The sequence below is a fragment of the Mustela lutreola genome, chromosome 4, assembly GCF_030435805.1.
Source record: "Mustela lutreola isolate mMusLut2 chromosome 4, mMusLut2.pri, whole genome shotgun sequence".
Lineage (NCBI taxonomy): Eukaryota > Metazoa > Chordata > Mammalia > Carnivora > Mustelidae > Mustela > Mustela lutreola.
In genome coordinates this window covers 1153515-1268830 of record NC_081293.1, presented here as the reverse complement: position 1 = coordinate 1268830, position 115316 = coordinate 1153515, and the positions used below count along the sequence as shown (strand labels likewise).

At 60.3% G+C, this 115316-nt stretch overlaps 2 protein-coding genes and 1 long non-coding RNA gene across 17 annotated transcripts; all 3 read left to right on the top strand.

Moving 5' to 3' along the window:
* The first annotated feature begins 981 nt into the window (after positions 1 to 981).
* Positions 982 to 9191, top strand: LOC131830531 (uncharacterized). Its single transcript, XR_009353198.1, has 3 exons — positions 982 to 2568; positions 5698 to 9022; positions 9105 to 9191. It is a non-coding gene; the product is annotated as an uncharacterized LOC131830531 (long non-coding RNA).
* A 913-nt stretch (positions 9192 to 10104) lies between these two features.
* Positions 10105 to 19549, top strand: LOC131830042 (uncharacterized). The gene is made up of 6 exons (XM_059172437.1): positions 10105 to 10307; positions 10481 to 10496; positions 11121 to 11433; positions 14143 to 15293; positions 15497 to 16269; positions 19320 to 19549. The coding sequence occupies exons 1-4, from the start codon at positions 10105 to 10107 to the stop codon at positions 14766 to 14768; spliced, it is 1158 nt and encodes a 385-aa protein (XP_059028420.1). The 3' UTR covers positions 14769 to 15293; positions 15497 to 16269; positions 19320 to 19549.
* Positions 19550 to 26022: 6473 nt separating this feature from the next.
* JAKMIP3 (Janus kinase and microtubule interacting protein 3) lies at positions 26023 to 113609 on the top strand. 15 transcript variants are annotated; one of them, XM_059172793.1, is made up of 23 exons: positions 26023 to 26222; positions 71208 to 71453; positions 80470 to 80967; positions 86445 to 86660; positions 88090 to 88209; positions 88732 to 88878; positions 89590 to 89721; positions 91447 to 91482; positions 92200 to 92259; positions 93358 to 93486; positions 94592 to 94720; positions 96414 to 96497; positions 97875 to 97937; positions 99616 to 99714; positions 100683 to 100781; positions 100907 to 100966; positions 104361 to 104426; positions 105151 to 105219; positions 105306 to 105383; positions 109070 to 109273; positions 110367 to 110432; positions 112088 to 112126; positions 112815 to 113609. In XM_059172793.1, exons 2-23 carry the CDS (start codon positions 71319 to 71321, stop codon positions 112971 to 112973), a joined length of 2688 nt encoding a protein of 895 aa, XP_059028776.1. In that variant the 5' UTR covers positions 26023 to 26222; positions 71208 to 71318; the 3' UTR covers positions 112974 to 113609. The 15 variants fall into 15 exon arrangements, with proteins under 15 accessions (XP_059028776.1, XP_059028775.1, XP_059028774.1 ...); XM_059172792.1 differs by lacking the exon at positions 26023 to 26222 and adding an exon at positions 26264 to 26455; XM_059172791.1 differs by lacking the exon at positions 26023 to 26222 and adding an exon at positions 26569 to 26639.
* The last annotated feature ends 1707 nt before the right edge of the window (positions 113610 to 115316 follow it).

Genomic DNA, 115316 nt, shown 5'->3' with positions numbered 1-115316 from the left:
CCGCTCCGCCGGCTCTGGAGAGACGCGCGCTCCCCGGCTCTCCTTCCGGACGCGGAGCTGCTGGCCTCGCCTGCTCTTTATTCAGCGAGTGCTGACCTCGCCGGCCCCGTGGGGAGCAAGGGAACAAGCAGCGCTGCTTCCCCGGAGACCGCGATTGCAAAGCCCCGGGCCAGGTTCCCAGGCCACACCTGTCCTCCCCGAGCGCCCCACAGCTCCTTAGGCCCCCTTCCTGGGAACCCCCAGAACGAGCTGCCCATCCGGGCTTGGACCCACAAAGGCAGCCCGTGCACCTTTACTTAGATGTTCTTTCTCTTGGAAGAGTTCCGTAGTTTTCAGCAAGCAAGGCTTGCCCTTCTTTGGGCAGAACTATCCCGGAATGGTCCTGTGCCATGTGACCGCACGTGCTAGGAAATTTCACTTGTTACTGCTAGGATGGAAATAGGACAATTTTTGTGTCTTGGCACATCCTGCAATCTCGCCAAAACTTACACTTTTTTTTAATAAGCTTCTGAACTCTGTACATACAATTACTGGGAAATGTTTTTTTTTTTTTTTAAATATTTTATCTATTTATTTGACAGAGAAATCACAAGTAGGCAGAGAGGCAGGCAGAGAGAGAGAGAGAGAGGAAAGCAGGCTCTCCGCTGAGCAGAGAGCCCCATGCAGGACTCGATCCCAGGACCCTGGGACCACGACCTGAACTGAAGGCAGCGGCCCAACCCACCGAGCCACCCAGGCGCCCCAATTACTGGGAAATGTTTAAGGAAATATGTTTCTCCCCGCAACCTGGTTGTCCCTGTCCACAAGGGACCTTGTAGCAGGAGCCATCACTCGGAGGACCCCCACGTGAAAGCGGCCAGAGGCCTATCCGTAAAGCAGCCCGTGATGGTCACAGCTGAGGTGGGGTTGGCTACTCCTGGAAGCCCCTCGGTGGAGTCAAGGGTCCGAGGAAAGTGCAGTGGGAAGCGGAAGGGGCCCCTGCTTTCACCTTCCCTCTCCAGAAACAGGGCCACTTCTAAAGCCATGGTCATCAAACTTCTCTGCTCCCACATCCCCCGAAAAAATTGTGAAAAAGTCACCTTCCACGCTTAACACAGACGTCTACCTTCTGCAACACAATGCGAGCGGTTGCAGGGGTCTGAGTTCCCGTGCACCATCATCATTACCGTGTTAACTGTGGTGGCCTGTGTTCCGCTGGCCAGGGTTCCGGGAAGAGGGCAGCTTTTATTCCGAAATGACTCTAAGTCCTTACGGTGAGAAATGATGACAGCCGCGGACCCATAGCCGGGCGGCAGCACACGCCGGAGGGGGCCGGTCCGCCCAGCTCACGACCAACAGTGGCAGAAGCAGATTCCTACTGTCTACAATAACCCTCGCCGGCACCAGCGATATTCCAGTTAACATCAGTTTGTGGACAAAACAAGCCTTGTTTGAGGACACCTGGCCTGATCACTGACGGAGGCGCAGCACCGGGAGTGACCCGTCACCAGTTTTCCAGCCGTGTCCTGTTGCCAAGGGACAGGTTCTTGGTGACCTCAGGCTCCCAGGGAAGCTGAACTGGAGGGAGCAGGTGCGGCGCAGAGGCAAGTGTTTCATGTGCTCACAAAGGAAAAGTTATCAACTTGCTGTCAGTCGGCTGAAGATAAAAAGTCATCTTAAATCTGGAAAAACAAAACACTTATTAAAAGTCAGCAGAAAGTCATAAAAATTAGAGCAGTCCTGCTCGGTTCAGTCAGCCCCGGGTCACTGGTTCTCGTTCTGCTTGGATACAGTGTTTCCGCCACTTCTGGAAATTTTTACCCAGCTCAGCTTTATGATCCCCGTGATTAGCAACCTGCGCCGGGAAGGCGGCTGCCTCGAGGCGTCTGAGTGGAAGTAGGACAGTCTGTGAATGACAGAAGGGCCTACATGTGCCCTCGGTCGCAGATCTGGTGAGAGCTCAGGACAGCGCAACAGAGGAATTCGGTGACTTCATGACGCGGAGGACTCCAAGTGGAAGTGGGCTGTGGAAGTGGGCTGGGCAGGTACCGGTTTTAATCATCCGTCTGTCCATGCGTCCAGGCGAACCACAGGCAACAGGGGCCTGCCGGCCTGGGAGACGCCAGGGCCACAGGTTAGAGTCGCAGAGCCGTGGGGTCCCAGCCAGGAGACAGTCATCTACTCCTGGGTCTCCTCGAAGTGCAGGCAGGATTTCACGGGCTACTCAGTCTGGGAGGACCATCCTTTGAGTTTGTGTAATAATTCCAGGACCACATTTGATGGGGGAGTCCTGGCTTGATAATAATCCACCTTTCTTCGAATGGCTACGGGTCTATGGGATGAGGAAGGCGTATCTGGAGTCAGTACAGATGCTGACTGTTAAGACTTGGCAGATGGCAAAGACAGGTGGGCGCTATTGACTCTGCTCTGGGGACAGACGTGTTTGTGACAGAGCGGGGGCCTCAGCAGGCACACCCAGCTTTCCTCACTCCCTTCTCCATGAAACCACCGCCGCGGGTAGGACGGCTGTCACCTGCGGCTTTGACAGCGGGTCCGTGAGGATAAGCAAGACTAATGATGTCCGAACAGGTACGCTCTGCAGAAGTGCCATGGTCAGGTCCCGGAACAGGGTCGCTGGGTTCAGAGTTCGACAGGTTTTAAGTATTATTTCAGGCATGTCTGTGAGCATGGCCCGGTGTTTCATAAGTCAGCCTCTCGGCATGCATTGGTGGCCTTTCGTGTCTAAGACACTCAGGACCCGATGTGAAGTCACGACGGTCAGGGACTGTCCCACAGTGAGCTTTACCAGGAGGGCTACTGTACGCTTGGCTAAAACCTTTCTGCGGCTATCCGTCTACAGGGGTGGCTTCTAGGATAAACACGACCAGGAGGGATGCACCCGTCACGAGCCCTTTCTGGTTGAGGTCAGCCTCAACAATGTCCTAAGCACGAGGAGTCACCGGCGAGTGGGAGAGGACTTGTCTCAAGAGACAGACGCATCCCCGAGTGCCTCATCTGATCCAGTCACGAAGCAAGTGGGGTCACCCATGGTCTCCACAAGCCCATAGTTGACCCCATGGAGTGGGGCACACTCTGGCTTTTAAGGAAGTTTTAACCATTCCAGCCGCACAGAACTGATGAGGGTGCCAGCTGTTATATGATCACGGGGGACTTCATTCTAAATAATCATACGCCCCAGGGCCCTGTTGTTATCCCGACAGAACAAAAAGGGTGAAGATTATCTATGCCTGAGCTACTGTGTAGAAATAGAAAACTTCTCGGAAGTTTACTTCAAGTTGTCCAGGGTCAGTTTTTAGGGCTTTAGAAAAAAGGCCAGTTTTAGTTTTTTAATGACTTTAAGTCAAGAGAATGGAAAAAGATTGGAAACCTTATTGGAGAGTCATAGCCAGATATTTGAGGAAACAGAAGAATTCAGGATCTAGCCTAGTTTATAACAGTATTGAAATTTAATATTTACAAAGACGTGTTATTGAAATATCCTCTCTCTATAAAAACCCTAATTTTTAATCCGGAATAGCCAAGATAGGACTACTTGGTTTATAAAACAAGTCCAGTCTTAACAATCATGGCCTAATCATTTTCGTAAGCTCAGCGGAACAGTGAGTGAACCTATAAATCTTTTAGAATCTGCTGTGCTGGAACTTTATAAGGTCTCTCTAGGTTGAACTTCTAGCAGCCTCCCCAGACCAGAAACCGAGCCAGATACTTGCCGTCAGACCGGCCTGCCGTACCTGTAGGCTGCGCGGATTCCTCTCCGCGGGGTCCCTACAGCCTCCTGAGGGTCCTGCACCTGCCACGAGGTGACACTCTTTCCTCCCTCGGTGAGGCTGCCGGGACCTCTGTAAGCAGGCACCAGCCGGACAGTTCCAAGGGCCTTTCTGGCTCCTGGTTTCATAAAGTCAACCTCAGTTCCTTAAAGCTGTCTGGTCCTGTCTGAGTCCATGCACGTCTCTCTCAGATGTGACATTCCAGTTGAAGCCTTGGTAAAATGACCCACGTTTCCAGTGGGGTCCCGTTCCGGGAGAACAGATTGTTACGAACTTACGCAAACGACTAGGGTTGCCATGAAAGAGAGAGACCTTTCTGAATGAGAGGGTTCGGGTGAGAGAAAAGTTAAATGCTTCGGTTGGTTCACAAATGAATACTTTATCACGTTTCTGTACGTCACGTGTATCTTGAGAGCGGGTCTCCCTCATCTGGAAGAGCAAACGTTAGAGAACCGGCGATGTTTCGAACAAGAGTCACAAAGCTATAATCATCGTTTTAGGTCATTTAGTCCCGGGTTATAATTCCGGTTCATTTTGAATGCAGCTTTAGTTAGTTTAGGAAGTTCTTACCCATTTCAGTTCTAGGACTTTATGGCTATCAAAGACCTGTGTCTGTCCTAAGTCCTTTATATGAATGTCCTTGAAGATGAAACTCATTTTGCAAGAGAGTAAGAAGAATTATAAAGGACAAAAACTCAGATAGGACGAGGTTAAAAATCTCATGAGAGGTCACAACACGGCTGGCAAGGAAGTCAGGTCATTTCAGTGACACTCAACGCTTTAATAATCAAATCGCCCGGAGCGGAGCTTGCCCCGGGACATGATAAAGCCTTGAGATTGTGCATTGTCTCTAGAACACTTGGAGCCTTTCCTGAGCGACACAGACACAACCGAAGTCTCACTGGGCTCCTTGCTCAGTGGGGAACCTGCTTCTCAGTCAACTTGCTTCCCCCTTCTTGTGCTCACTCTTTCACTGGCCAGTAAATCAATAAAATCTTTTTAAAAAAAAAGTTAGACAGTTACAGCCCATGCCTGAATAGGATTGTAGATCATTACAAAACTCAGAATTTCTTTAACCAAGGCGACATAAGAAATTGCAAAGACAAATAGACAAGGTTATACAGTTGTTAGCAAAACTTAGCCCCTTTAATATTGAGAAGTTGGTTTTTTTTTTTTTTAAGATTTTATTTATTTATTCGAGAGAGTGACAGAGCACTAGTGCGGTGAGCAGGAGAGGGAGAAGCAGGCTCCCCGCCAAGCAGGGAGCCCGACGCAGAGCTCCATCCCAGGACCCTGGCCTGGGTCAGGACCCGAGCCTAACCGACTGAGACGCCCAGGATCCCCCAAACGGAGAAGTTTGTAACCAAGTGATCAAAGACCTGATAACAACAAAACATACAGACTGGTTTTCTGGGCAGACAAAAGAGAAAAAAACAGAGCAGAACAGCAACCCAAGAGAACACTGTCATTTGGACAGGGCAGGGTCTCAGTCTTGTGTCTTCTTAAAAGCCACTCTTTCTGGTCTTAGTCTGTCCTGGCCACACCTAACATTTCTTTCCGAAGTCTTCCCTTCACAAACCTTCTAGGGCTTTCCTTTGCATCCAGATTTGGTCCCAGGCCGTTTCTTTCTGAACAACCAGTCTCATTTAGGACAAAATCACCTTTTTTTTTAACCTTCAATAAAAAATGTGTTCCCATTCCTTATATCTTTCTTACCTAAATCTTGCTTTTCTACACACGGAGTTGCTTCCCTATTCCCCTCGGTCTTAATTACACTCGGCAGAATTTTGCTTCTCAGAAACCTTCGTCTCCAGTGAAACCTACACAGTGACCCATTGTGAGCCGTTTCCCCAAAACTCTTTAGGTGGCATGTTTATGAATTGGTTACGCACAAAACCTGACCCGAATATCTTCCGTTTCTCTGCAACAGGTTGTCGGAAGCACAGCCCGGCGTCCTGCACTCCAGGCTTCCGGACTTCAGGCTGCTGAAGACCTGCTGTCCAGTGACTTCGATCCATCATCGTCCAAGCAGCGCTCGGCGTCTCAGGTCAGCGAAGACTTTGAGAGCCGCCCTGACGATCGCCCCCGAAAACTAGACACAGACGTGACCGACCGTTTTAAGTCATCATTTTGCAGACAGATCGCAGCAGAGGTGACAGGAGCGTCTTTGACCCCCAGCAGCCTCAGTGGAATAGGAGTTTTGAGTCTTTAACGCTGACACCTCCAGAGACGCGTCCCTCCTGACTCAACCTGCAAACCTGAACGGAGACTCCTCTCTCGCAGGACTGCAAGCGCTCGGCGGGAACCGTCTTTCCTTCCCGGAGCCTGAGGTCGGCAGTGGCGCCTGAGAAACAAGGCCCCCGGCCGGGGGCGCTGGGCCGGGCTTGTGGGGTGTCGGCCTGGGCGCTGCCCCCCCTTCTCCTCCTCACCGAGTTCGTGCTCCAAACAACCAGCCCCACTAAGGACAAGACCACTTTCTTCTCCTGAAACAAACAAAAAAATACATTCCCGCTTTTTATTCCCCTGACAAATTTCATAATAAATTATGAATTTATTTGAGTTCCGGCCGACACAAGCAGAAGGAAAGCCCATTTCATGCTGATAGTTACAGAGACGCGCCTGTTTCGGTGGAACTGACAGCCCTGAACTTGCTTTAGGAGCGACTCGCCCCGGATCCCTTGAACTTGACCACCCCGCCTAGTCTGAGTTTCGGAGTGCCGTCTTCCCGCGCACCTGCCTTCGGGCCGTTGGACGGGCGCGCTCCGCCAGGATTCCCCCGTCCCCGCGCGCCCGGGAGCGCACCTCCCACGAGGGCAGGCCCCGCACAGCTAGACAAGACCGCGCAAACCCTAGGGCTTGTGTACGGGACACTGGCGGCAGGTCCGCTTTTCAACTACTTCAATTCTTCTTCCTCCGGAGGAACACAATTCCTAGACGTTTGCTTTCAAAGAAAGGCTCTCTGGGGTCCCGGAGGGGCAGGAGGGGCGGGAGGTACAAAATCCACAGCCACAGAGAGGGCATCTCACGTTCCCCCGGGGGAGACGGCCCCTCCGCCGGCCGGAGAGACGCTGGAGTCCGGCCCCTGCGGCGGCGGCGGCGGCTCCAAAAGGCCTCTTCCTCCTTCCCGTCCCGGGTGCTTCTGAGCCGCGTTGACGTTCGAGACATCCGTAGTTTTAAGGGACAGAGAAAGGATTAAAAACACCTTTTTTCTCCAGAGTTTCAGAGTAACTGCTATTTAAAATGGATCCTCTTTTTTCTTAAGTACGGGACCATCTTGTTCCAACAGCCTGGTCTTTCCTAAACCCCGCAGCGCCCTGCAGGAGCCCGTGAGGTGCGGGGCAGGGGGCAGGCCTGTGGCTCCGCACGTGGCTTCAGCGGCTCGTTCCGGGTTCCGCAGACGTGGGGAGGACGGAGGCAGCTGCGTCGCATTCCCCACGCTCTGGATCACAGCCTGAGTCTCGAGAGACTGGCCTCTCTTTTTAACTAGTTTTTGTTTTCCATCAGGGAGATTTTCAGCTAAAATGAGAATCAATTAGATCTTTACGTGTGTGTGTTTTAAAACACACAGCGTCGGGCTCGAGCCCACAACCCGGACCTGGAGAGTCACACGCTCCTCCGCCCGAGGCAGGCAGGTGCCCAGGCTGCATCTTTTAAGGTGTGCGTGAAGCATTTTAGTATCAGTTTTCTCTTCGGTACATGGCTGAGCCGTGGCTTCTGCTAACTTCTGGCCTTTGGAGGATCAGCCGTCAGAGGGCCTGGGGGAGCCGTGCTGCGCTTTCTCTGTGAAGGGGGAAGGTCGGACAGTCATCAGCCTTTTTAATTATTTGAAAGCAGAGGTAAAGGGGCTTTATCATTTAAAAGTGGGGTTGCGGTCGGGGTTGGGGAGTGGTGGGGCGGCAGGACTCTCTGGCGGTAGGGGGTCCGGGAGCCCGAGCCCACGGCCTGGTCAGCGGGGCCGAAGCCAGTCTCCCTCCTCCTGCGAAATTTGTCGCCCAGTTTTCACCATCTCTTCAAGCAACGGGGACACGTCGAACCCAGAGGTCATGCCGAGGGCTGTCTGTGAACCGTGCAGGGAAAGGGAGGTTCAAACGGGCCCTGGAGGCTGAGTTTTAAGAACAGGAATTTACACCAGATACGATTTATTTTCGAAGTCTCCGTCCTGTTCTTCCAACCTGTCGGTGGCCGTCCCTGGGACCAGCCATTCCACTGACGAGATGCCTCGAGAGCTCTCTGAAAACCAAGTTTTGCTTTATAAATGTAGCCAATTTGAAGGATCCACTGTCCGGCCCTCGACGAGTAGATCTATTAACAGGAACTCAAACCCGAGCCCTCGAACGGCTTTGCCAGGGACACAAGGGCTGTCCAGACTGGGCCCAGAGGTGCGGCCCCCGTGATCCGAAAGTTTGCTCCCGAAATTGGTCTAAGCAAGCAAATGCTGCGTGGCACCGGTGGTAAGGGTCCTACGGAGAGAACAGCTCGTCTGGGACACGAGCAGGGGCAGGCGTTCCTGGAAGGGGAGTCTCCCTCCAGTACTGACCCACCACGCAGACCGAGACGACAAACGTCCTTATGGGCTGGAACCTCTCATGGCAAAAAGTCCGAGAGCGGACCAGGCGGGGAGGGGGCTGCGGTCCCCGGTCCACTCCCCGGGCCACGCAGGTGCACCGGGTACACACACCCTCCAGATCAGGGAGCCCAGACGCTGCATCCTCACTCGTGCCTCGGGTCTCAGGGCCACACTGAGACCGAGGACCGATGTGCCTCGGGGTCGGGGACCGTGTACTGTTCTACGAGGACCTTCCTGCACGGACGTGTTCTTGACGTCCTACCGTCAGCCTAACCCCCCACCGACTTACCCTGGCCCAGGTGTCTTCTCGAGGAACCAGGCCCGCTAGCGGCTGGACCACCACATCTGTGGCTTTCAATTCCACAACGTCCCTCAGCAACAGCCTTGAACCCACAGCAGCGTTGTCCCGACAGACAGCGGCTGGCGGGAACCGGGGCCTCACCAGCCTCTGGGGCCCGTGCCCGCCTCTGCCCTGTGGGAATCCCTTCCCGTACAAGCTACGTACAGGACACACACAGGGGAAAACAAAGACCAGCTCCGGGAGGAAGGAGAACAGAAACCAGGGGACTCGACCAAATTAGCCAGGCGCCCTCGGCCCGAGGATGTAGCGCCACGGGGCCTCCTCCTGAGGGCCTGCGTTCGGAGGAAAGGACATCACCAGCAGCGTTCTCTCCACCCGACGCCGCAGGTAGAGATTCTGGGAGGCTCCCGTGAAGGGAAATCTTACCTTCCGCTGTTTTCCACATGTCCCGGCATCTCTCATGGGACAGGGTCCAGCAGGTTCAAGGATCTGGCCGACCACCCCATCTGTCGCGGAGCAGGAACCCCGTCCCCTTCCGGGTCCCTCTGGCCGGACTGACAGACAGATTCCGGGCAGGAAATCAAAGGTAAGGGGGTGCGTGCGGGGAACCCACCCGCGTGCAGGTTCCAGAGACCCCCGGGCACCATGGGGTCCCCATGTCTCCGTGAGCTCAGGAGAAGGGGCTGGGGGTCTGGGACGCCAGAGGGAAGGAGCGCGACGCCCAGGAGGGCGAGAAAGTCAGTGTTTGGCTCACAGACGTCTGCGGCCGCGGGACGCGGGGGGGAAGACGGGGACCCGACAGGCTCTGCCCGCTCCCGCCTGTCCACGGACCTGGTTCCCGCCACGGTGCCGTGGCCCAGGCCGGCCGCGCTGCTCCCGGAGCAGGTCCTCGGCGGGAAATCCTCTCAGTAGTTGAGGGGGAGGTGAAGAGCGGGTCCCGAGGCCGCGGCGGGCTTCCTGCCCAAGTGGCCCGTCCTGGGCCGCCCGCCCGGGCCCCTACGGTAGAAATTCTGGAGAGGCAGGAAAAATAGGAAGGTTAAGTCACTGTAGCCAGAGATAGGCGACGCAGACGGCGTCACGGGAGTTCTGTGGAAGCTTCGCCATCTGGGGGTCCCTGTGCTCCGAGGCTGCGGCCCCACAAGCGTGGCCCCAGTTCTCCTGTGACACTGGCGGAAGCCTGAAGCCGAGGTCGGGTCCTGATGCCACAGTGAGAAAACACAGCGGCCGTCCTCCCCGGGAACGCACGTGCAAAATGCTGAATCGAACGACAACGAAGCAAACTCTGAAGTAGATTTTCCCGCCTCGCGACCAAGTCAGGGCTGTCATGGGAGCGCGAGGACGGTCTATGACGCGACGCACTCACTAAAAGCCGAGGGAGGAAATATCTGCTCATCTTCAGGAGTACCGGACGGACCAAAGAGCAGGAATAACCCTCATTTTAGGAGCAGGAATGATTCAGTAAAGCATACATGACGTCAGACGCGCAGGCACCAAACACGAGCCAGGATGGCGGGAGGGGGAACCGGAGCCCCAAGACCTTCACCAGCGGCTCGGCTCAGGGAGCCCCGCGCAGAGCCCCCGTCCCCAGCCCTTCATCCGCAGAAACACAGGGGCCCAGCCTGCCGCGCGGCCAGACCGATGGCCCGGGGGTTTCCGTGTCCTGCGGGGCTTGGTGCCAGGCTTCCTCCTGAAGCCCTTGTGTCGTCCGGCCGGGGGCCTGCCCGCAGCTCCCGCCTGGTTTCAAGGCTAGAACAGCCTCTCCAGCGGCCCCGCGCGCCCTCCGATCGTCCTTCCACACCTTCCGTTTCCGCCTGCATCCGCCGGGGCTGCTTTTGGCTCTCGCAGCGAGGAAGCCTTCCCGGTAACAGGTGTACACTGGGAAGCCACGGGACACATCACTCGAAACTGTGACATACCAGCGCGTCCCCCTGTGTTGCCGGCAAGCCCGCCAGTAGCGCCACCCCTGGGGGAGGGGAATGCAACCCCCCAGGAAGGACAAAGGACACTTAAAAAAAATTTTTTTAAAGATTTTTATCTGTTTATTTGAGACAGAGAGAGAGGGAGAGAGCACAGCAGGGGGAGGGACTGTGGGAGAGGGAGAAGCAGGCTCCCCGCCGAGCAGGGAGCCCGGCACGGGGCTCGGTCCCAGGACCCCGGGGTCATGAGCTGAGCCAGGGCAGATGCGTCACCAGCTCAGTCCCAGGCGCCCCAGGGGCAGGGGTTTAGTCTTCTCGGCTCACGGTGTATGCTGGACTCGGCCCGACGTTAGGTAGGTGTGCAGTTCACATTTGCCAAAGAAATCAACGGACCCACCAAGAGTAATAAAATTGAAGACAATAAATGGAGAAAACCTGAACAAATAAAAATTCAGTGAAATGTGTGCTGAGGCTTAGGAAAATCAGGCCCTTCCTCACATACTAGCGTGAAAGTGGCAAACGTCCCACTCATGAGAGCACAGGAACAAAACACCCAGGGGTAAGTACAGCTCATCGTTCGAGCCCCCGGGACATGTTTGGGTTTTGCAGGAAGGTGGGGGAACACGGCGTTCGCGACTGCAAAGACAAGACGCGCGGGAGCTCGGGGCTGGCGGAGAGCCCGCGGCCTCACCTGGATCCGGAGGGATCCGAGACCCCGCCTGAGCCTCACGGCGCCCGCGCACACCGCACAGCCGCTCTGTTTTGGTCTTTGTTTTACGAGGGTCTGTTTTGCTGAAATAGAGCAAACCTGTGGACAGGAAGGGACGCAGACAGGAGGACACGTGGGTTCCGCAGGGGGCGAAGGACCAGCATTCAGAGCAGGTAACGGGCGCCAGGGCCAGTGGCCCACGCCGGCCCCTCACCACAAACCCCCAGACATAGGAGGGGTGCCATGGAACCCGTGATGTGATGGACACCCCTCCCTGCCCCCCCGTCCCGGCAGCCCCCCACGGCCCCCAGGTGACTGTCCCCATCCCTCCCCGCAGGAGCCGCCTCTCCCTGCGGGATCCACGCGGCCGGGTGCGCGTCAGAGGGGACCCCACGGCGTCTGCTTTCATTTTTAGCTCCTGCGTCCTTGTGGCGGCCGGGGGGCCCTGGGGCCCAGGAGTGCGGTTCCCACACAGCCACACGCACCCAGGACCCCCGTGGCAGTCACCGCACCCGGAGCTGGACCCTGCCACTGGCCTCGCCCCACGTGAAGTGTGCGGTGTCAGAGAGGGACGCGCACCCATTGCCAGGCCCCTGGGGCTCCAGGGCGTGGTGGCCTAGTGGGGTCACCACGGACGGCAGGTGGGGGGCTGGAGGCAAAGCCCCTGTGTGGCAGGGCCTCAGGGGGGACCTCAGGGAGCAGAGGCTTGGCATTCCTGCAGCCTCCAGAGACCCCGTAGTCGCCTCCCGAGGACCGGCAGGTCTGGTCCCCCCACTGTGGGGCTGCAGCACCCCCCGCCCACACTGCAGACCCGGTTCTCAGGGCGACACAGGGCACGATGTTCTGGAGGCCCCGCGGGTGTTCTGGAAGCTCTGAAAGGGGCCAGGAAAGCCTCAGCCACGATCTCCCGGGAGGAATACAAGCCACACGCTTCCCGTGTGTTTCCCTAGAGACCGGGGCAGCCCAGATCCCCCCGCCCTGCCCCTCCTGCCGCTGACCCGAGGACGGAACGTGCCGGCCCCAGAGGGGGGCTGATCCACGCCTTCCTGGACCCTCGAGAAAACACTGTCTTGGGTCACGAGCTGCCTCGCGGCCCGAGCCGTTCTGCCCCCTTCCTCTTCCTGGAGAACACAGCCTGTTCCACGAGCTCCCGGGGAGGGCGGCGCTGTGCCGGGCTATTTTAGGACATCAGGGTGACGAAACCGCTCGCTTGTAAACAAGCAGCCGTCACTCCGTGTCCCTGGCAGTTGAAGAGCTGGGCATTTCCGAAGGACAGGGTGTTGTGTGACGAGAGCCGGGCCGCCCCGCCTGGAAATGTCCACGACAGGCATTCCTCGAGCAAGCGAGCGACGTTCCTGGCGAGGCTCCATGCGGTCCCCTGGGCAGGCCTCCCAGGGGCTGGGCCGTTTCTGTGCCTCGGGACGGTGACGCCAACAGGTCAGCTGCTCCTCCGAGAAGAGACTGTGGCCAGCTCGGTACGTGCCGACACACACGGCAGCATGGGACCCACATGCAGAGCAAACCCTGTCCTGCGGTGGCCACGGAGGAAGGCCACAGAAGGACACCCGCGGCCACAGACTCACTCCCAGGCGCAGGTGGTGGCTTCAGCTCCAGGAGCTCAGCCGCGGTGCGGGCTGCAGGGACCCTTGCAAAACCGGCTGCGGAGCTGGTGTGTCCTGGGAGGGACGGGGCTGCTCCCGGACGACCTGAACGGGCACCAGTCCGCCCTGGGCTAAAGTCTGCAGCTTCTGAGTGATCTATCTGCACCGGGGGGTGAGAGACCCCCAGGGTCAGGCCGCCATGCGGAGAGGCTGTGCATCATCCTGTCGGGCGGGGGGGCAGGGCCACAGGGAGTCACACCCACGGGCCATGGGGCAGGCAGAGTCCCCATTGTGCGAGGAGGACCCGGACATGCAGGAAGAGCCGGCTGTCGGCGAACTCGGGCCGCTCAGACGGGCGCAGAGACGGGCCTGGGGGGCTGCGGGTAGTGCCGCGCTGAGGGGGCGTCAGGGGCTTTGCCCCTTCATGGAAGACCCTTGGCCACCGCCTGGGTGGCTGAGTTCTGACTCCTAAGCACTGAGATGTCAGCCCCAGAGCTTCGGCCCTGCTTAGCCAAGCTCTGTTCCCACGTCCAGAACGGAGGGGCTCTTTCTGGGACAGCCTGGAGGGGCCAGGGTGGCACTCCGCAGGGGAGGCCATGACATGCCCAGCGGAAGAAGAGGGACCCGCCAACGTCGCCCGGGTGGCTCGGGTGGCTCGAGCCGAGGTGCTCACGCTCTTTGCCAAGTGTGGGCCGCAGGGAAGGAGCCCGCTGGGTGGCGGCAGGGGAGGGAGGAGGCTCTTGGGTGCTCCTGGCGCTGGAGGCAGCCGTGGAATGACTCCCCGGTGCAGCCGGACACACACTTGGGAACCACAGTGGCTCCTTCTGGACTGGGGGCTGGGGACTGACAGAGCAGGTTTCCCCAGAGGGCGCATGCGGGGCCCGGAGGCCGGGGCTGGAAACAGGGCTGGGAGGGGTGTGAGGACGGAGATCTGGGTGCCCAGGGCAGAGCTGGGCTGCCCACGGCCTGCGCCCAGGACTCCCGCGAGGTCGTGGACTAGGGGGCGGTGGATATGGCTGGAAACACCCTGTGTGGCCATGGGGGCTAAAGCCCCCCTGTCCAGGAGCCTGGAGCGTGGTGACACTTGCCGCTGAGAATGAGCGCGGGGCTTGGGCAGCAGCAGAGCTCTCCCGAGCCAGCCCTCGGCTCCACATCACCCTGGATGCCCAGGGGCCACCAGCCCAGGAAGAGCAAACTCCCCTGAGGGTCTTTCTCTCCCACTCGCCCTGGCTCTGGAAGTGACTGGCTGGGAACGGACGCACACATGTCCCCACTCCACAGGCACCTCCCGGCCAAGAGTCTCGTTTCTCCTTCACGTCTTGACCACCTTGGACCCACCGCAGAGGCTTTCTTCTACCAGCAGCTCCCAGCGTCCAGGGATTAAAGCGAGGCTGTGTGACCACAGTCCACAGCACACTGTCCACGGCCACACCGTCCCATCCACGGCACCATCCACGACCACACTGTCCACAGCCACACTGTCCCGTCCGTGGACGCCGCCCGCGGCCGCGCCGACCGCACCGCCCCGTCCGTGGACGCCGCCCGTGGCCTCCTTGCTGGACCCTTCTCACCGCCCTCCCGGCACCAAGACGGAGTCAGGGTGCCCCGATGTCTTCCCTCCACGTCCACAGCCATCTTTACTCCTTAACTTAGTCCCTCCAGGGAAGAGGAGAGAGGCGCGGGCTTCCCACCCCACATACGGGCGCTGTGCAGCGTTTGCTCCCTTGCTTCCTGACGGCCTCCTCTGGGCCTCCCGGACCAGCCTCCGCGTTTTCCCACCGCCGCCATCCTGGCCGGTATGCGGCCCCGGCCACTCTCGGCACGGCACCTGGACCTCTTCCAGAGCCTCCTGGTGTCTGTGCTCATCCTTGGGAGAGAACCGGCCACTGGTCCACAAAACTGGCTGAAAGATGTCCTCTCTCTCCCGACCCAGGGGACCATCAGCTCCCTTGGACACTCTCCTTGTGCCTCGTAGGAAGTAGAGTGGACCAAGCAGGCTGCTGGGCAGCTCACCTGCCCCTGTGCTCCGTCTGGCCTCGGGCTCCGGCCCCTCTCTGGCTGTCCCCAGGCAGAAGCGGGCTGGAGGGTTGCCCTAAGGGGCCCTGTTGTCCTGCCCATAGGACAGCTCCGAGAACAGGACTTCTGCCAGAGGCCCTGATGAAGGGGAAACGCTGAGAAGGAGAGAGATTCCTAGTCCCCTCCCCCCACGTTGTTCCCATCAGCCATCTTCAAGTCATGGCAATCATAAGACCTCCCTCAGAGACTGCAGGGTCCCATGCTGGGAACACAGGGCACGGCAGGGTGGAGGGCCCGAGGGGGACGCAGGGCACGGCAGGGTGGAGGGCCCGAGGGGGTGCTGTTCTGAGTCCTTCAGCAGCCCGAGGGCAGACCCGTCCCTCACAACAGATTCTGAGTCCTGGCTTTTTAGAAAGGTGAGTGGCTGACCTTCCCCGGGTGGCCTCCTCGGTTCCAGGGCTCCTGACCCACCTCCCTGCACGCTATGGGGGTCCCCAGGAGATCTGGGGCAGCCTCTTCTGTGTTTCAAACGTCTGAGCTCAGTCGTGGGAGGGAAGCCAGGCGTCTGGGGCGCTGTCCCTGTCGTGACTCCCATGCGCTGCTGTGCGCGTCGTAACAGGGACCCGCTTGCCCGTGTCCCCTGCATCCATGTGATGTCCCGCTGGAAGATGCCCCAGAAGGTCCTGGCGAGGAGGGTGAGGCCGGGGCAGCCGTCCACCTCCTCCCCTCACCCGGCCCTCCTCCACGCGTGCAGCCAGCCTCTGACCGTCCCGGATGCACAGTGGAAAGCGGCTTCTCCATAAAGAGCGGGGAGGGGGTTTCCCTCCCTCCGGAGCACCCCTGTACTCCCCTCCGCCGGCTCACGGCCGCCCCCTGCTGCCCAGGACGCGGATCCGTGACCGCTCGGGACGGGGAGCCGTGGCCTGGACGCCCGCGGCAGCTTTATTCCCAAGACACCGGGAGGGGAAAGATCCTGGGTGGCCCCAGCGGGCGGCTAGAGGGACACGCGTGCACCACGACGACATCGGCGGGAGGTAGGGGCACGTGAGGGAGCCTGCCACGGCGTAGCACGCCGCGTCCGCTTACACCAGCGTCTGGCTGGGAGGTCAGATGGCTGCTCCGGGACGTGGGGCCAGGCGGACTGGGAAGGGCGCTAGGAACACTCCGGGGAGGGTCACATTCTGAGTCCTGGGGCTGGGGGCAGGGTCTGCATTACACAGATGGACCCCACTGACCGACTCACCCCACTGGACACCGGATCTTCTCTTCAGCGCTCTCCCCCAGAAAGGAGCTGCGGACCGGCCCGGAACGCAGGGAGAGAGGAGCGCGTTGCAGTGTTCACGGGGCGGGTCCTGCGTCTGCGGCTTCCTCGGAAATGCCTCACAGAGGAAGGTGGGTGACCGCCGGGCACGGGGGCCCACGATGACCCCAGCCCTGCGACGAGCGGGTCCCAGAAGCCGGACGCGGATGGAAGCGTGGCGACACCCGATTCTTCAACTTCCCTAGATGTTGGGAGCTTTCATAATAAAATATGGGGGAAGGAAAACACAGACTTTCTTTAAAAGCTGTAAAGGGCAAGAGAGGCGGGTGTCTCTCTGTCACGGGGACCTCAGGACATGTCCTCCCGCCACGGAGCGCGCAGAGCGAGCAGAGCGTTTCCGGGGATGGCGCGGGCGCGGGCGCAGGCCGGCTTGGGGCAGAAGGAGCCTGCCGCGCCCGTGCTGCCGTGGGGTCCCCCAGCTGACCTTAGGGACACTTTCCCTGACAGACTCTGCCCTTTGTCTGGGGAACACGGGCGTGCGTGTTTGTGGCCTGCCTGTCCCTTCATCTGCCCTGGTGGTTTCCAGTCCTGAGGCACCCGGCAGCCGACGTGTGGCCCCGGAGGACGAAGGCTCAACAGGAAAACAAGCCTGGGGGGAGCGTGTATGCAGACAGACGAGGGTTCCGGACACAGACAGACAGACGTAGCTTTCGGGACATAAGAAAAGTTATTTCAGGCCCCCGGCCGTCCGGCGGGAGCAGAGAAGGACAAGCGGCCACGTCAGGCAGGAGAGAACCTCGTCACACGAGGGACAGTGGCTCAGGGGCACGACCCCCAGGGCTGGTTCCGAAGGGAAGAGGGACCCTGGACCAACCTTGCCGGATCCAGACCCTGTGAGCCTTCAGGTCCGGGACCCGCCGGGGCCAGAGCACCGGCTCCAACCAGGGCGGGCCTCGTGACGCGGCCCTGCGCTCGGTCACCTTTGGACGCCTTCTGCCCGCTTCCACGCTGAGTGCCGTCCGCGCAAGGCCCTGGGGACTAGCTGCCCCTCGGCTCAGACCCCCGCCCCCGCAGTGTGGCTGTCGCTTCGGGAGGGCGTCCCGGTCTCCTTGTTGCGGGGAAAACCCTTCCTTTTCCTGTTCTCTGGCTTGGTGGCGTCTCTCCGCTCGACGCCCCCCAGGGGGACCCCAGTACCGGGTAACAGCTATGGTCTCAGGGTGGGTCTCAAGGGCATCACGGAGAGGGAGGAGCAGGACACGGTTGCCATAGCGTGTGACGTGTGATGTGCATGCCCCGTGTACAGGCGTGTGCAAAGTGCCACAGGCGGTCCTGGGGGCGGTCCAGACCCCGTGGAGCTGTAGGGGCGTGAGCAGGGTCTATGGGGTGGGTGGAGGGGGCTGGAGGCTCAGGGCCGGGGCGTGTCTCCTGGGCAGACGTGTGCACACATGGGGCCACTCCATAGTGTCTGTTGACGGAACGGAGCGGAGGCCCATGCCCGGGCACAGCCAGGAAAGAGCGGGGCCTCCATCAGCTCAGGCCCCTGTAACAGGTCACCGCAGACCCGGCGGCCTCAACAACTGATCCCACGGCCTGGAGGCTGGGAGTCAGGTCCTGGGGGGCCCCTCTCCTCTGCAGAGGCCCTGCTTCCCACAGAGTCTCTCGGAGGGGGAGAGAGACAGGGAGTGGCTCTCTAGGGAAGCCTGTGGGCCGCTGATTCCCTCACAGACCCCATCCACCCCAGCGACCTCCCAAAGCCCCCACCCCAGTGAGGATGGGGCAGCACGCGCTTTCCTTCCATAACGGAAGCTAGAAGGGGGGTTGGCGTCCGTTTAATCAAGTGTTGGTTTTTATGCCAAAGAGGGTCCGTATTGACGGTGACAACAGGACAACAGGCGGGTGTGGGCGCACCTGTCCTTCTGGGTAGACGGTCGGCCTCCGGTTCACAGATGAGGAACCCGGGCACCACGGGGTGAGTGTCCTGGTGGCCGGGAGGAAAGAGCAGAGCTCGGCTTGCGACCTTGGCCACAGGCTCCTGAGCTGATGGCCGGACCCGTCAAGCCACTGGGGCCGCAATTGCCGATTAGGACCTGGGGAACGTGTCCCTCAGTAGTGCCCTCGGAGAGGATGCTGGTGGAGGCAAGGTCACGAGCGCAGGTCTGGGCTCCTGAGCCCGCTCGGGTGGTTGGTTGTAAGTGGTTAGCTCTGTGGATGCTTCTGGCTACCTGACTTCCAGAGCACGTGCATCTTTTCAAGAAACCTAATCCGGGAACATTGCGTGCGTTGGTAAGAAACTGAATATGCGATTAAGTGTAGCTTCATTTACTCATCTCCCTGCCCATCCGTCCTCCAACCGTCCCTCCGTCCGTCCCTCCGTCCGTCCGTCCATCCCTCCAAAGTTCCTTGAGAAAGTAACTTTAGGTTAAGTCAGAAACAGGAGAAAAAGTGTGTCTCTCAGCTGTGACGTTTGCTTCACGTAGTTGGTAGCTGTGCGCTTAGACGTCTATACATTCAGGACTGTAAGGTCTTCATGATTAACTGACCTTTTTATCATTCCGACGTACCCATTTTTAATCTCTGGCAATGCTCTTTATCTTGAAGTCGGCTGTCCGACGTGAGTGTAGACGTGCCGGACTCCAGACAGGCAGTTTCTCTCTTCTCCTCCTACTCCCGACCCGTCTTCTTCTCGTAAACAGCGTGTCACGTGACCTCACTCGGTGCCCGTCTCTAACAATCTCCTCCAGCCGGAGTATGTGGCGCTCACATTTACTTGACTACTGATGTGCTTGGACCCAGCCCCTCTGTGCTGGGTTTCACTGGTCTCTGTAGGTAGGAGCAGGCATCAGAAGCTGATCTAGACACAGAACACACCTTTAAATGATCAAAAACAGCGTGTCATTTAGCAAGGAAAATGGCAAGAAGCTTAGGATTTGTTCATGTCTAGGCCCTCATGTCCCTTCATTTCTAGGCTACCATGTCCCATATTTTACTCGTGTAAGTGACATAAACCTTCTAGGACCTTCTTGTTTGAAACAGTCAGTGGTCTTTAAGAAGAGGTAATACTGCACAGTGTGTGCACAGCGTCCAGAGATCCTTGCTATACTTAGACTCTTGGCCATCTCTGGTGTCACTCCTTCCTAAGAATGAAGATTCTGTCTGACGTCATCATGTCTCCTTCCTACAGAACCTCTCTCAGCGTGTGCGTCGGGTGCGTCTGCTGGAGAAGACTTTTCGGCAAGGACGTGAGAGATGAGCCGTGGTTCTAACAGCCTGAGACAAAAGCACAGCCAGCAGTCCTCCAACGCCGTGATCGTGGCCCCGCTGAGAAAACCCGAAAAGGAGGGCCTAAGTTCGTGCCCAGGTTCCTGAACACAAATATTGTGAGATGAATAAAGGTGTATGGTTCTCCTCTAAGTTTTGGGGTCATTTATTATGTAGTGATAAATAATGAGTCCACACAGCGCTGGGATTCTTACTAGGACTGTATTACACTTTCGCTCACTTTGAGGAGAACGGACTTCCTTGCTACAGTTCCATTTTCCAGGCAAAGAACATAGAATAACTCTACATTATTTACGTTTTCTGTAACAGCTCTCAGTACATTTTCATAATCGTATCCATAAAGATCTTGCAATTTTTATGCCAGCGTAAATAGTACCTTTTTCACTTGTAAAATCTTACCTTCTAAATGATTTTAGTGGATAGATTTTAATTCAGCCAACCTCTTTTATTACTTCTTATCTGGGAAGACTTTTAGATTTCTTACGTGTACAATGACACCATCTGCAAATAATAATAGTTTTTTCTTTCTTCATCTATATTCATTTTGGTTGTGTTGTTGCATTACAACGAAGTCTAGGACCCCAAGTTCAATGGAGCCTAGAAAACATGACCGTGGGCGTGTGTGTCTTATTTCTGGTTCTTCCGGACATTTCTGTCAATCGTGATGACCTATCCTAAGATGATCTTTGTTGTGGTTTTGTTTTCCTTTTTTTAGCAGATACCTGTTACTGGATTTGAGAAGTACCTCTCAACTCCAAATCTGCTTAGATTTCTTTAAAACAGTATGAATCAGTGTCAGATTTTGTCTGCTGTTTTCCCTGCATTCATTTCCCCTCGCATTGATTTATTGCACGATTTCTGATGTAAGGTTGACCAGCGACTCTTCATTGCGCGATTACTGATGTAAGGTTGACCAGCGACTCCTTTTTTCTCATACTGTTCTTAAGGAGTTTTACTATTCTCATGAAGTTGGGGATTTTCACCCGTTTTTCTATCATCTAAAGGGGTTTGTGTCCGATTTTATCTTTTGATCCTTTCACATTTGGTTAAAACTGCCAATGAAGCCATCTGCACTTTGAGTTGTATTTGGGGGAATTTTTTTAAAATCACATTTTTCTGAGTTAATATTGCTACATTTCTAGGAGTTTGTACATTTCATTTCAAACTTCAAATTTATTGGCACAAAATTTATTTACATATTCTTATTATTTTAGTATCCGAAGGATTTTCATAAATCTGTCAGAAGCTTGGGAATGATGTCATGGCTATTCTCAGAGAACCCGTTTTGGCTTGATTTTTCTTCTTTGTCATTTGCCCCCCGATGCCACCACGCTCTGCTCTGCGTTGATCAGTTTCTCCTTTTGTTCATTTGGTCTGGGTTTGTCATTTTTCTGGATTCTGGAGGCAGATGCTCGGCCCCTTCCTCCCCGCCGTCTCCCGCTGCGGTACCCGCCCAGGCAGGAGAACATTGCGTATTCTTGAGTCGCACAAATTTTATATTTAGCATCTCACCTTTGCTTCTCTAAAATAATTCTCTGATTTTTTACCGTGGCTTATCCTCTGACCAAAACGAGTCATTCAGAAGTGTGTTTATTAATTTCCAAACACGTGGCTACTTTCCGGTTATCTTTGTTATTTTCCACTTCATGGTCCGAGAATATGCTCTGTATGATTTTAATTCTGGAAAATTTTTGAGACTTGCCCAGAACTACTTGGGCTTAAAAATATTGTGTGTTTGGGGCACCTGCGGGGCTCAGTGGGTTAAGCCGCTGCCTTTGGCTCAGGTCATGATCTCAGGGTCCTGGGATCGAGTCCCGCATCGGGCTCTCTGCTCAGCAGGAAGCCTGATTCCTCTCTCTCTCTCTCTGCCTGCCTCTCTGCCTGCTTGTGATCTCTGTCTGTCAAATGAATAAATAAAATCTTTAAAAAAAAAAATATATATATATAGTGTGTCTTTGAACACTGTCTTATGTATATCTCTGTTAGATCAAGTTTGTTAATGAGGTTGTTCAAACTTTTTATATACTTATGGCTTAAATTTCTATTTATTCTAATAATTATTGAGACAGAAATTTTATTCCCTTCCACTAGGGTTATGTGTTTTTCTATTTCTCTGTATATTTCTTTTATTTTTATTTATTTATATTTTCATCTTTTTTAAAGAAGATTTTGTTTATTTCTTTGACAGAGAGACACAGCGAGAGACGGAACACAAGCAGGGGGAGCGGGGGAGGGAGAAGCAGGTTTCCCGCTGAGCAGGGAGCCCGATGCGGGGCTCGATCCTGGGACGCTGGGCTCATGACCTGAGCCAACAGCAGCTGCTTAACTGACTAAACCACCCAGGTGCCCCTCGGATACTTTTTCTTAACCACACTTTCTTCTTTCTCCCGTTTGATAACACGAATGTGAGCCCTTTTATCGCGGCGCAGGTCCCTGCGTCTCTCTCCGTGTTGCCATCTTCTCTTCCTCTTTGTGATGCCGAATGAATCGTGGCCCGTGATCTGTCCCAGGTTCGCGGCCGCCTTCCTCGGTCGTCTTCATTCCACTGTTGAGTCCTCTCATGAGGTTTTTATTTTCGTTGTTGTCTTTTTCTATTTGCAATAATTCCATTTGATTTTTCTTTATATTTTCTATTTATTTTTTAAAAGATTTTATTTATATATTTTAGACGGGGGTGGAGAGGAGCAGAAAGGAAGGGAGAGGGGGGAACCTCTTGCCGCCGCGCGCTGAGCACGGACCCGCACGCAGGGCTGGATGCCGTGACCCCAGAGGTCGTGAGGCGGACGCTTAACTGACGGAGCCCCCAGATGCCCCCACATTTTATATTGCTTGGCTTTCCATTTTCTCAGGAGTGTTTGCTTGTACTGGTTGAAGCCTTTCTATAACAGCTCGTCTTGTCAGAGAACCCAGTGCCTGTTGTTTCGGCGACTGTTACCTCTGCACATTCCAGCTGAGGTTGTCGTGGTCCTTTCTTTGCTGGGTGGCTTTGGATTGTATCCTGCACACAGTGAACACTATGTTCTGAGACCCGGGGACCGTTCTGGTTTTTTTTTTTTAAGATTTTATTTATTTGTCAGAGAGAGCGAGAGCACAAGCAGGCAGAGAGGCAGGCAGAGGCGGAGAGAGAAGCAGGCTCCCCACCAAGCAAGGAGCCCGATGTGGGACTCGATCCCAGGAGCCTCGGATCAGGACCTGAGCTGAAGGCAGGGGCTTAACCGACTGAGCCACCCAGGCGCCCTGACCCTGGGACTTTCTAAGTCACGGAGAATGTTGATACACGTCATTGTACTGGGCGTGTGACTCACTGGAGTTCGTGCTGACCTCCATCCGACCTGCGAGGTGCTCTTCGGGTCTGTCCCCGGGTGCTCCAGCCCCTGGGACTGGGGCAGTGGCCGCTGTGCTCTCCTACAGTCGGTGGCGGGCTGATGAGGGCCAGGTGCAGCCCACGGTAACGCCCGGAGATCACACGCAACTTTCTCAAGTCACTTTTCTTAGTTACCCTTTCTGCAGTCTCGCCGATACTTTCCAGCTTCCTGGAGCTTCTCTTTTCGAGCATTTTCCCAGAAATCTATTTTACATTCCTCCTTTTTTTTTTTTTTAAGATTTTGATTTATTTATTTGAGAGAGAGAGAGAAAGTGTGCGCACGCACCCAGAGGGGGAAGGAGAGGCAGACTCCCCGCTGTGCAGGAAGCCCGATGCAGGGCTCGATCCCAGGACCCTGGGAACACGAAGGCAGACGCTCAAGCAGCGGAGCCCTCGGGGGCCGCGCTCCGTACTCCTGACGACCGCACCTGTGTCCTAGGCCCCGTGGGAGGGGGACGCGGACGTCGAGCAACAGTGACCTGCTCAGCTTTGGGGGAGCAGAGTCCCTGAGCTAGAGCAGGAGACGCTCCGTCCTACAGCGCTAGGCTTCTGGAGTCTGTTGCTGCTGTCGCCACCACTGGGTTACGTGGGGCCGAGGCCTGGGAAGAAAGAAAGGAAAAAGTGAGAGCAGGACGTGCCCCTCCTCACGGGGCACCGGGGAGCCCTTTCCTACTCCTTGAGCAGAGACCGGAAGGCGCCTCCCGGAACGATCTCTCTTCGCACCCATGCCCAGGTCCAGGTTTGGGAATGGATTTAATCCATGCTGGGAAACAAGAGAAACTCACCACCAGTTTGGTGATGCTCTAAATTCTAGTTCTTTCCCCCAATCTCCCCGCTACCGCTCACCTTCCAGAACCCTTAAATAGCCACTGCGTGCTTTGGGTTCAGGTCTCACAGCTGCGTTTGAACAGAAATGGCCCGGGGCGGGGTGGGGGGCGCGGTAGGGAGGGATGGCTTACTCCACTTCACCCAGACCAGAGATCTCTGTTGGCGAGGGTTTTTCTAACCTTAGCAGAGTTTCCACTTTTACTTAGGTTTTTGGCCTGGTAGGTCTGCACCTATGCTTGCAGTGTTTTTCTGTTTTGTTTTGTTTTTCATTTCCTGCGACAGACCCTGAACTGGTACAATGCTACGTCTGAGCGTTGTTGGGCTTCATATAACCTTCATGTACATTTTGAACTTTGGTTTTGAGAAACATTCAAACGTACAGAGAAGCTGTAATCGTAGTGACTTCGCCCATGCTGTTCCCTCATCCAAGACTGCTCACTTCCTGGAGGTCCCTTCGCCGCGGCCGCACAGGAAGGAGCCAGCACGACGCTTCCCCGAGCATCAGGCACCCGTCCTGCCCATGTCTGCCTTAGTGTCCCGGGGAGGGGCGAGCCTTTGGGCCATTCGGGGGGAAGCAGCCAAGCGAGTGGCTGGGGTGTGCATGAGAAGTCCCCCCTGACTCGCCTGTCTCCCTCAGCCTTCAGATTTGGGATGTCCCCCGGCCCATTGTCCCGTTTGACTGAAATGACAAACTACACTTAGTGAGCAGAACCAGATCGGAGTCAGCGTCCCAGAAGCCGCAGCCTTCACACCGAGGTCAGACCCGAATCAGTTCCCAGACCCCAAATCCTTGCAGCCAAGGAGAGGCTGGGTGTCCCTGGGGAAGAATTCTGCACTAGCCCGGGAGGCTTGACATTTCCCCCTGGGCTGAAGGGGACCTGCAGCCGCACATCCCGGCCTGCGTGCTGGGACAAGGCAAACACTCGGACCTTTAGGGGACCCCTCGCACCCTGGGTCTGGACCAACACTAATCAGGACAGAGGCCTCCCTGGAAACCAGCCCTGCCAGCACCTCGATCTTGGACTTCCAGCGTCCAGACTGCGAATAAGTGTCCGCTCTCCTAGCCCCCCGGTCGGCAGGGCTTTGATACGGCGGCCTCAGCGGCCTGAGACGAGTATAGTCTCAGCACATCTGAAACATGCGCATAAGTTGCCTGAGCAGAGAGCCAAGCAGGCCCCTTCCCTCACCGGCACCTTTAGTGTTCCGGGAAGCGCCCTAAAAGCTGCCGGCCGACGACCGAGGACAGATCCTGGTGCGCACGTGGTCCTGCCATGACCGCCCGGCTGGGCGAGGAGGACCCTGTCAGGGCACCGCAGGAACCAACCCTAACAGGGGCAGGGGGAGGGGGCGGGGAGGTTAAGCCCACCCAGTGGGCATTTGCGAGCAGCATGTTTGGTTATCTGCTCTCCTCGGAAGGAGGGCGAGCTGAGAGCTTCGCCGACACGAAGACCAGGCCCCGGAAGAACAGCTGCAGAGGCTCAGGGCTAAGGAGGTCTGGGAAGGAGCAGGTGCACGGACGACCCTGTGGAGTGGGCTCGCATGTGACCGTATCCACATTCCGCTCGCACGCTCAGCACGTGTCCCTGCTGAGAGCCAGGTGGAGACCCGTTCCGCGATGTCAGCCAGCCGCTGCCCCTCGTCTGCACAAAAGTTCGTGGAAGACGTGCCGGTGGCAGCATGTCGGGGTCCACACCAGCCTAACGACCCCCATCACCCCAACCCACTGCAGGGCCTGTTGCCCCGGCTGTCGGCCGCTAAGACCTACGCAGAGCCATGCCGCATGCCCCAGGGTCCCAGCCCTCGGGCCACAGGTTGATTCCATCGGACCTGATTGCAGGAAAGGCTCACCTGGGGGTGGTTTTCTATGCAGTCCGCTGGGTTTCCGGCACGGCTGTGGTCTGGAGACCCACCGAGTGCTCTCTCTTCTCTTTCACACCAGCCTCTCTCCCCCACCGCCTCTGCCTCTGACCAAGGAACCAAAGGCCTGCAGCAAGGGGCTGACCTTGTGGGACCCCCAAGTCTTACTCTGTCACCCAGACGGCGGAGCGCGTTGGACTGCATCATTTCAAGGTGCCGCGGGGTGTCCGGTGGGAGAACGGCCTTCATCCCCGAGTCCTGTGCTATCAAATGCGTTCTCCGCTAACCACCAAGGCATGGTTCTGGCTTTCCTGCGGCCACAGCGCCGGCGTTCAGGAAGAAGGGATAAAGGCCAGGCCCCTCTCCCCAGCGCCAGGAATCCTCCAACTCTCCAGGCACAGAACTTTGCGATCTGCGGGTTTGTGAGTCTGGGTGCGGGAGAAGGAATGTCCTCCCTGAGGGCTCTTGAACCCCGTGCCTAGGTTTTCACAGGATACGACCCGGCTGCCACCTTTATGAGCTCAGTGAACCCCTCCAGCGACCCTAGGAGGGGCCCTTCACAATGAGGGCCCAGCCCCGGCGCGCGCCCAAGTGGCGGGCCGGGCCCCGAGGCCAGCAGCCCCGCGCCAGAGCCGGGCACGCGGTGGAATTGTGGGTCCGGAGCCGCGCGCCGGTGGGACCGCGCCCCGCAGCGCTCCGAGGAGCTGTCCCCTCTCCCCGCGCGGCGGAAGGCCCGGCTCGGCCGCGGGGTCCACGGTGAGGACACGCACGTGCGGCGGCGCCGGGCACCCGCGCGCGGTGGGGGGAGCGCCTGCCCCGCGGCGCCGGGCGGGTGGCGGGTGGCGGGTCGCGGTCAGCGCCGGAGCCGCCGCCTCCCCCGCCCCGCGCTCTGCGCAGCAGCCGCGGGTACCTTCAGCCGCAGCGCCGCCCGCTTCCGCGCACCGCGACCCGCTCTCGCCCGGAGCGACGTGGGCAGAGGAGGACAAGAGGTGGGGTTGGGGTGTCGCGGGGCCGCGCCCGGCGGCGGGGCGGCGGCGGGGAGCGTCGGGGGAGGGCCGGGTGCGGGGCGCCCGCCCGCGGTGACGCGCGCCCCCCGCCCGCCGCAGCGCCTCCGCAAGGGCCGAGCGGGGCCGTCGGACGCCGCCCGGAGCGCGCCGCCCGCGGGGAGCCTCGGTGAGCAGCCGCCGGCCGCCCCCGGCCCCCGCGCGCCGCCGAGCCGGGCCTCCGCGCTGCGCCCGCGCCTGGCGCCGTGCGTCCCGGGCCCGGGCGCCCTGCGCGGTGGGGTGGCGGGTGGCCGGTGGCGGGTGGCAGCGCCCTCGCGTCCCGCCCGCGGCCCGGGGGTGGCCCGGGGTGGAGTCCGGAGGCGGCGGGGGTGGGGGGCGGGCGCCGCAGAGTGACGTTCCGCCGACCGGTCCCGCGGCCGGGCTGCCCCTGCTTGCGGCGGGGGGTCCTCTCTGCCTCTCCCGGCGACCCTCGCAGGCCATCGGCCACTTGCGTCCGCCGCGCACGACCCCGGAACTCCGGGGAGCGGCGGCAGGCGCGCGGGCCTCTGTGGTCACGGGGACGCCGGCCCTGGGTGGGCGCGCAGGTGCTGGCGGTCCAGGGGTCCGGGCGACTTGGGCGTTTCCGCGTCGCCGGCTGAGCTGCGCCCCCTCCCCCCTCGGTGTCTGGTGTTTGATTTCACGTTCCTGTTTCCGGGGGTGGCAGCCGAGCTTTCCGAGGCTCCCAGCATCCAAGCCCACAGAACGGAGGGTTTGATGGGGGTCAGGAGCCAGAGGGAGGCAGGGCCTGGACAGTTTTCCTAGAAAACACCCCCGGCCTGTCCCTTTGACCTTGTCCCTTGGGACAAGCAGGATCGGCAGAGGAGCCTGTCCTCTTGCTGCCGTGAGGTTCCCTGAAGGTTCTCTGTGGCATGTCGCCTGCGAACACAAGGATTGGTGGTGGCCGGCAGAGCAGCAGGGACCAGCAGCGTCCTCTCTGCCTTGGGAGCCACAGAGGGGGCAGGGGGCTGGGGGGTGCTGGGAGAGCCTGGGCCGGGGGAGAAGGCAGCAAGCGCGCTGTCTGCCAGGGTTTGGGATTAGAAGGAGGGGGGCACGGGACCCTGCAAGCCCCTTCACCGCCTTTCTGAAGGCCGATTTGTGCTCAGAAATCAAGACTTGCTCTGGCAACTGCCTGCAGGGTTTTTCCCCCCGACATGAATGACACAGACCTGTTTCCTCCCTTGTCACTTCCGTACTAAGGAGTGTTATGTTCCCTTTAGCCGTGCTTCCAGGATAGGCCAGCACAGCACGGATATGATGTGCTTTTAGGATCAAGGACCCCGGCCCAGCCCCGTCCACCCTGGGCTCCCGCACCCAGGTCGGGGGCTGCTCTGTGGCTGTGAACAGTACCACCAGTAGCCCCAATTGGGTGGGGTCTTCCCCACCCATGGGGAAGGGAATAAGCAGCCCAGCACCTTACTCCTTCCCTAGACACACCTAATTTCTCCCAAAAAGAATATGGTTGGGAAGAAGGAACTCTTATAATGGCGCCTTTCAGCTGGAGGCTGAGGGAAGTTAGGACTCCAGTTCTGAATAGGACTTTGCAGCCATCTGATGCGTCCCTGTGCATGCTTCGGAAATTCAATTCTACTGAGAAGACTTGCACAGGCGTGACTATGGCCTTTATTGTCAGTAGTGACAGTGGCTGCTGAGAACTGGGTCCCGAGGGCAGGATGGAGGGGCTGGCGGCCTCCCGGTCAGTTAGGTGCCCGGGGCCACAGGCATGTTCCTGAGCTCTCCGCTGCCATATGCCTGCTGCCCCGGGAGCCCACAGGGTCCGCCTTTCCTGGGAACAGTGGGTGGCATCATGACCAGTGAAGTCCAGGCCTGGGCCTGTAGTCCCCTTGCTCTGAGTTCTGATGCTGCACGATCTGTGAGGTTGTGACCAAGGGCATAGCACTGAAAAACAATGTTGAAAAAGAGGAAACAGTGATGATAAAAACTCACCGTGCTCACGCCAGGCACTGTTCTGATTTCTCTCCCTGTGTTCAGGGCCGTGAGCATGACTTGGAGAGGAGGGATGGGCTGCAGGAGACCCGGACCCATCTTGAGGCAGGTGGCGGAGGTGCCATCATCAGCGGGGGCGGGGGGAGGACCAAGCCGGGACTACATCCTCAAGGACTCTACAAAGGATGAAATGACAATATCGTCTAGAAATGAGGAACCCAAGACCCAGAACGGGCAAGGGTCTTGTCCCAAATTAAGATCTGTTAGTCCTGGCTCATAAGAGCCCTCCCCTGCAACCAGGATGCGTCCTCAGCTCTGCCCTGCCCTCCCATTGGGTCCGAACACCCCATCTCCATACCTGCCGTGTCCCCAGTGAGGCTGAGACCCAGGCCCTTCCCACCGGGGCTCGGCCTGGACTGCGGTCACCGGTCACAGTGCTGTGCCACGGTCCAGTGTGAAGTCATCACACCGAGCCGTGTGCCAGCACTTCCTGCTAGACGGTCCTTGCTGTGGCTGGCCTCAGGGAAGGGTCGAGCCCGCTCAGCTTTCCTGCCCTGGAGAGGCTTCTCGGGTCAGCTCCGTGTCTGTGCACTTAAGGAAGCAGCCGAGGGCCTCACCTCCTAGCACCAGCATCCCTCAGAGGTCCTGTGCCGGGAGGCTCTTCCTCCGGGCATGGAGCTGGGTTAGGTGCCTTCGCGATGGACTCTCTCTTCTGCATAGTCACGTGTTGGAGCCCTGCCCCCCGTGTGATAGCATGAGGACCCCTCTGGGGGGTGATGAGGGTTGCATGCGGTCACAAGGGTGGGGTTGCCTTGGTGGGACCAGTGCCCTTCCCAGAGGAGACAGCAGAGGCTCGCTCTTTCTTTCTCTGCCGTGGGAGCACACAGTTGGAAAGCAGCTCCCTCCAGAACCCCCCCGCAGGCGCCCTGACCCTAGACTTCCAGCCACTAGAGCCATAAAGAATCATTCCCGTAGTCTCAGCAGCCCGGCTGGCGGCTGCCTACACCAGGGTGGCTCGAGCTCACTGGGATAGGGGCTCTTCTGCTCCCCGCGTCTAGACATCTGCCGGACTCCTCCTGACAGTCCGTGGACAGAAAACACACCCCCCAACATACTCACACACACACACAATTTGGATCACACTATAATCATTTTATAGGTCATATTCATGAGTATTTTTAAAAACCGGTGAAGAAATGATTTATCGTGTCTGCATAGTATTCAGCTGTCTCCTTAATTCTTTCCTTATACTTAGAGTTTTGGGTCGGATTTAACGGTTGGCCTTCCTGAACAGCCCCTAATGAACTTTCTTAACACATGTACGTTACTTTAGAGCTTTAGTGTCTGTGGGTCAGGCAGACCAGTGTGGGCGTGTTCCCGGGAAACTGGAGCCCCGCAGCGCCCGCCGCATCTGTACCCGCCCCGCTGGAGGCAGACGGGGCAATGGCCCAGGGGCTCCGAGGAGCCACGCGCCCGTTGCGGGCTGGGGCGGGGGGGTGGGCTGATGCGCCCAGCTGCCCCCGCTGCGCACGGTTCACGTGCTCGCTGCCGACGCGGGGGCTTTCCAGGTCGGATCGGCCCTGCAGAGGCTCAGAGCGCATTTTTGGGGTCCTGGTGTGGCTCGCCTCCTCCCTGTCCTGCGTGGCCAGGCTGTGTCCTCGGTCCCCTCGGCCCACGCCCTGCCCGGGGAAGTGAGCGCAGACCCTCAGGAACCTTGAGTTCAAAGGGCAAACGCATCCCCGGCCGAGGATGTGGCACTGCGATGCCCGGCCCTGGGCTCACCGCCCCCCTCACGCCCTGGCGGAGCAGCCGGTCTGTCTCCCCTGCTCTGACGGCTCCTCTGCCGCCGTAACTTACACTGATCGTTACAATATCGGAAATTATTAGCAAAGATGGGCCCGGCCGGCCTCACTCTGCGGGTCCTCCAGACCCTTCCTCTCTGGGAATCTTGATGGTCCTTTATTTCTTAGTGTGCCTGCGTCCGTGCCTCCGACGATCAACGTGCCGGAGGCTTCTGGAATTTTCTTTTGCTTTTGTGCTCTAGTACAAGGCCTGGTATATTGAATTCTCTTGTATTATAAATGGGGGTTCTGCTGGTTTGCAGTTCCTTTTCTTTCTTTCTTTCTTCCTTCCTGGTTTGCCATGCGTGATCCCAGCTTCTCTGGGCTGGGCTCCTCGGCAATACGGACAGTTCCAGGAGGAGAACGGGGCTGCGTTCTGCCGGCCCCACGCACGTCTTTCTGGGAGCACCCGGAGGCCTCAGGTCCTCTGGACTCTGGGGTCTTCAGCAGGGACAGGGAGGGGGGCAGAGGAAGGCAGAATGTTCTCAATTGCCCCCTCCCCGGCCCCCCAGAGAGAGGAGGGCAGGGCTGTTCCTGCGAGCAGGGAGGTCTCCCGCACACCTGCTCCAGGCTCTTGCTCTCCAGGTTTTCCCTGACATCTGAGTGAAGATCCTGGAAGAGGAATGAAATAGGGCAAGTACGTAAGCCAGGAGGTAGAGTCAAGCTGAATTTCTTTCCCGCCGAGCGGTGGGAGGCAAGCCTTCCCCTTGCCTCATCGGCCCACCATCCCTCTCCTCGTGCTGGGGCACCTCTTGGGAGAGGGCGGGACAGCAGACGTCTGGCTGGGGACACAGGAAGGTGCTCGTGGGATGAGAGCTGCAGCCTCGATGCTGGGCCTGGGGGCCACTTGGACCCACTGGAGACCTCTTGGCCCCACCCAATGGCTTGATGCCATCAGACTTTCCTTCCTGTCCAACGTTTATGAGTCGCCTCGTCTGGGCCAGGCACTGGGCCCTCACTCGGGGTGGGCAGTGAACAACGGACACGGTCCTGCCCTCCAGGAGTGGTCAGTGCTCAGAAACACAGGCCCGGGGCCAGTGTGAAAGTGCATGTGCAGTTTCTGCTGTGACCAGCGCCACCAAGATGCTTCCCAGTTCTTCAAGAGCCCCCAACCTGGTGTCTCCCCTGGCTGGGGGTCCGGGGAGGCTGTCTGAAGGACAGCTGTCCAAGGGGAGGAGCAGGCCAGCCCGGGGCCTGGAGGAAGTCAGCAAGGGGCCTTGGGGGCCTGGGGTCTGGGAGCAGGCTGGACCGTCTGCTGCGGCTGTGGACGCTCACTCGAGGCTGGGCTGCTAAAGCAGCTTGGCCCTCAGAGCCGAGGGACCCATCAGCATTTGCGGGAGACCGAGATCAGGTCATGGGTCGTAAAAGGGACCGCTTTCACTGCATTTAAGTGTGCACTCGGGGTGGTAAGTGCATAGACCTCACTTAGAACTCACCACCGCCTGGCTCGAGAGCTCCGTCACCTTGCGACCCTGAGCTCTGTCCCCACCCCCGGCCCTGATGCCGCCTGTTCTGCTGTCTGCCCGTGGGTGTGACTCCTCTAGGGACCGCTCGTGAGTGGGTCAGACGAGATTTGTCCCTCTATGACTGTCTTACTTGAGTCCGTGTGACGTCTTCCTGGTCCGTCTACACGGTAGCTGGTGTCAGGACTTCCCTCCTGGGCTTCTCCGCGCACCCGTCCACGGACGCCTGGGTCACCTCCCTGCCGTGCGTGGTGTGAGCGATGCCACCGGGACCGAGTGTTCGGACATTTCTGTGAGACGCGGCGTGTGGTTCTCCCTGGTGCGCACCCAGAAGTGGGAACGCGGGGCCGGCGGTAACTGTGTTTGCTTCTCCGGGGAAGCCCCGCGCGGGTCTCACCGCGCGTCTGGGTGGGAGGTGGCGTCACACCATGGCTTTGACTCATTATTATTAAACACTTTACTTCCTGGATCCGTGGATGTGCCAGACTTGGTTGTTTCTGAAATCTTCAGTTCACGGTTTCTCTCACGGACACATATATGTCAATAAATGTATAAATATATATGTGTGTTCACATTATATATATATATATATATATATATATATATATTTGATGTTTCTCCATTGTTTCCTTGCTTTGGGTTTTAGAAGTCTGACAGGCCTGGTTCTTTGGACTCTGGAAGGTAACCACAGGCCTTGAGCGTTTTTTTATGTAAGGTTTTATTTTTTCGTGAGAGAGAGAAGCAGGAAGGAGCAGCTGACGGGCAGAGGGAGAAGCAGAGCCCCACTGAGCACGGAGCAGGACGCGGGGCTCGACCCCAGGACCCCGGACCATGACCTGAGCTGAAGGCAGACGCTTCCCTGACGGAGCCCCCCAGGCTCTGGCCTTGAGGATTTTATCTTCAGTTTAGAAATCCGGGAGTTGTGCTGGGTGCGTCCCAGTGGGGCCCGTGAGCCCCTTCTCCTGCCGGACGTTCCGGCTCTTTGTCTTCAGGAGGGGTCTTTGGAAGACCCCACGTTTCTGCTTTCCTCTTTGTTTCTCCTTCTCGGCTTGACGAAGAGTTTTTCTTTTCACCTTTTTTTCTCCCCGAAGCTCTGTGTTTGGAAGGCTGACGCCCTCTCGGACCCCAGGGGGGCCTTCGTGACGCGCTGGCCTCTGTGAGTGAGTTGGTCACTTCAGAGCTCCCCTGGCTTTCTCTTAGTTGCCCGGGCCACCCGGCTTGGGCTCAGGGTCGGGGCGCTGCGCAGGCCTGCGAGCCCCTCCCTGCAGCTGGCGGGACACCTGCTGCCCGTGTGCGGAGGGCGGCTGCCCCCTTCCCCGTCTGGGCCCCGCGAGCCGTGTCCTTCCCCCGCAGCGGGCGGGCGGGCGGGCGGGCAGGTGCGCGAGGGGCGCTGGCGCTGGGACCTGCCGCGTCCCTCTTTTCGCTGCTCGTGACTCTGCGGTCTGACTGGATCCAGGCGGCCACAGCGTGTGGCTTTGCGCAGACTCTTGGGTGTCGGAAGTCATTTGCGCAGCTGGGCGCAAGGGCATGTGGGGGAGGTGGCGCCCGCGGCACAGCCTACGCGGTTTCCCACCACGGACTTATTTTACGACCCTTTTTGCAGACGTGTCTTGTCTTGTGAGGAAACTCCTGGGAGCGGTGTGGGCCTCACGGGGTAGGTGTGGTGTTGTCCACAAGAAGCGGACATACTTTCCCCCAAATGGCTGCACAGGGGTGCGAAACTCCGGGGACCCCGGCCGTCCCTCCTCCTGATCGTCCGGGCCTTGGCCGGCCGGGCACGTGCGGCGCGTCTCCCGTGGCTCGGGCTTCGGTCTCCCTCGACGCTTGTCTGTGGAGGACGTGCGCGCGGCTGCTGGGTGTCAGCACGTCCTCTCCCGTCAAGCGAGCATGCCCTTCCCTGTCCTCCGACGGAGCCGTACGTACCAGCTCTATGTACTCCGCGCCCTGCTGGCCTACTCCGTCCCCAAACTGCACTTTTTGACGGAAGTTTTGCATTTTGATAAAGTCTAATGCATCTGTGTTTTCGTTTGGGTTACTGTTCCCGGTCTTGTCAAGACCCCTGCTGGCCCTGTGGACCTGGGTCTCACCTCGTATCTCCTTGACCAGAGCCCGGTGGTCTGGGGTCACTGCTTCGTGTTCTGGTTTGAGATGCCTGCTTTGCCCAGGGCCTGAGCAGGCCTGGGATCTGCCCCGTCCCTCAGGGGCCCTGGGTCTTTTCAGCGGGAATGCCCCACCGAGCTGAGTGTCGGGGGGGCCCGTGGCTGCTGGGTTGGTCATGACTTTCCTGATTTCCAGAAGACAAAGCTAGAAGAGATTCTATGAGAAAAATGTCATTATCTTTTTCTGATATTTTCAATTCAAATTTAAGATGAAGAGATGGTTATTTCTCTGGTTTAACGTTTCTCTTTTCTCCTGGATGGAAATTTGTGGCCCCTGGGGACACTGGCGTCCACTGGGGACACTGGCGTCCACTGGGGACACTGGTGTGACGTTTCTCGCCTTCGTCTATGGCAGACATGGTGGCTTCAAGATAAGGACACCAGCGTGGTCAGTGAAGGAGAGGGCACAGTTCCTTGGCATCTCTTTTGTCTTTAAGATCTAGCGGACTGGGGCTGCTTTTTATGACTCTCTCCTCCTTAGGGTTGGCTGTGTTTCCCTCGGACTTCCCGTTGCGGCTCTGGGTGGGAACATCCCGGAGTGTACGTGACAGCGTGTCCGTTGCGGTTCTGGGTGGGAACATCCCGGAGTGTACGTGACAGCGTGTTCGGGGAAGAACAGCTTCGTCCTTGTGTGTGAACCGTCGTCTCTCTCCGCCGCTGGCAATACTCTCTACGTCTTCGTTTAGTTCATGTTTCCGTTGAAACATGATTCAAGCAAATGCGTGCGTCTTTCCGTATGTCCTCTCCCATCCTGGCCCGACGCGGCCTCCCGCGACCCCGCCCACTTGCCCTCCGTGCGGCCGGCCGTCCCCGTGTCCCCGTCCCCGGCCGCCCGCACGTGCGTGACCTCGCCCTGCGGCAGCTCGACCTCTCTCCGCGGACGCGTGAGTCGTTTCCATCTCTCGCTCTCAGAAGCCGTTCTACTCTGAACCAGCCTCGTTTCGTGCGTCTCAGCACGTCGTTGGCTCCATTATTAGCAGAGGGAGTCCCAGACGAGAAGGAACCGCGACGCTGTCACCGCCGGAGGCCGCCAGGTCCCCTGCCGCAGGGCGGCCCTGCGAGCCTCTGCCCGCAGCCGGTCGCGCGGCGCTTCCCCCCACCCGCTGGAGGGGCTGCCGGAAAGGGGAGAGATGGCAATTTCGGTACAGTTTTCATTTGGATTTCTCTTAGCGTGGGGAAGTCGAGTGTCTTTTCATGTATTCAGAGGATATTTGCATTTCTTTTTATATGAATAGTTTATACAGTTTGCCCATTTTTTTCCATTTCACTCGGGTTGCTTGGCTTTCTTCTTAGCTTTTGAAAGTTCCTTTTTTTTTTTTTTTAAAGATTTTATTTATTTATTTGAGAGAGAGAGCTCGCTCGTGAATGCACGAGGCGGGGAGGGGCAGAGGGAGAGGGAGAAGCAAGCTCTCCGTCCGCTAAGCTGGGAGCCTGACGCGGGACTCGATCCCAGGACCCTGAGGTCATGACCTGAGCCGAAGGCAGACGCCTCACCGACGGAGCCCCCAGGGGCCCCAGTTCTGGAAGTTTCCTGCCGTTTGGGGATATTCGTCCTTTACCTGTGACATAAGTTCCATATATTCCCCCGTTTTGTTACTCATCGTTTAGCCTGGCGTGTGGTCGAGTTCCGTTCGTTCTCTCTACGTTCTCCACAGAAAATCGCATGACGCTTCTCCTCTGAGAAGATCAACCTGTGTGGCCAAGCCTCCCCCTCCGTGGGGACCCTCTTGCCAAGGGAGAAGCTGGGGGAACTCTGGGTTCTCAGCGCGGTGGAACGGATCCAAGCCCCCCGCTGACTGTGCGAGGCTTCTCACTCGACGAGGGCGTCGGGGGCGGCGCCGCAGTCCCCTGCTCTCCCCACGGCGAGGCAGAGCCCACCTCCCTGCTCTTCTCGGTGCTGGTGCTGGAGGCGCCTGGCTGGCTGTTGGGAGGCCCCGTAGCCTCCTGGAGGCGTCTCAGAGGGAGGGCTGCGGGGATGCCCTCTGGGGACACAACCACCGGCCGTGTGGCCAGAGGACGCCCGAGCGCCTGTGTAGACATGGCTGCGTCAGCCGTCCTGAGGTGCAGCCCCAGCTCCGCGGCAGCGCCCGGCACCTTGGGGTCAGCGGGGACCCTCCCAGCTAAGCCTGCACCAAATTCCCAGTCCACCCGGCCTTGAACAAAATGAACCCCTGTTCTAAGCCCCGAAGTGTCGGGCCGTTGGTTTGCACAGCAGTCCTCGGACAGGAGGGCGCGCGCTGTGTCGGCGTGTTTAGTTGGTTCTCGGTGGCTGTGCTGGCGGCTGCACTTTGTGTTGAGGGACTCTGGGGAGGCTCAGAGGTCACGACATCATCGAGGCCGTTTTGCTTCCACCTGAGCAATGCATTTCTTCGTTTCTACTCACGGGGCTCACTGAGGTATTTGTGTGGATTGGAATCTCTTATTTGGGGTTTATTCTGTTTGGATTAAGGGGTTCCCCTCTTCTATCTAAATGTCATGCATTATGTTTTCTATCATTTCAGGATTATGATAAAAGTCTCAGGAAAAGGTAAAGTCCTTGGAGGCAAACCCCTGTCCAGGTCCTCCCCTCAGCTCAGAAAAAGGAACAGCTTGTCCCGGCTCCGAATTTCATGTCTGGCTGTTGGCTTCTGTTTCTACCTTGTTTACTTCATAAAACCGCTAGAAGCTGCGTTGGGCGCGTACGTTTTCGCTCCGCACAGGCCGAGCACGTCTGCGTTCCCCGTCGTCCTGGCCTTTGGGACCACCGTCCGCCTCAAGCACACCCGAGAGCTTATCCAGAGCTCGCTTCCTCCTCTCCGCGTCCCCGTTTCTATGTCTGGACACTTATTTTTTCAGGAATGAGGGTGAAAGTGTGGAGTGCTTGCTTGGCAGGTATTTTAAAAGCGTGTTTCGTGCTGGTCCAGCGTCCTCGGGCCCCGCGCCCCGCGGAGACGTCGACGTGCCTCTCCCGCCTGTTCCTGGGGCAGATTCCACTTTCTCTGATCTTTGCCGCTTTTCTCCTCAAGTGTTACGGTTTGAGTGTAGATTCCGGCTGGCCTTGGTCTTGCATCGGTTGCGGATAACTCTTGGTCGCTGAATCTTCAGATTCTGCTTCTCAAGGTTTTTTCGCCTTCATTTCTCCTTCTGCGAGAGCATCTCGTTCTCTCTTGTTTTTCTTACCCCCCTCTGTGTCCTCTTTTTCGTCTCTTTGTGCTCGGTTCTGGGTGGTTTCTTCGGACGTATCTTCCCGTCTCCCGCGTCTCTGTCCCGCCTGCTCTGCCGCCGGACGTGCCCCTCGGCCGTGCCCCTCGGCCGTCTGACCGCAGCCATTGTATCTGTTTTTACAAAATCCTCTGTTTTTACGCAGGTTCGGCATATCATCTCTCACAGTTTTCTACTCCCTGAAGTTATTGTCAAGCTTGTAGCTTATTTCCTTAAATAAAATGCGAGGAGACCGTGCCGGGGTGCGCGGGAGTCTGCTTCCTGCTCAGTTTTGCTGTGAACCTGAAACTGCTCTAAAAATACAGTCTGTTTAAAAAATAGAAAGACTCGTGCTTCTGTAACCCGTGTTTGTTGATGCCGAGGGCTGGAGGCTGAGGGGCTCTTTCTTGCCTCACTCCGTTCTCGCTCCCAGGCCTTGCTTCCTGCTTCCCTGGCTCAGCAGTGGATGTTTATCGCGGTCCTTGAGCACGTGCTTGTGGGGATTCTCCGGGGCCTCTCCAGAGAAGGTCGTGTCTGCACCTGCCAGGCAGCTGGGGGCACCTGGTGGGAGCCGCCTCAGAACCAGCTCGGCCTGCCGTCCTTGGTGGCATTTGGGTCATCTGCTGTGCAAGGACCTGTCTGTGGTCACCACTCCCCGGGGCAGGGGCTCCCCGCTCTGATCAAGGCAGCCGCCTCTACAGTCTCTGGGGGTGGGGGTGCGTTGTGGGTGCCCTGAGGGCTCAGGCATGGGTGGGTGACCAGCACACCCCACGTGGCCGCGAGCACCGGCTTCTCTCCTGCCTTCCTCACCCCAAGAGGCTAAGGAGCAGAGTTCAAGTGCAGCCGGCGGCCACCTTCTTAGGAAACTGCTTCGGTTCTTCGGCAACCCCTTCTGTCTCAGTGTGGAAGGCCCTGGGATTCCTCATCTCGCCATTTTGCTGTTTCGAGTGGAGGGTGAGTTAGTTCTGACTGACCTCACCAACCACCGTCCGGTTAAGTTCTGAAATTCCTCCTTGTCCCCGTGGAGAACTGGAGAAGGTCTGGAGCTGTTGGCTTCGGTCCAGGCGGATCTGGCCACAGGACTCAGGCAAGACTCAAGCCTGAGGCCACATTGTTGTGATTTCAAGTCCGCTTTTGGAATGACCAAGGGTGCCCCAGGATGCTTTACTCTGTGAACTTGGAAGACGATGTGGACTGAGGAATCCACATCACGGAATAGTTGCTAATCCCAGCGCGTGAGGCCGGTGTCAGCCATGGTCTCAGGGACCACGGGGTCCCCGGGATCCAGGTCCCAGCCCAAGGCGCTGACTTCGGTGAGCTGAAGTCGGAACAGAACTAAGGGGGAGCCCCACAGAGGGCACCCAAAAGACCATTCCCATGGGACGGGGCAGCTGCCCCTGGAAGCGGAGAGCCTGGTCCTGAGGCCTTTCTCCTGCTGCGGAGGGCACGGGCCGGGGAAGGTTCTGCACCGCTGCGCTCGCGCGAGGAGGGCAGGCTGGCCCCCCGGGGTGGACGGAGGCTGTTCTGGGCACTCTTTGGGGTGGTTCCTCCAGGACTGCGGGGGTCCGTGTTGCCGGTTTTACTTCTGCAGGAACCAGAGCCGCTGTTCTGGAGGCCGGACTCCCGACCGGGAGCCGACAGCAATCCCTTCCTCAGTGGGGACGGTTCACTGGCGATGAGACTGCCGTGCGCGGCGGACACAGGCGTTTCCCTCAGAGAAACTGGCTTGGAAAATGGCATGAATCAATTAAAATTCAACATCTTTCTTTTGCCAACATTTGGGAGGAAATTAAAGCAAAGCAGGCTTTGCCAAAAACCTGTAGGCCACGATGACACCGAGGCCAGAGGGACGACTGAGGGGAGCCAGAGGCGCTGGTGCCCGTGAAGGGGCTCGTGGGCTCTGAGCCAGGGCGCCACGCAGGCTTCTCGGAGCCACTGGGCCGCCGCACGCTGTGGTTTTAATTAACGCTGCCTCTCCTGTCACAGTCTTCAGTTCTGTCTGACCGTGGAGCCAGGTCAGCGGGAGGCTGACGAGCTGTGGCCTCATTCTCTCCATCGGGGCGGACGGCCGGCCGCGCGGTCAGACCAACGCCAGGGCTGCAGGGACCCGGTCACTGTGTCTCTCCCCTTGGGGCTCGCAGTCCGCTCACCCCTCCTCTGCAGGCCCGCTGGGACAGTCTCCTGCGGGTCTGTGGGGCCGCTCCCTGCACGGCACGGGCGCACGGTGCGGCCATGTATTCTCTCGGCTGCCGGCCTTGTCCCCCCGGGTCCCAGCCGGCCCGCTGGTGGTCCGCCGCGGCCGGTCTTCCAAAGTCTGGCTGGAGAGCTGGAAATCTGGGTCCGGTCTGGCCTCCTCGCTCCTGGGGCGGCGGGACTCCCCTCGTCCGTCTGAGCCTGGGCTTCTCCGAGGGGGCGGGGGCCGAGGGAGCCCAGGGCGCTGCACCCGCGGGAGGCTCTCATCCCACGCCCCGCCCACCTCGTGCACGTCCAGTCCCTCTGACACACTGGACACTTCCTCCTCGCCGCTCCTTACAGAGGAACTGCGGGAAACTCAAAGGCCTAGTGCACTCGCCACCCCCCGAAGAGCCCCCAGAACCAGACCTCACACCGTGGAAGGCCCCTTTGGAGTCCGTGGTTCCTGGGAGCAGCTGGGGTCACGGGCGCTCCCCTTTTGAAAGCCACGGATCAAGACCCAAACGAAATCCGAAATCCGGCTGCGGGGTCCCGGCTGCGCATGTGCATGCAAGCCTCCCCCAGGATGGGCATGTGGCTCCCGGGGGCTTCGCCAGCACCACACGGCCTGAGGCTGAGAACTGTGACGTGGACATGGCCCTCAGTACCCGCGTCCCGCCGCACACCCCGCCTGGACGGCTGGTTCTGTGCCCAGCCGCTCAGCTCGGTGTTTAGTCTCCCCGGCGGTGCGGGCGGGGGGCGGGCTCGGCTCCACCAGTCCCAGAGTGTAATCGGAGCCGTACCGGAGCAGGACTGGACAGCGGGACGTGCGGCAGGACAGCGGGCACCCGGGCACTGCCCCGCCGGCTCACGTCAGGACTGATGAGACAAGGAAACGGGTGCCCAGCACGGGCTCCGTGAGCTGGCGGTCAGCCGTCCCAGCCGTCCCAGCCGGAGACGTGCACGGGGTCCTGCTCAGATCCTCTGCCCGACGGCTGGTCACCTCCTCCTCCTCAGCCGGCCTGCTGGGCCTCGGGCTGGGCCCCGGCGGGCTGAACAAGGGCAGCTGTGTCCGGTGTTGATGACCCTCGTGAACAGGGCGTTGTCCGCGGTCCCAGGGACGAGGGCGTGCGACGCCCCGCGGCATGAATGATGGTATTCTTCGCTGGGGCTTTGGATTAAACACGCTCATTAGCCCCAAGCACAATGGGCCCGTGTTCACGCTGCACACCGGGCCACAGCAGGGGGAGGGCTCGGGACGACCCATTCAGAGGAGCGCGGGGTTGGGGGCGGGCGCTCCCTGCGAGGCAGGAGAGCCGCTCACCTGCCCCCTGGGGCCGTGCGCCGCACAGGCCCACCACTGATGGAGGGCCGGACGCAGGTGACTCAGGGGTCCCTGCAGACCCTGACCCCTGCGGGCAGGGCTGCCTCCCATGGGAGAAGGCTCTGCGTGGCTCCCAAGGGGACAACAGCCAGGGCAGGCAGCTGGTGTCTGCGGCTGGGGCTTACGGCTCTAGAAGGAGGCAACAGGCGGGTCGCGTCCCTGCAGAGCGCGCACAGGTGTGTGGGCGCCGGTGGGGTCGGAGCAGGAGGCCGGCCGGCGCTGTGCGAGCACCCCTTCCTGGGCGCCTGGGGATAGGGTGTGCTCTGCGTGCATCCAGTCCTGTGCTCCTGCGGCATGCGCTCCGACGCGGGCGTGAGGGGCCCTGGGCCGCTGGAACTTCACAGCCGATCTCAGGAAAGGTTGGCTTTGGGTCTCGTTGCTTCCTCCCAGCCCAGAGGTGCAGGGGCTCGAGCACGTGGTGCCCTCCATGTTCCGTTCTCTAGTGCGCGTCCCCAGGCTCCCCATGCACTGGTGGGCAGGAGCGGTTCCCCGGTGGGTGCGGCAGGGTGGGAACGGCCCGCTCTCCTTGCTTTGGGAGGGCAGCCCTCTCTTGCCTGCTTCTGACCCCGGCTGTGCGCGCCCGGGACTGAGGGATCTGGTTTCCCGCCCCACGACTGGGCGGCAGGCGGCAGGGCTTTCCTCTGGAAGGCTCTGTGGTGCGGGGACAGTCTCCAGGTTTCCAGGAAAGCGCGCGCAGTGAGGTCCCTTGGATGGCGTCCGTGCTGCACCCGCCAGGAGACATTTGTCTCCAGCAGTGAAGGGTCGTCTGCCTTTAGGCAAAGCAGGGATTGCCAGACTCTGCCGGAGCCGGGCCGCCGCCCTGAGGATGAAGGTGGGACTCTTTCCTTGTCCGGGTCGGGAGGGACCCGACCTCTCCAAGGCTCATGTGTTCTCGAGGAAAGACAGGACAGGACAGTGTCTCAGGCAGTGCCTGTGGCCACGTTCGAAGGCCAGGCTGTCCTGGTGTCCACGGCGGCCGCAGCTCTGCCGTGTCTGTCCCTGCCCGGGGCTCTGCATGGCCCTGCATGCCGCAGGAGCACAGGACTGCCCCCTCGGAGAGGAGCAAGAGTGAAGCGGAGAGTGGGAGCCGGGATCCCTGGGGCCCGTCCTCCGGCCAGGCTCACCCACTGGGCGGCAGATCCCCGGAAGCTGACTTTTCCCAGGAGAACCAGAGGGGAGCTGAGACGTTGACATTTTGTTCAAAGCTGTTTGTGTCAGGGCAGATGTGGCTGCAGTTTCCGAAGCAAATGGAATTGCTGGCAAGGTGGCCTTGAAGACGCCCCGGGGGACATTCCTTACAGCCCCGGCCCAGGACACGGTGGGGTGGGGGGAGAGGGGCCAGAGTGGTCTCCAGCCCATTCTAGAGGGAGAGAGCAAGGCGGGGGGCAGGGGTGGGGGATCCCTCTGGGGTCAGAAGACTGTATGGAAATCCGGAGCTGTGACCTCGGGTCTGCCACCAGGGGCTGGGTGGGCAGGGCCTTGTGCCTGCCTGAGGCCCCCACTGTCACTTTCGTGCCCACGGGGGAGGGGAGAGCAGACAAACCTTCACGGAGGGGAGCTGAGACTAAGACCCGGGGAGGGGGTGCTCGGACCGCGAAGGGCCCCCCCCCCCGGAGGGACTCCGAGCGGGTCCCCACCCGCACTAAAAGGTGACCTTGTCGGTCACTCCTCACTCAGAGTGGGAACATTTTAGGGAGACTTTGTAGAGCCAAGTCTGTGCTTCTCCCGGGTTTAGGGGCTTGAAATGATGGGACCGGACCCCCCAGCCAGGAGCAACGGTAAGATGGTTTTAATCTGAGAAACAAGCCGTCGGAGTCTGCAGCACGCGCGATGCTTCGTGGCAGGCTGTGGGGCGTTTCCCTTCAAGACAGAACAAACGGAGATGCTGGTCACCGTGGCTTCTCCCCTGCCCTGGAGTCCTGCCCTGCGGGGGCTCGGGACAGACTTTGAAAGCTTAGAGATTGGGAAGGAGAACTTCCCGTGTCTGGAGATGGTAGAAGCCAACACTCAGAGCTCGGAAGAGGTTTCTGGACGTTGCCCGCAGCAGGTCAACATAGAACATCGGTAATGGGGCGCGTGACTGCTTTGTCGGTGGCTCTGGTGACTCTTGATCTCAGAGTCATGAGTTCAAGCCTCAAGTTGGGTGTAGAGATTACTTAAAAATAAAATCTGAGGAGCACCTGGGTGGCTCAGGGGGTAAAGCCTCTGCCTTCGGCTCGGGTCATGATCTCAGGGTCCTGGGATCGAGCCCCGCATCGGGCTCTCTGCTCAGCGGGGGAACCTGCTTCCCTTCCTCTCTCTCTGCCCGCCTCTCTGTCTACTTGTGATCTCTCAGTCTCTGTCAAATAAATACATAAAATCTTTACAAATAAAACAAAATAAAATCTTAAGCCCATTCATGTTCCTGCGCAGCCAGTTTCTGCCCATGGCGGTGAGGAAGGGGCAGTGACTGGGACGCACCCGTCGACACACCTGCGTGCTGGGGCACAGGATGAGGACCAGGAGGAGACAGACCAGACGTCGTGTAGACCCTTTTGGAGAAAATGGTCCAACTTCATTGAAACCTTGAAAACATGGAGAACTACGCTAGTTCATGTCAAGACTCAGCATCAAGGCGATGTCCGCTCCCTCCCAGTCCCTCTGTAAGTTCGCCTCATTCCCATCAGGATCCAGACCGGGTTTCCGTTGGTCTGGACAAGCTAACATAGGAGAATAAAGAGCAGGTTCGAGAAGCCCCAGGGCAGAGCAGACGAGCCTACGGGGCGTCCCAAGGCGATGAGACCCCAGAATGATGCTGGCGCAGGCGTCGAAGCCCATGGGTAGAGTCCCCGGAGAGCAGCAAGCGGGCGGGCGAGCCCCCGGGAGGGACGGGACCCTGGAGAAGGACGACCAAACACTTGGTCTTGAGCGTGAGAAAATCCGCTGAAAGTGGACCTCAGAGGATGATTAATGCGTCAGGGAAGCATTTCTTGAGCAAGAAACCAACGGTTCCAAACAGGGCAGGACGGTTGGATCCGTGAGTTCCGTGTTTCCGCGGGACGGAAGCGAGGTTAACGTCGAACGAGACCAGCCAAGACTTCACCAACAAAGGGTTACTATCCAGACTACAGGATGGCCTCCCCCGCGGCAACCAGGGACAAGTAAGGGCCGGGACGAGGGTGACAGGAGGGGCCGCGGATCACGGGCGCAGACACGAGAACTGCAGTCGCCGTAGAAAAGCCACGTCACCTCCCGGGGACCTGGGGAAGCAGCGAGGCCTACAGCAGGGCCCCCTCAGCCGTCGCGCGGGCCAGCGTCCCACCGCGGGGGACAGGGGTTCGTGAGGGTCAGTCCCGGATGCCCGTGCCCACCCGCCGGCCCTGCCCCGCTAGGTGCACGCCCGCAGCCATTGGCACAGATGCACGTCGGGTGCCCCCGAGGCTGGGCTCGCCGTGAGCAGCGGCCGCGGGACGTGGGGCAGCAGCGGGCGCATGGGGGAGGCCGGGCCCAGCAAGCTCTCCGCAGCAAGCAGCCTGGGAAGGAAGGCGGGAGCTGGAGGCGGGGGCCGAGGACAGACCCGGGCCCTCCGGGGACCTGGTGAGAGGGCGTGTGGCGGTGACCCTTCCACAGAGAAGAGACTGGAGATGCCCCGGCTACCCCCAGAAAGCCCTCGCCAGACAGTCCTCTGTGCCGTGGGCAGGGCGGCCCACCCTGGATGCTCAGCCTCGGTTTCTGAGACCTTCGAGCTGGGGTGGGAGACGACGGGGCGGCTCCGGAGGCCGAGTCAGACCAGCTCCTCCGGGGGCCCAGGAGGGCGGCTGTTCTCTTGGGCGCGCCCTCTTTCGTTCTGTGAACTCCCTACACGCGCACACGCGACCACCGTCATCAGGAAACAGGTGCTACTGGATGAGCAAACTGCTCCTGGGGTCCTGTGAGTCAGCACCGCTCTCCGTGCCTCCCCCCGCCCCCTCCCCAGCCCTCTGGGGACTTTGGAAGGGACACCGTCTCCCGCAGGGTTCTGTGCGAGGACGGTCTGCGGGGACATGCTGGTCACAGCGGTGAAAGGCCTGTCGGTAGGTCTGTGCATGTGCCTAAGTTGGAAGATGAAAGTAGTTGTTTTTATTCTAAGAATAAACACGTATTCAGTGTTTTTAAAAGTGTGTGCACAGGAAGACAAGAAGCCAGAAGTCAAGTCCTGGAGGTCGCATCCCCTGGGGACACTGCCGCTTCGTACTTTGCTGTACACGTTCCAGTTTTTCAGGGAGACACACACACACACACACGCACACACACGCACGCACACACGTTCTTGCACCTTTGCGCTGTGTTAAAATACGCGTGACACAAAACTTGCCGTCCATTTCCGTGGTGTTTCATGCAGGCGCAGCATCGTGCCCCGGCCCCGCTGTCCACCCCGTCCACACCGTCGCTCTCGTCTTCTCGTGAACCTGGAACTCTGTCCCCGTTAACACCCGGCCCCCACCGCCCTCCCCTGCCCTGGCGCCCATCTTCCAGCTTCTGTCTCGGTGACCTTGACTTGAGGGCATCCTGTGAGCCGAACCACAGGACATTTGTGTCTGCGCGACCGCACTCGGCATGGTCCCCTGGGAACCCCCGCTCCTGCGCGCGTCGGAGCCGCCTTTCTTTTTGAGGCCAAACAGGGTCCCCCCGCCGGGAGGGCTCCTCCGCTCACCCATCAGCGGCACGTGGGTGGCTCCCGGGCTGTGGCTCCGTGGCAAGCGCCGCTGTGAACACGGGGTTCGCCGTGGAATGAGTGGTTCTGCCGTGACCCCGCGTTCACCGCGGGAGGACCCCCTGCGCTGCTTTCCACGGCAGCGGCGCTGTGTCCCACCAGCCGTGGACGCCGCTCCACCTCCCGCATCGCCGACAACACTTGGTGTTTTCTCTCGTTCGCTCTTTCTGGCGCAACCATCCCAGGGAGTGTACGCGGCGTCGCGGGGCTGTGATCCGCGTTTCCCTCGTGATGAGCGCATGGAACGTCTTTCCAGGAGCTTCTTGGCCGTCCGTGCGCCTTCTCTGGAGGGTCCGTGCAAGCCCTTGGCTCCTTCCTGACCAGTGGCTTGTCTCCTTGTGCTGAGTCGTGGGCCGGCTCTCTGTGTTCTGGGCACCGGCCCCTCATCAGACGCCACATTTGCCAATATTTTCTCCCGCTCTGTGGGTTGCCCTTTTACTCCGGGGATGGTGTCTCTTGATGCACCAAATCCTCAGATTTTCACGAAGCCCGGTTCCTTTGGTGTCGTAGCCAAGAAATCAACGCCGAGTCCAGAGCCACGACGCTTTGGACCCGGGTTGTCTTGTCAGAGCTTTGTTGTCCTGGGTCTTGCGTTAGATCCTGGATCTAGATCACTTACTTTCCGCGTGTGGCACCGGCGTCACCTGTCGTCACCCCTTGCGTGGGGACGTCCAGTTTCCAGCATCGTTTGTTGAAGAGACTGGCCTTCCTCCGTCGAATGGTCTTGGTTCCTTGTCAGAAGTCTGGCCACATGAGCAAGGATTTCCTTCTTGGCTCCCTATGCTTTCTCTCTTTAATGCACACACTTACTTTTTGACACAGCAATGTGATCGCGTTATACAAACTGGCTTTTTACTACTTACTTATTTATTTATTAAGATTTTATTTTTAACTAATCCTTACACCCATCATGGGGCTTGAATTTACAACCTGGAGATCCGGAGTCTCCCATGCGCCCCGGGGCCAGCCAGGTGCCCGCACACACGTCCTCCCCCATGGGTGGGTCTCGACGAGCCGGGTTACGCCGGTGCCCCGTGTGCTGGTGGGCACGTGCCGTCCGTGGTGCCGGCTGTCTCTGTGCGGACACCAAGCATGCTGCCAGCTGTTGGTGTTCTGTGGCAGCGATGTTCCCATAATCGTCCGAAACGAGCCGCATCTGAAGCTGTGAGAGCGCTGAGCGGCGCAGGGCGCGTGTGTAAGAGTGTGAAACACTGTTGTTCTACCATTTCCTTGGGCGCCTTTCTAGGCGTCACTTTGCTGAGTTCATGGCCGAGCCCCGCCCAGAGTGCCTCCCCCTCCGGCTGGGGGAGCAGCCGCCCTGAGACACGGGTGCGGGGCTGGAACAGGCCCCACGAGCGTTAGCATCATCTCGGGGCACCATCGTGGGCCCTTCCGCACGGGTGGGGCTTGCACCTGGTCTCCGGTCCCCGTGTCAGCCCAGCACCTGCCAGCTGTGTGGCCGCGGGCCGGCTACCCGGTCTCTGTGCCTCGGTTTCCTCACCTGTGCAGGAGAGACGGCGGTGGCAGTTAGCCGGCGGGGCTGTGGCGACTGGAGCGGGTCGGTGGCTGGAAGAGCTCAGGAGAGGCCGGCGGAGTGTTCTCACTGCTGTGGGAGGCACGCGCCAGCGTTCGCCAGGACGACTTGGTCGTGGCTCTCACTCACAGTCGCGCAGGGAGGACCAGTGCAAGCGCTAACACAAACCTACAATTCCCACGTTCTCACGATCGTACTGGATGTTACTGGCTTTTACTCTGTGGGTTCCTGCTGGAATGATGCCCGCTGGGTCTAGGATGGGGTGAAATTTGGACATTTGGGTCCGTGTTGGAGGGGTGGGGTGGAAGGGCAGGGCGGGTGCAGGGCAGGCTGGGAGCAGAGGGCCAGGGAGGGCCTCACTGGCCGAGGATCGGGCCCTAACTGGGGAGAACCACGGCCGGGAGCCTCTTCCCTCCGCCCCTCCTGGTTCTAGACCCCAGTGCAGCTGTGGCTAGCGTCGTGGGCAGGGCAGCGACCCGGCAAGGCCGTCCGCAGCCCCGGTGGTAATCGGTGCCTTGATCCAATCAGGTGCTGTTGCTAAGCGCCCAGCAGCCCGAAACCTGTAGGGCCTGTGTTTTCTCTAGAGCCCGCCTGGGGCACTTTGCTTCTCTCGAGCTGCGCTGGAGGATTCTGCGGTGCGACAGGCCGGAGGGCTCGTGTGTCCCACGCTCTGCCACGGGCGCTGGTCCTACTGGCCGGATGCGTTCCTCTGTTTTCATTCCTTGGGGCTTAAGCACAGTCACCCTTCCAGCATCTCAGCATTTAAGTGAAACAGCCTTCCGGAGCGCACGTGCCTGCCTGTTACGGACCTTGTAGCCGCAGGAAATCCAGGGGTTTTCCAAGGACAGGGGGACTGAAATGGTCTCGGGAAGCCGCCGGCCGCGGGGGGGCGAGCTCCAGGGGCGGGACTCTGGGACTGAGGCCCCCCATCCCCACCTTCCCCGCCTGTTTGCCCCTGAGGACTGGGGGGGGGGGGGGCGGCCGGGGCCTAGGATTCCTCCTGCTGTGCACACGGAGAGAAGTGGCTGCTGGGCCGGGCAGGGCAGACCGCCTCCTCCCCCACCCAGGAGCCGTGGACACGGGCTGGGGATGGAGCGTGGAGCTGGGCGTTCCTGAGGAGCCTGTCCGGGGAGGAGAGCGAAGAGATCGGCCGCTGCTTGGAAACGCGGAGGCCGGTCCCTCCCCCGACGCCCGACGCCGGCTGGTAAATTCCGGCTGAGAAATCCGGAGGGAGCGCGCGGTGCTGAGTCATGGAACCCGGGAGCGGGAGCGGGACGCAGGCCACCGGCTGAGTCTCGGAGCCCGGAGGCATCCACAGGAGGCAGCAGAGGTGAGAGCAAGGGGCGCAGGGCTGCGGCGGGCAGGGTTTCTGTTCTGGATGCTGCAGGGGCTCCGTGGCTTTCCGCCTGGGCCCCAGGTCTCCGTGCATGGGCTGCCTACACCTCAGTTCGCTTCTCGGTTTGGAGGGAGACCTGCGCCGCCGGAAGTGAACGGGATGGAAGAGCCCGTCTTCTCCGCCGCGCAGCCCCACTGAGGGGCTCGGAGCCCTTCTGTCTGCGCTCCTGTGTGCACCCCGGGGAGGCCAGGCCTGCTTCCCTGTGAGCAGTGGGGTTCTCTGCCTCAACGCGGGGGGATCCAGCCACGCCTTCAGGGCTGGCGTTTGCTCCCGTGGCCGCCGTGGGCTGCAGGATGGCCCGGCGGAGCCTTCAGCCCATGCGGGTGCGCCCAGCGCCCCACGAACGCAGCGGCAGCACCTCCCTGTGCAGCTAGGGACCCCCGCTCACTCATCCCAGACGGGGGCGGCGGCTGCAGAGGACGCCTCCGGGCCTGGTTTTCTTGTTGAGAACCAGGCGTGTTGATGGCTCTGGTTCTTACCGCCCGTCCGCCCGGGGCCGGCTGGTGTCTTCTCTGTGACTCTCAGGACTCACGTTGTGTCCACCGACACCACTTCTTGTGCGAGGAACTTGGGTTTGGGGGAAACCACAGCTTGTTACACGTTTCGCTTTTATATGTAACACGTGCTGCGTGTTTCCCACGGTTTGCCTGGGCGGATGCGGGGTGGCCCCTCCGTGGCTCGGTTTCCCCGGGCGCTCTGGGAGACCTAGGGCAGGCAGGGCTGCGGCGGAGAGAGCACTCCAGGGAATCTGGCAGCACGCGGGCGGCTGGGCCCCGACCTCATCCGGACAGCAGTGCAAGCGCCGGCCGTGTGGACCCACGGCCCTGCCCGTCAGCGGAGCCGAGCTGGCAACACAAACCCAGACCCGAGTTTACCAGAAGATTCTCCACGGTCTGAGCCCTTGAACAGGTCAGCCGCGGCGGGGGTCATGGGCGAGCAGATCAGGCCAGCGTGGACCCTTGCCCCCAGGTTCCAGGTGAAAGGTCGGCTCTGTCTGCGGTTCTCGGGGGCCTCGGAAAGTCTAGGAGACGGCGGTGCGTGTGCCGTTGCAGCTGGGCGTGCGGCCAAGGGTGCGGCTGGGGGTCAGGACGGCGGACCCGTGTCCGGGTTTCCTCTTCCGCGATTTCCTGCTGCTCTGTGGGCACCCCTCCCTGGACACGGGCAGGGAGTCCACTGTTCCCACGGCCACGCAGCTGCCCCTAAGGGCCCACCACTCGGAGGACCCCGTGGGATGTCCGAGCTGCTGGGAGTGTCCCTGCAGCCGGGCCACTAGGAAGGAGGAGACAGGACTGTCCGCCCACGGACTTTGGAACAAGCTGCTCTAAGAGCTCACGGAGGCTTCGTGACGACCGCGGCTTCTGTGCACTGGGCATTCCATGTGGGACAGACGCCACACCTTTTGACTTCTCTCCTGCCCAATTTCCAGACCCAGGAGCTGCGTGGATGCCGGAGCAGCCCTCCGCCATGCAGAGACACGGTCTTTCTGGAAACTCGCCGTCTTCCTGCGCAAACTGCGTGGGCGCCCGTGTCCTGTCTCGGGTGTGGTGCCGTGGGTCTAGCCCCCTGGGCAGGTGCTCAGGAGCCCCGGGAGGAAGCCGGCCTTCGTCGGCCACACAAGACAGAGAGTGGCGGGTCACGGTCATCCGTCTGGCGCCCTTCCCCATGGCCCTGGTGACAACACTTAGTGACAGCTCAGGAATTCTGTCAGGGGCTCCTGGGTGGCTCGGATGGTTAAGTGTCTGCCTTTGGCTCAGGTCGTGATCTTTGGGTTCTGGGATCAAGTCCCGCATGGGGCTCCCGGCTCAACTGGAAACCTGCCTCTCCCTTTCTCTCTGCCTCCCCCTGCTTATGCTCCCTCTCTGTCTCTGTCTCAAATGAGTAAATAAAATCTTAAAAAGAAATTAAGAAAGAAAGAAAGAAAGAAAGAAATTAATTCTGTCAGAACGCCCCTCAATGGCACCGCTGACAAGGCGGGCTGTCAGAACCCGCATCGTGCCACAGGGGCCTGGGGCCAAGCACGGCCTGGCCTCGACACGAAGCCAGACCCAAGCCATGAAGAGGGAAGTGGGCCCCAGCCCGGGATTCTGTCCTGTTCGCGATGAGGGCTTTGACCCAAGGACAAGGCCGTGAATGATGAGGACCGGACACCTGGACACTCGGCCGGCGTCTGCTTCGCACATGGTGTCTCCGGGGTCAGAGCACATGCCCGTCGCGGAGGGGCCCAGGCCCCGCAGCCCTCGTGGACAACCCCCTCCTGGTGGGAGCCAAGGCGACAGGCTGGGGCCACGGTCACAGCGGCAGGAGCGAACTCAGGGAAGAAAGAAGGCTTCTTCCCCGCCGACCCCTGCTCACGCTCCCTGCACGCACGTGGGCGCTGCCTCCTCCCAGCCCTGGGGGGTCCCGGCCCCCGACGGCCTGCGGCGCAGCCGCTAACGGACCTTTCCTGGGCACCGGTGGGACACGGGGGTCTGTGCCTTCCCAACAGGTCACTAGGTGTGTTTTCTTTATGAAATACAGGTTTTGGCTCTTTTTTTTTTTTTTTTTTAATTGTGTGTATTCTTATGATGGAAACGTTAAAAGAATCTAGAAAAGGAAAAAACAAACAAGACCCACAAAATAAAATATTAAGATTTTAGAATATCTTCCTTTTCTTCCCGATCCATTTCTGTTGGCCTTGTCCGCCCCTTACGGGAGACACTCCGCTTCCTGGGAGCGCGAGCTCTCGGCGAGTGCCCCTGAGAGTGTGCCCGGCGCCTCCCTGGGCAGGAGCCCCGTCCCTACAACTTGACATTGGTTCAGGGTTTTCACGATCGCAGGCAGCACGGCTCTGAGCACCTCTGAGCCGAAGGTCCCCCCGGGTCCGCCAGCCTCCCGGGGCCGACTCCGGATGGAAAGCCGGGACCGAGTGTGAGGAGTATGCGGCAGGTCGGTGGGCACACGTCACCCCGTCCTTCCCAGAAGGGCCCACGCGGTTCACCTTTGTCCGGGGATGCCCCGAGCGGCCAAGCGAGCGCGTCACGTGTGGCTCGGAAACTTCCTTTATGCTCACGAAACCGCCTCCGCCTCACGTGTGGACCGTCCGCGCCGTCTCGCCGGCTTTTCACGGCTCCCTCCCGGTTCCTCCAGACAAGCCCTTCTGCCCAGGCCCGCACCGCCGGTTTATTTTCTCTGGAAGTGCGTGTCAGCGCAGTCGTAGGATAAACGCACGTGTGTTTTCAGATCTGGCTTCTTTCACTCTGTGTAAGTGTGCCAAGATTTACTGTTGGATTCACCGTTAATTCTTACTTCTTCCCGAGCATCGTGTGGATGTCCCCTACCTTGTGTGTCCACACCCTCGAGGATGATTGCGGAGCTGCTTCCCGTTGTCGTCGGGCAGATCCAGTGGCTCCAAGAACTCCCGTGCGAGTCCTTGTGCAGATGCTGACTCGCATCTCCCTTGGGCTCATCCGTAGGCCGAGCCCACGGGAGGCGTTTCGTTTTCTCAGAAAGCAGCCGAGCGTCTTCCAGGCGGTCGGACGGTGCTGCGTGCCCAGGCGCCGCGCGTGGCGCAGCAGGTGGCCCTGCCGGCAGGTGTGGGCGGGGGCTCGTTTACTGCAGTGCCCTAATGACGGGGGGGTGCGTCCTTCCCCGGGCTTCTTGGCGGCCCGTACACCCGCTTGCTTCGGTGACGAGTCTCTCAGAGCTTTTGCCCATTTTTAACCTGGGTTGTCACTTTAGGATTGAATTTTGAGAGTTTCGGAGTGTCGATGCCCATATATTCTGGATACAAGTCCTCCCCCAGATGTGCGTTTTGCAAATAGGTTTTCTCAGTCCATGACTGGTCTTTTCATTTTCTTAATAGTATCTTTCCCAAAACAAGAAATTCAAAATTTTTGTAAAGTCCAGTTTGTCGATATTTTCTTCTACGGGTCTTGCTTTTTCATCCCAAGATCGTGAAGACCGGATCTGTGTTTTCACTTGGAGGCTTTACGATTTCATGTTTCCATCGGTTCTGCGGTCCCTTCAGACTTGATCGTGAAGGTGGTGTGGGCTGTGGACGGAGCTGGGGTGTTCGGGGCTTTCTCGAGTGGGCGCACAGACGTGTGAATGTTCCGGCTCTTCGAACGACTGTCTTTGCTCCATTGGGTTTTCTTGGATCCTTTGTTACACGGCAGCTGAACAGAGACTACATGGGTCTGCTCTTCCGTTCTGGCCCATTGACCTGGGCGTCCTTACGTCGGTGTCACACCGTGAGGACTGCCGCGGCTTTCTTGTGAACTGGAGACTCGTAGTGATTCCCGGCTCCAAATGTGTTATGTTTCAAAATTGGTTCGTTTAGATCATTTACTTTTTCCCTAGCCATTTTAGAAAGAGCTTGTCCGTTTATACAAAATGGGTCTGTTAAAATTTTGAGTGAGATTGGGTTTACTCTAAATTTCAATTTGGGGAACATTAGCATCACAACAGGGTTGAGTCTTGCGATCCACGCACGAACCGTGAATATCTCTCCATTTCGTTAGTCTTCAGTTTTCTCTCATGAATGTCTGGAGTCTTAAAGTGCACAAATATGGTAAATATTTTGTTAGATTGATTTCTAGGTATTTCACGTTCTTTTGGGGCTGTCGTAAAAGGTATTGTTTTGTGATAGAATAACTTGTTGCTAGCATGAAGAAATATAACAGATAAATGTAATTTATTTTTCTCTTTTGATCTTTAAATCTGTAAATTTGCTAACCTCATGTGTTCCAGGTCATTCCTTGGGATTTTCTATGTAGACAGCCGTGTCGTATGTGAACAGAAGGGCCTTTAGCTCTTTTCCTGGTTCACGGTTGACTAGGGAAGGTGAGTGCAGGGGTTTTCCACCGTTCTTTATCTTAGCGGAGAGATGGTGCCTCTTGCACGAGCCACAACTGTTCTTCTATGGACGGCCTTCGGCAAGTCAAGGAAGTTCCGCTCATGACTTTTGCTGAAAGTTTTTATTGTGAATGGATTTTGGAATTTTGTCCAAAGGCTTTTCTACGTTTTTCAAGATCATTACGTGTTTTTCAATATATCAATATGGTGAGTTAAAGGGCCTCATTTAAAAAATATTAAACCAATTTTGCATTCCTTATACATGTCCCATTTGATTCCACTGTATTATCCTTCTAACATATCGCTGAATCGAGTGGCTAATTCTGGTGAGGATTTTTCCATCTGTCCTAATGAGGGATATTCTTTTCTTGTGATGTCTTTGTGTAGTCTGGATATCGGAATAAGGCTGGGAAGTGTTCACTTCTCTTCTGGAAGAGTTGATGTCGAATTGACCTTATTCTTTCCCTGAATGTTTGCCAGGATTCACTCGTGCATGTGTCTCTGCCTAGGATTCTCTGTGTTGGAAGATTCTTACCACAAATTCGATTCCTTTAATGGATAAAAGGGTGCTCAAGTTATGAGTGAGCTTTGTTAGTTTGTATCTTTCAAGGAATTTATCCATTTCATTTGTTATTTCTTAACGTCTGTAGGACACGTAGTGATGTCCTCTTGTTCATTCCTGATATTGTTATTGATGTCTTCATTTTTTTCCAGGTGTTTATTAATATTGTTAATATCTTCAAAACACCAACTTTAAGTTTTATTGATTTCTCTTATTGTTTTTGTTTTTTAATTTATTGCTTTCTATGAACATTTATTATTTTTCTTCTACTTATCTTACATTTACTTTCTTTTTCTCTTTCTGTGTTCTTAAGGCAGAAGCTTAGACTAGAGATGGGATTGGGGTGAGAGACCTTCCTCATTCCCAGTATAAGCGTTTATTGTCCTTCATGCTCTCTCTGTACCACAGTAGTCATACCCCACCAGTTCTGGTATTTGTGCTTTTATTTCTATTCAGTTCAAAATATTTCTCTAATTTATTTATAATTCCTTAATTTCTTTTTCACCTATGTGTTATTTAGAAGTATGTTTAACATTTCCAAGTATTTAATTTTTTTTCCTCAGTATATTTTTCTACATATTTTAAATTAATTTTGGGGGGATGGTGCAGAGAACATACCTTGGATCATCTCACTTATTTTAACTTTGATGAGATTTGTTTCAGCATGTAGTCTATTTTAATGAGTATTTTATGTCCACTCGAAAATACTGAATATTCTGTTGTTGGATGATGTTTCTGTCCTACAAATGTCAATTGGGTCAAACTGGTTGATACTGTTGTTGAAATCTTTTATATCCTTAGCTCATCTTTATGCACTTACTTCACATCTCACCGAGAGGTGAGTGTTGAAGTCTCCAATTCTAGGTGTGAAAATTCCTATTTTTACTTGCATTTCTATGGTTTGTGTTTTACATATTTTTGAAGCTCTGTTGTTTAATTGCTGTGCCCTCTTGATGTAGCAAGTCCTTTCTCATTCTGTAATGTCCCTCTTAATCCCTGGCAATGTTTCTTGCTCTGAAATGTACATGGTGTCACATGAGTACAGTCTCTTCAGCTTCTTTTGTGTAGAGTTTGCATGGTTAACTTTCTCCATCCTTTTGCTTTTAACTCATCTATGCCTTAATATTTAATGTGAGTTTCTGGTAGATTGTGTAAAGGTGGTGCCAGTCTTTCTAAAAAAAAAAAAAAAAAATACTCGTCTGAAAAGGTCTACCTTTATTTTGCGTCTTTTCACTCGTCTGCCTTTAGTATTTAATGACACGATTGGCGTGGAACCTAGCTTTCTGCTCTTTATTTTCCATTTGTATTAGCTCTTCTTTGTTCCTCCTTTCTTGACTTCTGTGGGGTTGAGTATTTTTATGACCCAATTTGCCTGTCGGTTAACATGGCCCTTCTCGTTCAGTTTAATTTTTGGCACTCGCTTCAGGGCCTTGGTATCATCTTGAACCCACTACAGTCCTTCTTGACATTGTGCCAGGTTTTGTGTTATTAATGACCTTCATTTTCTTTCCCACTTTTCCTATTGTTTTACAATATTTTACTTTCATGTGCTGTGTACTCTACAGTGCACTGTTCCTGGTTTTGCTTTGGATAATTTGTTATCTTTCAAGGGGACGACGACATGTCAGGAAAGAGTCTTTTATACACACCGTCAGTTTTATTACTTTGAGCTTTCTTCCTTTCTCTGTGTAGATGGTTTCCCATCTGAGAACATCTCTTCTGCCTGAAGAACTTCCTTGAACATTTTTTGTAGCACAGATCTCTGGAGGTAAATCCTTTCAACTTTTGTTTGTCTGGAAAAGTCTAGTTCTCCTTCTTTTTGGTAACAGCTTTAGTAATCTGTAAGTCATCCACTTAAAGTGTGAATTCACAGGGTTTTAGTATAGTCACAGGGCTATGCAGCTGTCACCACAAATTTAGAACATTTCTGTCACCCCAAAAAGAAGCCCTATGCCGTTAGCTGACACTTCTCACTTGCCCTGTCCTAAGCGTGCAGTGCGGCAAACTCTCATCTACTTTCTTTCTTGAGTCGCCTTTTCTGGCCATTTCATAAAAATGGAGTCATACAGTATATGACCTTCTTTCTTTCTTCCTTTCTTTTTTTTTTTTTTTTTAAGATTTTATTTATTTATTTGACAGACAGAGATCACAAGTAGGCAGAGACGCAGGCAGAGAGGGGGGCGAAGTAGGCTCCCTGCTGAGCAGAGAGCCCAATGCGGGGCTCGAACCCAGGACCCTGAGATCACAACCTGAGCCGAAGGCAGAGGCTTAACCCTCTGAGCCACCTAGGTGCCCTAGTATATAACCTTCTATGTCTGGCTTCTTTCATCCTGTCCTGTTTGCAAGGTCCACCCGTACTGTAGCCTGTATCCCCATCTCTCTCCTACTAACTGCTAAATGATGTTCCATTGTACGGCTAGACCATGTCTGATCTGTCCATCTGTCAGATGAATATTCATGTTGCTCCACTTTCTGGCTGCTGTGAACTTTGTGTGGATGTGGTACATCCTGGGGTACATCCTAGGAATGGGAGGGCTGAGTCATATGGTGACTGTTACACGGTGTGAGGACATGTCAGACCGTTTCCTGAAGCAGCTACACCACCCGCAGTGCACGAGGGCTCTGATTTACCTGCCGCCTGACTTGTTATTTACTAGGTTCTGAAAATACTTATTTTATGGTACCTGGGTGGCTCAGTCGGTTAGGCGTCTGCCTTCAGCTCAGGTCATGATCCCGGGGTCATGGGATTGAGTCCCACATCAGGTTCCCTGCTCACAGGGGAGTCTGCTTCTCCCTCTGGCCCTCCTCCCTGTTCATGCTCTCTCTCTCCAATAAATAAAATCTTTGAAAAAAATAAAATTAAAAATGTATTTAAAAAATACTTCTTATAGTAGCCATCATCATGGATGTGAGGTGGTCAGCTCCTTCATTACTGCAAGATATGTTTGCTAAGGACAGAATTCTAACTTGGTAGGTGGTTGTTTGGGTTTTGTCTGGTTTTTCCAGCACTTTGAAGCCGTTGCTCCGTTGTCTTCTAGCTTCCTTCATTCTCGTCCTGTTCCCCTGAGTGTCATGTGCTTCCTACTCTCCTTGGTTCTGTTGAAGGTTTTTTTTCAGTTCTGGTGTCCATCAGTTTGACTATGGCATGTCTACACTTCTTCTTCCTGTTTGGGGATCTATGAGCTCCTTAAATCAGTGAGTTGTTGTGTTTCACTAATTTTGAACAGTTGTTGATGTTTTCTTTCTTTATGTATTTCTTCTCCCTGTTCTCTTGTTTTACTCTGGGACTCCCACCCTTCCAGGCTGCTTGATTCTGCCCGACATGGTTAGAGACTCTGTTTTCTCTCTTCTCCTTTGTTTCACATTGGACAGTATCCTGTCTTCAAGTTCTTGGAGACTTCCCTCAGCAGTGTCAATTCTGTGGGTGAGCCAGCCAAAGGAATTCTTCACCTCTGAGGTCATGATCATTGTTTGCAGTGTCTCCATTCGAATCTTTCTCATAGTTCCCACTTCTCTGCTGGTTCCTGTCCCTTCAGTCATCACGTCCTTCCTTTCCGTTAGACCCTTGAGCATATTAGTCACTGTTCTTTAAATGTTTCGTCTGGTAGCTACAATGACTCCGCACCTCTGAGTCTAGTTCTTCTGGTTGCTTGACAGTGGTGGTTTTCCTTGTATTTTGTTTTGTTTTTCTGTGTCTAGTAATTTTTTATTGAGTATCAGTCATTGTCTGTAGAGGAACAGTAGAAAACATTTGAGGAAAATATCTAAGCACAGATATGGATACATCTCTTCTCGAGTTTGTGTGTGGGTTTGAGTCGACCCAGGAAATTGCTGACCGGGGTTCGGGCTTTGTAGTTTTTGTCAGTACGTCCCGGCCGACAGGGGTTCAGATCCCTCATGGCGGGCTGCCAGCACACTGCAGGCTCACACGGCTGCAGGCTCTAGTCCATGTCTCTGCCGCATCTCAGCTTCCAACATGCCCTGCACACCTGCGCCGCAGAAAGAGCTGTCTCTGTGGCCTTGCCCCTCCCCCAGCTAGACTGCCGTTGCTTGTTATTTGCTGTGAGGCTTGCTTTGAGGAAAGGGGGTCTCGGTTTCTTCTGTGTAGCCTTAGATGGGTTGAGGCATCTGTGCCTGAACTTGGACGGTCAGCCTTCTGAAGATCCCTGCCCTTCTCCCCAGCAGCCAAGCTCTGTCTGTGTCAAGAGGCTTTTGTCTTCCTCCCCAGGGGCAGGGGTTTGGGGCTTTGCCTCTTACCCTAGAGGCACGGATACTTTTCTAGATCCTGGGGCCAGAAGGAAGGAGGGATCTTGCTTTTATCCTTATCCCAGTGACCTTGTAGACAAGAGGACTTGCTGCCCTTCTCCCAGTGGCTTAAGACTTTTGCAATATGGGTTCTGGTGGTGGGGAGAGTCTCGTACCTGTCCCAGGCAACAGACAGCCTCTTGCAGATCCACACCACATGGGGAGCCCCTCCAGCTTCTGCCCTGCCCTCAACCCCTCTTGTGTCTGGACTTGAGCAATTCCCAGCTGACATGCCAGCTCACATCCGGCCCTTGGAATCATGTTAAACTTGGAGCTGATTTCTTCTTACCTCCTTCTTTCTCCTGTGCTCCGCCTAAGGCTGCCTTGGGGCCTTAACTCTTTAACAGGCTTGAGGAAAGATAGGATTTTATAAATTATGGCTGGGACATTCTCTTGTGATTTTTTACATCATAAGCAGAGGAGGTTTTTTCATGATTTTAAAATCATTTTTTCCTTCTTTTAAATTATCTCCTTTGATTGTTACCCATTTATCTTGTGAGATCATAGTATTTTTATCAAGTTTCATGATCTCCTGATACAGTAAAGTTATTAACTTTTTAATTGAATTTACTGCACACACTGTTTCAGCTTGGTTTTAGCTCCTTAATTGCATGGCATCTATAATAGAGAGATGTAAATTTTTAATGTGTTGGAATCTGCTGGCTTTTCCTGTTGTGAATTCCTTCCATCTTCACTAAGCCTAGGGAGGCCACTCTCTCTAGAGATTTGAGAAGTGCTCGTTTCTCCTTTCCCTGCTTTGATTTTCATCCTCAGGTCTCTTCAGTCCGCTTGGAGTTTCATTGGGAAGCCGGATCCAGAGATCTACTTTTCTTTGACAATTAGCCAACGGAGCCAGTCTTTTGGCGTCCTCTCCCTGCCCTTACCTCGGAACATAATGTACGTGGACTATAACACGGGGCCTATTTTCTGAACCGTGTGATGTTTCTCAGTCACGTGGTCGTTCGTGAGGTTGGGGTTTATCTGGCTTAGTAAAATTACATGATTTTGGCTAGAGACACTAGTTTCTGTTACAAAAAGTTTGCTGTATTTCTGCCAGGCCCTTGTTGCTGGTCTCTCTGGGTACCGTGGCCACAACTGTCTCAGGGGGTCACTGAGTAAGTCCATTTTTCTTCACTGCTGCTGCTGGGCCTCCGAGTTCCTCCGCAGCCTGAGCCTGAACAGGATGTCTTCTGACTCCCCTCCCCAGGCCATGAGGTCAGGCGGCGCCCCAGCAGGTGTCACAGTGGGCATCACAGCGGACGCCCCAGTGCCCCATCGCCAAATGGATGTGCAGCATAGATACGGTTAGCTCGAGCAGGCCCAGAGACACAGGCAAGTCCTCTGGTTCCGACAATCCCTCTCCTGCTACAGCGCCTCGTCTCCCCGCTCACCCGTGGCCTCAGGGGGCCTCCCTGGGACCAGCTGGCTGAGGAAGAAGGATGCAGACCTCACTGGCAGGTGGTTCTGCCTGACACGCACGGGTCGCCCACGGTGGGTGCAGCACCTTGGGTGCTAATGTCTGTATTAACTTTCTGTTGTTGCCAAAATGAATTGCCACCCATCCAGTAGCTTACATCAACCCAGACTTGCTGTCTCACGGTTCCTCAGCCGGAAGTCTGGGATGGGGCTAAGCCCGAGTGTGGCCTGCTGCTGTCCTTTCTGGAGGTCCTGGGGGCAGGTTGGGGGGCGTCTGTGTCCTTGCTCACTCGGTTGTCAGCAGAGCTCGGCTCTGTGGCATTCGACCGTGAGGTTGATTTCCCTGTGCTGTGTGACCCAAAGGCTCTGCCTGCCCAGAAGCTGTGTCGACCTCTGGCTTGGGGCACCTTCTTCCGTGTCCAGGCCGGTGGTGATGGTCAACATCTTCCTCCCCTGCACCTTTTGGGCCTTTTCTAGGAAAGAGTCTGCCTTTAGGATCTATGTGATTGGATGGGACCGCAGACCGCATCTCAGAGTCTTAACCTGAGCACATCTGTGAGATCGCCCTGTCACATAAAGGAACCTGTTCACACGTTACAGGGTTAGGACGTGGACAGTATTGGGGGACCCACACCTGCCCCCTTACAGAGCATCCCTGGATGATCAAAACCCAAATGCTGCCCCTCCTTCCTAAATCAGTACAGGTTTTCTGTTGGGACGTGTTTCTAAGAAATCTTGTATTTAAAAAAAACATATTCGAGAACACATTTTTCTGTGGATAAAATGGCAGGGAGCTAAAAATTTCGGATTTACCGTAACAATGGAAATAGTCCACAAAAATCTCACTACAAAAGGCGCTCTATAACTCTACGTCCATTTTTAATCGACAGATATACACTGTGTACTGCTTAATCAAACTGAAACGTGAGCCGTGTCCATCATAGGGAGTTCTGGGACCTTTACAGGTGGCAGAAGCAGACAGACAAGTGTCTGCCTCAGAGACACCTCAAGTGTCTGCCGAGCCCTGGCCTTGCACCTGGCTCGACTCTCGGGGCTGTGTGCTCTGCGCCTTGCTGAACCAGGACACTGGCTCCCGGGGTCAGATCTCTGAGCCCTGCAGCATCCCCAGCGAGCACATACACTGGGTCAGGAGGCAGGTGTTTCCTGATGCTGCCCTGAGCAACTGTCCTTTTCCCTAAAGAGTAAACCCTGTCAGTGCAGAGCTGTCCTGCGCGGTGGCTTGGTGCGGCCAGCCCCCAGGCCGCCGTCAGGACCGCCTTGTCCCTCCATTGCCTCTCCTCCCTTGCCCTTCTCACGTCCGGGCGTCCATCAGACGACACCCGCCCCCCCCCCCCCCCACACACAACTGTAACTACGAGCCCCCGTCCTCAAGCAGACCTGTTCTCCCAGCTCCGATGGACACCGACACGCGCTACCAACCATCAGGGCATTCCTCCCTAAAGTATATTTGCAAAGCCCTTGTCCTGAGGCATTTGCCATGAACGAAGGTTTCCAGAATTTCTCCTCTGGCTGTGACAGGGTCACCAGTAAGTGTGTCCAGGTGTTAGGCTCCCGCAGGGTCTGCTGTCCGTCCTCGCTGTCAAACCCGTCTTTCTTTACAGCCCCTGTGAGGCCCTCCAGCTCAGGTCCCAGTGGCTGCCCTTCAGGCACAGTCCAGGACCAGTCCTGCGGACCAGTGAGGACTCTGTCTGGGCTCGTGGTCCTGGTGAGCCGTGTGACAATTTCCTGATGCCAGGGGACACATGTAGGCTGTGCAGGGGGCAGGCCTAATGTGGTGCCTTTCAGCAATAAAATGCAAAAGTCCTTTGAAACGTACAGACCCTCCTCCAGAGCCCAGCCGAGCTTGCAGGAGACACGGGACTCGCTGTAATTCAGGCTGGATGTCTCTGGACAGGAGAACCAGCGCTGCTTCTGTCCATCTGTCTGTCTACCTTCTCATCTGCCTACGTGTCTATCATCGAATTACTGATTTAGATGGCCCGTTTTCTGTCCATTTCTGCCCGGAGGGCAAAAAGGAACAAGCCTGAATCCCACGACTTTCTGGGGCTGTTCCTCCGACTTCAGGGGCTTCCCTGTTTCAAGTCACTTTCCTCTTGTCTCAGGCTAGGGCTGGGGGCTCAGAGGTTGGGTCCCGTCCTCAGCCAAGGCCTCCAGAGGGGTCCCGGGCCGAGCAATGGCCCCAGACCACAGCCCCCGCCCTCCACGGGGCTCGGGCGTGGACACGCAGGCAGAAGCTCACCCCAGAGGCTGCACTTTGAACCCCATACATCAGGGCTTCCAGGTTTGGGAGTCAGAGAAGCTGGGAATGAGTAAGGAGACGGATGTCATTTCAACTCTTTCTTATCTGGGGCGTAATGCCAGAAGCCAGCACGACAGGTACCGAATGGCGCCTGCTGACGGATGTGGCATCCCCAGGCCGCGGTTTCTGGGGGGAGCCAGGCTTGGGGGTAGGTCGCCCAGGCTTCTGAGAACAGGGTGCTGACGAAGTTGTTGACCTTCTGGCTGCCAAGAGAGAGGACATTCCTAGGTAAAGCAGCCTCACTCCCTCAGGGAGGCCAGTTCTGCCGGCCGAGTGGAGTCCGGGGCCAGGAGGGGCTCTGCCGGGGCTGGCCCGCTGGCCTGAAAACCTGCCCTTCTTCCTTGAGGCCCTGACTCCTGAGGTCCCTTGCTGGGACCTGGTCTTCCCCTTGGGTGACTTGGCCTGGGCCTGAGACCACAGCTGCCAGGGATGTTTGTTTCCGGGCCCTGCTGCTATGGCCTCGCCCGGAGGGACCCGGGCAGATGCAGGCTTTTGTCTCCTGCCCTCAACTCCTGAATTCCGACACTTTTCATGCAGAACCCTGCAGTGGATGAAACTCAGCCTGAATACAGGTTACATAGGAGGCCAGTGGGCTTCGGCCGGTGAGACACATCCCCACTGGGGGAGTGTAGGACGTTGTCGGGGGCTGGGGGGTAGGCCTCGGGACACCAGACAGAGGCTTTCCTCAGCGGGGAGCTGGCTGAGTCCCACCGTTCCCACCCGCCAGGAGCGAGGCCCCCACCCCCACCCCCAGCCCCTGCCATGGCGCTTCGCCCCATGTGGACAGCTCTTTCTCCACCGCAGGGAAAGGGAAGCTGTCCCTCTGACCCCCACCCCATCCAGATTATACCGAGATCCTTCCAAATGGCCATTTAATTTTTTATATTGGACGATTTGCCAGAACCCAGGGCTCCCTTGTGCTGCGGGAACCGGCGATACAGCTCCAATCTCTGCAGCGATGACTCTGCCTCGAAGACACTTCCACAGCCTCCCGCCGGAGGTAGATTCACATTTATATGTATTTTGTCGTAAAGATGTGAGAAAGGGATGAATCACAGGCCTTAAACAAGCAAAAACAAGCTTTCCTTTGGGGGCGATGCGTATTTCCTGATGCCGCGGGGCGGGGGAGTGCAGGAGAGAGCAAGCACCCTAGGGAACTTCTGTGGATGTGGGGGCCCCCCCCGCATGGTTCCAAGCACCGCGCGGTTTCTGCTCCCTCCCCTGGTGCCTCCCCCTCCAGGCGGCTTTCTTTCTCCCAGGCTGTGCGCAGGCGCCCGCCCACCCCCCACCTCGCGCTCGCAGCGCTCCGCTCTCCAAGGTCCTGACCTGGCTCCTTCCACAGGGTTCCAGGTCTCCTTCCCAGGCTCCTGCTTCCCGCAGCTTTGCGGGGGCGGGGGAAGGGCTCTCCCTGCCCCCGCTCTGCCGTCCTCGCTGGCGCTGGGGAGGTCTGTGATCTACGGTCTACCTCCGCGTCTTGGCTGGCTTTCCCTCCTTGTTCCTCGCTCAGAGTCAGTCCCGCTTCCCTACTTCCTGGCCGGGCGTTTCCCCTCGTTTTATTGAGACGTAACTGGCAGCCTGCTCGTTCGGTTGGATGCCAGACGTGGTGGATTTTGTATGTTGGGGCTGGATGTTGTTTGTATTCCTTTAAACTTTTTTTTAAGATTTTATTTATTTGTTTGTTTAGAGAGCATGACGGGGGGAGGGGCAGCGAGGAGAAAGGAGGACCTCCTGCTGAGCAGGGAGCCCTCCGATCCCACGACCCTGAGATCGTGACCCTGGCTGAAACCAAGGGTCGGACGCTCAACCCACTGAGCCCCCCAGGCACCCCTCCTGAACATATTTTTGAGCTTGGTCCTGGGCCCCAGCTGGAAGAGGTGGCCCCCTTGGACCGAGGCAGAGAGCTTTTGGGCAGGCTAGGGTGGCCCGCTCCAGACGCGGCGCGTTCATGTCTGCTCCCCAGTGCTGAGCGTCACCAGCCTGGACTGTCTGCAGCAAGGGGGATCCGGTTGTGCCGTCTCTCTCGGGAACAGCAGGCCTGGGGCTCTGTCAGATGGCGGCGCTGGGTCCTTGGGGGACACGCTCCCTCTGGACCCTGGTTTCCTCACCCCAACACCTGGCATTTGGGTCGGCGATCTGAGATTCTTCCCCGTGCTGGAAATCTGTTTACATGTCTCCACTTTAAATGGCCGTCCGTCAGGTGACCAGCTCAGCAGAAGCCAAACTGTGCATTGATGCGGTATTCTGATTCTGTTCTTTCTGGAACACTTGTGTTGCCATCCAGAAACCATTTCCGTGCTCAGTGGCCCACTTTGGAGGGTCATAACCGCTGCCCTTTTATACTTCCTGGTATTAATGTGATGGAAATCTTCCTCCCCGGACTGAATCAGGCAAACGCAAAGCAACGCAGAAAGTGGCTTCTGCAAAAGGCATCTTTCCTGGGCGGGCCGGTCCCTGCAGCACCAGAGGTGAGGACCCTTTCCTCCAACAGGTGGTTGGTGATGGCGGCCGTTGAACATGATGCCTGCCGTCCGCCTGTGAAGGGAGCCAGCACACGTCAGATCACACTCGTGGTTTAGATGACGCCATCTCGGCTGTGATTGTGGTAATCATTGTTCTCATGTAATGGTTGATACAAGTGTAAGATGTTTCCTTTGACTGAGAAACTGCCGCCTCCGGGAAGGCAGGGTAAACCTGCTCTTCCCTGGTCCTCCTATCCCACAACAAAACACTGGATATGGGGTCAGAAGTAGGCGAAGAAGGCAGGCCAGCGAGGGACCTCGGGCCCGGAAAGACACCAGGGTGACGTCCCCGGGTCTTCGCCGGGGCTGCAGGAGTCAGAAACCCCAGCAGACGCAGGCAGGACGCGCGGCACGAAGCGCCTGCCCTCTCTGGCCCACGGGCCAGCAGAACAGGTGGGCAGCGTGGTTTTACCAGAGAGGAAGCCCAGCGGGGGCAGGAGCCCATGGGAGGCCACCGGGCGCCAGCGAGCAGGGAAAACAGACGAAACCACGGGGAAGCAGCACCCTCGCTGCTGGGGGGGCGCACAGCCTCCGAACATCTCGGCGGCGCCTCATGGAACGACCCTTCCTCAAGCGCAGGCGACCCCAGCGTCACGCCATGGGTGGTTGTATCGGAGAACCAAGGCTGCTCATCAAGCCGTGTGCGCGTGCTGAGAGCAGCCCTGAGAGTGGCCGAGCCCACACATGGCTGGACGCCCTCTGGTATGAGCGGGTCCCCACACCCGGGAACGCCACACGCGGGTGAGCCGCCCGTGCGCGGAGCCTGAGCAGATCCCAGAGGTACGCTGATCCCAGAAGGTCACATACCGCCGAGTCCCTTTCTGGAAGGTTCCTGAAATGACGGAATGTAGAGACGTGGGCAGACTCGTGGTGGCCCGGGGCTGAGGAGGGCTAGGGCAGGCGTGGGCTTACAGGACACACGAGGGGTCCTGGGGAGAAACGGTCATCGTCCTGGGGGCACTTCTGCGTTGTGGTTTCTCAGGACGCGGCCCCCGGGGAAGCTGCGTGGACGCACGAGGGCTCTCTCTGTGTCACCCCACATGGCCACGTGTATGCAATTCACATGGAAAAGTTTATGTCCAGGTTGGAGTTTCACTCGCTCGCTGGTGGGCCTGGACTCCGGCCGTGAACCGTAGGACTTTCCACGGAAAGGGAACGTGTCGGAATCCACTGAGGACTGGGGACTGTGACTCCCCGGCAGGTTCACAGGGAAGAGGCGGGGGTGTTGGAGTCAGGACGGAGGTGGTGTGGCCGACACCAAGTCACTTCTCAGAGATGCCAGCCAGCTGGCGGAGCGCTGGCGTCCTTGTGGGGTGGAGGGCGTCCCCTGCCATGCGGGGTGCCTCCCTGGCTGCCCTAGCCACTCACGGGGAGTCTGCTGGCCTTGGCGGCATGGGTCCCATCCTGGAGTCACAAAATCTGCTCCTGCCCTCAGTGGACAGGGAAACTCCCCGTGGTGACGTTGCTTGGACTCTTGACCTCTGCCTCTGGCTTCTAGAAAACGCACTTCCCAGGGGAGTTGAGGCCTCAGCCTCTGCCCCTGGCCATTCCGTGGACCCTCCATGTGTCCTGTGGCCACCTCGTGGTCAGCTGTGGGAAAGAGCCCAGCGGGCTGGAGTGTCTGCCATGTTTCAGGGCTGTCCTAGGGCTCATGATGACTGTGCGTCTGTCCCCCCCGCCCCCGGGCCCCCAGACTCCATGTGCTGCTCCCCACCCGCTCCAGACGCTCCCCTAGCCCCCGGCCCCGGCCCCCAGCACAACTCCTGCCTCGATGTGTCCAGGCGTGGATCAGATTCTGGGACTAGCATGTCCGTCCAGCCACGTGGCCAGCTGCTCTCCCTCTCTGGGGTCTTTATGTTTTCTGGAGAAAGCGGCTTTGGATGGGAGAGCTGTGTGTCATCAGGGTTACCCCAGGGCCCAGAGCTGGCCTGTCTCTACGCCACTCTGTCAGGCTCATCTGAGGGCCCAGCCTGGGGAGGGGGCACCCTGAGACACCTCCCCCAGGGCCAAGGGCCCCTCTGACACTGGCGTCTGCCCACTGCCCACACCCACGGGCGTGCGGGCATCTGTCTGACTGCCAACAGGTCCGCCCTGAGCTCGGGAGGTCCCTGTAGGGTTCCACAGGGTGACTCAGACCCCTCCCCGCTGCATGCCTCCTCGCTCCCCACACCTTCGGCTTCCGTGGAAATGATAAGCGTCAGAAGCACAAGCATCAGATTCAAACTGTATTCTTTGTAGGCAAAGTGTGAGCAGAGCATGGGCTCCACGTTGGAGAAATCCTGGAGGCCGGCAGGGGCCAGGTGGGGGTGGGGCGGACCCCACAGTTTCCTGTCAGCTGGAGGGTTACTGCCCTGGAGGGCAATTGACGGGCACAGAGCCTTTCTCCCTTTCCAGATGCTCCGAACGTAAGAGCGCTTCCTGGGAGACAGCAGAGCGAGCCCCTCTATTTACTGCCCCCTTGGAGACCCCAAGACCTAGGGGCGCAGACTGCGCTATTAACCTGGTCGTTCAGTGACTCCCCAACAAAGTGCAACAGGCGCTGCCGGTGGCAGATGTGCACTGGTCTGCGGGGAGCCGGAGCCTGTCGGTGACCCTGCTTCATACCCCCAGGCCCCTGCGTCTCCCAAGTGGGTTCGCGACTCTTGTCTGGAGGCGGACTAATTCAGCAAGTATCTGAAATGCCCGCGTTGTCACGTGGACTCTGCCCCTTTCAGCTGTGGCAGGCGGCCCTCGGCGCCCCAAGGACCCCACCGGCATGTGGACGCTGGATGCTCGGACTGAGCCCCGCGACGGGAAGCCGTGGGTTTCAGGGTTGTTGCGCTTGGACACTCAAGCATGTTGGCTGGGGGGCCCACCCGTGGCCTGGTTGGGGGGCTGGTGGCCCCAGGGGTGGCCTGCTGACCCTCCACCCCTAGCCCCTGCTTCCAGCACTCACTGGTTCCTCTGGGCAGGGGTGAGTGCTCCAGCCGGAGCCACCAGCAAAGGCCACGGGCCCCCCAGCCCCCTGTGTCTCCCTCCGGCCGCCTCTTCTGTCTCCCAGGAAGAAAGCGGGGTGGAAACAGGAAGGAAGCGGGGTGTGTGACCCGAACGTGACCCTTACAGCTTCTGCTTTACCGGGTGTGGGCACGGAGGGAAGGCATGGGGTGTGCAGAGGCACTAGGGCGGAGCAGGACACCCCAGAGCCCCCTGGGCGCCACCTTTGAGCCTGTCCCGGTGCAGGCAGAGGCTTCATCCTCCCCGACTCTCCTCTGAGGGTGCACCGGGAGATCATTAGCACAAACAGGATATGGGGCGTGAACAGCCCCTTTCCTTCCTGCTGGCGGTAATCCCATCAAGGGCTCGGGGGAGGGGGCCCAGGAATCCCTGCTCCGGTCGGTGTAGGCCAGTCGCATCCCACTGCCTTCAAGGGAATGGGGAGGGGGTAGTTTTTCCCGATCATTTCCGTAGTAATAAACTTGCCAGTTTCCTCTACTGGCCCCCAAACTGGTATTGGAGGAAAATACTGACTCTGCCTGTGGGGAGAAGTCAGGGAGGCAGGGAGGGCTCAGTGCCCCTCGATGCATGGAAAGTTCTCAGTGCAGGTTGTCCAGAGCACGGCGGGGGCCGCTCAGCTCCAGGAACCTGGTGGGGCGGCCAGCAGGGATCCCGAGCCCAGGCCGGAGCCCACAGTCTGTGCTGAGTCTGGTGGAAGCGTGTTCCCGATGGAGCAAAGGCATGGTGGGCAGTGGGGGCGGCCAGGAGGAGGGCTCAGGGCTCGGAGGGCACGGGTGGGAAGGAAGGGACCCCCGGGCTGCCGTCCAGCCTGGGGGCCCTGCAGGCTCAGGGCTGTGCCACAGGTGTCTGTCTGGAGCCCGCACCGGGGGTCTCCCTCCATCTTGCCCCACAGTGACTTCCGTCCTTACACACCTGTGGTGCCAGCTCTCCGTCCGGGTCCGGGAAAGGCTCATCGAGTTTCATTTTAAAATACATTAAAAATAGAGGTGCCTGAGTGGCTCAGTTGGTTTGGCGGCTGCCTTCGGTTCTGGTCGTGGTCATAGGGTCTGGGATCGAGTCCCGCATCTGCCTGCTCAGTCTGTGGGGACCTGCTTCTCCCTCTCCCTCTGCCTGCTCTCCACCTGCTCCTGCTCTCACTTTCAAATGAGTAAAATCTTAAGAAAATACGTAAAAAAACAACCACCCCATCTACGGAAGACATGGAGTATTTGGGTAGTGGGGGTGGAAGGCAGCCTGGGCGGACTGAGCAGGAGACTGGGAATTCGCGGGCACCTGGTGCGGGCAGCAGGGAGACGTAGCGGTCTTGACCAGGGGAGGCAGGAGGACAGGGCTGTCACCCGGGACTGGGGTCCCCCTGGGGGGCGTCGAGCGGAGAGACGCCACCAAGCCAGAGAACAGGAAAAGGAAGGGTTTTCCCCGCAACAAGGAGACCGGGACGCCCTCCCGAAGCGACAGCCACACTGCGGGGGCGGGGGTCTGAGCCGAGGGGCAGCTAGTCCCCAGGGCCTTGCGCGGATGGCACTCAGCGTGGAAGCGGGCAGAAGGCATCCGAAGGTGACCGAGCGCAGGGCCGTGTCACGAGGCCCGCCCTGGTTGGAGCCGGTGCTCTGGCCCCGGCGGGTCCCGGACCTGAAGGCTCACAGGGTCTGGATCCGGCAAGGTTGGTCCAGGGTCCCTCTTCCCTTCGGAACCAGCCCTGGGGGTCGTGCCCCTGAGCCACTGTCCCTCGTGTGACGAGGTTCTCTCCTGCCTGACGTGGCCGCTTGTCCTTCTCTGCTCCCGCGGGACGGCTGGGAGCCTGAAATAACTTTTCTTATGTCCCAAAAGCTACGTCTGTCTGTCCGTCCCCGGGAACCCCTAAGTCTCTGCCCACAGGGCTGGAACAGTGGTTTAGCCCAGGCTGTGGAGAGCAGCCTGCAGGCAGGACCACCGGGCCCTTCGAGGGGGTCCCTCGAGCAGTCTGCAGGGAACCTGCCAACGGGCGGCCTGGGCTCCTTCCCACCACGGAGACACTGCCCTGGCCCTCCACAAGCTTTTCTTTTTAAAATTTTATTTGTTTGAGAGAGAGAGAGCACGAGAGCAGGGGACGGTGGAGGGAGAGGGAGAAACAGGCTCCCCTCTGGGCAGGGAGGTCAAGGCAGGGCTCGATCCTAGGACCCTGAGACCATGACCTGAGCCGAAACGAAGAGTCGGACGCTCCGCCGACTGAGCCACCCAGGTGCCCCCCGCAGGTGCCCCCGCAAGAGCTTTTGATGACCAAGGCAGGAACTGGGGGCTTTTACCTTCTGCCCTTTTCCTCTCCCGAATGGAAACCCGCCAGTCCACATCTCCTGACCACCCCCACGAATGCCGTGGCAGAGGCCACGCCGTGGACAATGGGACACTAGCTCATGTGGCCAGTCGGAGCAGCCAGGACCCTTCTTCCAAAGCTGCTGCTTCATCCGTTTCCCTGAGCAGCGCCGCGTCGGCCGCGCTTCAGGCTCGTGTTGTCCGTGGTCAGCACCCAGGCGTCGCCCGGACATGAGGGGGTCCTGCAGCTGATGAGAAGCTTCGGCACGGCCCCGCGGCAGCGGCCCGTGGGGCTGGGGGCCTGCATGTGGGCCTGCCCTCAGCAGGCGCAGCTGTGTGGCTCTGCCGGCGGGAACTCTGACCCAGGGGTCTCTCGGCGCCGCCGGGGAAGGCGTGAAGGGAGACGTCCCTGCAATTGGGCAGAAAACCCTCTACACAGCGCTGGAAAATCTACAGAATGGCCCCAGGTGGACTCTGCAAATGGAACCGGGAGCCTCGGCCTCGGCCCTCCCTTCCGCCAGGCGTGTCCATCTCCGGGCAGGGGCCCGGGACAGAAGGAGCGGAGGACCAGCCATCAGGCTCGGGCAGAGGGACAGAGGGTCTGCTGGGATCTTTTCTGAGGCCACACCAGTGCTGAGGTGACCCCAAACGCCCCAATGTCCCCGACCGGCTTCAGTCCCCGTCCTTGGAGGAGTCTGCCATCTGGCTCTGCTCCCCAGGCCGACGTGAGGCCTCTGCCTGACGAGCCTCCTCATTCGGTGTCGCCTGCGCGGGCCTTCTCCGCGGACTCCCATCTGGGGCTTTGTCCGGAGTCCGTGTCCCGAGGCCTCAGGAGGACAAAGGCTGCGGGGACTCACGTGGAGAGCGCGTCCCTAGAAGTGACAGTGTCCCAGCCTGCGTCCAGGCTGAACTTTGACCCCACTGGAGGCACCTTCCTGGCCTGTGAGCTGGGGTGGGCAGGCGGGTGCTACCGGGCACCTCTGGGGCACCGTCCTGGTGTCTGAAGTGCAGGACGGAAGCCTTGAGGGCCAGGGGCATCCTCGCCTCCCGTTGGTGCAGGTGAGGGAACTGAGGCACGGGGTTGCCCAGGTCTGAGTGTGGAGCAGGGTCCACCTCCTGGTGCTGAATCCCGGCCCCCAGTCTCCACAGCTGGTCAATTGGCCTCCCTCCCACACCTGGTGCTGGACACACGGGGAAGGAAACGCAGCCCCAGGCCTGGGGACACGGAGGGAATCCCCAGCGCGGTGCTGGGGTACGTCCACCTGGGGCAAAATTCTCGGGGCCCCTGGCGGGGTCCACCCCCTTGTCCGAGAAGCTCCTGGTTCATGCCCACCATTGCCTCTGGGGCGACATACCCAGGTATGAAATTGGACCTTAAAGTCGGGTCCGCAGCCTCTCATTCCAAGGAGGCAGAACACCCTGCAGGCATTCCTCCTGCGCCTGGCAGGGCACCGGCGGTGCGGGTGGCCCGTCACAGCTGCGCACGGAGCACAGAGGGCCTCTGTGGTCTGGGGCCGGGGCCGGGCACGCAGTCTGGACGCCTTCCTCCAGGCTCCACGCCAGCCTTGGCCCTCCCCTCCCCCGCTGCACGTGGCCCAAGCTACGCCCGAGGCCGCGGGAGGCCAGTCCATTCACCAGCCGTGTTTTCCCTCCAGGCCAGCAAGGAAATGTAGCGGAGCCGCTGGAGGCCCTGCCTGCCCGAGCTTGGTGTGAACAGCCCAGCCCAGACGCAGCCTGCCCGGGGCACCCGTGGGGCCGCCCTCACCATGTCCAAGAAGGGCATGGGCGCCCGAGGCAAGGGGGACAAGGCGGAGCTCCTCGCTGCTCTCCAGGCCGCCAACGAGGACCTGCGGGCCAAGCTCACCGACATCCAGATTGAGCTGCAGCAGGAGAAGGGCAAGGTGAGCCCCCGACCCTCCTTCCCTGTTCCCCACTCCTGCGCCGCGGGGTCTCACCCCTGCCCGGCTGGGTCTCCCGGCCTGGTCCCAGGGTCCTCAGGGGCTCTCAGCGCCGCTGGGAAGGACAGACCGCTCTGGGAAGAGGGCAGCCCGGGGCGGGGGGTAGTGTGAGGTGGGGGACCACCCTGGCTCAGTGCCTGGGCCAGTGGGACCTCGGCCAGTGGCGCCATCCTGGGAAATGTCCCCTGAATGGGCGGTAGGACGACCGCTGCAGGGATGAAAGGCACAGACTGAGCGAAGCGCTTCCAGCGCCTCAGGAACGCGGGGGCAGCCCCGGGGAGTGGCGATGGCCTGGGGCAGGCCTGAGATGGCACCACCCAGACGTCCAGCCCTTGGGGTCCTCAAGGCCTACGCGGAAGGCGGGGCTTGTGCTGGGGGGGAGTGGGGTTCTGTCCCGGGACCGCCTGCTCCGTGCCAGGCCTGGGTGGGAGGCGTCCCACGGACCCGCTGTCCTCTCCACGGCCGAACCTCTGCCCCCGCCCCCACCAAGGCCTCCTGGGAGTGTGGAAGCGGGTGGGTCTGGAGGGTCCTGCCCAGGGCCGAGCTCTTCTGGGAGGCCGTGGGGACGGGGGCCAGGTCTCCGGCAGCTGTGTGACCCCCCCCCCCCCCCCCGTTACACCCTGGCCCAGGAGCCGTGGTAACCGCGGAGGTTCAGACCCCGCGTCCATCAGTCCAGTGACCGGACAGGCCGCGCCCGCCGGTTTCCGAGCCGTCTGCTCCTGCGCGTGCGCTCTTAGCCAAGCCGGCCCGCCCCGCGGAGGCCTGGGGTGGGGGCGCGGGCGGCAGCGCGGGCGGGGAGCGGGGCGTGCGCTCCTAGGGCGTCCACAGCGCGCGAGGTGGCCCGGGTTGGAGCCCGCATCCCCTCCCTGCCCTGCGAGGGCCCGGGAGCTGGCGGCCGAGGTGCTGCGGCGGGGCCTTTGTCACTTCTGTCCCGAAGGACTGACCTCTTGGCACCAAGTTCAGAGGAAGCGACGAAAAGGCCGCGGCCCGCGCTTGAGTTCTGGGTCGCGCTCGAGTTCTGGGTCCGCGGCCGCGCGGACGGGAGCAGCCCGCGCCAGGTGCCCCGCGGGGCCGGGGCAGGTCTGAGGCTCCGCCCACACGGACCGGCCTGCGGCATCTGGGCGGTTCCCAACCCCGCGGGCGGGGGAGGGCAGGGGTGGCGGGAGCGAGCGGGGGTCTGCGCGGCGAGGCCCCGTGCGCGGAAGCTGGGTCCGAGGGCGCGTGTGCGTGCGTGCGTGCGTGCGTGCGTGTCCGGAGCACGGCAGCCCCCCGGACAGCCCGGTCACCTGGCTGAGACCGCGGGGGAGGGGGCTCCCCCCAGCTCTTCTCTCTGCAGGGGTGAGGCCCCTGAGGCTGCGGTTTGCAGATTTGCTGCACGGCAGGGCCTCTGACTCTCGTTAGAAATGGGGCCGCCAGGCTCACCCTGGCCGGCGGGGCTCACCCTTGCTGGCAGGAGCCCTTCCCCGTGCACTCGAGGGGATGCTCTGAAGCCTACGGCCTTGGGCATCACGGCCAGGAGCCGCCTTCCCTGCCGCCTCAGCCGCTGGCTGCCGGGGTACCCCTGGCTCTAGCCTGCGGTCAGCCTGCGGGTGCAGGGAACAGAGCCCCACCGGCCCCACGGGCCCCAGGAGAAGGTGTCAGTCCCGGAGAGCTGGGTCTCCTCCACTCCAGGAACACGCAGGTGGCGGCAGGGTAGTGGTTCTTCATCATCGTCTCCCCTTCCCGCCCCTGTTGCTAGTCTGGAAGGTGGGAAGGAGCAGCCGGGGGCACCCGGCATTCAGACCCACAGACGTTCTCTGAGCCTGAGCCTTCCCTCCCCCACCTCTGGGCTCCCACTGCTACTTCCAAGCCAGACCCGTACCTTCCTGCCAAGCATCATTAAAACGTTCAAGTGTTTTTTTGTTTAAGTGTGTTCATGTGTGTGTTTGTGTGTGTGCATCTGTAGACGATACCCACCACCCAGAACCGACACAGGACATTGTCCTTCACGATTCAAATAGGAAAGTTCTAGACCCTCACAGACACACTGTCCTTCCTGTCTCCTCCCGCGTGGGGCTGGCCTCCAGGGACGGGCGTGAGGCTCAGGTCAAGGAGCTGCTTGGCTGTCCTTCGCACACCGGTGGGGCTCATGGCTTCTTTCTTTCTTTTTAAGATTTATCTAATTATTTGAGAGAGCGGGTGAGCGTGCAGGAGGAGAAGCAGTGGGAGAGGGAGAGACTGGTAGGGCCCCCCCACCCCGCTGAGCAGGGAGCCCTACTTGGGACTCGATCTCACGACTCTGAGATCATGACCTCAGCTGAAACCAAAAGTCGAACGCGTAACTGTGCCACACAGGCTCCCCCAGGGTTCAGAGCGCCCGTCCTCACCCCAACCCAGGGCCTTGAGCTGGGAGCAGGATAATCGGAGGGCAGGACGTCCCTCGGGCCTCTTTCCAGTTCCCGCCTGCGCTCTCCCGTCTCCCCCAGCAGCCAGGTCGGTCAGTGAAACGCGCCAGCGATCCTGAGCTGGTGTCCCCCGCTCCGTCTGCTCAGCCCAACGCGACCCTCGCCACACAAAGCTGCCGGTGTTGGGGCCTTAGTCATGCCGACGTGGGGGATGGAAAGCATGAATCCGATCATCGTGATCGTCAACCGCTCTGTCCTTATCAACCCTGAAGTCTTTTATGTGCCACCGTTAACGTCACTGTTGCAACAGCGGGGGACAAATTTGCGTAACCAGATCTGGACCATGGGACTGATTTCTGTCTGGTTTTGGCACCTTCCAGATGCTTGTGGAGGTGGGCTGGATCTGGAGCTCAGCCCAGAAGTCTGGGGACAGCCAGGAGGACCCAACCCACTCGCAAGCCCGGCTGCGTGGCGGTTGTGTGCCGGAGGCCATGGCGCAGGTCACCCACCCTTGAGCAGGAATCCCCAGCACAGTCCCGGAGCAGGGACACCACGGTTTGGGACTGTGACTTGCCGGGGTAGACGAGGTGCCCAGAAAGCCTGGGAACCTGCGTGAGCTCAGCACCGCGGTTTTCAGGCGGCTGGTCAAGCTCTCGTGGGGTACCTAGGAGGTTGACTTGACAGTAAAGAATGAGACACGTTAAATCGAAGAGGACTGTCCTGCGGCCGCCCTCGGTCGGGAGACTGAAGTGGGGCCATCTCTGGCAAAGAACCTTCCGGAAAGAGGGAGCTGGCCCCGCAGGGAGAGGAGCTCACTCGGAAGGCCTCGTGGGAGCCGTGTGGAAATGAACTCAGCGTTCGATAAGCAGAGTGGGGTGCTGGGGGTGTGAACGTGGACAGCGAGGTGAAAACAAGCCTGGTGCTGAAGGCCACCCAAGCCTGGTGCTGAAGGCCACCCATCTCCGCCACAACGCCAAGGCTCCAGCCCAGCCCAAACACGGAGCAGCCCCCACGGCCCGCACTCATGGGGTCCCGCCCCCACTGTGCCCCCCTGCTCACAAGCACCACTGTGGCCTGTGGGAAGGAATGGACATGACACGCTTCTACCTGCTCAAAGGACGCTGGCCTCCTTTAACTGGGAAGGAGTTTCTGAAACACGGAGTGCCTGTGTGACCCCCCAGGCCGTACCTCAGTGGAGGGAGACACTAAGGACTGGGAAGCAGGCGTCTGGGTGAAGTAAACCCAGGCAAGAAGGCATGGCGGCAGTGGTGCAATCAAGGAGGGCCTCTCAGAAGAGGTGGCCCAGGCCAGAGACCAGAATGACTGGACAGAGTGGGCCAAGGCGGGTCTGTGGGAGCTCCTCTTGGACAGGGCTTACCTGATGCAGCGGCAGGAATGGTGGCCCCGAGTTTAGGCCACGGAGGGCTGTGTAGGTGGGGGTAGGAGGGGCCCGATAGTGTAGCGCGTGGACCACGACACTGGCAGAGCACAGGGGTCCTAACGCAGATCAGGACCCACTAGGGGATTGTGCGGTGTCCTGGTCATGAGGTTGGGGTAGTTGACACTGTAGGTCATGCTGGACAATGGGACGGTTGCAATCTCCCCCCGGTTGGGGAAGGCCGTGAGGTGGGGAGGACGGCCGGCCCCGCAGCCGGCGCCGGTCCAGCACACCCGCCGTGCAGGCCTGGCTCCGAGGGGAGCCGTGGCGTCTGCGTGACAACCGTGGAAGGTGTGGGAGTCGATAATGGGGAGTCATGTCCACATGGCCAAATCCCCGTTGTTTCCAAGCCTTCCATGGGGAAGGGTCTTCCCCTCCTCCAGGCCCAGAAACACCGAGTCCCCCTGGCAGGGTGCGGCAGGCTCCCGCGGCAGCTGCAAGCTTTTCCTCCTGGTCGGGCGAGAGACAGCAATCTCTCCGGAAATACAGCCACTTGGGACGTGGCAGACAAAACGGGGCAGGAAAGACCCAGAGCTGAACCAGAGAGCGAGCCGGAGGGAAGATGCCTTCTCAGAGCCAGGACCTGGAGGAACAAGAACCGAGACGGGGCGTTCCAGAAATTGGCCTAACATGGGCAAAGGCCGCAAGCAGCTGACGTGGGAAGTCAGGGGTGCACGTTCAGCTCCTCGAAGGAGGCCTCCCTGCCCGTCGGTCCGAGGTGGTGCCGCTGTTGGCTGAACCGGCGCCCTGGCCAGTGGGGGACAGGCGGGCCTCATGCCTCCATAGCCCATCTCTGGGGAGGACCCCGAATTAGAGAGAAAGGTCTGGTCCCTTCCTGAAGAAAGCCAGCCTGTGTAGAGGTGGCCACGACCCCTGAAGCCAGGTCCCAGCGGCGCTGTGTGCCCATGTGAATTAAAATCTCATAAACCTCGAGCAAATGTGTGGACCGGTGTTCGAGAGCCATAAACGTTCTGTGGCCCCGTAAAGGATTATGGCTGCTTCCAAGCACGCACGAGCGTGGAACGGCGTGCCAGGGCCCCTGGTGAGAAGGGACCCAGGGCCTGTGGCTGTGTGGCCGGCGGGTCGGGCCTGCTGTGCCACGGTCTGAGCGCAGGACCCCCCCCCGCCCCGCAGGCTCCGGGCAGCGCCTTGGGGGCTCTTTGCAGATGCAGTTCTGTTCTCGGTGGGTGACATCAGTGACGGATCTCGGCTGCGGACACAGTGTGTCCCGTGCCCACGCTCCTCGCGCAGCAAGACTCCGGGTGCCTCTGTCTCCGTCCTGTCCGGAGCAGGTTGGCAGGAGACCGGCCTCAGGGCGTCCCAGCCCGGCCCCTGTCGCTCTGCAGTTCCAGCAGATCGGTCCCTCTTGGGGATGTGCAGTCAGGACTGCGGATGGCGGCCACCCATCCCTATGAGTGTCTGCGTGGGTCAGGGGCCGTACGTGGGCCATCCTCGTGGGGCTGTGGTCTGGCCTGAGGGGAGACGTTGGCCTTGACCGAGGAGTGGAGACGGTAGTGCCTGTTACCGTGGGCCTGTGTGTCCACAGCAGGTCCCAGCCACTGGGATGGCCGGCTGGTGGCGGTTCTTGGGACCAGCACCCCCTCCTCAGGGAAAGCCTGGCTCGGCCTGGGGTGGGACTTGGGGGTCCGGCGGGTTTTTGTGAGGACTGTGGGCAGCACGGAATGTAGTTTCTTTCTGAACAAGGCCTGAGGACGGCCAGGTCACGGGAGCCAACCACGCAGACAAGGCCCCGCCCTGACAAACGGAGAAGAGAGCAGGGCCTGTGGGAGAACGCCCGTTGTCAGGACTCTTACTGGCAGGAAGGGTGTGAACTCAGCAGCTCCCGGGTTCCGAGCGACTGCGTGTCTCACCTGGTTCGAAGAGGAATGCGGGAATGTTCTCCCCTGCCGCCCCGGCTTCCTTGAGAACCAGGTTCTGCGTGTGAGGGGAGCGGAGGCACGGAAGCTGCCCCGGGAAGTCGAACAGAAGCCTGGGCTGGAGGTGGAAACCGAGCTCGAAGTGGGAAGCGCCGGTGGGAAGCTCGAGGCATCTCCTCTCGCATACGCACGGGGAGGCCGTTTCTGTCCGATGGGACCAGCCTGGGGCTGCGGCAGCCCCGGGTCCTGCTGGGACGCCGAAATAGCACTGCCCCTTGAAAGAAGTCAGGGTGCCTGGGGCACAGGCTGGGGCCGGCGGTGAGCCACAGGATCGCCCGACCTGCGGGGAGCCTGGGACGGCCAGGGTCACGGCGCGTCCGAAGGCTTCGGGGCTGGCTCGCACGGGCCACAGACAGACGCTCTGAGCCTCAGTGGGATGAGAGCAAACCGAACCCCGCCAGCTACGCTCAAACCCACACGTTCCTGACCAAACAAGTAATCGGGCTCCCGCCGGGCCGACGGGGAGCCTGGTCCCTTGACAGTGGGTGAATGGAAAAAATGAACTGAATGGGCGACCTGCCCCCCCGGCAGCCCGTCGAGTGGCGCGGAGACCCACCCAGATGCAGAAACCGCTCAGCCCGCGACGTCTGGGAAGGCAACGCTGTGGCCCCACAAGCCAAGAGTCAAGAGCGCCGCCAAGCCACCAGCAGCCACGTCAGCCGGACGTTGATGAGGTCCTGGGGGCCGCGGTCTGCGGCCGAGGCAGCTGCGGATCTCAGGGAAGCGTCGCTACCCGCTACCTCGACAGGACCGTCTCCTTAACTTTCAAAGCTGCCGTGTGTTTCCGGGACAGATCGGAGTCACCCAGAACCAGTGGGACCCAGCGGGCAGGCCACGGCACATCTCCACAGTTTTCGGTGCTCATCTGGGGACAGGAGCCTGGGACGCCTCCTGCCCGTCGCCTCCCCATGGCCAGCGTGCTCCGGGCCGCAGGGCACATCCCCGCCATCGCACGTCTCCGGCCTGGGGAGCCGTGCGGTTGAGGCCACAGCACATGGGGAGGAATTCACAGGCCCAATGGATGGAGCGTCAGGGGAACGCCCGCTGCCGGAGACCCAAGGGGGCGGAAGGCCGAGGTGGGGGCTGAGGGCATCTCTGGGGCACCCTCGGAGCCCAAGGAAGCAGCAGGGCTGGTCTTCCCATCCAGTGTGTCTTGCTCGGAATTGCGGTGAGAGCCTGTGTCTCCTGGAAGCCCATGTGCTTGCTTGTGCACTTGTGGGGGCTGCAGCGGAGGACCCGGGCTCCGAAGGGGACACCGGCCACGGTCTGCTGCGTCTGAGCCCACTGCTCCAACCTGCCCACGGCTCGTTGGAGCGTGTGGGGCTGGGCACTTGGCGTGGGTCTGGGTTTTCACCAGGCCCTTCCCGCATGCAGCAGGGACGGTCCCGGGCACTGGACGGAAGGGCAAGTACGCGCAGGTGTGGGGGCCGTTGTCTCTGAATCGGCCGGGAGCACAGCGAGAGCCAGAGCCTGCAGGCCCCAAGCATCCCCTCCACCAGCTTCCTGCTGCGACAAATACAGCTCTGTGACCACCCGTGGCCACCACCATGACCACACTGCTCTTCCCTCTTAATGCCCATGTAAGAGGCCGGCTGGCTCCCCTATGTCCGGCCGCAAGCCCCTGACCCCCCCGTGGGGGCGGAAATGGCTCGGAAGCGGCCCCTTGAGAGCACAGATTGCTGATCGCCCCCCACGGCTGAGAACCACCACTGACATCTTCGCCGCGAACTGGAGAAGGGCAGCGCCCCTTCAGTGGGCAAGGAGCGAGCCCTCGCACTAGGCTTCAGCAGCGGCCCCTCCTCTGGCGGGAACCCGGACGGCTGGGCAGTTACTTGCTCGGTCCTACTAGCGCCCAGAGGCCTGCAAGGCTGAGACAGAGTTCGGTCACTAGAATTGGTGCAGCACTGCGGGGTCTGAGCCATCCCGAGGGCAGCTCAGGGTAGACCCCACTGCACACTGGACCACCAGCCGGGAGCCCCAGCTGAGCGCGTCCGGTCACATGCGTGTCCTGATGGGAGGTAAGCATACGGCGGGTGCGGGGCCTGTGGCCTCCCGGTCTGCGTGGGTCCCGGGGATGCTCACTCTGGCGCGGAGGGACACCACGGTCCCGCAGAGAGGGATGAATAAGGCACTGGGGGGGGAGGCTGCTGTGGGAAGGGGGCGCACAGTGGTGGGTCGGCGTGCAGAGTTAGGGCTGGGCGTCTGGGGGCTGCCGGCCACGGTCTGGGGGATGGGCGGTGGGCCTGCCCAGGGTGGAGGGTCAGAGCTTGTCACCCTGGGGGAAAGAACCCAGAGTTGCGAGCTGGGGTGCCAGGGTCGTGGGTGGGGTGGATGGAACTTCCCAGACGGCACCGTGGGTGTTGTCTGCTCACCGAGGCGCCCCGGCTCTGCCTTTGCCCTGAACGCCCCCAAAGCAGAGAAGGGGGCTGGGCCACCCGTCTGCCCATACGGACGCTTCCTCCTGTGGACGGTGGATGGTGGGGGGGACCTGGAGCCGTAGCTGTCTAAGTGGAGAGCGGGGGCGCCCACTCTGGAGCTGGGCTTGGGGTCACAGGAGAGAAGGAGAGGCTCGAGGATGCTGGCCCCACACGAGGTGCCGCGGAGCCCAGAGGCCGGGGCGGAAGCGAAACACCAGCCACAGCGGGACCCGGGGCGGGTCAGCCGCTGCCTCACCCCATGCTATGTCCTGAGCCCCAACTTCCTGCTGCGTGTGGGTGGTGTGGCCCCTGAGCCAAGACTGACGTTCTAGATGAAAACAGGAGATTCAGTGAAAAATCTGAGCATTTCCAAAATCTAGACAGACCAATGGCCTCAAGTCGCCTCCCCATCCACCAAGAACATCGCAGGAGGTAAGTGCAGTGCCCTGTCCTCTGGGCCGGAGGCCCGTGCCCACGCGCGTCCCGCACCTTCTTCCCTGCGGCTCATGGGCGAGGCGGCCGGGCCTGGCAGGGGGTAGGCAGTGGCGCAGGTCCGTGTGGACCCACGTGTCTGTGATCTTCCTTTCCAGGCTCACGGTGCTTCCAGCCTCCGGCTGCCGAGGACACCTGGCACGCTCTCCGCCCGCCCGGCTCGTCCGTGAGGACGCGTCTCAGGGGGAGATCGTCCCCAGCCGCGCAGGGAGGACACGGAACTCCCGCCGCGAGCCCCGGGCGTGCGCGGGCCGGGACGTGACCAGAGGCGGCGGCGCTCCTGTCTTTCAGGTGAGCCGGGTGGAGAGGGAGAAGAACCAGGAGCTGCGGCAGGTGCGGGAGCACGAGCAGCACAAGAGCGCGGTGCTGCTCACCGAGCTCAAGACCAAGCTGCACGAGGAGAAGATGAAGGAGCTGCAGGCCGTGCGGGAGGCGCTGCTGCGGCAGCACGAGGCCGAGCTGCTGCGGGTCGCCAAGACCAAGGACAGCGAGAACCGGCGGCTGCGGGTGCTGCTGCACGCCCTGCGGGACGGCGCCCCCGACAAGGCCAAGGTCCTGCTGCTGGCGGAGGCGAAGGAGGACGCCAAGAAGGGGTTCGAGGCGGAGAAGATGAGGATGCAGCAGGAGATCTCGGAGCTCAAGGGGGCCAAGAAGCAGGTGGAGGAGGCGCTGACCATCGTGGCCCAGGCCGACAAGATCAAGGCCGCGGAGATCCGCAGCGTGTACCATCTGCACCAGGAGGAGATCTCCCGCATCAAGAAGGAGTGCGAGCGGGAGATCCGCAGGCTGGTATGTGCTCCCGGGGCACGGGGTGCGGGGAGGGGCTCGTGGGGCGTGGGCGTGAGCACAGGGTCCAGAGAGGTGAAGGCCACGGCCCCCGGGGGCCGTCGTGGTGTCGGTGCCATGTGGGGAGGCAACCTCTGCGTCTGGACCATGGGGAGTCAGCCTCTTGTCCGGTCAGGAGTGGCCGGATTTCGGCAGCTTCCCTGGGGCGTCGGGATGGCTCCAGACACCCGCTGTCCGTGGCTGGCGCCCCGAGAGTCGGCGTCCTCAGAGACCCAGAGCAAGAAGCTAAAGAGAATATTCAGGGTATGGGAGGTTTGTGCCTGACTGTCCTGATCCCTTGGAGCTTGACCTCCTTGGCATTTGGGGGAAACGGCTCTACCTTAGAGCCCCGTGTTCCCTGCCATGGGCTGGGGACGAGCTGGCTTTGCTGCTGGTCACGCTCAGGACCCCTGGGATCCCCTGAGCGGGATGCCGCAATCTCTCCAAGCAGCTCGTCCGGGCACCTCTCCCCCCTTCCCTGGGCTCCACTTTCTGAAGCCTGCCTCGGGCCGTCCCGCCATGTTGTACTTCCCAGACGGGGTCCAGCCGCTCTCCAGACCCAAGGCCCAGGGGGGAACGCAAGCCTTGTGAGCCAAGCACAGCTCTGCGGCTGTGCACATGGGGCCCAAACACCCCCAGCCCGGACAGCCGCCCTCCTGTCCCGGGCTGTCTCCCACTCCGTGACCCCCACAACTCTAAGCCATGTGTCGGTGCTGCCGTGAGCCACCAAGACCCTTGAGGGAAGTGTGGACTTCCTTACGCGACAGGCTGGTCCCTCCTGTCTTCTTCTGCCCGGGAAAGGGGGGACGCCAGTGACCATGTGGAGGAAGATGGGCCAGGACGGGCAGCGCCCGCCGTGTGTCTGCAGGCCTGCGGCCCGGCTCCGCAGCTGGGCGCCTGGAGCACAACCAGACGGTCCCTGTGGTGCCCACCACCGCCCCCGCCCTGGCATGGATGCCCCCGGGGCAGCTGCCGGCAGCTCTTTTAGCTGATTCTTCTGGACTTTGTGCCAAATTCTTAAAAACATGCTTATATTTCTAATTTTTTAAAGATGTTATTTATGTATTTATTTAGTCAGAGAGAGAGCGTGAGCACAAGCAGGGAGAGAGAGGCAGGCTGACTCTATCCAGGGACCCTGGGATCATGACCTGAGCTGAGGGCAGAGGCTTAACCCACTGAGCCACGCAGACGCCCACAAAGTTCTGCTTCTTGAAATCTCAGTTTCTGCTCCCCCTTTGCCTGCCCCGGACCCGGGCCCCCTTCCCCTCTGCTCCCGCCTGCTCCTACGTTGTCCAGGCGGCTCTTCACAGGAGGACTCGGCTTCTGTTAGCGGGGGGCCGATGCAGGGAGGTGTGGGCACTGTCAGGGGAGACCCGTCCGGTGGCGACCGCGGCGGGTGCTCACTGAGGCCCCGGGGGAGGGGCGTGTGACGGCCCGGGACAGCAGGGTGGCCCCTGGGGGGCAGGGCCCAGCCATGGCCAATTCAGCCCAGCCGAGGAGGTGGGAGCACAGGGCCAGCGTCCCGGGCCCAGAGCCCAGGGTATTCAGGGACACGAGAAGCCCCCACGGGGCACTTGAGTGAAATCAGTGTCGACAAGACGGCTGCCGTGTGCGCGCTCCTCACACAAGACCCACAGCGCCCGCGACCTGTCACCGTGTTGTACGCACTTCCCTTGGCCGTGGAGTTCGTCTTCTCATGAGCTTGTTTCTCTCCGGGCCTGTTTGTGATTCGGCCTGAATTCCGGGAGGGCATCTCCGCCCCGAGCACAGTCACGCATGGCCCTCCTTCCCCAGACGCCCCTCCTGGAGCCCCCCGCCCGCCCGCGGGCCTGCCTTCCCCCGCCCCCGGCCAGCAGCCTGACCTCCGGCCGCCCGGGAGCCCCCGCCCGCTCCTGGGCTCCGTCCTCCCCTGGCCTCCTCCTGGCCCTGGTTCCCGCTTCTGCCGGAACGCGGGCTCCAGCGGCGTCCCGGACCCCGGGCGCGGAGAGGACTTCTGAAGACTGTGCGTGTCTCCTCGAGACTTGGATTCCGCTCTCACACTCGAGGCTTCTGGGTCGGGACTTGGGGGGGGAGAAGTTTTCCATCAGGAATTCGAGGGCATCTCTGCGTTGTCTTTTAACTTCCGGCGTGGCCACCAGGAGGCTGGAGGCCGCTGTGGCTCCGGACCTTCCCCGATCCGCGGGCCCCCCCGGAGCCGTGGTGCCCCGGCATTGTGGGCGCCGCGTGGGGCTCGCGGGCACACGGGCTGTAGGAGGTTCTGCGTCGTGTCGGGGCCTCTCTTGGTTTTCTTTCCCCTCCCAGGAACTGGAGTCAGGGCAAGAAGGCAGAGCAGTGGCACCAAACACAGCAGGCGGGAAAGGAAGGTGTGAAGCTGTCTTTTTGGCCGGTGCTGTGCCTGTAGGAAACCCTAAGCAGTTCACCCCAAAACCCCAGAACCATTAAAACAGTTCTGCATGTTTTCAGGATCGAGATCAAAATGCAGAGATTGGTTGTATTTTTATTCACGAGCGACAAACAGTCCAGAACGCATTTTTTTTAAAGATTTTATTTATTTGAGAAAGAGAAAGAGCTCGAGTGGAGAGAGGCCGAGGGAAAGGGAGAAGCAGGCGCCCCGTGGACTGCGCAGCCCGAGGATGAGGGGCTCAGTCCCCGGACCTGGAGATCACGACCCGAGCCTCGGTCAAGAGTGAGACGTTAGGTCGACGGAGCCGACCAGGCACCCATTAGGGTATTTTACACACAGGTTCCCAGGCCCTGCTAGGGTATGTTACACGCAGGTTCCCAGGCGCCCCATGTAGTGGTTCTGGTTCTGAGCACTGCGCAGAGCCTGCTCTGGACGGCAGGGGCGAGTCAGGGTGTGCAGAATGTCCTCGCCCCTCCACAAGGGCCATTCTTCCAGCCTCAGCATCCTTCCCTGGGGACCAGCCACCCCAAGGGCTGCCTCAGTTTCCGGACACCTTCTGTAACGGGGAGAGGGGCTGTGGAGGGGATGGGCGTGCGGTGCTAAGAGGGCGGGAGTGGAGGATGTGTGTGCTGGCGAAGAAGGGGTGAGGGGAGCTCCCAGGGGTGAGGTGTGGGGGGGGCTGCTATGGGGGAGGGGCAGGGGGTGTAGGAGCTCCCAGGGGTGAGGGGGTGTGGGTGTGCTATGGGGGAGGGGAGGGAAGGGGGGAGCTGCGGGTGTGGGTCTGGGACTGCAGGCGGGTGGGGACGGCTCATCTGGAAGCTGGCCAGCCCCAGTCAGGATTTGGGGTCTTCCCTTGAAACTTTGGGAGTGACGCCACCGGACTCCATTTTCAGCGAGGACAGTGGTTGTGAGGGACGGGCTGTAGCAGGCACAGGCGTGCACACAGGGAGGACACCTGGAAGCCACTGCAGAGGTCTGGGAGAGAGTAGGTGGTGGCAGGGTGACCGGAGGCTCCTGACTCACGCCCCCATTTCACCGGAGAGCCCTTGTCCTGTCCCTTGGGGAGGGCTGGTCATCTGGGTGTTTGCGGTTGCATAAGACAGGACAGATGGCGTCCCAGGTGCTCTCTGTGACGAGAGAACCCGCGGGCCTCAGGCAGGGAAATGGGGTGTTGGGCCTCTAGGGAGCGGGACTGCAGCCCCAGTGCCATGCTGCCCACCACTGCTTCCCCGGCCGGCCTGGGCATCATACGCAGACATGTGCCACAGTCGGAAGCAGTGCCCTTTAGGGGACCCTAAAGGGGGCCCCACAGGACCGGACAGAGTTTTCTCTCCACCTCATGCACCGGCGTGTCCCCCCTTCCCAGGCAGGCATTCGGGTGGGAACCGCAGGGTCCTGTCTGGGCATCTGTTGCCCATGGACGCTGATGGACACCGACACTGCTGTGTGCCGAGCCCCCCGGCGTTAGGAGGACCCCCCAGGACACTGTCTCTGAACTCAGAGTGAATTCCCACCCTGACGATCAAATCCCACCTCTGTGTGAAGGCACCTGTTCTTGAAATTCCTCTGTGGGCCCGACGCCCTGCTTGGCCGCAGCACATGGTGTGGTTGGGCGACATCTTAGGGAGGTTTGCCTTTTGGCCGAAGCCGTCTGCTTGCGCAGCTCATTTCAGTGGGATCTTTGTGTAGGGACTCGTTTTCTGGGGTCCTGACGGAAGCAGAGTGATGTTCTCTAAGTGTTGCGTATGAGTGTCGTCAGACCCCAGAACACGGCTGCTTAGCGATACAACTGTATTTCACTGGTCCCTTTGTTTTCACTACTTCCGGTGTTTCTTTGTGCTCCAGTAAATGGGAATTTAGCAATTAAGGATTTCTTTTATTCTGTTCAGTTCATCGCTTGCCTGCAAATTCTGTGATCCAGGCTAATGAGACATCTCACGTCTTTGTCCCAAGCTGACCTCAGCAGATGGCCGGTTTATGAGCTCAGGTAGCCTGAAACGGCAAGCGAAGCGCCAGGATATCCCATCCTGTTCCGTAGTTTGCGAATTTGTTTTAAAATGAGTCGTTTCATAAATCGAGAACTGTTTGTAAGGACCCCTTGCCGCGCCCGAGTCCGTCAGTCCGTCTGTCTGAAGAAGGGGGCGTGGGGTGTGTCTGCCTCCCCACGGGGAGCGGCCCATCCCGCAGCGGCCAGGTGAGGGGCCCGGAGGCAGGTGGCAGCCGCGCGCAGAGAGCCTTCTCGCTGCCCTCAGGAGGCCGAGCGCTTCAGGGAGAGTGGGGAGGGCCACGGACCCCTCACGGCCACTCGCCTGCTGGCCTGAAGAGGCCTGGGTGGGCCGGACACTCCTGACTTCCAGTCTGGAGCTGACTTGTCCGGAGACCTTGCAGCATTGCCTGCAAGCCGTCGGGCAGCATCTCGGTCTGTCCACGCCTCAGGGCAAGGACAGGCAGGGTGCAGAAGGACCAGAGCATCAGCTCTTTCTGGGCGGGGTGCCCCTCAAAGAGGGGAGGGAAGAGGCAGCGAGAAATTCCGCTTCTCACACCCTCAGCTGCGCTGTTGTAGGGCGGACCCTGCTCCTCCCCGTCTGCTATGGATGGGGTCCCAGGAACTCGGCGATTCCCCGGCCCTGCCCAACAACACACGGCAGAAGGCAGGAGCTAGAGGGGGCGTCTGTGGACCTGCCAGCCAATGCCAGCCTCCAGGAGCCCCTGCGGTCCAGCACCACAAGGGGTGGGACACTGGGAGGGGTGCCCAGAGTCCAGAAGGAGACTCAGCTGCACCAGCTTGAACTGGACCAGCAGAGCAGAGGCCAGCCTGGCCGAGGGTGGGGTGGAGGGAGTCACGCCGCGGCCAGAGCAGTGGGGCTGCGCTGTGGCACCTGCTTTGCATCCCGTCGCGGAGCCCAGAGACATATGGGCAGGGCCCCTCCCGTGGGGCCCCTCCCGACGCTGGCTCCGAGTGCCGCCGTGTGTGTCTATGGTAACTGCAGACCTGTACTCTGCCTGCCTGTGTGATTGTGTTCTGTTCTCCTTGTAGATGGAGGAGATAAAATTTAAAGACAGAGCAGTCTTCGTGCTGGAGAGAGAGTTAGGGGTTCAAGCTGGGCATGCTCAGAGACTACAGCTCCAAAAAGAGGCTCTAGATGAGCAGCTGTCCCAGGTCAAAGAGGCTGATCGGCACCTGGGCAGCCCCAGACGGGAGCTTCCTCATGCAGGCGGTGCAGGAGACGCCTCAGACCACTCGGGAAGCCCTGTAAGCACCTCCCCCCGCTCCCCCCGCGACCCAAGTCACAGACAGCGCTGCACGCGGCTCTGCGGGCCTGCTCGGGCGGCTCCCCAGGGAGTTGAGAGCCTAGGTCCAGAGTCCAGAACCAGAACCCCCCGCCCCGGGGACGCTGACTGTGTCTGCAGCCCACCAGCCAGACCCCAGGCCCCCCCGCTTCTCCAGCTTGGCTGGGCGGGCAGACACACTTCTGCTTCCTTGCTTCCGGGCTGGCGTGGCACAGCACTGGCCTTCACTCGACCGCCCGCCCCCCAGGGTCCCCCGAGGCCTCCAGCCAGAGCCTGCCTGCAGCTGCCAGGCCCCCAGGCAGCTGACAGTCCTTGCTTGCTGGTCCCGGTTCCCGCCCCGGTTCCCGCCCCGGGCGAGAGGGACGAGGCTGCACCACTTCCATCTCCACGTGCACGGGCTCCTGGCTGTCCATTCGCCCGCACCCCCGCCCGTCACTCCCACCCGCTTTTTGTGTGACCACGCCACCCTTCTGCTCCTCTTCAGGCTGCCGAGATAGCGTGGGTTGGGGGGCAGCCCGCAGCCGCACGGCTGTGACGTCATCACTGCTCATTGCTGCTCCTGATTCAGAGCCCGCTGGAGTGGTTCTTGGCAATCCAGGGTGGGAGGCTCTAAGTTCCGTGGACCCTCAGTGCAGGTCCTGCGGGCCTGCCCCTAGCCTCTCCTGCACCTACTGAGTGAGGAACCATTCCTCTGTCCTCCCCGGACATGCCTTGTTTGCTCTGAGGACAAACTGCGCTGAGCCAGCCCGAGGACAACGACATTTCAAGAATAGAACATGTTTTTTTTATAATTTTATTATAAATCGCTTAACTGAATTGAATCTTGCTCTGCCACTCGATGGATTGTGTGAACTCCAGAGAGACTCTGAAGCTGGATCAGAATGTTTTGATTGGTTTTTGAATGAGGTTCCAGAGGTTTCAAAAGTGACCTCGTAGAACCTCAGTGTGAGGGAGCACGCTTCCTGGGAAGCCATCTTTGCAAGTCTCAGGTTGAACATCTCCTCCTGTGCTCACACGATCATGCGAGGGAAGCTGCGAGCCTGCCTCCCGCACACGCAGGCCCTCCCGACAGGGGCAGCCCTCGGCAGCCCCAAGGGAGGCCGCAGCACCCGCCCACACCCGCGTGCTCGCCTTTGCACGCCTTTGCCTTTCATTGCATATTCCGGACATCCTGCTCCTTCGCTCTGCCCTCACTGTGCGGTCCGCGGTGGCCGCGGTGGTCAGCAGCGGTCCCCTGTCCCTGGGGGGGGGGTCTGCCCCCACCCACCCCCCATGTGCGATCACGAGCTGTAATGGCGCAGAACTGCTTTGTTCTCCGCGGTGACTGGGATCTGCAGAGGTTTCTGCGCGTGTGTCTGCGAACAGTTGTTTGCAGTTGATTTTTGTTTTAGGAACAGCAGTTGGATGAAAAGGATGCGCGGCGCTTCCAGCTTAAGATCGCGGAGTTGAGTGCGATCGTCCGGAAGCTGGAGGACCGAAACGCCTTGCTTTCGGAGGAAAGGAATGAGCTGGTGAGTGGCAGTCGGGCAGGGCCATGGGGTATCTGTGTCACATGGGTCTGTGGCTGCTTGGGGGGACAGGGTGCCTGCCCCCTTTCCTTGCGGAAAGGAGTGATGGTGCCAAGGACAGGGCTTGCATACAGGCCTCTCAGCTGTTTCAATAAAGCTTTATGAACAAAACCTGGTTGAGGGGCCATATGTGGGCCTTGGGCACCGGTTGGTTGATCCCTGCTCCATATTATTGAGCAGAAGTACCTGAGCGAGGCCCGTCCCTCGCCGCGGAGCCATCATGATTACGGCTAACGGGCACTGGAATTTCAGGTGGCCCGTGTCTGAGTGGGGCTCCTCCAGGGGCCCTGTAGGGTCATGTGCCAGGTGAGGCTCCTGTGGCTCTTAATGGCAAAATAGAGGCTTGGCCCCGAGACGGCGTGGCTGGAGCCAAAGCAGTTCTGGTCGGTTTGCCGACTCCCTACGGGGACCGTTGGTTCCATGTCACACTTGTGGTCACGCCGCGTCATTAATTTTGTGTTTCAGTTAAAGCGCTTGAGGGAAGCGGAGAGTCAGTACAAGCCACTGCTGGATAAGAACAAGCGACTTTCCCGGAAGAATGAGGACCTGTCCCACGCTCTGCGGCGGATGGAGAACAAGTTAAAATTTGTCACCCAGGAGAACATAGAAATGGTAAGGGGCCCCGCCTGGTGCGGTGGGCCGGGAGGGTGCTGACGCCCGGCTCCAGACTCAGGGCAGCGAAGGAACCCACGGGGCTGGCTGGGAGAGGAGGCGCAGGTGAGGGTGTGAGCGTGGAGGGACGAGGCAGTGGGCACCTGCCCGAGCCGGACCGGGTGGGGAGGTCACTGGGCGCGCCGGCCCCAGGCCTGCTGCTGGTGAACACCCGGGTTCCCCGGCCTCTGTTGACTCTGAAGATCTCGGGCTCAGGCGGGAGGAGCCCCGGGACACCTGCGTGGAGGGACGCACCGCTGCAGACCAGCGCGGCGCCGGGGGTTGGGGGGTGGGTCTCGTCGTGCGGTGGGGATGGTTAGCCGGTGTCTCCTGGGCGCCTTCTTACTTGAGCCGGTCCTTCACCGCGGATGGGGCATGGGGGAAGGCCGGGGTGCACCCCCTCCCCGCACCCGGCTGCAGAAGTGCCTCCTTCCCACGCTCAGCCCGCAGCGGCGGGGTGCGCGGGGGCGGGCCGCTCACGCCGCCGCCTCGTCCCGGGCCGCAGACTGCCCCCGGACCCTGCCGCCCGCCGCCCCGGCCCGAGCCGAGGCGCGCCTGGTCCCCGGCGGACGGGGCGGACGGGGAGGCGCGGCTGCGCGGCGCGAGCCCGGCTGGCAGGGAGGACCCGCGCGGGTGAGGACCCCCGGTGACCGCGTCTGGCTGGCTTTGCAGCGGCAGAGGGCCGGCGTCATCAGGAGGCCCAGCTCCCTGAACGACCTGGACCAAAGCCAGGACGAAAGAGAAGTGGACTTCCTGAAAACGCAGATCGTGGAGCAGCAGAACCTCATCGACGAGCTTTCCAAGGTGCCCGCGCCCTCCCGCCCCCGGCCCCGCCCCTCGCCGACGGCCACGCCCACGCCCTCCCCATCCCCCTCCGTTCTTCCTCGGCCTTGACCCGCCCCTCTCGCCCGCCCCGCCCCTCGACCGTCGGCCCCTCCCCTCTCCTCCGCGCGCCCCTCAGCTCGCGTCCCTCGGTCTGTCCTTTCCCACCCACCGGCTCTCCGCTCCGGTCTCTCTCAGCCCCTCCCCGTCCTCCGTCGGCCCCGCCCCTGCCGCCCCTCGGCCCCGCCCCCGTCTCGCTCAGCCCCTCCCCTCTCCTCCCTCGGCCCCGCCCCTCCGGTCTCTCTCTCTCTCTCTCTCTCACAGCCCCTCCCCCGGCCCCGCCCCTACCGCCCCTAGGCCCCGCCCCTGTCTCCGCCCCTCCCCTCTCCTCCCTCGGCCCCACCCCCATCTCCCTCGGGCCCCACCCCTCCTCTCACCTACCTGGGCTCCTTGCCCTCCTGCCCCGTCCCCGTCCGTGGGATGGAGAGCCCAGCAGGCCTGTCCCCCCGCCCCTCCCTGGGGCTGCACCGCGGCCATGCCCGAGTGGACCTCTAAAGCTGCGTCGTCTCCTCCCTGCTTCGGACCCGGGGTTCAAGGGCAGTGATGCCGCAGTGTTAGCTCCTGGGACCCTGGGACAGAGCCGCGCAACCTTTTCTCAGTCTGGAGGCCAGAATCCGGTCCAGGGGCAGCAGGGCCACGCCCCCTGCGCCAGCGCCAGGCCAGGGTCCATCCTTCGCTGCAGGGAAGCTTGGGGCCTCCCGGATCTCGGCCTGACTCCGCAAGGCTGCTTTGTGTCCCTCCCCTTCTCTCCTGAGGACATGTGCGCTAATCCGGGATGGTCTCCCCTCCAGATCCCTGATTCAATCACGTCTGCAGAGATCCTATTCCAGATAAGGTCCAGGCCCAGGTGCTGGGCGTTAGGACGTGGCCCACCCAGCCCTCGACACTGCCCTGTCCCTGTAGGGCACGGCTTTGCAAATAGTCCTGCACCAAACCTTCCTGTAGTCGCTCTGCTTGGGGCCTTCTGCTTCTTGTTGCTGTCCCCTTGGATCATTTCAGAGCAAGTCGCCTTGGTCCTTCTGTGACCTCTGGGTGCCGCAGAAGGGACAGCAGCATCTCTCCTGCCGGTGTGGCTTATGGCCCAGAAGTGCTGGCCCAGCTTGTCTTGTTGTCGTTTTTAGTAAGTTCTATGCCCGATGTGGGGCTTGAACTCAAGACCCTGAGATCGAGTCACATGCTCTGCAGACTGAGCTGGCCGGGCCCCAAGGCCTGTTTCATTTTGATGACTGAAGTTGTCTCCAAAGTAACGGAGGTCCCACAGCCCAGTGTGGGCTGCAGGGCGGGTCTCGCCAGCTCAGCCTTCCCTGACCGTGCCTGAGAGCTGCCCTCTTGCCTCGTTCAGCCGCACAGTGGCTGCGCGTCCCCCTGTGTAGAGGATCTGCGGGGAGGGGGCATTCAGGAAAAGGAGGACATCCTGGTCAGTTGCAGTCATAGGTTATCGCCGTTTCCGAAAGGCCGAGGGCCCCCAGGTGCTCCTGTAGGTTCTCGGTGCCCTTGGGAGGTCAGCTTAGGGAGGGAGGGGGGACCATGAGAGTCAGGTCAGATGCTCCCTCTCCAGGCAGTGGAGTTTGGGGCAGCCACCAGGCTCTGGGTCCCTGGGGAGCAGGTCTGTGGGCCCAGCTCTATAACAAGCTCTCCTCTCTGCAGACACTTGAGACCGCCGGCTACGTGAAGAGTGTGCTAGTAAGTAACTCCCACATTCACCCCAGTGTCCCAGCACACTTGTCCCTGGAACCCCTCCTGCTGGTGGCTCCTTCTAGTCCAGACAGGGCAGCTGTGCCAACACAGGCTACCTGCCCAAAGGCTTTGCCCATTTGTTAGGGTCAGATAGATGCCCCATGTGACCATCGGGGAGGCCCACAGGAGCCAGCACCCAGCTTTGCCCATTCTTCAGGGACGGCTGGCGTCCCTGGGGTGCTCAACCCCACCATGGGTTGCCTCCCTGCCGCTGGGATCCAGCAGTCCAAGCGTGGCCGGCACATGATCAGGGTCATGGAAACGCAGTTCAGCTCCCTGGGGAGACACGGGTGTTTGGTCTCCTCCCGTGTCTGCAGGGTCTGTCTCCACCGTGTGGGGGGGGCATTTCCCCAGACATCTGCTCAGTGAGCGCAGAGCAGGGCTGGGCTTGGGCCCTTGTGGGTTCCTGTTTTTGTGTGTGTTCTGCTCAGAGCCCGCCCCCCGGCCACACACCGTGAAGGAGGCTGGAGCACTGCGCAGGGTGTGGTCACGGCCCCCCGCGTGGGCCAAGCGGGAGCCCCACGCCGTCTGCCCCTCCAGCTCTGTGGCCACGCAGACAGCAGCCCACCTAGAAACTGCCCTCCCGGTCCACTCCAGTGACCACACGGGAACGCGAAGGGAGTTGGTCACCCCTCAGAAAACCTTTTCCGCTGGTTTCTGCAGGAGCGCGATAAGCTTTTGAGATATCGGAAGCAAAGAAAGAAAATGGCCAAACTCCCCAAGGTAAAGGAGACGATGCTGACCCGTGTGTGCACAGAATGTGTGTTTTTAAAGCCGCTTAAAACTAGGGAGTTTCTCTCTGGAGGTGAACATAAAATATTTACTATTTCTAAGAATTGTTACTGTACCATAACCAACATGAACCTCAAATCAATACTCTTGTTTATAATTCTAAATTCAAAAATCCTACATTGTTGCTTTTAAATTTCCCAGATAGCCCACGATTCATGACCACAGGAGGGAGGGGTTCGACCCGGCTCTGGCCTTCCCCTGCAGGCCTGGGAGTTAGAATCCCCAGGTGGCTGCGGGGCACCCAGGCCTGTCTCGCCACCGCCACCGCGTGGTCCCCTGTCACCACTGCAGGCTGCGGTGCCCTGTCTGCGGCTCCCATGGGGCCCCCTCCCAGGCAGACCTGCGCCCCTAGAGAGTCTGAAGCCCAATGCTTTTCCATAAATGTGTGTTTTTTATTAAAGGAGATTCTGGAGGTATTCCCAGAGAACGTTAACTTGTGCTCTGCTTTATGCAACATGAGTGTGTTTTCTTGGGCTTTTGAACGCTCAAGGGTGTTCCACGCGCAGCCTGGGAGAGAACTCCTCAGGCCCGGACGCTGGCCCATTTGGCCCCCAGAGTGTTGGGGGCCCTCTCTCCTCAGGATTGTCGCAGATTTGTAGATTGTAGAGATTTCCTGGGGGCCTGGGAGCCAGCGGGAGGAGGCCCGCCCGCCCTCTCTACCTGGGCCCCCGCTGTCCCGTCGCTTCCAGGAGGCAGGACTGGGGAGGGGCCGGGCAATGTACCTAGAGGTACAGGCCAGGAGCCACCCAGATGGGCTCAGCAGCCCAGGACGGGATGTTGGTTGACAAAGGTGTGGACCGTTGGCCACGCGGCGAGGAGTGACCATCATGAGCTGGACCGTGAAGGGGTCTGGTGGGATTTTGGCACAAGAAGGACCCAGGAGGCTCCTGTGACTGTCGGGCCAGGAGTTCAGGAAAGTGTCAGGGACACAGCAGGAGGGACTTGGATAAAGAGAGTGGATGGTGGACATGGGGTGAGGCGGGGACACGGGTCCGTGTCTGGACTAACCCAGTTCCTTTGGGCCAGAAGCCGGTTGTGGTGGAGACCTTCTTTGGGTATGATGAAGAGGCTTCCCTGGAGTCCGACGGCTCCTCCATCTCCTACCAGACGGACAGGACGGACCAGACCCCCTGTACGCCTGACGATGACCTGGAGGAGGTAGCCTCCCACGGGGGGTTCTGGACAGGATGGAGCGGGATCTGGAGGCCAGGGGGGTCAGGGTCGGGGGTCTGGATACTGGGGTTTTGCTGTGGGGCCTGCCCCCTGGGGCGGTGGGCTCCATGGCCCTCCCAGGCTGTGCCCCCTGCCCCCGCGGCCTGTGATTCTGTGCCGTAAGAAGTGCCTCCCGCTGCCACCGTCGCTTCGTGGGCCCCGGCCGGGTTTCAGCTCGCCGCTGGGCTCCTGCCCTTCCACACGTGGGGACAGACGGCCCCCTGCCCCTCGGAGGGCTGCCCCGGGCTCTGGAGCACCCAGTATGGGGAGGCTGGCACCAAGGCCAAGGGCCAAGCCTAGAGGTACACAGAACAGATAGTGCAGAATAGTGTCATCTTGAATAGACACACAGCCAGTCTGTCCTGCCCGCCAGTCCTTCTTCCAGAAGGAACGGCCCTCAGGTGCAGGCAGCCAGCTGAGCCCGGCGTGTGGGAAGAAGCTTGGTTTGTTCTCAGTGGCCTGGCCCCAGTGGCTGAAGGACAAGGAGTGGCCCTGAGAGGCCCCAGGGGACATTAAGACCCCAGGTAGTACCTCCCCGGGCAGATCAGGGCAGGTGACCCCATGGCCATGGACCCGCTTAGACACCTCAGACATCATCGTACAGCTACTACCAGCAGCCTTGGGGATAAGGAGCACAGGGGAGCTGCGGCCTGGTGAGGGCTCCTGGGCCTGGTCCTCTCAGACACGGCCAGCCTCCACAGCAGACCTAGGCCTTGTTCTCAGAGCAACAGCTGCGGGGCCCCAGGGACCCTTAAAGGCAGCAGCGATCTCCTGGCGTCTCCCTGGGGCAGCAGGTGCCCTTGTAGCCAGAAGGAGGCATCTGGGAATCCGCGCAAGAAGGTGGGGGTGGGGAGGAGATGCATCCCCAGGGCCAGGTCTCACCGGACACGTTTGGGGGGCCAGGTGGGGTCCCCGCCGAGCCCCTGGCCTGCCTGCTGGCCCCTGAGGCTCACCCTGGCCTCAGTGTAGCCAGCTGGGCCTTTCCCCCGGGGGGCTCCGGGCTCACCTCCCCGGGCCCCCGGCAACGCTGCGTCTCTGTGCACCTGCGCAGGGCGTGGCCAAGGAGGAGACGGAGCTGCGGTTCCGGCAGCTGACCATGGAGTACCAGGCCCTGCAGCGGGCCTACGCCTTGCTGCAGGAGCAGGTCGGAGGGACGCTGGACGCAGAGCGAGAAGTTAAGGTCTAACTGACTTCTACTCCACCACGTTCCGGCTCCCGCTGGGCTCCTCCCCGCTTGACCCCCCGCCGTGGCAGGGACCCCTGTGGCGCTTCACCTTCCGGGCTGATTCCTCTCTCCCTCGGCTCTTGCTGGGCCTGTTGGAGCTCCCGAGGCGACTGGGAACCCGTGTTTGCGCGGCAGCACTGGGTCGGCCCGGCGGTGGGTGGGGCCTCCCCCCGGAGCGGTCCCCGGCATAGGTGTGAGTGATGGTCCCCGGAGAGCCACGTGTGTCCCCTCTGCGGACCATGGCGGGCAAGGGGAGGTCTGCTTCCTTGTGAACCTGCCCACGGCGCTCTTGGGGGGCTCTCCCAGAGCGGAGGCTCAGAGGTGGGGAAGGGCCAGCGTTTCTGCTCGGTTCCTGAAATCTGCTGCGGTCCTTCACTCGCCCCGTCCACCTGAGCTCTGCTGCTATGCTCACCTTGCCCCTGGGCCTCCCCAGCCAGGCCCTGCTGGGAGCAGGTACGTGTCCCCCGCCTGCCCCTGCTTCCCTGAGCCCTGGGCCAGGCGCTCATGCCCGTCCACCGAAGGCAGGAACACGGGGCTGACAGGTGCCCTCGCCGGCCACCAGGGGAGGCCGTGGCAGGGGGCTGTGACCTCTCTTCCCCTGAACCCCCACCCCACGCTCCCTGACATGTAGCCTGCCATGCCAGGGCTCTGAGGGGATGCCCTGCGTAAGGAGGTCGGCTGCACTCTGTACCCGGAAGGGCTCTCCTGCCCAGCTGCCCTGGAGCCGGGGGGGCCATCTCTGACCCCAGCCACACAGGGCACGGCGCCAGTCAGCTGGTTCTGAGACTCCAGCTGGTCGGCTGGGCGTGGACTCTTGGAAGCAGGGCACAGTGTCAGTGGGGTCCCCTTCCGTCTCCTCGCTGCCTGGAGTCACTGGACCTACTCCCTGTGAGCAAACAGATCTCCCTCCAACTTTCCTTGTGTCACGACGGCCCTAATAGGGAGGCCAGAGGAGGGGAAGGAGAACCAGGGTCCGCTAACGTCTCCGAAGGGGAACCCAGGGCCAGGCCAGGGGATACTCGGCCCTCCTCCGCTCGAGGGACCCCTGACCCAGTGCCCAGCTGGCCCAGATGCTCTCATCCGCCCAGAGGTGTTTCCAGGGAACAGGAGCACCCACTGGAATGAAGGGCCCTGTGGCCCAGACCTCACGAGAGCAAATTAAGTCCGGGGGGAGTGGTGGCCTGGACATTCTGGGGCCTTGCCTGCCCCTGGGCAGTGGAGGGTGGGCTTCTGCGGGAGGCGGGCAGGAGGGAGTCAGGTGCACGCGGCACCGGCAGAGGGCGCCCGTGCGGGAGGGAATGGGCCGAGCGCTGAGCTGTGTGTGTGTCCTTCCGGTGGGCCAGAGCCCAGGATGCAGCCCAGTGGCCGGTGCCCCACAGGCCTCCACGGCCCTCCTCAGCCCTTTCGTCCTGCCTACAGAGATGTCCCTGACAGTCCCTCGGAATGAGTCTGTAGGGCGTCCCCATAACCCGAGAGAGTCCGCTCGCCACAAGCCTCCTGGTGCTTCCCTCCACCCCGAGCCTTCCCTGCAAATGCGTGGACGCCCCCTCTCCCTTAGTGGAGGGGAGAGCCCGCTGGAAGCCTCCAGCCCTGCGGGGCGTCCTGGCTGCGAGAGGAAGTTTGACGTATCCCTGCTCCCATCTTACAGACCCGTGAGCAGCTGCAAGCAGAGGTGCAGAGAGCCCAGGCTCGGATAGAAGACCTGGAGCAGGCCCTGGCCAAGCAGGGGCAGGTGAGGCTCGAGCGGGGCCGGGCGCCCACCAACACGGAGGGCGCCGGAGGGACACGGGCAGTCCACAGGTGTATGGGGAAGCTGCACCCGCAGACAGGCACCCCACTAGGAAATGCAGACCCTGGAAGGAGCACAGATCAAAGGAAAGGCCCAGCGCGCCTTGACGAGGGGCCTGCGTAGGCCCCATCTCTCCCCCAGCTCAGGGCCGGGGCTGCCCCTGGAGACTGCCGGTCACTCCCTCACCCGTACACCCATCGCCACCTCTGGGCTCTTCAAATCCTGGGGGAAGGTGTCTGTTGCCTGCCACCACAAGCCTCTGTCCCGCTGGACGGCGCAGCCCCTGGTGGACCCAGGAGGAGGCTGGAGGATGACCGCGTTGGGCCGGGAAGGTCTGTGTGGGAAAGCACCTGGGGCACCAGCAAGCCGGCGCAGCCCACGGTGGCCCTCGGTGCGTTCACCACTGGGAGACGGCAAGAGGGACGGGAGGGTGACCCGAGCAACATGGGGTCGTGCTGCCCACACCCCCCTCAGCACGCACGGCCCCAGATTCCGCGCTGGGCACCTGTAAGCTGTTTACCCAAACCACGCAGGCTGGCTTGCCCCGGGGCCCCATGCGCTTGGGCTGCAGGAACCGTGCTCAGAGGCGGGGCTGAGCACAGACTTCACGGACCCTGCCTGGACCTCATGAGGTTGGTGCCTGAGCCCCATGGCGGCCATCCGTGCAGGACAGCAGTGGCAGGGTAGCCGGGGCACGAGCAGGAAGACAGTGTGGCCGCCTTTCAGTGGCCGCCAGCCCTCCGACTTCCCAGATGACTTTGCCGAAGAACCTGGAAAGAAGGGGCGCATGTGGGGCAGCGGGCCTTCCTCCTGACCCCTCGCCGAGGAGGCTGCTGTGGAAGCATCCCAGCTGACCTGACCTTGTGGCTGCCTCGGGCGCGGGGCGGGGCGTCTACACACGTCTCTCACCAGAGCACAGAAGCCGGCCTCCGTCCGTGCATCTGAGCACGAACAGACGGGACATGCCCTGAGGGTCCCAGGCTCCTGCTGGTTCTGTGTCAAGGTCCTCGGACCCCGGACACCCACGTGGCTCCACGTGCCCCTGGTGCCTGGCGTGGGTGGGTGTGGGCTGGGAGGGCTGGCCGTGAGGCGGTGCGGGGTCCCACGGAAGCAGGGCTGCCTCCGTCTGCTCTCGTCCGGGCCCCTCCTGGGGAGATCGCAGGCTTTCGTTCACGGCACGACAGGAGCCACAGGAGCGGCGGCCAGCAGCCCGCTGCAGAGGCTGGGGTTGCCTCCTCCGTTCTGCTGAACCATGGTTTAAATGTGGGCTTTGCGCTGAGTCTGCGGCATTAATTTCTCCAATTTAATTCCATTCTCAAGGACATGAAGTGGGTTGAAGAGAAGCAGGCCCTGTACCGAAGGAACCAAGAACTTGTGGAGAAGGTGCGCTCCGCGTCCTGAGAAAGCAGCCCCCACACCCTGTGCTCCCGGGAACTCTCTTCCGGACAGAGGTCCTCGGAGGGGCCACAGAGACGGCCCACCCACTGCTGTGTCTGGCCTCACCTGAGCTCTCCAGGCCGCGGCCCTGGCCGTGGGCTCTCCTGGCTTCCGGTTAACAGGAGGCCCTAAAACGCCGTCGGCCCTGCACCCCACCCCTAGCTGGGGCTCTGTGGGCTGGAGGATTTTACGTGATAGGCCAGAAAACACTGGTCTGCTCCTGCTAGCAGCCTGGACTCTTGCCCAGAGCTGCCTCACTTGCCCTTCTCTGGGCCGGTGAGACGCCCGTTCTGCACACAACCCCCTCATTCAGCCCGACCCAGGAGGGGGGGGGTGCTTCTCAGAGGACACCTGCACAGCTTGGGACGGTCCCCAGTGGGTGGCGCCCCAGAGCTGCTGGCACTGGACGGTCAGACCAAGGTGGGAGCCAGGCTCTGGTTCAGAGGCAGAAAGGCCACCGGGGCCGCCGTCCTGCTGCACGCTGTCCTTCCCCACCAGCCACGGGCCTCGTCCTGGGCCAAGCACGGTCAGCCACAGCCCTTCTAGAGAAGAGCCAGGCCTGCATGTCCTCACAGGCCCGAGGGGTGCCACCGTATCTGTGCTCCGTGCAGACCGGCAGCTGCCAGCCAAGCCCTGAGCCACAGCCCAGTCCCACTGGGGGCTGTTAGGTCTGGATCGTGCATAATGCCCACGTGCTTCCTGTGGACCGTCCACAGGTTCCTAAATCACGGCAGCTGTGTCTGTGGTGCTCTCATGCACACATGCACACTTGTGTAATGTTCACGGGCACACTCGTGGGTGCGCAAACACATGCACACTTGAATGCTCCCCTATACGTATACCACGTCCATACATGCTTCCATGTGCACAAAATACATAAATGCTTGTGTGCACACGTGACCCCACACGTGTCTGCACACACGTCCATGTACACGCATGACCCTCACACGCATTTCACATTCGTGTGCATGCATGCTGCTCACATGCACACTTAAGCGCTTCTGTGCACACATAGGTACTCATGTGCATGTGCAAACACTGTGCACACTTGTAGTGCTCCGTGCACACTTTAAACCTGTGCCTTTCTCTGGCTACCACATGCACGGGGTCACATTCCGGTCGGCGCTGCCTGCGGCCTTGGCTGTGCGTGAGCCCGCATGCTGTGGAGGGAACCTGCCCCCGACGGCACCTGGACGGATGCCGGGCCCTGACCCATGTCCAGTACCCCTGAGCATCCCAGCAGGGCATTCAGCTCCCCAAATTCAGTTCAGGGGGCATGGGCCAAGCCATCTGGCCCAGTGGACGCCCTTGTGGTGTGCCCTTCCCTGCCCTCACGAGGCCATGTGCCCGGGACACCTCAGCGGTGCACCCTCGGTGGGCCCTTCTCTTCCCCTGTCTCTGCTCAGATGCCTGGACTGGGCTCAGGGCCGTCCCGGGGCCATCTACGGCTCCTCGCCCCTGTACTGCTCCCTGTGCCCGCCTGCCCTGATGAGCCAACTCCGGCTGGAGCGAGGGCCCTGGGCGCCCGGGAGGCTCGGCTGTCCCCACGGATGGCCGGAAGCTGTCAGGAAGCGGGAGGGGCCCTCGCGTGACCTCAGTGTCTCATCCACCTTTTATTTTACAGATTAAACAAATGGAAATAGAAGAGGGTCGATTAAAGCACGAGGTTCAGGATGCGAGGGACCAAAACGAGCTACTGGAGTTCCGGATCCTGGAACTTGAGGTGCGCCGTGGGCGTGGGCACCGGGTGCGTGGGGCAGAGCCGCTGTGACGGAGGGAGGCGCTCGGCCTTCCTGACCTGGGCCCTCGCTCGCAACCCCAAGGGGGTGGGCGAAAAGGAGGCGCCTCTCTGAACAAGGGCCACGGAAGACCCCCCAGAATGAGCGAGACGTGAGTGTCAGCTTCCAGACCCGTTGGGCTGCACGACGATGGCTGTGCCCACAGGGGAGGCCACCCCCAACCATGGTGGCAGCTAGTGGACGCTTGCTCCTTGCTCATTTAAGCGGCCAAGTGAGGGCAGCTGGGGGCCACGTGGTGACCAGGTGTCCTTCTGGCTGTCCTGGGCCCCTGTCCTCCTCTGTGACCTTGGCCTCCTGCCGAGGAGGAAGCAGGGGCCCGGCTCCCTCAGGGAAGCGTCCAGCCACACGTATGAGGACGGCCGTGGAGCCGCCGTCACCTTCCACTGCCACTCCTGGCCGGGAGGGCGTCTCTGAAGCCAGAGGGCAGCTGGGGGGTATGGTCCACCAGTGAGGCCGTGACCGGGGCTGGCATCTGCCCTGCTGGCTGCCCTCGTGACTCTGGGGCTGCGTGTGTGTGCACACATGACCACCCCTTGGCCTCCGGGGCTCCTGCGTGTGGCCTTGGGTCGGGGGCAGCCCTGCCAGCCACTGTCCTCCGAGCAACCGACCAGTTGCTCCGGTCAGCCCGCGGAGGAGGACATGACCCCCTGAGCCTCCTGACAGCCCAAGGATGCGCGGCGGACCAGCAGGTCAGCAGCAGGGGTGGGGATGGAGGAGCCGGGCCTGCCAGGCTGGGGGCCCCGCTGCCGCCAGTGTCTGCGCAGGGGCCCTCTCTGTCCCTGGGCTTGTTTCCCAAATGCCCCCCCGCATTCGCTGGCCTCGGCACCTCCGCCCTGTCCCTGGGTGGCCCCCAGCCCAGCCCCCACGCCCAGCCGCCTGCTCTCTGTCCTAGGAGAGGGAGCGGAAGTCCCCAGCCATCAACTTCCACCACACCCCCTTCGCAGAGGGGAAGAGCCCCCTCCAAGCCTACTGCGAAGCTGAAGGCGTGACGGTAAAGCCCGCCCCCTCCCACCCCTGCACTGTGTGCCACAGCCCCCACCCCCAGCCCCACAAGCCCCTCCGCTCCCAGCCCCCCGCCGCGGGCACTCACCTCCTGGTGTCTCTCTCTGCCTCTAGGACATCCTGGTCTCGGAGCTGATGAAGCAGCTGGACATCCTGGGGGATAACGCCGTAAGTGTATGTCGCTCTCCTGACTTGTGCATGCCTCCTCGCGCCAGGCCCCACCCCGTCAGCCCCCCAGCATCCAGGGACCCCCGTGAGTCCCGCTGCCGGTCTGCCACGGCTGCCCCGCCTGCCTGCACCTGAGGCCACAACTGCTTGGGGCAGCCCCTGGCATCTGGGAGGAATCCTGCCCCATTCTCATGGTCCTGCACCCGGGTGGGTGGTGACTCACCCAGAAGCACGGGGTTCAGGGCCTCTGCTCGGCCAGGATGGGGAGCCCTCTGCTGCACACACCCGGGTCCGCCGGCCATCATGCTCCTGGCCATATGTTCTCAGTTTCTGGAATGCTGGTCGGTCTCTAAGCCTTTCCACACCTTGCTGGGGGTGGGGGCGGGGGTGGGGGCGGGGGTCCTTCCAGTGCCTGAGATATCCCAGGCTCTTAGCGGTTCCCACGTCCTTGGTTTTGGGGGAAGGGCAGAGACCATAAATGTTCTGCAAATCTCATTTAGGGCACCGTTGCAATTTCTTCAGCAAACTCTCAAAGAACGCTGATGACTGTGTGACTGTGCTGCTCCCCTGCATCCGCCCCTTCCTCCCTCCCCTTTACCCTCCAACGTCATCCGTCCGTCCGTCCGTCTGTCCGTCCTTCCGTCCGTCCGTCCATCCGTCCATCTATCCGTCCGTCCGTCCGTCCGTCCCTCCATCCATCTGTCCATCCTTCCGTCCATCCCTCCATCCGTCTGTCCGTCCATCCGTCCCTCCGTCCGTCCGTCCATCTCCCATCCCTCCATCCGTCATCCGTCCGTCCATCCATCCGTCCGTCCGTCCGTCCATCTCCCATCCGTCCATCTCCCATCCGTCCGTCCGTCCATCTCCCATCCGTCCATCTCCCATCCGTCCGTCTCTCCGTCCGTCCGTCCGTCCGTCCATCTCCCATCCGTCCATCCCTCCGTCCGTCCCTCCGTCCGTCCGTCCGTCCATCCGTCACCCGCACCCACACTCTGTCCCCCCCCACCTTCCCACCCGCCTTCCATCTGCCCTTTGTCCGTCATCTTGTACTTGTTGAGGCTTTGCCCAATGAGCAGCTCAGCTGTGCTAGAAGCAGCCCCGCTGCACCACCCAGAACTCCTTTTTCTCCAAGGTGTACTAACAAGCAGAGGCTACAGCTAGTCCTAAGACCTGGGGCTCCCCCTCCTGCTCACTGCTTCTAAGACAGCCAGGCACTGAGTCGAATCCTTTTACTTCGTGAAGCAGAAGGAGGAAGAGAAGAGAAGCCACACATGCACACACGCAGCCTCACTCGCTCACTCGCACCACAGCCCAGGGGCTCACACGTCGTCTTGGGACTGGTTCTTCCCAGCCGCTGCGACATGTGCAGGGCCCTGTGTTGACAGGGGCACTTCTCTCCTGGCCCACACTTTCCAGAGGGTGGGCAGGGCTCCGCGGGTGCTATCTGCCCCTCCCCCAGACCCCCTGCTCCCTCTGGGCTGTAGGCTGTAGAGGCATCAGCCAATAGCCAGGACGGGGTCCTGCCCGGAGTTTTCAGGCCCCGTCGCAGGGACCATACTGGTTAACCTTTTGATTCACAGCTGGAGAAACTGAGGCCCAAGAGGACACCTGCCCAGGGTCCTAGAGCGGATGTGGGAAGAGCCTCGCTCTGTCCAGTTCAGTTCAGGGCCCTTCCCCAGCCCTGTAGCTCCCTACTCAAGAGCTCCAATGGGCTCTGGTGGAGCCATCAAGGGGCCTCAGAGCACGGAGACAGAGGCTCTCGGGGACTGGAGGACATACCTTCAGGTTTTACGCTCAGGGGACCCTGGGGAAAGCTTGGCACTTCCTACTGATGGGCCTGGAGGGTGTCCCTATCTCTTCAGTGGTCACAGGGGGCATATGAGTGTGCTTCGCATGCACCCCATGCCTGGGGACTGTGCCCCGTGGAGCCCGAGCCCGGAAGTTCATTCCTGGAGCTTGCAGCGGCCGAGCTCCTGAGGCAGCAGCACAGAGACCCCGTGCCCTGCTGCCCTCACAGCCAGTTCTGTGACTGCCATGCACAGCCCGCCCCAGAGCCCCAGAGCAGCCCACAGCCTCCAAACTGGCTGCGGGGGTGCCGCAACCCCAGACCTCGTGTGCTCAGGAGGCAGGGCCCTTGGAGGTGAGCAGAGGCTGGCGGGCAGAGCGGGGCCCATCCTCCCTGGCAGAGCACCCCTCCCCGCAGCTGTACCTGGGCTGCAGAGGGATGGGTCCCCGGGGAAAGGCAGAGCAGGCGGCATCTGCCCAGGCCAGGGCCTCGGGACATCATCACCTCCTGGCCCCCGAGCCAAGTGCAGCCATGTTCTAGTAGGTTCTCCCTGAGGCCACTTGCTCAGCCCTCCCTGGTCCCTGTCTGCGTCGGGGAGGGAGCGCACTGGCCCCTGACGGCTCCCCCAGAAGCAGGCAGTGTGAGGAGGGCCTGGCCAGCCCAGCTCTGGGCTGAGTGTGGGTGCACTGTGCCCCAAAGGCAGAGCTTGTCTCTGTGCCTACAGCGTTTGGTCACTGTCCCTGCCTTGGCTGACTGCTACAGGGCTAGGGGACAGTGAGAGACCCCTGCCCTTGAGGGCCAAAGTTCACAGCCCAGATGGAGGGCTTTCTGAGCAGACAGGTTCGGGGCCCTAGGGTAGTGTCCCCAGCTCTGTGATCCAGCAGACTCTGCCTCCTCTGGTCTCTGATTCCCATGCTCCCCCCCCCCCACCCTAAGTTGGGCCCTGCGGCGGTCAGGGTCTGCGGGAGTGAAGGACTTGTAGCCTCCAAGGATGCCCATTGGTCCCAAGGCCAGACTCAGCCAGAGACCACCCAGGTGAGCCCCTGGAAGAGGTGTGAACACACCATGCAGGGAAGAGACAGAGACCCCGGGGATGGAGCCATCACTGCACACTCCTAAGCAGGTTTTAGCCATTAACACAGCCTGCATATGTGGAGAACCGGCTTTCAACCAATGTGTGGACTAGGGACAGTGGGTGTGTGTACATCGCCCCTGCCCTGCACCCCCCTCGCCTTCAGCGGGCCACCTACAGGTCTTGGTCACCAGTCCTGGGGCGACAGGTGGGGGCAGAACAGAGAGAGCGCGTCAAGAGTCAAGTCAGGGTCAATGGGGTAGAGAGTAAAGGGCCTTCAGGACCCCAGGAGGCCATTTCACTCCGAGTGACCTAACCTGTGGCCCCAACCCCTGCGCCTCTCCATCAGGTTCACTTCATGCCCCCCCCCCACGCACCCTCCCTGCCGGGCACCCCAGAGCACCCCCTGCCAGGCACCCCCACACACCCCTCACCAGTACCCCATGCACCCCACCAGGGCCCCCTGCCCTCAGTATTTCAGCCTACTGCCTCGGCAAGCCCCCTCCGCCCCGCCGACTGTCCCTGTGTCTGCTTTGGTGCAGAATCTGACCAATGAGGAGCAAGTGGTCGTCATACAAGCTAGGACCGTCCTGACCTTGGCTGAAAAGGTAACAGCACCTGTGTGGCTGCTCTTGGGACAGGGCCGGGGCAGCTGGGTGAGGGAGCAGTCCCTGGAGGAGGCACTCCTGGGCTGTGGGCGGGCGGTGGGGAGTTAATGAATCCTGTTGGCCTTGGGAGGTCGCGCACATGCAGGGGTCAGACCCACCACCCTCTCTGCGGGTAACAGTTCAGTCAGACTTTGTCTCAAGGCGCACTCTGCTTCAGTTTCTCCCTCTAAAGGTCAGGCAGTGGAGTGGGTCTGTATACCACTGGCTTTCTGTTCACCCCACCAGAACCCTCCCCGGGGGCTGCTTAGCCGACCTGGGCTCCTTACCTGCAGCTGGTTCCTGGCCGCCAACCCCCCCAGCCAGAGCCTGCCTGGGAGGCCTGCTGTCAGCAACTAGTCCTGGGCCCCCAGCGGGAAGGGGAGAGGGAGTCCCGGCAAGCAGGGGTGCAGGGCATGGGATTGAGGGAAGACCTCTGCTGGCTGAGTGCTCTGTCCCCTGTCCCCACCGAACCCCTGCTCACACCCCTTCTCTCCCTGGGGAGTGAGGGACAGACCTCCTGGACAGCACGTGGGGGTGTCTGGAGGCTGGGCACCTGGAGCTTGCCACGCCAACCCAGCCCCCACTCCCAGGCTGTCTGTCGCACCTGGGGGACGGTGGGATGGCTTTGGTGCCTGCATGGCCACCCGCAAGGTCACCATCTCCTGCTCTTCCGGTTTGTGTCCAGTGGCTCCAGCAGATTGAGGAGACGGAGTCGGCCCTGCACCAGAAGATGGTTGACCTAGAGAGTGAGAAGGTCGGTGGGCGTCTTGCCTCGTGTGTGCAGCACAGCGACAGCAGGTGGGTGCCCGGGGCTAAGACACAGGCCCCCTTGTGTTTCAGGAGCTGTTCAGCAAACAGAAGGGCTACCTGGACGAGGAGCTGGACTACAGGAAGCAGAGCTTGGACCAGGCTCACAAGGTGAGGGAGGCGCGCCCGCCGCTGCGGGGGGCGCGGGCTGCAGAGTCCGGGCAGGAGCAGGGGAAGTGCTCCCGCTGGCTGCCGTCTCTCGGGGCCTGGGTCCGTGGGACTGCCGTGGTGTCCGCCTCTGCGCTCCTCCCTGGTTGCTGAGGCCCAGGGAGGCCTGACTGCTCTGGCAGCAAACACTTCGCCCCGTGGATGTGGAGCTCACAGGGATCTTTAAAACGAGTCGAGAAATAGGATTCATGGACACATAACGTGTTTATAAATTAATCGAACATGGTTGACTGTTCGTAAAAAGCGTTCTCTGGGGCCTCCTGTGTGTGTGTCCCTGCCACTCCGAGGAGCGTACCTTGTGCCTGTCTGCACGCCTGCCTGGCCCGTGGGAAACACTCGCTGATACACTCGTCCCAACGGGGGGTGAGCCCGGAGATCTGGGAGTCCTCGGGGACACACCTGTGCCCTGGGACGCAGTCCTCACTGACACAGGTTTGACAATGAGAAGTCCCATTAGCGCTTCAGGCTGCCTTTGTTGCAAGAGGGTGAACTGAGACCTGGCACCACATCCTTGCTGCTCTGATTAGTCTGGCCAAGGGGCATCACGGGGGGCTTCCTGGAGGAGGGACACCCACACTTCTTCCCAGCGGTCAGTTACACCCCGCGTGCGTGCGGCCTCCCAGACGTGCTCCCCGGCCCACCTTGTGTCCCTCTAGACGGCCAGTCCTTGAGGTCAGGGCACGTTTGGCACCACCTCAGGGGAAGCTTCCAGGGGCCCTCGTGAGGCGAAGGGTCTGGAATAGACTGTGCGGGGAGAGGGACGCTGGAGGCCAAGGACGTCCCCTGTGGTAAGTAGAGGTACGAGTGCCCGCCTTCGGGAGTGTTAGCAGAGTGAGGTCACTGTGTGGAGAGCGTGTGGGTCACCAGCAAGTCCTGCCCAGCCGGGAAGCTGACGGTGTGATGTCTCCATTAGCCCCATCCGTCCCATGCGGGTGCCGGTGCTGGTGCTGGCAGCCCACTCACCAGCCAGTGGCAGCGGGACACCTGCGGGACACCTGCGGGCACGGCCGCAGAGAAGGTGGTGGAGGGCAGTGGCCTCAGAGAGCCGAGCGGGCACTGATGGACCTTCCCAGAAATACGGGCCATGTCCCTGCTTCCAGTCCGCGGTGCTGGGTGGGAAGGATACCAGGGAGCAGCCGGACGCCCGTCCCCACCGCTGCCCGCTGTGCTCCAGTCCTGAGACCCAGACACAGGCACGGAGGGACAGCTCAGCCCTGGGCCCTGGGCGTTCCTCAGGGCCCAGCTCAGGAATATGTGTATCGGTGCCGGAAAGACAGGCCAGTGTGGGGGGCATCCGAGTGGGCACATGTGCACACACAGACACACATGCACACACACACGCACGTGTACATACACACATGCACACCCACACACGCATGTGCACCCCAGAGAGTGGGGTGCCCTCGGGGGGCTGCAGGGCTGCAGACACCTGCCCAGGCTTCACCTCCTCCCTGCTCTGAGGACACAGGCTGTGGCAGAGGTTGTGAACGGGAAGTGAAGGTCCCCACACATGGGGCCACGCTCAGGGAGTGCTGGCCCTCGGGTGGCGCTCTGCTGGGGGGAAGGCCGCTGTCCCTCTCTCGTTTCCAGCTTTGTGCGCAGCCTGTGGGGTGCCCGCGCTCGGCACCCCCACCGGCACGATATTTGCTTGTAAATGCCGGAGCATCTCCCAACCGCTGAGCTCTTCTGCCGTCCAGAGGGGCCGGCCTGGGCTGCGAGCTGGTGGGGGCCGCTGCGGACAGTTTACTTTGCAGCTGTCAAGACCAATAAAATGTGAGGCCGCAAGGGTTTTTTTCATTCCCTGAAATGCCCACGAAACCTGAAAGCACTTTTCATAATGATTTTGCCTGAAGAAAACACCCTTCACTTCTGAAGAAGTCACATTTTTGATGAGAGGTCGGGTTTCTGTAGTGTAGGAATTTGGTTTTTCCAAAGATTGTTCAGGAAAATCTCCAGGGGAAAAGGCTTTAAAAGTGTTCCGGATCCGACTGGTAAACCCCTAGGAATTTATACCAAGGTGAGCATTTAGTCCGCTGAGCTGCAGCACACGGGTCCTTCTGCACTGGTTCATGGTGGTTTCTTTTTGAGAGGGCAGGGGGGTGAGGCCCACGCCCCGCGCAGTTCTCTCCTTGTCCCCGGGGCCCCCTAGTGGCCGCTCTCCGGCCCAGGCACCCGCGGCCCCTGCTCGGCCTCCCTCATCAGCCTCGGCTTCAGCCCCGGCCTGGGAGCCCCAGGGTCCGGCCCCCACTCAGCCAGCCAGCGGCCAGCTTCTCTGCTTCCCTCGCGTGTTCTCGCCGCAGAGGATCTGTGGGACTACGGGTCCTTCCCCGGAGGCCTGCAGTGGGCGCTGTGGCCCCTCGCTGTGGGGAAGCACATGTTCGGGGACCAGCAGCATGGGGCATGACGGCCTCTCTGCATCTGAGCCCTCAGGGGCAGGGTGAGGCCTGGACTCCAGAGCCCCCTGCAGAGTCTGGACCTCAGCTGTCCCCAGCAGGACCCCATGCACATTGTCCAAGCCCACTTGTCTCCCGACCTGGGGCCGATAAGAACAGTTGCCTCGGGGAAGGGGTGGGCACTGGACAGCTCTGCAGGGCTGGGGTCCTCTCCCAGGCTGCGCAGGGCACCCCAGGCCCAGGGTACAAGTTCTCGGCATTCGGAGAGTGGAGGTGGTAACTTGGGCACACAGGGCCCTGCGGCCAGTGAAGATGAGACCGCGTCCAAGGCAGTGAGGAGCAGCCGAGAGGAAGGGCCACACTCCCAGAGCCCAGAGGCTGGTCTCAAATGCAGTGTGGCAGGACGCGCTCCCTGTGAGGCCACAGGGGAGGGTCTTTCATGCCTCCTCCGGCTCCCCGGGGCTCCAGGTGTGCCCCAGCCTTTGTCTCTCCACGTGGCTTCTCCCCCATGTCTTTTGTGACCACGTCCAAGTCCCCTCTCCTTGTAAGGACACGAGCCATGGGATCATTGGATGCTGCTCCCCATCCAGCATGATTCCTCCCTAGTGTGAAGACAGCAGCAGACACCCTAGTTCTAAATATTGAGGCCACATTCATGAGACGCAGGGGTCAGGACCTGAACATATCTTCTTGGGGACATGACTGACTCACCATATGTGACATGGAGGACCGCAGAGTGGCCGGCCTCCCCTGGGGAGAGGCTAGAAGTCAAGGCCCTCCCGCACGTCTGTCCTTACATCCGACAGACCCCTGTGAGCACTGCCGTTCTTCCTTCTGTGGGGCTCGTAAACCCCGGGTTTGAGGAAGGCCGTGAGCAGGGGGAGACGCCTTCCCTCTGCTGCCATTCCTCCGGGCCCCTTGGGGCCGTCCCCCTACTCTGGTTTCGAATATCTGCTTACCCGCTTTCCAGATATCAGTGTGAGCTAAGGCTCTACCTCCAAAGTTTCCTTGCACACGTCAAAGCCCGTGTAGAAGTGAATGCGCTCGTGGTGACGTCTCCTGGGCTGGGTGTCCACTCCGCAGGTCGTGTAAGCCGGCCGAGGCGGAAACAGCCCCCGCTGTGGGGTGGTGTGGAGGCGCTGGCACCCCCAGGAGTCACCCCCAGGAGTCACCCCCAGGAATCACGGGGCTCCCTTTGGCCAGCCGGCCAGACTGACGTGCGCCCTCCTACCCCAGCACATCCTGGAGTTGGAAGCCATGCTGTACGACGCCCTGCAGCAGGAGGCCGGGGCCAAGGTGGCCGAGATCCTGTCGGAGGAGGAGCGTGAGAAGCTCAAGGCGGCCGTGGAGCAGTGGAAGCGGCAGGTGATGAGCGAGCTGCGGGAGCGCGATGCCCAGATCCTGCGGGAGCGCATGGAGCTGCTGCAGCTGGCCCAGCAGGTGCGCGGGGGCGGGGCCGCGGGCGGGGCCGCGGGCGGGGCCGCGGGCGGGGCCGCGGGCGGGGCCCCGGAGGGGCTGGGAGCTCCGTGGGCGGAGTCCCAAGGCCACGCCCCCGGGCCAGCCCCCGGCTCCAGTGGCCACGCCCTCCCAGGACAGGCCCTTGAGCCACTCTGCCCGCCCTGGCAGACCAGCCTCTGGCTGGCATGTCCCCTCTCTTGGGACCGCTGGCTGCGAGGTTTCTAAAGTGCCTCCTCCTTTGACACTAAGGGCATGACTAAAGCGTGGTCTGGGAACCGCATTGTGGACGGGAGCTGACCGTGACCTTCTTTTGACCTTGGGCACTTGAGGACTTCAGGCTAATCCAACTGGTCCCCTCTACCAGCAAGTGAGGGACCCTGGCGCACTGGACAGCCTCTGCTTCCCCGGGGGCACCCGTGGGGCCTGGAAAAGCCTCCGCAGATGTGTTCCGTGTTCAGGGCACCCCAGATACATGGCCCCACTTGCAAAGTCACATAAGCTAGTGACCCCGGCGTTACCGTGAATGTTAGGGTAGCGTCTGACCAGAGCATCAGCCTCCTGCCAGAACACTCGCCGCGAGATTCAGGTGGTCAGTGTGGGGACCGCACCTGGGGGCCCGTCCTTACCATCAGACAGGCTGCTTCCAGGGTCCAGGCATCCAGGTCCAGTGAGGACGCATGAATGTGCATCTCGTGAGCCTGGTCTACCAATGGAAATACTAGGGGCGTGACCTTCGCAAGGGGGTCCCTCCTGGGATGGCTTCCTGACCTGTGGTGGCTTCATGCTGCCGGTGACATCTGGGAAGGGTGTGAATCGATTTCTGGGGTGTCCAGCATATGGTTTCTCATCTGAAGTTGTGGGGGTTGGAGGAGCAGAGCAGCTGACTGCGGAAAGCTATGTCCGTCAGGGAAACCGAGGTTAGCCACGCCGCTGCCCTGCTCCGCCACGGCTGCCGGTGGTGTGAGGTCTCGGACAGCGGACGGTGCGGGCTGGCCGCGGCGCTGCGGCTCATCCGCCGTGTAAACGGACGACAAATACTCTGATGAGTGAAGGCTTTCCTCCTTTACCACTGCAGAGAATTAAAGAGTTAGAAGAAAGAATAGAAGGTCAGAAGCGGCAAATAAAGGAGCTGGAGGAAAAGGTACCGTGCATGCGGGTTCGGGGTCTGTTTTGTGCGCGGGGAGGGGTGCCGGTTCGCGTGCTCCCAGCCTTGGGGTGATGGTGAGCAGGAAGCTGAGCTGCCTTGCAGGGGCTGCATCTCTCCCAGACTCAGTTTCCCCAGCTGCAGCAGTGGGGACTGGGGCCCGCGACCTAGGGTCCTTTTAGGGCTGGAGGTCGTGCCGACCTGTGGGATTCCCCCACATTCATCAAGCAATTGGTCTAAAAGTCAAATTCCTGAAATGCTGGCTTCTCTTCTTGAAAGCAGGTTGTCTGTCCAACACCGGTGTCTGGTTTCTGGCCCTTAATGCACCTGCTTTGGGGTTTAGGACACGCAGGGGCTGGCGTGCAGGGAGTTGGGGGCCTGGGACAGACCAGCTGGCTCTTTTCCCGGACCCCCAGCCCTGTCAGGCATGGAGTCGTGGGCGCTCTGTCTGCTCAGTCCAATTCCACCCTCCCCAAATCGAGGTGCCTGGAGTGTGCCTGGAGGGAACCCTGCCTCTTTCCATGGGGTTTGCTTCGTTTAGGGGCCGTTCTTTCGTTGTGACTTAGGGTTGTTTTCATATCTCCGTGGTCACACTGATGGTTGCTTAGAGTGCGTCTCACCAAATGACTGGCTCCGCACTGGGCACTGAGCAAAGTGGCCCATGGAGCGACTGCCCTACCTTGGCTCTTCTAGAAAGAGCAGGAGGCCACTGCTTGCACGGGCGCTCCGTTAGCCGCGCGGCCCAAGGAGGAGGCCGCAGAGGCCCCGTGCCCACGGGGGAGAGTGGCCCCTTCCAGAGGCCGCCCAGCACACCCCATCCACCCCTGCTGCCCAGGGACAACACCTGCCCCTTCCCTGGGCCCTTTACTGTCGTCTGCCTGGCGGTCGTCATGGTGACTGTGTAACCTCGTGGTGCCCGTGAGTGCCCGTGAGTGCCGTGAGCAGTCCCCAGACTTGCGCAGGCTGGGAAACAGGGAGGTGTTCCTGCAAATAGGATTGGTGGCCCTGTGGACGCCAATGCGTGGGGAAGCCTCCACCAGGCCCGGAGGGGCAGGGCAACGTGCTCAGGGTCTCTCCCCGCACATAAACCTGTTTCCCTTTGCATCTTAACCTGAGAACGTTTGTGCGCATGATCCACTTGGATTTTAGACACCAGGTGTGAATTCCTGTAACGTGTCTGTGCCGCTGTCGGAGCTCCTCCCGCACCTGAGTTGGCGGTCCCCCGTCCCCAAACCCCGGGTGAGGCTTCCGGGTGGCATCTCTGCAGGCTGCTGGCTCTGCCGCTTACCATGGGACGGGGGCGACGTCTTGTCCGGGCGCTGGGTTTGCCCGGCCCTCGGAACGTCTTCCCACAAGACGCCGTCCTCGTGTTGCGCCAGCAAGGGTCCTGAGCAGCAGCTCCGCAGAGGAGGCAGCACAGGCGGCTGGTGGGGGCGCGTGTGCGGGGCGCGGGGCGCACAGCCCTCACGCACCGGGACCCACGCACCAGGGCCGCTCCCGGGCCTGGCGGAGGTGCGTCTCGTTCTGTCTGTGATCGCGGCCTTTCTCGCCAGAGCTCCACAAACTCTTTTTCTCTCTTTCTCCCTCCATGTCTCTGCCCCCCACCCCCGCCCCTTTTCAGTTTCTATTTTTGTTCTTATTTTTCTCCTTAGCTTTCATTCTGTGGTCATAGCGCGCCTGGCCCCGACACGGTGAGTATCTCATTAGCTGGCGCCACCGGCGAGGGTCCCGTCCACCCCCCAGGGGCCCGTGGGGCCCCCGCACTCCAGCTGCCCAAGTGCTATTGGAAGGCCCAGATGTGTCCAGAAGGCTGTTCCAAATCCAGGGCCAGGATTCGGGGTCGGTCGGGGGCACCTGCCTCTCTCGAGGGGGCAGGAGTGTGGAGGACCCTTCACGAGGCACCGAGCCCACGGCAGAGGCGTGCGCGCACTCGGCTTCCCTGCTTCTGTGGCCTCGGCAGAGGCAGTGCCGGAGAGCACAGTCCTCTTGCCTTTCTTGTCCTTTTCCGCTGGTGCTGAGGACAAGCTGGGCTGACTCTGAAGAGCCCCCCAGAAATGCCCAGGCTTCCACGACACGCGGGTCTCATTCACAGACGTGAGACCAGCCGCCCGGTCGCCGTGTCATTACTGTGGCTTTAGACCAGGGCCACATGCTAGTCCTGACCCCTGCTTCCTTCCAACGTAAGAGGAGAGGACCAGCAGCGCTGGCCTCACCATCCTGCCCAGCCCATGGCCTGCCCTTCCAAGGATGTCTGAGGGGTTCCCTGAGGGGCAGCAGTGTACTCTCCTGTTCTCCGAGCCCACCCGTACCCCGTCCCTCCAGCCCTGTCCTCTCCAGAGAACCCTTCCCGACGTGTGTCCGGCATCTTGTGTCTTCCAGCCCCCAGAGGAGCCAGACCCCTTTCCTCCAGTGGGACCAGAGGCCAGCAGGTGCCTGGGCAGCAAAACAAGATGCTGCGTCCCATTCCTGAAGCCCCAAGAGGATCTGGTCTCTGGGGACCCCGTCCCGTTGAGGAAGAGGGAGAAAGGGGGGCTTTGAGCACCTCTGAGTGGGCACCGTCCACTCTGCTGAGCCAGACTCAGAACTTGTTTCTTGACTGGGCATCCTCTGGGAGCGGCCTGATCCTGGCTGTTGGACCCTGGGTCCCCCCTCGGGACACAGCCTCCTGATCCTGGTGACAAGGATGCACACGTTCCCTGCTGAGCAGGTGCTGAGAGCTGCTTCTGTGCAGGGCCGCCCACAAGCCGACACCACCCCCACCCCAACCCTGCTCCTCAATCGCTCACAAAGCTTGGACGAAGCCTTCAGGAAGAACACAGGCAGCCCAGAGAGGACCCAGGGAAGCCTGTGGCCACGGCGGTGACCTCCATCCAGGGAAGCCCAGGTGGGTCACAGGGCACGTTCCGAGGACAGCTTCCCCTGGTCCCGCAGGTGGCCTGTGAAGACCCGCTTGCTGGGTCCTGCGCACCTGCTGGCCGGCACGCCCCTGCCTGGTTTGAAGACGCTGTTGGCTCAGGAGCTGGTGTGACTGCTGCACACACCGTGCCGCCACCGGCTTCCAGCCCGCCCTGAGCCGCATGGAGGAACACGGTGGGGCTGACCAGAAGGAGCATGACGGTGCGAGGTGGGACGAGCGAGCGCCCCAGCCCACTGGAGAGGGGCCTGGGTTTCCTGGAAGGCAGAGAGCCCCAGGCCCTGTGGGCCCCGGGCACCTGGCGCACTGCCCCCCACGACCACCTGGAGGCCGTGAGCTGCAGAGGAGCTGAAGGGGCCCGAGGGCCACGCCCACTTGAGGGCGACCACGCACCTGGAGTCCTGCGGACATGACAAGGGAGCCCGACGTCCAGGTGGGGAGCAGGTGAGTGCCCTGGTCTCAGAGACCCATTTTCCCTCTCCACTGTTTGGGGTCCTTGTCAGTCTGCTGGGACCTGCCCTGTAGCAGGAGCCCTGGGTGACTGTCCAGACCCACTTCTCACCACCACCCTGGACCAGAATCTGCTCCCTGATCGGGGGCGTCCCTCCATGGGCTCCTTAGGGGCCCTCAAGGGCTGAACCTCCGTGGGCTCCTTGCCCAGATCCAGGACATCTCCCCCAGGCCTCTGAGCGTCCCTGAGCTTCCAGGTTCAAGGGTGGCCTCACCTCCCAGCAGGGAAGAACTGTCCCAATGAGCTCCAGCCCCTGTGGGGTCTGCTGGCCAGCCCTGCCCACCCCGAGCCCCCGAAACTCCAGGAAAGGAACGTCCCCTTCTCCTGAGCTGTGGCCCCCAGGCCCCTCCCCTTCAGGCACAGTCAGGAGTTTGGCCTCCTGGCCCCTGACTCCTCTCCCTGCCTGTCCCCCACCCTGCCCCCCCAGGCTAGGAGGCCACAGGAGGGTTGGGCCCAGGAGGGGCGCTCCAGGGCTGAGGCCTCTGTTTCCAGCAGAGTCTCCTGAGTGAGGTGTTGCTGGAGGCCGAACCGTCCACGTGTTCTTGACCGCATGTCGGCCATGGTGGCCCCACGCAGCGCTGTGGATGCCCCAGAGCTGTGAGCAGGACCTTCCTGCGGGGGGATCTAGAACCAGGACAGCAGAGACTCTGGGAGCAGGTGCTGGGCAGATGCAGCTGCCCCGGGGAACAGGGCCTTCAGGCTGGCCCTCGGTGGCCTCAGGGCCTGGATGGGGCTCCCAGGGAGCACACACTGGGGTGCCCTTCCCTCGGGGCTGGCAGGGTGCAGCGGCAGCAGCAGACACACCGCAGGGCTGCCCCTCATGGGTGTCAGAAACCCTTACCGGTGTGCAGGCCCGGAGGGAAGCACGCCTCCCCTCTGCCCAGCTGCCCGGGGTTTAGGGGGAGCATTCTCGAACAATCACCAAGGTAGGGACCAATGTCTGAGACGGGGCCCCAGTCTGGCCTGTCACAGCAGCGGGGACAGGGGTTCCGACCGCCTGCCAGGCCATGCGTGGGACCCTGGGGCCAGCTCTTCCTCTGACAGGCGGGGGCAGCCCCACGGCCGCGGCCGAGAGCAAGCACGTCCGTACATTGTAGCACGGGGGGGGGGGGGGGGGGCGCTACGCTTGATCTCCGGGTGACGGCAGCACCTGCCGGGCTCTGCCACCATGGTGTCCCAGCCAGTGACCACATGGGGAGAGGCCCCGGAGGCCACAGATGTCCTGTTTCTCCACAGGCTTTTGGGCACTGAGCTTGGCACCCGTCAGCAGCCTTTGTGCGGCCGTGGTGGCCCCAGGGCCCTCACGGTTTCCTGGGCCCCGTCGCTGCTGTGTTCTTCCATTCTCTGAAGAAAACCCGACCCTGTCCTATCGTTCGTTTCTCTGTCTGGTTATTCTCGCCGGTACGGACTTGGGCACACTTACTTTATTCTGCGGGCTACAACCCAACACCGTCAC

Bases quoted from the DNA above. Each gene is read 5' to 3' on its own strand.
- LOC131830042 (XM_059172437.1), top strand. From the start codon at position 10,105: ATGACGTCAGACGCGCAGGCACCAAACACGAGCCAGGATGGCGGGAGG. The intron at 11,434-14,142 runs GTAACGGGCGCC...CCCACTCCACAG, and splicing joins AGGACCAGCATTCAGAGCAG to GCACCTCCCGGCCAAGAGTC.
- JAKMIP3 (XM_059172793.1), top strand. From the start codon at position 71,319: ATGTCCAAGAAGGGCATGGGCGCCCGAGGCAAGGGGGACAAGGCGGAG. The intron at 71,454-80,469 runs GTGAGCCCCCGA...CCTGTCTTTCAG, and splicing joins TGCAGCAGGAGAAGGGCAAG to GTGAGCCGGGTGGAGAGGGA. The intron at 109,274-110,366 runs GTGCGCGGGGGC...TTACCACTGCAG, and splicing joins TGCTGCAGCTGGCCCAGCAG to AGAATTAAAGAGTTAGAAGA.